The following is a 144179-nucleotide window of genomic DNA, read 5'->3' on the forward strand; positions in this document are numbered from 1 at the left end:
GAAATATTTAACACGAATCAGACTCATTTGGAATATTTTTGATTCGTCTTGATCTTGAGGTTTCCAGGTATTAGTATTATTGAACACTCATTTAGTTCTTTGATGTACTGAAAAAACGTGCCCTCTCATCATTCCTGGATAGATACATTTGCCCTGATTGGCTCCATTATGCTCTTTATTTGTACCAGATTTTTTAGTGTAACACTTGCAAAGAGGGGAGGTCTTTTAATGTTAAACTCAGAAAACCAGACCTGACCAACTATCCCAAAGAATGTTGCTGTCATAGGCTGAATTGATCTCAAGTGGATTCTGGAATGGGAGGATTAACAATGACATAAGTATGGTCTAAATACAAATTACACAATGATGACCCTTTGGAAGGGGGCTTGACCCACAGCTACATGTGTCCTCAGAGTTGGGGCTTAGATATCATTTCCTTTGGACTTTGGATGGCTCGAGGTGGTCAAAATGATTTAAAAATGTTCAGTTATGCTGGTGTTAGAAGATGGCATAATTTGAGAACAGATGCAGCAATGGAAGCAGTAAACTTGCCTTCCTCATTACTGATGTCAGAAATGAAAAGGTGAGAGTGCAGGATGGAGGTGAATCAGCTTCTTTATCTTGCTTTTTGGACTGTATTGAGAAATCCTGCTTTTGTCCATTTGCTACTCTGTCTTTTGGTAATAATAATAATAACTGAGCAGAGGAAAATATAGTTGTGGCTTTCTGACCCTTCTCTAACCAGGGCAATAAATATAATGACAATAGTGAAGACACTCAGAGTGCTTCTTTATTTATCTCTCCATGGGAAGTCATAAGATTGAATAGGGCTTTCATTTAGTGCATTCCTCTGTGGCAATATATACAAACAATGCCAAACCCACAGGATCGGTCCTGGTCAGGGGCTCCATATCTAACCCCAGGTAATGGGGTATCCTGAGCAGACTATAGGACTAGATGGGACTGTCTCTTCATTATTTGTTTTTAAGGGTTATATGAACTGTATACTTAGGATGGATTTTTCAGGACACAGCTATACAATGTATAGGCTAAGAAATGAATAAGAACCAAGACCCCAGAACGGGGGTAAGATGAATTCCAGCAAAATGCTCTCCTTTCAACAAATCTTACTGTAAAGTCCAAATGGCCATTTTGAACACCTGCATGATATACAGGAAGCATGGTGCTTTGGGACCCTTCCCCCTACACACATATATTCACCCACATGCACTTTAGCACAGACCTATCCATTCGGTGAATCAAGATTTCTTAGGGGAGATTTGTGAGTCTTAGATCAGTGTGATTCATCATGCAAACCAGGCTGCACACTAGAATTATCTGGGAATATTTTTTTTGGGGGGGGGGGGGAAAGGCCAGTTTCCCTGACCCCATCCCAGACCCAATTAAATCAACATCTCAGGGCACTGAAAAAAAAAAATTAAAGCTCCCCAGGTGATTTAATGGTGGCCAGGGTTGAGAACCATTTTCTTGGGTAGTAGCTTGCTGAGATGGTTACATTGACACTCCCTCCTCTCTTCCAGGTGTACTGGAATTTTCCATTAGATTCAAGGGTCCTTGAGGGCAGGACTGCCTTATATAGCTTTTGGTTTTCCAGGACATCTAGGTTTCAGGGAATAATTGTTTCATGAATGGATGCACACGAGAATGGGCATCCAGTTCTAGTGCTGGCTCTTCCATTCATTAGCTGGGTAACCCAGGGGAAAGGTAGCCAGATAAAATACAGGATACTCAGTTGTGTTTGAATTTTAGATGAACAATGAATAATTTTTTATTATGTATATTTTCCAATGCAGTGTTTGCATATGAATTTTTATTTGCTCAATTTGGCCTCTTCTTTGTAGGTCTTCTTGGCCTCAGATTATTTAGTCATAAAATGAGGAATTCAGTCTTCGGAGATTAAATGATTTCATTTGAAAGGAAAAATTGTAAGAAATCAGAATCAATTTTAAATACGGTAAATTTAAGTTGAGGTATAGCAAATTCTTCCTTCCCATTTAGGATTTGCAAAACAGGTTCTTAAATGGTGTGTCTGGGTATACATAATGGTGACCAGACCAGCAGACATGGTTATTATAAAAGTGCTTCTTTTTCTCCATTTAATGATGTTTGTTTGGATGTCAAGGAGCTCTTTCAGGTTAATACCAAAATGTGGTCTTTTCAGTTTCTTTAGAGATTGGAGATATTTGATTTTGAAAAGCCCTCTCTCATCAGTTTCTTAATTTCAAAGTACACAGAAGGTCTCTAGTCCACTTAGTTGAGAGCATTTTTTTTTTTTTTGCAAGCAAATGGAAATTTTTGTATTTTTCAGACTAAACTTCCTCATTGTGTATGTATGTGTATGTGTGCTACATTTGTGTGTGTGGAATTTTGTCCCATTTCATCAAATGATGCAACATATAACAACTTTTGGAGTTTTAATACTTCATTATACAGTATTTGCTATGTATTTATTAAATTGTATTTGCCCATATGCAATTGTCCAATGCTAAGATCAAGGGAATAGAGTTTGCATCCTAAGGCAGTTTCTTTGTAAATTGAGGAATCATTAAAATTGGAATTTCCAAATGAATTTTTCCATGTCTTAAACTTCATGGAATGGAATAATGAGTCAGATGTCCGGGAAGGTAATTAGCAGTGTTCTTTCAAAAACAATCACGTTTGTGAGGCAAAGACATTCCTACTTTCACCCAACATTAATTTAATAATGTGGGGTCAGGAAAGCATTCAAAGGCTGGTGGAGGTGCACTCTTTAAGGTCACCAGACAGAAATTTGAGTTTTTGGGCCAAAACTAAAATTGTGTGAATTTTATAATATGGTCAACATTGAGAACAGGAGAAATGTTAAACTGTGAATGTTTACAAAATGAATGTTGTAATATCTTAAAGAATCTGCCGTTTTAATGTGATTTTAATGGCAAGATCAAAAGGTCAAAATAGAGGTCATTGAAATCTACCAGACTGGAATGTCTTTCTTGTTTTCCAGTCTCTCTTCCTACCTTCACCTAAAAACAATCAGGGAGCACACACTTTCTGTTTACTCTTAATTCCATTTGGGAGCCTCAGTGGACAATTTGTATCCCAACTTTCTCAGAAAACCATTTTTCATTTTCCTCTTCTTGGTGTTCCTTGGGACCAGACACCACACTAGACTGTGACAAGTCCTGCCCCTCTTTGGCAGATCAACAAGCTTCTCAAAAGATTCTTGTCCTTGCTATTTGTTTTGATTTTAGTACCTGTACTTCTAATAAATTCTACTCCAAAACACAATAGTGTATGCTAAGCCTTACGTCAGACATTTTATATGCATTATCTCACTTGATCTTCAGAACAGTCTTATGATGTAGGCATAATTATTTTGAATTAACAGATGAGAATTCTGAGGTCTACAGAAGTTAAACACCTTTCCCAAGGCCACAAGGATATTAAATGGCACTGGTAGAATTTGAACCCAGGGCTCTGGAATTCTTGACCACTATGTTACAGTAAAATGCTAGTTTTATAATGAAAGTGACATCATTTATTAAATAATAATGATTATTTTTATAACAACATTTATTTAGTACTTACAGTGTGTCAGGTGTTATACTAGGTGTTTTATCAGTCCTCTCCTTTGTACCAGAGTTAAGTAAGATTATATCTATTCTACAGATAGGTGAGTGAGATTTGAAGTATAACTTTTTCAAAGTCACACAGCTGAAAAGAAGCAGACCCAGGAACCCAAACTAGAAGTATTTATCTTTAGACCCTCACGCTCTTCTCTCTTCATCCCTCCTTTTTGGGAGTCTTCTAGCTATTGCCAGTTATAGTCTAGAAGGGTTTGAATCCAAAAGGCTCTTTCTCCCCTACTGGCCTTCTGTCTGCCGTCCTCCTTCCCTTCCTACTTCGAGGCTGGAGTGGAGCCATCACAGAGGTAGAGCTTGCCTTATTGAATGTGGCACTAATGCTGCCTATCCTGAAATACACTTGGATTGGATATCCAAGATGGTACCAGCTGCCTTTGAAATGAAGCAATCTTTCCTTGGACTCCTTGAGTGAGACCATTGTTATCAGTGAAGACATGTTCAAAGGCCATGCTAAAGGAAAGATGCTCAGCCTTATAGGAGCTGATGTTAATGACTCAGTTGAAACTGTTTTATGGAAATATCAAGTCAAAGATTTGATCCTGAAGAGAAGGAATCTGGTCTTCACAAAAGGAAAATGGTTTAGCAAGTGGCAGCTAAAGATAATGTGAATCTTACAAACTTGGTTGGTAAAGATGGGACATGTAGGAGTAGATATAGGGTATGGTGACCATATGTCCTGGTTTATGCCTGTTTTATCTCAGTTAGTACCTAGCATCCACTTTTACTCTCAAAAGTGTCCTGATTTGAAAAATTATATGGGTGCTCTACATAAGAGGCAAAATGTAAATGCTGTAGGGTTTGTTCATCCATTTATTTATTCATTCAACAAATATTTATTGACTGCCTACCTACCCTGTACCAGGCAGTGTGCTAGGGAAGTAAAACAGGTAAGGTTCCTGTCCTTACCAGATAGGAAAATCTAGTAGACAAAGAACTAAATACATTTTTTACAGGTTGTGGTAGGAATTAGGAAAAAATGGCAGTGAAAAAGAACAGAGTGTCTTCTCTGGGGAAGTCTAAACATGGGGCACATGAAGGAAGAAGAGGAGCCAGCCATGGGTTATGTGAGTGGGAGTCAGATTGACGAACATGCAGGAATGCCTTGAGATGTGACTGAGCTTAGTATGTTCCAGGAGCTAAAAGGATTGAGAGTTAGGGTCCAACTATGGGAATGAGGTGAGGTTCTAGGGGGAAGGGAGGAGGCTTATTACCAGAATCTTGGAAGGTATTTAGGAGACCAGTGTTGTGCTAAGCCAGCTCCACAGTGGGTTTGTTGAGCAGCAGGAGGACTAGTTGGACTAGTCTATGAGATCCATGAAAAAACAATGTGAGAACACACTGGCAGCTGGGCTGGGGCTGGAACAAGAAGTTGCAATAGGTGGTTTCCAGTTTGATGCTTCTTAATAGATGGCCTGGATTTGAAGTCATGCCTATGCTGAGTCCTAAACCTGCTACCTATTTTTTATGCTCATGCTCTGACTGGCTAATTAACAATTAAAAGAACTAAGCTATTGCTTTTGTGATGGAAATCAATAGACTTTCCACATGGAAGAAATGTTTTTGTTTTATCTAAGATTGGAAGTCATAGTAGGAAGTTATGGGGGACATGCCAAAGTATAGACTATTTTAATGACAATAATTGTAGTTTGAGTATACTTTAACATATGAGAAAACTATTGTGTCACAGGTGCTCAATTCTTTTTTTTTTTTTTTAACAGGTGCTCAATTCTGATACTCCCTCTCCCCCCATCTCTTCCCTTCTCCCCCAGCTCTCATCCTCAAATTGCATGGGGATTTTTGAACCAAATTTCTAATAAATAGGCTCTAAGAGAGCATTACAGCTGCATTTCAGATATATGGTAAGTACATGTAGAGTTACACTAAGACTCGATTTCTGGATTGAAATGCCAACTTATTCCTTAGAGCTGGCTGATATTTAGGAAGAAATGCTAGTGATTTGCCATGTGTCTGAAGTATAGTAGAGCTAGTGACTTCTTCACCCCTTCCCTCCCTGTTTTCAAGGCCCTCCACTAACCCATGTGGTGCCTGTTGCAAACTCAGAGAGGGGTCTCTCCCTCCAGGCAGAAGCAGCCATGTACCAGGAGGCACACTGGACAAAAGAAGTGTGAGCTGCATGTCAGCCTCTAGTCATCCTCTTGGCTGGGTGCCATTGTGCAGTGAACAACCTGTACAGTGAGATAGAGCTTCCCCGACCACCCATTGCTGTGGTTCCAAACATTCAAAAGATCTTAGCTCTAGTAAAGAATAGCAATGGGCCTGATCTGGCAGAGAAAGGAAAGAAAATTTTTGAGATCACTAAAAGGACTAATTATCTGCTTATGAAGCCCTAACTTTTACCACTTTGGTTTTGGTTTCTTGGATCATCCTTTCTTTGATTTGCTCTTTGACCTCATTGGTACTTTCTTATTTGGGGGGAAAATGTGCAAATGTTCTTCCCCAAGGCAATATTTTTTTAAACCTACTAAATTGGATATAAAATAGGTAAACTTTGTTCAGCTTACAATAATTCCATTTATGTTTTATCCGTGTATATAGAGCTCCTAGGGAGTCCACTCCTGGAAACCCTTTGAAAAGTGAAAGTTTTCCATTTCTGTGTTTTGGTGGATCATTCTTGTCCAGTCCTCATTCCATGTGAAGCACAAAATAGAACTCAGCTATCTGTTCTGTGCTACCACCTCTTGACAAGATACTCAACTTGTCTGTAATTCCAATAGAAAGTCATTCAGTGTTCTGTGTCGCTCAATGCACGTCTCCCTCAGATGATGCTCAGTGCATTGCTAAGTGCTCAAGCAATGCACAACTAAAAAACTCCTCATCTGATTTCTCCCTGGGCTCACATGTGAATGGAAAAGCTTTGACTCTAAAATATGGGGAAAACTGTGGTACCAGAGTAGTATTCTGATTGGCTATTATACTTGCATTTGTAGAGACTTGTAAAACAGAAGTTAGGGTATTTTCCCTCTTAACCCATGTTTATAAATAGTAGCCTGACACCCCCAGGCAGGGGTGTTATAAGGAAGGATTATTGCACTTTTTTAGGGGCTTTCAGTCACTCTAATTTTGGACACATACCTTACAACATACAGGAGGCATGCAGGAATCAGCACTCAGAAATGCCCTGGCTGACATGTCTTCTGGCTTAATTATAGCAATGCACATCCACAGCACCACTGTCTTGAATTTTTCCCATAGCAGTGTTTACACACTGCTCTGCCTCAGGTTTCTAGGCAATTCAGCCCAGGGATGTGTACTGATATACTGTACAGTAATTACCACTTGGATTCAGTTGTCCTACCAGTAGATTTATTTAAACTCTTTGGAGTTCTTAATACAATTATTTAGAAGTCATATGCTTTAATTCTAATCCATTGTTTTTCAAATTGTAGGTTGAAATCCATTAATGGATTTGAAATCAACTTAATGGGTCATTACCAGCATTTTGGGGAGAAATGACATTAAATAGAACAGAATAGTAAGTATCAAAGTCGATTGCACATAATAAAGGTTAGGATTGTTGCTTGAAATTTCCTCTATATTCCATCCAATTTATATTCTATCTAAGACATACAATTTTTTCATTACAAATCTGAAATCATGATGAGTTTTATTATGGACAACTTTTTTTGTTCTTGCTTAGTGGTAAAATTATGGTGTATCTTGCAATTGATGACAATTTAGATTTGGTATTGTGTGTATTGGGTTTCAATGTAAAATGTTTTTCTTCTTGTGGGTCATGGTTAAAAGAGCTTGAAGCAGATGATTTAACCCATCCTTTCCTGGTTGTCTTCTCTACTGGAAGTTGGATGGTTGGTCTCTTGCTCTCTGGAGACTTTATGCAGAATTTTTGAGCCTCCAGTGTCACCTCATTCCTAATGAGGAATGGCTGTCCTCCCCTGACAAGGAAGTATGCATTCCCAAACTGGTGATCTCTAATGTAGTCTCTCTTTGGATGTTGAAGATGATTCAGGCCAGGTAGTAATAGTGTAAAAGATCTTGAGTAATGGGGATTCTCTGGTTTGACCCTCTAGTCTATTATTCATACCGGTGCTTCCTGGAAGAGATTTTTTGGTGATATAGCAGCCTTGGAGGTGGCAGAGAAGGCTGCTCCTAAATACTACTTTTGTGGATGCTACCTCCTAAGTCTTCCTGTGGTTTCTCTCATTAGCCAGAGCTTCCGTTGGCCACTGTCAACAGCGAGGGTTCACCAGAACAGTGGTCTTTTAAGGTCCTTGATATTTTTCATGTCTCAGGTGGTTAGCCTCTTTCTCAGGCTGACAACTCAGTGGGATTCTCAGCACCACTTATAGAGTACAAGTCACAGGGCCCTTGGTTCCCTTTCTGTACTGAATATCTGGAGAGTTCCTAGCCATTCATCTCTATTAAAGAAAGATAAATAATTTTTGCCAGCTTGTGTCTTTCATTTTTGTTAAGTGTTCATGCTATATTTTTATTTATTTAATCGTGAATAGGCAATATGTACAAATGGTTTAAAATGAGAAGTTGCAGGGGCACCTGGGTGGTTCAGTTGGTTAGGTGACCACCTCTTTGTTTCGGCTCAGGTCATGATCTCAGGGTCATGGGATTGAACCCTGTGTAGGGCTCCCCACTCAGCAGGGAATCTGCTTGAAGGTTCTCTCCTTCTGCCCCTCCTCCCTCCACTTACTCTTGTGCATGTGCGCACACTCTCTCTGTAATACGTAAATCTTTTTAAAAATTCAAAGTTTGAAGAAGGATATATATATCTCTCTCTATATATAGATTCTTGCTAAATGTCTCCCTTTGACAATACCAAATGTTGGCAGTGATATGAAGCAACTAACTGGAATGCTCATACACAGAAGATGGGAGTGTAAATTGGTACACACACTTGGAAAAGCTGCTTGGAAATATCTACTAATGCTGAAATACCTTTACCTTGTGACCTAGCAATTCCTCAGAAATGAGTACTTGTAAGACCACCGGGAGACTCCTAGAATACTACAGAATGCTCCCAGAAGCTTTGATTCATTATATTCCCAAACTGAAAACAACTCCGTGTCCATCAATAGTAGTAGATATACAAACTGTGATATATTCATTTACACAATGGAATATTATATGGTAATGAAAAAGAACTGCCACGTGAAAAATAACATGGGTGAATCTCATTGACATAATATCCAATGAAAGAAGTCAGACACAAAAGGTTACATACCATGTGAATCCATTTATATTGTGATCTGTGCTTATCTTTGGGGGCTGGGTGTTGACTAGGTAGGAGCAGAGGTATCTTCTGGGGTTCTGGAAATGTTCTGTATTTTGATCAGGGTATGTTTAAATGGGTGGATACATATGTAAAAATTCATTGAGCAGGGGCGCCTGGGTGGCTCAGTTGTTACGCATCTGCCTTCAGCTCAGGTCATGATCCCAGGGTCCTGGGATCGAGCCCCACGTCGGGCGCCCTCCTCAGCGGGAAGCCAGCTTCTCCCTCTCCCACTCCCCCTGCTTGTGTTCCCTCTCTCACTGTCTCTCTCTCTGTCAAATAAATAAAATAAAATCTTTAAAAAAATTCATTGAGCTATTCACTTAAGATTTGCACATATTACCTCAATGGAATAGTAAATAATAATTTTAACCACACACACATATTTTTAAAGCCTCTCTTCCCTCCCTCTTTGAGTCCTTCAAGTTCTCCTCCTCAGAGAAAACCAATGTTACCAGTGTTTTTGGTGAATCCTTTCAAGGATATTTTGTGCAGGTCCAGGCAAATACATACATGTGTACATGCATGAATACTTACATGTGTGTAATTTTTTTCCATTTTAAAAATAGGTAGTAATGTTTAACAAACACTGTTTTGTACCTTTTCCCCCCCAACAATCTTGGAGGTTATCAGGTCATTTAGGTATATCAATTTTATGTATTATAACATAAATGATAACCTGACTTATTTTCTACCCTGACCAAAGGAGACTGTGATAAAAATAAATAGAAGAAATGATGGTGGAAGTTGTCAACCCATGAAGTCTGCTTTCTGTTGATTACTGCAGTGTTAATGACAGTGTCACCCTGGAACTAGCATCAGAGAAAGTTTCGACTTAAAACTGGTGGGCAATTAAAAAACAAAAATTATTTCAGAGATTTGTAATCATCCAGTTCTAGTTGAATGGTTTATGTCTGTCATTCTTAAAATTGAAATATTCATTAAGTAACAGGAGATTTAAAACTGTTTTCAAACTTCCTGAGCCCAGAGACTGGAGGTTCAAGTTCACTTTTCAGGTTTAAGTGAATGTCATGAAGTCATCAGTCAAACAGATTTTTTGAGCACGTGCTGTGCCAGGTGCTGTCTCACTGTGCGCTCCCCTGGCCTTTCTTCTGTGCAGGGGAAGGGCTCTCTCCCTTTTCTTACAAGGACACCAGTCTGTGGGATCAGGTCCCTATGCTAATGACCTCATTTAACCTTAACTACCTCCTCTAAAGATTCCTCCAAATATAGTCACACTGGGGGTGAGGGCTTCAACTTAAGAATTTTGGGGAGGCACAAGTCAGCTCATAGCATTTACTAAACCTCCTCATCTGTAAAATAAGGACAATAATACTTGCTCATTGGGTTAGTGGGAGAATTGAAAGACTATCCTGGTATGTCAAAGGTATCTGATGTTTGTATTTCTTTCATTTTTTTAGCTGTCTTCTTTTGGAGAGAAAACAATAAAAGTGAGGAATGTCATGACTCTGTGGCTATATGTGGTTCTGTTGATAGACTCCTAGAGCTAGAAGGTCCCACAGAATTTAAATGACTTGTCCAAGGTCACCTATTAAGCAAGTTTCAGAAACTGGGCCAAACCCTAGGTCTCAGAACCATTCGGCCTGTGTTACACTAATTATGTACCTTATTTTACTTAGAGTTGACTAGAGTAGGTGGACTGCCCAGCAGGCTTAGATTTGTCTTGGATATTTAACAGCAGTGCTGCCCCCAGACACATGCAGGCATTATGGGCTGAGTGGAACGCTATGTGCCCTGTGTAAAGCTATCCTTTCATTGGATTAATGAGCTGGGTGGCCTCTTTTGCTATACACAGGTCTGGCCTCACAGTATCTAGTTTCAGAAGAGCATGATTGGCCAGCATGCATGTCAGGGAGAAAAGGTTCTGTGGGGGTCACCAATGTCCTTGGGGAGAGAGGATCGTGCTTTTCACTGGGAAGGAGGCTCTGTACCAACTGCATTGAAAAGTGCACCAGCTCAGACAGCTGAAATAATTTGCTCTCTAAGGGATTTGGGTTTTGTGGGGCAATATCTGCAATTGAATGACTCTTTCCAACTGAACTCATGGCTTCAGTTACTCCGATCATTTCAGCCTACATAAACATTCTCTGTCTAACCTTGGGTGACTGGGTACATAATCCCAGGCTGACTGGTGAGAGGGTGGAGAATGTGCTGGTTCCCAGTTGGTAGGATTTAGGGGACAATGGCTGGGGCCTAGTAGAGTGATTCTGTGCCTGAACTCCCACCATTAGCAGTAGATTCTTTTGTGTGTTGAAGGCTTTGGGGTCATTATGATCCCTCTTTGAGACTTCAGAACCACTATGTAGGATGAGGGGAAGCTGAGCTTTGTGAGTCTAGGTTATCAGGCAGATATCAGACCATGTGGAAGGGTGACACAGAGTAGACTGAGAGATGTTGTAGCTGATAGGCAACCTCCCATGAGTTCATGAAACCCCTATGATTTGCAGTCAAGGAAGCCAAAGTAAAAAGACTTTTCTGAGGTCATGCAACTGGTTAGGGCTGAGCCAAGTCAGATACCCAGACTTTTGGCTTCTGCTTCTGTCCTATTTATTTAGTATAAACAATGATGAAGAAAATAGAGTGGCCGCACAAGGGTGAGCCCCAGAACATAGGGAATGGGAAGGAGACCGAAGACAACCTCTAACTGGCTCCTAGCAGTGCCTAGGCCAGTATTGGTATCTGCACTCATGCAGGAAATCCCCTCTTGTAAACGGAGTCATAGCCCAAAATTCATTCATATGCTGATTTCTTGAATTGTGGGGCTAGTTTTTCCATGGAAATAATAGTTTAAATACTTTAAATGGTGAATTAGGTTCCCTTATATCTGTGTGTAAATACCTATTTAATTCATGGAATACCTGAAGCATAGTATTAATAGGAGTATTTCAATTAATCCTACTCAACACTTGTTACATTATTACTTCTATGGGAATATAATATATAATGAATTTTAGATCAGGTTAGAAGAAAGGCACCTCTCACACAGGGCAGAGGTGGCTCTCCTGAAACAGAATCTGGAGGATGGGGTAGGGCACAGATTAGGAAGGGTGGGTGGGAGGGCAGCCATCCTCTCTGACCCTCAGCTCAAAAATAACGGTAGGAATAATTTCACCTTGCCTGCTTCATAAGTTTGAGTGAATGACTGAGTAAAATAGTAGATGGGAAAATGCTTTGTAAAGAAAATAAAGAAAATATTTGTCTAAGTAAGATAAGCCCTTTATAGGTCAATAGCTCCCTAGCTGGTTTGTTGGGGTCATTGAGGGGAGTGGTAGGGAGACGACAGTGCTATGGTACTGTGTTCAGGCCTCAGGTATTAGTAGTGAGGATAATAGAACAACAGTAGTGACGGTAAACTCATGTTTACGGAGACCTTTCTAGGTGCCAGACATGGTCCTGGGTGCTTTATTATACTAATTTAACATACCCATTATAATGGTTAACGTTATGTATTAACTTGTTGGGCCATGGTGCCCAGATATTTGGTCACACACTAGTCTAGATATTGCTTTGAAGGTACTTTTCGGATGAGGTTAAATTTAAATCAGTAGACTTTGAAGCAGAGTACCTCCATCATGTGTGGGCCTCATCCAATCAGTTGAAGGAGGAATTTTGCCTCCAGACTGCCCTAAGATTTAAACTCAAGCCTAGATAAACTCTTGCCTGCAGATCTGCCCTAGTCAGCTTCAATAGTCATGTGAGGCAATTTCTTAAAGTCAGTCTTTCTCTCTCTCTGTCTCTGTCTCTGTATGTGTCACACACACACACACACACACACACACACACACACACACGCGTGCGTTTTGTTTCTCTGGAGGATCCTGACTAATACACACAATTAACAGAGAAAGAAGCTAAAATAGATAACACAGAAACTTCCTTAAGTAAGCAGCTATGGCAGAGACCAGGTAGGTAGTTGTTCACCAAACCATTTTCCATTTCCCTGTGGGCACACAGCTACACTGCATTTCCCAACCTCCTTGCAGGCGGGTGAAACTGTGTAACTGAGTGCTGGTCCATGGCTAGTGGGTGAGAGTGAGACACATCTACAGACCATGATCGCTCTTCCCTGACTTGCTAACTTCAGGGCCCTGGTGATGCCATGAATGCAGTGAGCCTGAGTCCCTGCATGGCGCAGAGCCTACAAAAGCACATTGTAGAGTGACCCGAGAGAGCAGTAAACCTGTGTTTTGTTTAGTCTCTGAGATTTGGGTTTATGTTGTTAAATAGAACCCTTTCCCTGACAGATTCAAATCTGGCCATCAGGCTCCAGAGTCTGAATGCTACATCTCCATGGTGCTCAAATGCCCTTTGCATCTAGTAATCAAGAGCTCAGAGTAAGAAATATCTCCTTCACTTTCCTTGCCTGTGCCTAAAAACCAAGATTGCCTGAAAGGTACAGAACACCACATCCTGGAGCTAAATGCTAAACACCACATTCTAGGGTACGTGGAACTATGCAGAGGAAAGTGAGAGCCCTGGATATGTCGGGGAGGGAGTGGAGGAAGATGGGCACAAATTGTGCACTTGATCTGTTTCCTGATTTCCCTGGCTGTGGCCTTTGTCTTCCCGGAGCAGGGGAGTTCCTGGCTCTTCACGAACTAATAAGCCTGGTCTGTTTACGTTGGAGTAGACTGTGGAAATATACAGCATGTTCTGCCCAGTGCCAGCCATTCCTCACTCCGAGGTGCTTTTTCCAAGCTCAGTTCAACAAAGGGGGAAAGAGCTACCCCAGTGCTGCTCAAGGAGGCTGGCGCTAACACATTTTTCCACATAAATGTTGCCATCTATATTCAGAATCAAGGTTCAGGGCGAGAGGGGGTGGCTTTGTCTTCCCTTTTCTATGCAGTGTGCACTGCTTAACCACTGGTACCTAGGCCAATCACCCTGTCTAGTCTGGGGCAGTTACACTTTTTGGATTTGTCTAGGGTCAGAAAAACCTAGGTTGGAAGGTAACAGATTGGGCTCTTGTGACCAGATTCAAATGAATTGACCAAGCCTTTTCACCCCACAGAACACAGAAATCCCGGGGCAGAAACTTTGAACTGGAAAGGGCTATGTTGATACATGAAAGCTTCCCTGGAAGCCGCTTTAGCAACCCTGTGCATATTAGCTCTTACACTGAAAGGTGACCATGCTCATAAGCTCTGGTGCGAAACCTGAACCTCAAGGTATGTGTTGTCTGGCTGAGTCTTTGGGAAGAATTTGTTCACTTTAGGAAAACATGAATTTAAATTTAGTACAATAACTATATGAGGTCAAAAGATTTTTTAACAGATTTTTCACTTTCCAACGAGTGTCAGATTGTTTAATTTCAGCTTCTGTGTAGCCCATTCCTTATACAAAAATTAGAACGTGTCTTTGTTCATCTGACCACTTTATTTTTTACCATATAGACCACTGACTACTTTTGTTTAAATGAAAGAATACAGGGGCGCTTGGGTGGCTCAGTCAGTTAAGAGTCGCCTGCCTTCAGCTCAGATCATGATCTCAGGGTCCGGGGATCAAGTCCCGCATCGGGCTCCCTGCTCAGTGGGGAGCCTGCTTCTCCCTCTGCTGCTCCCCCTGTTTGTGCACTCCCTCTCTCTCTCTGTGTTAAATAAATAAAATCTTAAAAAAATTAAATAAATAAAAGAATACAGGAGACTGGCATGACCCTTGTGCAAGGCTGACACACAAATTTGTGAAGCGTTCCCATATTTAAAACATTAAATAGTCGTTGCTTTTCTATGGTTTAGTAGAACTCTGGTATTTTAAACCAGCATGTCAGATTTATGGGGGTGGGGGTGTGTGTTTTGACAAAGCGGCCCATGGATTTTTCCTGCCCTATCACACTCCCCCTTCCACAAGAATCCCTGTTTTGTGGTGGATTGCTGGGCATCTTCTGGAGCTTGAGACAGTCAGGTTTCTTGATTGCAACAGAATGCAGTTTGGGCTAATATCTGGTACATGGAGATTTTATTTGTTTATATTAGGAGTTATAAGATTTGATGACAGGCTGGGAGACTAAGCTTGGGAATGATAGGAACCAAGGAAGCACCGTAAGCCCAAGAAGCAAGACGTGGGAAACACAGCAACTGTCTCTGTCTCCCAGCAGGAACTGAGTGGCTGGGGCATGCCTACCACTGTTAACCTCTGCAATGAAAATGACCTCTAGGTAGGCAGCATTCGATAGAGGACCCAAGACTCCTGTCCCCTGGTTACTTGGTAGAACACAAATCTAGGTACTCAAACGAAAGGATTTTCTGGGTATAAAGTCCAAAACAGTCCACCTTAACATAGGGAGATGATCAGGATGGGCCTAATCTAATCATATGAGTTCTTTAAAGCAGAAGAGGAAGGCAGAAAGGGAAGTCAGAGAGATTTGGAACATCAGAAAGATGATATGTGCCATTGCTGGCTTTGAAGATGGGGAGGGGTCCCTATGCCAGGACCACAGAATGGCTGCAAGGAGCTGAAAGTGACCCCTGGCCAACAGCTAAAAAGGAAACAAGGAACTCAGTCCTGCAACTGCAAGAAACTAAATTCTAATAACAGGAATGAGCTTGGAAGAGGTGTCAGATGGGGACACAGGCACCCAGCATCTTTGAGATCTTGTATTAGTCAGGGTTCTCCAGAGAAACAGAACCAATAGGATATTTATATAGGTATATATAAGAGAAGGTTTATTATAGGAATTGTCTTACATGATTATGGAGGCTGAGAAGTCCTATGAGCTGCCATCTTCAAGCTAGAGAACCGGCTTGTCTGACGTGTAATATCGTCTGAGGCCTGAGAATCAGGAGGCTGATAGTGTAGGTGCTAGTCCAAGTGTGAAGGCCCAAGAACCAGGAGCACTGATGTCCAAAGGCAGGAGAAGATGGATGTCCCAGCTTAAGCAGAGAGCAGATTTGCCCTTCCTCCACCTTTCTGTTCTATTCAGGCCCACAGATGGATGATACCTTCCCAGGTTGGTGAGGGCCAGCTCCTTTACTCACTGATTCAGATGCTAATCTTTTCCAGAAACACCCTTACAGACACACCCAGAAATAATATTTTACCATCTATATGGGCATCCCTCAGCTCAGTCAAGTTGACATATAAAATTAGCCATCACAGACCATGAGCAAAGAACACAGCCACGGCATCCCCGAATTCTGACCTACAGAACTGTGAACAAATAAACACACATCGATTTAAGATGCTAAGTTTGTGGCTATTTACTATACAGCAATCAATAACTAATATGCTATGTCCCCTGTCATTTGGGAGTTACAAAGTCAGGAAGACAGTGTCGCATCAGGTGAGCTTAGGCGTGTATAGCCCCTGACTCTATCCGTGGGCAGGTAGCATATGGATTGGTCGTTTTCTTTGTAGTTGGAAGGCAGGCTCAAGAATTACCTTTTGCCATGGCTACACACTGGAAGAGAACTGATTTCCCAGAATGAAATCAAGGTGTGGCTTAAAAAGAGGATGGGAGCTAAGTAGCCCTGGTAAAGGTCTACCTACCACAGAGTTTTCCTCGTAAATGTTCTGGTGTACCTTCTGCTCAGCCTGCCTGTGGCTGCTTAATGGCTGGGTGTTAATCACACCTAAGTTCCTAACATCCCTCTCGTGTAAAAATGTGGATAACGTGTTGTGTTTTAAGTGCCAGTGTTTCAGGAAAGGCTTAGGTATGTTTAAGAGGTGGAGTGGCCTGTAAAAGGACTAAGTTCAGAAGTCTGGATAAGTGGATTTTAATCCTGGGTTTTCTGCTGTGTCACTTCAAGCAATCAGTGATACCCCGTGGCTTTAAGTTGCCTCTCTGAAAACTGAGCTTGTGATTATCTGTCTTAAATTCACTCATTCATTTAATATTTATTGAAAGTTGGTATGTGTCAGGTTCTAAGGATGTAGCAGCGAGCAAGGCTGGCAAGACCCTGAAGTACACAGTTAACATTATAGAGATTAGGGAAAACCTCTCCCAAGAGGTAATATTTGAGTTGGACGTGGGCACCTCAGACTGGGTCTACTGTGAGATTATGAACAGTGGGTTGATTGCCAAGATGTTGAGCCATCGTCATCATGGTTGGGCATAGTCTAGATATGGTCCATAGGCCACATCTGCCTTCTTGTTTTTATATGGCCCTTGGGCTAAGACTTGTTTTTCCATTTTTAATGGTGTATTAGTTTTCTAGGGCTGACATAATAAAGGACCACAAACTGAGTGGCTTAAACACAGATGTATTGTCTCACATATGTGGAGGCTAAGTCCAAAATCAAGGTGTCAGCAGGGTTGGTTCCTCCTTGGGGCTGTGAGGGAGCACACATTCTATGCTTCACTCCTAGCTTAGGGTAGCCTCGGGCATTCCTTGGCTTATAGATAACATTTTCCTGTGTTTCTCCTTATGTCCATATTCCCCTTTTTATAAGGACACCAGCCACATTGGATTAGGGCCTGTCCTAATAATATCATCTTAACTTGATTATTTCTCAAAGATCCTTGTTCCAAACAAGGCCACATTCTGAGGTGCTAGAGATTAGGAGGTCAACATATCTTCTCTGGAGAGGGGGAGGGCGGGACACAATTTAACCTATAACAAATGGCTACATTTTAAACAGTTATATAATATGTACCAACATAATATCTTCAATTTTGTCTCTCACTCCACAAAGCCTAAAATACTTGCTATCTGGCTCTTTAGTAAAAAAGTTTGTCAACCCTGATCTAGATGGGTGGCTCTCAAATTTTAGGATGTGTCTGTCCCTGAGAGGGCCTCACTTCCAGAGTTTCGAGAATTTGCAAGCAATACTGATCCTGTTAGGCAAGACAGTGGTCTCTAGATTTGGGCTCTTAGATGTGCCACATCATCTAGGGAGCTCGTTGACAATACAGACTCCTGGTGCTGCAGACTTAGAGTCTCCAGGGATGGAGCCAGAGGTGATTTTAGTATGCAACCAGGTCTATTGGTCTAGTTTAATTACCTTGGTCAGGAAAAGCAACTGACTGCATTATTCCTTTGTGATTTGATTGGTTGCTTGGGCCTCATCTGTCTGTGGGAGATCAGAGTGATTGGGGAATCCTGTTCTTCTTGTCGGGACTTGTGCGGAAAGAAAACATCATCAAGAAGTGTATATGGCCTGAATTCTTCCAAGGCCAGAGACCTTTGTTTAGGCTGTTGCATAAATATTATTATCATTAAGTGGCTTGTCAGCAGCTCATGGTAAAAAAAAAAGACATATTGACTACAAACTCAATTGGAGCCAACAACAATGTAGGACATCTGCTGAGAGACCTCAGCCTCCTGGGCTGCTCTGAGATTGGTTTACTATCCAGACCACAGAAGGTAACAGTCCCATGTGCCCTGCGCCCCTCATGCTGTGACTTCCCGGTCAATTAAGCAAACTTCAAGAGGGATACTGACATACTGGAATATTCCCAAGGGAGGGAGATGAGGGATCTGGAAACTATGATCAAGAAAGAAGGGTTGAAAGAGGGCTTGTAAAGTGGTGGTCTGCAGGCCCAGTCCAGCCACAGACATGTTATGCTCAGCAATCCTAGTGATTAAAAATTTCTTGAATTTGAGGCCTTTGGGCAAAGCATGTACTCTGTCTAGTTCCACAACCTCACCACTTCCCATTTCTTTATACCAGTCTCCTTTACAGAGATTTGTTACCCGCCTGCTCTCTGACCTTTGCACTTTGAAAACCCTCAGAAGGAGTACAGATATATGGTCAGGTCACAGAGAGCTAAGGAGAGAATATGAGCTAATTAAAAATATCTAAAGACATGTAGTCACGTATCCAGTGTCCACTGAGTACCCATGATGTGCCTGGGTCAGTGCCAGGTGCTGGCAGGGCAGCCGTGAGTAAGATAGCTCAGTGTGGCCCCTCTGGGAGCTGACATTCTCTTATAAAAAAGACATACAAAAAAACAATAGCAGATTTTGATAAGCACTTTGCAGGAAACAGCAAGGGCATAAGTAGGTAAAGATAAGGAACATCTTGGTTTGGACAGTGTGGTCAGGGAAGTTGCTGGCCACCCCAGAAGTAGGGGAGGACCTACCATGTGAAGGGGAAATGCACCAATCCTGTTTTTCTTCCAAGGGTGGGTAAGGAATCCTGAGGGAGTATATGAAAGGGAGATTTTACTTCATCAGAAGAAAGAACTCTCCAATTTGAGCTCTCTGTCCATGAATTAAGGAGCCTTTCGAGGTAATGAAGTTCAAGACAATGGAAATGATAGAGCTAACCACAGATTCTCAGTAGGTGGAGCTGTGAAGGAGGTGGTGTGATCTTCAAAGAGATCCCTTAAAATTCTGAGATTCTCTGATGTGCTATGATGACAACAGTGTGAAACCACAGAAATCCTATTTTGGACCCAGATAATATATAATCTCTACTGGGATTATCTTCAAATTCTACAGGCAAGCTAAGGAAGCAGATATGCTTATTTCCACAGGAACAGAGCAGGTAGACTGTACAGAGAGGATCTTGATAAGGGAAAGCCCCGAGGTACTAAACTCACGTTTAGGAAAGTGATCTGAAAGTACTCTTCCTATAATTATGTTCTTTTGAAGGAATGGGATTTGAAGTCACCTGGTGGCAGTTTATTATCCTTTAAAAACTATAAATTGAACCACATCCATATTATGGAAAACCCAGGTAGCCATTCTGAGCCCTGTTGTTTGTGCGGTTGTTCGTTTTGTGGGTGCTAAGGGGCCAACCCAGAATCAGATCTCTGGGGTCCTAAAATGAAGGAGGATATGGTGGTTCCATTAGTATAAAAAGTACTCCCTGAGATTCAGACATCAGCCAAGGTGACATAGGGGTTAGTTGCTCAGCAAAACAAACACCTCCCTTCTGAAAACTTCAGCTCCCTCCTACTTCCACCACCTTTCCTCAGGCTACCTGCCCCCCATTAGTAATAATTGCAGCCACTGGTTATGAGAGTTGTCTATGTGCCAGGCACTAAGTGCTTCCCATATGTTATCTTCTTTAAAGTTCAGAACAAACCTTTCTCCATTTTACCGATGAAGAAATTGAGCCCCAGAGAGGCAGAGCTTCTAGTCCAAGTCACAGAGCAGCTGAGGCACATACAGGCTTTGAATTTAGGTTTGCCTGGCTCCAGAGCCTGGCTGTTTCCATCAGTTGCTACTCATTATCTTTGAGGCTAATCACTGGAACTAGATTTCACTATGATAAAAATGTTAAGAAACTTTCCTGGGGCTAGCTGACCATAAACATTGATTGCTAAAGGAGGAATCTCTCAGGTTGTGTAAAAATGTTCTCTCTTGAAGAATCCTGTTCTGTGTGTGTCTGTTTTTTAAAGTAAAACTTAGATAATTTGCTTAATTTTATATTACTTTTTTGTACTTGTTTCTTGCATTATAAAGTCATGTTTTTTCATTTTTTATTTTTTTAAAGATTTTATTTACTAGAGAGAGAGTCTCCGTACGCATGAGTGGGGGGGTGGCAGAGGGAGAGGGAGAAGCAGACTCCCCCACTGGGCTCAATCCCGGGACCCAGGGATCATGACCTGAGCCGAAGGCAGATGCTTAACCTGCTGAGCCACCCGGGCGCCCCATGTGAAGTCATGTTTTTATAAGAAATTCTGTAATTTGAATACAGTATGGAGCCTTCATTTTAGTGTGTCTGTGTTTTTTTCATACATTTAACTGTTTTTGCTTTCAGGATTGTTTTCTTTTTCCTCTTTCCTTTATTGAGGACATACTTTACACAACAGCAAAATGCCCAGATCTAAGTGTACAGTTCAGTGTGTTTTGATAAATGTATGTACTCCTTTGTAACCATTAATTTTCATTTTCCTGAAAGGTGTTTGGTGCCACTTTCTATTCCATTCCTTCATTCTCCCAGAGGCAAACCCTGTTCTGATTTCCATCATCATATATTAATTTGGTCTGTACTTGGTCTTAATATAAGTGGAATCAGATGGTATATACTCTTTGGCCTCTAGCTTCTTGTACTCAGTGTATTCATCTATATTGTTGCAAGTATCTTTAGTTCTTTTTTTTATTACTATTGCTGACTAGAAATCCATTGTATGAATTTACCACAGTTGGCTTATTCTTTTTGGTGGACATCTGGTTTGTTGACAGTTTTCAGCAGTTGAATAAAGCTTCTGTGAACATTTGTGTATAAATCTTTTTGTAGGCATATGCTTTCATTTCTCTTAAGTATATTCCTAGGAGTGGAATGACATCATAAGGTAGGGTATGTTGAACTTTATAAAAACCTGCCAAATTGTTTTCCAAAGTGATGATATGTTTACACTCCCATAAACAATGTGTGAGAATTCCATCTGCTTCACATCCTCACCAACACTTGATATGGTCACTCTTTTTAGCTAGTAGTGGTATCTCATTATGGCTTTAATTTATATTTCCGTGATAACTTACGTTAAACACCTTTTCATGTGCTTGTTGGCTATTCTATACCTTCTGTTGGAAGATTTCCGTTTAAGTCTTTCCCTTCCTTTTAATTGACTTAAATTTTTAAGTTATTGATTTATAGAACTTCTGTATATATTCTGGAAATGAATCCCTTTATATACCCATGTATTGTAAATGTGTTCTCATAGTCAGTAGCTTGCCTTTTTTCACTTTCTTTAGTGGTTTCTTTTATGAACATAAACTTTCCCTCAGGTCAACATAATATCTTAATTAATTCAATTTTATAATGTCTTAAAATCTGAAAAAAACCCTGAGATTTTGATTGGGATTATTTTAAACTATAGATTAATTTGGGGAGAATAGATATTTTAATAATGAATCCTTCAGTCCTTGAACATGGTATATCTGTCCATTTTTTTTTGAATTTCTCTCAGCAGTGTTTTGTGGTTTTTAAGTATAGAGGACTTGCATGTATATTAAAATGTTTATTTTTAGGTGTCTGATGCTATTATAAATGGTATTTTATAAATTTCATTTTCTAATTTTTTTGTTACTAAGATACAGAAATATAATAGATTTGTTTTTCACTTTTGAAAGGAAATCTTTGTATTTAAAATACTATTTAGGGGGGCCTGGGTGGCTCACTCATTTGAATGTCTGACTCTTGATTTAGGCTCAGGTCATGATCTCGGGGTCCTGGGATTGAGCCCCACATTCAGCTTTGTGCTGAATATGGAGCCTACTTGAGATTCTCTCTCTCTCTCCCTCTGTCCCTCCCCACCGCTTGCACTCTCTCTCAAAAATAAATAAGTAAATAAATAACAATAAAAAATGCTATTTATAATATTTACATTATTATAAAATATTTGTAAATCATATGGTTGATTTCTCCCAGTCTTTTTTTTTTTTTAAAGATTTTTTATTTATTTATTTGACAGAGAGAGACACAGTGAGAGAGGGAACACAAGCAGGGGGAGTGGGAGAGGGAGAAGCAGACTTCCTGCCGAGCAGGGAGCCCGATGCGGGACTCGATCCCAGGACCCTGGGATCATGACCTGAACTGAAGGCAGACGCTTAACCGATTGAGCCACCCAGGCACCCCTCTCCCAGTCTTTTATTTACTTTAATACTCCTTTTTATATTTAATTTATATGATCTCCACTTTTTCTTTTGAGTTCAGCTTTTTATTTTATTTTTTAAATTTTATTTATTTTTTAATTAAAATATAGTTGACAGAATGTTGCATTAGTTGCAGATGTATAACATAGTGATTCAACAACTATGTACGTTATGCTCTGTGCACCACAGGTGTAGCTCCCATCTGTCACCATACAAGGCTATTACAGTACCACTGACTGTGTTCCCTATGCTGTACCTTTCATTCCCATGACTTATTCATTTCATAACTGGAATCCTGTACCTTCCACTGCCCTTTACCCATTTTGCCTATCCTTCCATCCCCCTCCCTTCTGGCAACTATCATTTTGTTCCCTGTAATTATGAGTCTGTTTCTGTTTTTGTTTGTTTGTTCATTTGTTTTGTTTTTCAGATTCCACATATAAGTGAAATCATATGGTATTTATCTTTCTCCATCTGACTTATTTCACTTAGCATAATACCCTCTAGGTCCATCCATGCAAATGGATGGCAAATGGCAATATCTCATTCTTTTTATGGCTGAATAATATTCCTGTGTGTGTATGTGTGTGTGTGTATCTATGTATATCTATCACATCTTCTTTATCCATTCATCTATTGATGGACACTTGGGTTGCTTCCATATCTTGGCTATTGTAAATAATGCTGCAGTAAACATAAGGGTGAATATATCTTCTCAAATTAGTGTTTTCATTTTCTTTGGGTAAATACCCATAGTGGAACTACTGGATTGTGTGGTATTTCTATTTTTGATTTTTTTGAGGAACCTTCATACTGTTTCCACAGTGGCTGCACCAATTTACATTCCCACCAACAGTGCATGAGGGTTCCCTTTTCTCCACATCCTCTCCAACACTTACTTCTCTGTTTTTTGATATTAGCCATTCTGGACTGGTTGAGGTAACATCTCATTGTGGTTTTGATTTGCATTTCCCTGATGATTATGGATATTTAGCATCTTTTCATGTATCTGTTGGCCATCTGTGTGTCTTTAGAAAAATGTCTATTCAGGTCATCTGTCCATTTTTTAATAGGATTTATTTTTTGGTGTTGGATAGTATAAGTTCTTTATTCATTTTAGATATTAACTTATTGGGTATATCATTTGCAAATATCTTCTCCCATTTAGTAGGTTGCCTTTTTGTTTTGTTGATGGTTTCCTTTGCTGTGCAAAAACTTTTTATTTTTGGTGTAGCCCCAGTAATTTATTTTTGCTTTTGTTTCCCTTGCCTGAGGAGACACATGTAGAAAATGTTGCTAAGGCTGATGTCAGAGAGACTGACTGTCTGTGTTTTCTTCTAGGAGTTTTATGGTTTCAGGTCTCATATTTGGGTCTTTAATTCATTTTAGGTTTATTCTTGTGTACAGTTTAAGAAAATCATCCAGTTTCATTCTTTGGCATGTAGCTGTCCAGTTTTCCCAGCACCATTTGTTGAAGAGACTGTCTTTTCCCCATACAGTTGATTTTTATATATTGCTGTTGGATCCTATGAACTTGCAAATTCACTCAGTAGCCCTAAGTAGTTTGTTTGTTGATTCCTTTGGATTTTCTACATATGTAATTATATTGTCAGAAACAAAGATAGTTTATTTCTTCCTCATCAATCTTTATGCCTTTTATTCTTTAAATCCTTTCTTTTTTTCTGATATATGCATTTAAAGCTATCACTTTTCCTCTAAGCACTGCTTCAGCTACATCTCACAAATTTTGATGTTTGTGTTTTCATTATCATTCGGTACAAAATGTTTTATAAATTCTATTTCATTTCTTTTAAAAATGCATAGGTTAAATTTTAAATATTTGAGAGCTTTTTCTAGTTATCAATTTATTATCAACTTCTAATTGAATTCCATTTTGAAAGAGAACATACTCTGAGAATTCTAGTTACCCTTTGATACGAACCCATGTATCTCTGACACTGTTTAGTATTTTAATTCTTTTTTTTTTTTTTTTTTTTTTTGTACTTTGGCTATTTTCTGTTGACTTATCTTTGAGTTAACTGATTTTTCTGTTGTTTCAATCTGCTTTTAAGCTTATTTATTACATTCTTTGTTTCAGATATCATATTTTTCTATTCTAGAATTTCACTTTAGAGCTTTAGTTTCTCTGATGAAATTCCTTTTTGTTCATCCATCCTTGTCTATCTTTATTTAACATAATTCTTTAACATATTTAAAATAGTTATTTTAGAGACCTCATCAACTTATTGTAGTATGTGGACATCAGTGGGTCTTCCTCTATTGACTGTTTTCTTTTTTTGATTTTGGACACATTTTCTTTCTTATTTGTGTGTCTCATAATTTTTTGCTATATGTCATACATTTTGCATGAATGAACAATAGGGACTAAGCAAGATTGCATATTTTTATTTTGTTTTAACCAGAGATGCCTTTCCCTTTCCTCTGTCCAGAAGCTTGGGAAGGGAATTTTTATCCAGTTCCTATCATGAGTTTAGCTGAACTGGGACTGAGATACAAGTTTAATTAGTTTTAGTTTACCTCTTGCCAATGAGATTATGGAGATTTCTCCTAGCCTTTTAGCCTAACTCCCAACTTCTTGCTTCATGTATGGGGGACTGATCTGTTTGGGATTTTCAAGATTTGAACTAGAAGGGGATTTGGTTGCAGTTCTAGTTAGTTTGATTTTTACCTCCAGATTTAACTCCAGAAGGGGTGTAGAACCTAAGTAGCACAAGGGACTAAGAGATTTCTCTCTACCTCCCAGCTCTGCTCCAACTGCTCCTGACTCAGCAGAATTCCCATGAGGTAGAATTGCCGTTTTGGAATATATATTCTTGTGTTTCAGATTCCAGTATTTCATGCTAGCCCACACTGTTGTTAAAAGTTCCATTGGTTTCTTTTCATTCCAGAAAACTTGTTTTGTCTGTGTCAGGCCTACTTTTTCCACCTGCCTCTACTCAGGCTAGGCAATTTGTCCCTGGTATGAAAATAATCACCACTTTGTGCTCTTCTTTGAATGGCATGTCTCTCTCTGGAATTAGTTTATTTAGACCTGTATGTATGTATGTCTAGTAGTCTAAAGTCTTTGATGGTTTTAAAGAAAAATATAATTTTTAGTTTATCTGTTATTTTCTTTTGTTATGATGGAAGTGATAGTCCTTATGCCTCTCTATATCTTTTTTTTAAAAGATTTTATTGTGAGAGAGTGAGTGAGAGAGAGAGTGCACGTGCACACAAGCAGGGGGAGGGGCAGAGGGAGAGAGACAAGCAGACTCCCCGCTAAGTGGGGAGCCCCCCCTCCAACGCAGGGCTCAATCCCAGGACCCTGAGATCATGACCTGAGCCGAAGGCAGACACTTAACCAACTGAGCCACCCAGGCACCCTGTATGCATCTCTGTATCTTAACCAGAAGTAGAACTTCCCTACTTTCTTGGAGTTTTTTCTTAGATTAATTCTGGGAGACAAGTGTAAGACCTCAGAGCAACATAAAGTAGTCACAATTCTGGATTTAGACTTATTTAGATTTAGAATGCCAGTTGCCTGAGTCATGAGCAGTATTTGGCCTTATAAAGTATTGCTGTTGTTTTAACCTTCCCTCCTGCCACCAAAAGCACTTATTTTTTCTGCATAAGCTTATTCCATTGCCCCTTTCCTCCAAATCTAATTCAAGTCCTGGTGGTGTTTTCTTTGATCTATCTCCACTGGTACCATCTTGATCTAAGCTACCATCATTGACAGATAACAGCAATAGCTTATTCCTGATAGTCTAGCTGGTTTCCCCATAGCCCCTCTGGGCTCCCTCTAAGCCAGTCTCTACACATCCAGACTAATTGTTATTAAAATATAATTCTGACCACGTCACCCTCCTGCTTAGATTCTTTCAATGGATTCCCATTGCTCTTAAGTCCAGACAAAATAACTGAGCATGGACTCTCCAGCTCTATCTTGCACCCTACTCCCTGTTTCCCAATGTTCCAGTGACTTTCTTTTTAATCTCTACTCTCTTTGCTTTCTCCTGCTGTATAGCATTTGCACATGGTGATCCCTCTACCTGAGCTACCCTTCCTTCCTTTTTTAACCTAGTCGTTGCCTATCCTTTTCTCCTTTCAGAGATCACCTCAGCTATCACTTCTCAGTGAAGCCTTCCCTGATCTCCCTAGCTTTTTCAGATCCTCCTGTTTTTCTCCCATTTGCAGTTACTTGGCCTAGTGAATTCTGTATTTGCTTGTGAGGTTATCTCATTGGCAATATCCTCCATTAGACTAGAAGTTCCAGTGAGGACAGAGAAAAATATTTGTTTTCTGGATCACTGTTTCATCCTCAATGCATAGAACAGTGACTGGCATTTAATAAAATGTGTAGAATGAATGAATAACAAATTAATGAATATGGATAAAATTATATTTTACTTTTTTAACCTGGGGCATGTTCTTTAGATGGTTCCTATGTTCTATCTATCTATCTATCTATCTAATCTTCATCATAATCATCTATCTATTTTTGTTTGATTGTTCTTAAAAATATTTAGTACAAGGCCCTTGGACTTCAGGAATTTGTCTTAAATCAAATTTAAGACACAAGACTACATATTAAGTAGGAAGTACATCTACCTTTAAATATTGAGTTGACTATGATAAGTGTGTTATTTGATTCACTATAGCAGAGGAACATGTCTCACAGAGCAGTAAAGAAATTCTCTAATTTATTTTTTAATTATTATTATTATTTTTTTTTGCTGACTGCATTGACAGGTTTATTTCTCTTGACCTAGATAACTGGAGTGGATGGGAATTGAACATTTGCCAATTAATTAGTGACTTGTGAAAATCGCTGTAAAAATCAACACAAACTGATAGCTGAATTTTTAGATGCCAGGTAAACATAAGTGGTATTGTCTTGTTCTGTGGTGGTACCTAAGGAATTGTGGTCAAGACTTAAGATCATTTAAGACCTCTCCCATAGAGTTCTTCTTCAAAGACTGGGTCTAGTTACCTAAGCTATTCTTAAATTATCTCTAGGTTTCCAATTCCACTCATCAGTCGTTTGATCCAGTGTGCAATTACTGGCATTGAAAATGGTGGAATTGTAAAGGAAACATCTCTCCTTCAAAAGTCAAGAAGATTGAGTTTCACACTCACATGGGAGTGATTTTCATGTTTTGGTTCCTAATAATTCTTTGGCATAACATCTCAGATGCTACTGGCAACCCCAAGATGACTCGGAGTTAGAGACTCACAAGTATCTTTCTCCATGGCCTTGCCCAAGCACTTTAAACCTCAGGGAAAAATAATACACATGGCCACATCTCTCATATGAGTTTGTGATCCTCTGCCTCTCCATCTTTTCACGCATGGGAAAAGACCCTGCCCAAGTAAAACGAGAAGATTATGTCTGCTGAAAGGAAGGGAGCAGTCAGCTGCTTCCTGCCATATCTTTTTTTTTTTTTTAAGAACAAGTAAATAAGTTCAAGAGGGACCAGATTGTATCTTTAATACTTAATTTCTTGACATTTTAATGTGATTAACTGGAATTGAGCCAATCTGGAATGGTTTAAAATGTCAAGAAATGCCTATTTGTAGATTGTGTGTTTAAATCTGTGCACACACACATACGAATGCATGTTACATAGATTATAAGAGAGGATAATTACTCTGTGGTGTAGGACATGTTTCCAAAGAACACAGATCTCAAGAAAATGGAATGATTGCTCTGACTACTAATCCCTAAGCATTTTCCCCTTTTTTTACTATCCCTCCTTCTGCATGTGTGTAAACATGTGATGGTCATGGGGATGAAGTTGTACCAGAAGCCTTGAACAATCTTAATACTGTTTTATTATTTTACATTTCTTGAGGAACATTTTTAGTGAAATTTTTCTTTCTCAATATTCACTTCACATGAAATCCTCAGTGCTGCACAGACAGAAAGACAATATGATTTCTTTATATTTACCAGTTCAACAATTTTTTTGAGCACCTGCTAGGTACAAGGTATTATTTGGGGTGCTATTAATTATATATTAACTTGGAAAAATTATAACTTTACTTGAAAAATGCCATTGGCCGTCTTTTCTCTATATTCCTTATATCTGGATTACTCATGTCAGTACTTGCCAGGCCCTTTAATGAAGAAGACACTTATGTGTCTTATATAAAAGTAATAATAAAATAAATTAATAACTAACAATTATTTAGGGATTGTTATATTCACTGTAATATATGCTTTACATGCATCATCTCATTTAATCCTCACAGAAACCCTATGAGATTGTAACTGTTACTATTCCCACTTTACAAATGAAGCAACTGAGACAGAGAGTTCAGGTAACTTGCCCAAGTTACAGAGCTAGTAAGTGGAAGAGTTGAGACTGAATAAGCTAATTAAGCACAAAATGATATCCACAGAGCTTGTGGATGAGAGCTGACTTGTGCAGAATTGACATGACACATAGAAAGAAATGACTCCTGGTGCTTATAAGGACAAGATACCAAGCCATCTGAAGAAGTCACAAGTTCATTCTGCTGATTTCAGAAATATTGATGTGAATCCTTTTCAAATCAGCAGAGAGGGAAAAGTAAACAGACTAGGCAATAGAAGAAGACAAAAATTCTGGAAACAGACCCACATATAGATAAATATTTAGTACTTCACAAAGGTAGTGTATCTCAAAAGGAGAAATGATAGATCTTTCAGTAAAAAGTAGTAACAGCAATGTCTAATGTTTGCTGTGCTCTGGGGAGTGTTTCTAATTCTTTATGTGCTTTAACACATTTCATTGTTGAAACCACCCTACAGAGAAGGTAGCATTATTTTCATCTTTGTTTTATAGATGGGATATAGAAAAGATACCTAACTTTTGAAGGTCATGAACCCAGTGGTCTAGCTTTAAAGCCAGTGTTCTTAATCACCAGCCTACATAACATCTACACTAGGAATCCTGTTTAGCCACTTAGAAAAAGTAAGGTTATGGCCTGACCTCATATATTACAACAAAGTAAATTTTAAAGATTTAAAAGTAAAATATGAAACAATGAATATGCTAGAAGAAAATATAATTAAAAATAGAAGTAATTGGGATGAGAAAGGTTATTTCTCAAAAGGACATTTAAGATAGCAATCTTAAAAGAAATATATTGTTATTTTGATTATGTCAAAATGTAGAACTTCTATATAGAAAAGCAACAACTAAACCCTACCAAAAACAAAACCAAAAAGAAAATGACAAATGAGAAAAAAATTACAACTTATGACAGACAGAGTTTACTATTTTTAGTATGTAAAGATAATCAGCCAATTGAGAAATAAGCCAGGATATCAGCAGATAGCTAATTAAATATTAATAGACAAAAAATTAAATATCATTGGATAACTGATATCAGAATAATTCCATCTTTAGTAGTGCTCAAACAGTTTGATATTTCAACAATGAGATGGTATTTTTGTCCTTGAATTATTTGTTGGTGAGGTAGGTTATGGGAAGCTGGCATTGCTGTACCCTGCTGCCGGAAGTATCACTTTTGGGGAAGGCAATCTGGCAAGATGTGTAAAAACCCTAACTGGTGTATATCTTTTGACTCAACAAATGAATTTTTAGGAATTTATTTGAAGATCATCTTATACACATGCAAGAATTTGTGTGCTAGCTGAATTGTGCTAGCTGAGGTATTGATTCTAATAGTGAAATGGTATAGCTATAAAACCAAAAAGAAAGAATTTGTTAAATAAATGAAGTTAAAAGACATTTGCATAGAAATGTATACATCAAAATTGGGATCATGCTTTATATATAATCACTTATAATCATATTGTAACAGTGGAAAGCATCGTTCCATGTTGTTGTTAGCACCTCTTGTTTGCTGGCCAATATCAATCTCTCCTAATTATTGGTAATGACATCCCACAGCTCCTTTGGAAACTACCCCTTTGGTTTGACCTTTTCCCACCTCCAGGGATAGAAGCTGGTTGATTTAAGCAAATAATCATGTGGTATCCTCCTGACCACAGTGATGTTGCAGAGATGAACATGTCATGTAAGCATACATCTAGCAGGGTATACTTCATGACTTTTGCTGGGAACTGTTGGGACAGACTAACTGGCTTCTTATCTGTTTGCTAATGTAGAGCAAGTGGCTTCAGGGACTGTTGGAAGCCATCTTTGCATTATAAGGAAGGAAACAAGATGGAGCTAAGGGAGCTAAGAAGTAGAGATAGGAAATGGTGAGAGAAAAACCAGGTTCTCTTCACATCCTTGAGCCCTGGATAAAGCTTTGTCTGAAGCAATATTATGTACCACCTCAGACTCTTCAGATTTGTGACCCAGTAAATTTCCCTTCCCATGCTCACTTTTTTTTTTTTTTTTAAGAGAGAGAAACAGAGAGGGATGGGAGGGGAGTGGGAAGGAGGGAGGGGGAGAGGGAGAGAGAGAATCTTAAGCAGGCTCCACACCCAGCACAGAGCCCAACACAGGGCTCAGTCTGAAAACCCTGAGATCATGACCTGAGCCGAAATCAAGAGTTGGATGCCCAACCGACTGAGCCACCCACGTGCCCCCCCATGTTCACTTCTTAAAAGCTAATTTGTGTAGGGATGTCTGTTTCATGCAGCTGAAAACATCCTAACAGACACACATCTCTCTGTCTCAAACATGTAATACTTACATGTTCGGGACGCACTGATTACGATTCTAAATAGCAAATGGCCGAGGATGAAAATATTCTGATGAGGCCAAGGCTGTAGTCTCTGTATCACAGTCACTGAAAGAATTTCTGGACTGTAAGAAACCTAAAATTGGATGCAGATATTTAAATTATTATCATAGTTTTCTTTTTAATATTTAATAGTCAAAAACTCAAAATTTGTTATACTCTAGGAACATAATACTAGTTTCTCAGAGCTGGCAACTGCTAGACAGTTCTTCCAGCTGCTGTTCTGCATATTTTAATACTAAAGAGAGGGACACTTTCAGCTGGCACATTTAATAATGTCACCAGCCATTGTGCACAGCAGAGTGTCATTCAGGTAAAGGTTTCAACAGTGTGTTTTCTAGAAGAACTTTTTATCCAAGATTCATAACTTTGGCAAATCTCAAAAATCTTTGACTGCCTTAAAGGACTGGTAGCTATAGCAATAATTTCAATAGGCTTTTTATTTAAAATGATAGCTTCTCTAAGCTAAAAGACTATAAAGAGTTGCCTTCTTAGAGAATTCTTAAAAAGTTTATAATTTTGAAATTGGATTAGTGAAAACAAAATGCATCATATGGGCCCATTTTTCTCTAACAACTTGTTCTATGATTTATATTCTTATTATGTCTGGAAAAGATGGTTTGTTGGTTTATTATGGATGTGTGGTCCATGATTTAGGAACTTCTCATTGTGAAATTTTAAGGTGGTGGAGTTTGCATAATCATTTTAATTCACCTTATAAAAAGATAAAGAATTCCAAAACAGCACTTTTTCTTAAAACATTCATGGTCGAATAAAATTAAATACCTGAATACTATCTGCTTTATATTATTATTTGAATTTTTATAAACATGCTTTGGTTCAGAAAGGATATCATGATCTTCCAAAATTCTCATTCATTCTTTATTAATATTTGCATTAGTTTATTCTATATTAGTGTTATATTAATAGTTTTATATTTGCAAACTATTCCCTTATTTAACTTTTTGAAAGTTTCAATAATCATTTTATTTTATTTTTATTTTTAAGTAGGCTCCATGTCCAGGGTGGAGCACAAGCAGATCTTGAACTCATGACCCTGAGATCAAGACCTGAGCTGAGATCAAGAGTTGGATGCTTAACTGACTGAGCCACCCAGGAACCCCTCAATAATCATTTTAGTACATAAAACTAATAGCATTAATCACTTTTAAATATAACATTTTACTCCTGTGTGTGTGTATACAATATTGCAATATTTGTACTCCAGCTGTTAGAATTTCAATATTAAGCACATATAGAGATTTTCCCTCCAGGTTACATCTAAAATGCTTATGTATATTTTTATTTATTTATTTATTTTCCTAATGGATATATGACTTTTATTTTTTTTAATTTTTTTTATTATGTTATATTAATCACCATAGATTACATCATTCGTTTTTGATGTAGTGTTCCATGATTCATTGTTTGCGTATAACACCCAGTGCTCCATGCAGTACGTGACCTCTTTAATACCCATCACCAGGCTAACCCATTCCCCCACCCCCCTCCCCTCTGGAACCCTCAGTTTGTTTCTCGGGGTCTATAGTCTCTCATGGTTCGTCTCCCCCTCCGATTTCCCCCCCTACATTTTTCCCTCCCTGCTATCTTCTTCTTCTTTTTTTGTTTTTACAGATAATGTATTATTTGTTTCAGAGGTACAGGTCTGTGATTCAACACTCTTACATAATTCATAGTGCTACCATAGCACATACCCTCCCCAGTGTCTATCACCCAGCCACCCCATCCCTCCCATCCCCCACCATTCCAACAACTCTCAGTTTGTTTCCTGAGACTAAGAATTCCTCATATTAGTGAGGTCATTTGATACATGTCTTTCTCTGATTGACTTATTTCACTCAGCATAATACCCTCCAGTTCCATCCACGTCATTGCAAATGTCAAGATTTCATTCCTTTTGATGGCTGCATACTATTCCATTGTATATATATATATATATATATATATATATATATATATATATATATACCAAATCTTCTTTATCCATTCATCTGTTGATGGACATCTTGGCTCTGTCCATTGTTTGGCTATTGTGGACATTGCTGCTATAAACATCGGGGTGCACCTACCCCTTCGGATCCCTACATTTGTATCTTTGGGCTAAATACCCAGTAATGCAGTTGCTGGGTCGTAGGGTAGCTCTATTTTCAACTTTTTGAGGAACCACCATACTGTTTTCCAGAGTGGCTGCACCAGCCTGCATTCCCACCAACAGTGTAGGAGGGTTCCCCTTTCTCCACATCCCCGCCAACATCTGTCATTTCCTGACTTGTTAATTTTAGCCATTCTGACTAGTGTGAGGTGGTATCTCATTGAGGTTTTGATTTGGATTTCCCTGATGCCGAGCGATGTTGAGCACTTTTTCATGTGTCTGTTGGCCATTTGGATGTCTTCTTTGCAGAAATGTCTGTTCATGTCTTCTGCCCATTCCTTGATTGGATCATTTGTTCTTTGGGTGTTGAGTTTGATAAGTTCTTTATAGATTTTGGATCCTAGCCCTTTATCTGATATGTCATTTGCAAATATCTTCTACCATACTGTCGGTTGCCTTTGGTTTTGTTGACTGTTTCTTTTGCTGTGCAAAAGCTTTTTATCTTGATGAAGTCCCAATAGTTCATTTTTGCCCTTGCTTCCCTTGCCTTTGGCGATGTTTCTAGGAAGAAGTTGCTGCGGCTGAGGTCGAAGAGGTTGCTGCCTGTGTTCTCCTTTAGGATTTTGATGGACTCCTGTCTCACATTGAGGTCTTTCAACCATTTTGATTCTATTTTTGTGTGTGGTGTAAGGAAATGGTCCAGTTTCATTCTTCTGCATGTGGCTGTCCAATTTTCCCAACACCATTTGTTGAAGAGACTGTCTTCTTTCCATTGGACATTCTTTCTTGCTTTGTCGAAGATTAATTGACCATAGAGTTGAGGGTCCATTTCTGGGCTCTCTATTCTGTTCCATTGATCTATGTGTCTGTTTTTGTGCCAGTACCATACTGTCTTGATGATGACAGCTTTGTAATACAGCTTGAAGTCCGGAATTGTGATGCCACCAGCTTTGCTTTTCTTTTTCAATATTCCTCTGGCTATTCGGGGCTTTCCTGGTTCCATACAAATTTTAGGATTATTTATTCCATTTCTTTGAAAAAAGTTGCTCATAATATGTTCTTATAATTGTATTTCCTTGGTGTTGGTTGTGATCTCTCCTCTTTCATTCAAAATGATAGGGATTGCATTGAATGTGTAGATTGCTCTAGGTAGCATTAACATCTTCACAATATTTGTTCTTCCAATCCATGAGCATGGAACGTTTTTCCATTTCTTTGTGTCTTCCTCAATTTCTTTCATGAGTATTCTAGAGTTTTCTGAGTACAGATTCTTTGCCTCTTTGGTTAGATTTATTCCTAGGTGTCTTATGGTTTTGGGTACAATTGTAAATGGGATCAACTCCTTAATTTCTCTTTCTTCTGTCTTGTTGGTGTATAGGAATGCCACTGATTTCTGGGCATTGATTTTATATCCTGCCACTTTACTGAATTCCTGTCTGAGTTCTAGCAGTTTTGGGGGGGAGTCTTTTGGGGTTTCCACATAAAGTATCATATCATCTGCAAAGAGTGAGAGTTTGACTTCTTCTTTGCCAATTCAGATGCCTTTTATTTCTTTTTGTTGTCTGATTGCTGTGGCTAGGACTTCTAATACTATGTTGAATAGCAGTGGTGATAGTGGACATCCCTGCCATGTTCCTGACCTTAGGGGGAAAGCTCTTGGTTTTTCCCCATTGAGAATGATAGTCACTGTGGGTTTTTCATAGATGGCTTTTATGATCTTGAAGTATGTACCCTCTATCCCTATACTCTGAAGAGTTTTGATCAATAAAGGATGCTGTACTTTGTCAAATGCTTTTCCTGCATCTATTGAGAGGATAATATGGTTCTTGTTCTTTCTTTTATTAATGTATTGTACCACATTGATTGATTTGCGGATGTTGAACCAACCTTGCAGCCCAGGGATAAATCCCACTTGGTCATGGTGAATAATCCTTTTAATGTACTGTTGGATCCTATTGGCTAGTATATTGGTGAGAATTTTTGCATCCATGTTCATCAAGGATATTGGTCTGTAATTCTCCTTTTTGATGGGGTCTTTGTCTGGTTTTGGGATCAAGGTAATGCTGGCCTCATAAAACGAGTTTGGAAGTTTTCCTTCCATTTCTATTTTTTGGAACAGTTTCAGAAGAATAGGTATTAATCTTTTTTAAATGTTTGGTAGAATTCCCCTGGGAAGCCATCTGGCCCTGGGCTCTTGTTTGTTGGGAGATTTTTGATGACTGCTTCAATTTCCTTAGTGGTTATAGGTCTGTTCAGGTTTTCTATTTCTTCCTGGTTCAGTTTTGGTAGTTGATACATCTCTAGGAATGCATCCATTTCTTCCAGATTATCTAATTTGCTGGCATATAGTTCCTCATAATATGTTCTTATAATTGTTTGTATTTCCTTGGTGTTGGTTGTGATCTCTCCTCTTTCATTCATGATTTTATTTATTTGGGTCCTTTCTCTTCTCTTTTTGATAAGTCTGGCCAGGGGGTTATCACTCTCGTTAATTCTTTCAAAGAACCAGCTCCTGGTTTCACTGATCTGTTCTACTGTTCTTTGGGTTTCTATTTCATTGATTTCTGCTCTGATCTGTATTATTTCTCTTCTCCTGCTGGGTTTAGGCTTTATTTGCTGTTCTTTCTCCAGCTCCTTTAGGTGTAGGGTTAGGTTGTATATTTGAGACCTTTCTTGTTTCTTGAGAAAGGCTTGTATTGCTATATACTTTCCTCTTAGGACCACCTTTGCTGCATCCCAAAGATTTTGAACAGTTGTGTTTTCATTTTTATTTGTTTCCATGAATTTTTTAAATTCTTCTTTAATTTCCTGGTTGACCCATTCATTCTTTAGTAGGATGTTCTTTAGCCTCCATGTATTTGAGTTCTTTCCAACTTTCCTCTTGTGATTGAGTTCTAGTTTCAAAGCATTGTGGTCTGAAAATATGCAGGGAATGATCCCAGTCTTTTGGTACCGGTTGAGACCTGATTTGTGACCTAGGATGTGATCTCTTCTGGAGAATGTTCCATGGGCACTAGAGAAGAATGTGTATTCCATTGGTTTGGGATGGAATGTTCTGAATATATCTGTGAAGTCCATTTGGTCCAGTGTGTCATTTAAAGTCTTTATTTCCCTGTTGATCTTTTGCTTAGATCATCTGTCCATTTCAGGGAGGGGGGTGTTAAAGTCCCCTACTATTATTGTATTGTTGTCAGTGTGTTTCTTTGCTTTTGTTATCAATTGGCTTATATAATTGGCTGCTCCCATGTTAGGGGCATAGATATTTACAATTGTTAGATATTCTTGTTGGATAGATCCTTTAAGTATGATGTAGTGTCCTTCCTCATCTCTTATTATAGTCTTTGGTTTAAAATCTAATTTGTCTGATAGAAGGATTTGCCACCCCAGCTTTCTTTTGGTGTCCATTAGCATGGTAAATGGTTTTCCAGCCCCTCACTTTAAATCTGGGGGTGTTTTTGGGTCTAAAATGAGTTTCTGGCAGATAGCATATCGATGGGTCTTGTTTTTTTATCCAATCTGATATGCTGTGTCTTTTGATTGGGGCATTTAGCCCATTTATATTCAGAGTAACTTTTGAAAGATATGAATTTAGTGCCATTGTATTGCCTGTAAGTTTATTGTAACTGTATATTGTCTGTGTTCCTTTCTGGTCTATGTTATTTTTAGGCTCTCTCTTTGATTAGAGGACCCCTTTCAGTATTTCTTGTAGGGCTGGTTTGGTGTTTGCAAATTCCCTTAGTTTTTGTTTGTCCTGGAAGCTTTTTATCTCTCCTTCTATTTTCAATGACAGCCTAGCTAGATATAGTATTCTTGGCTGCATATTTTTCTCATTTAGTGCTCTGAATATATCATGCCAGTCCTTTCTGGCCTGCCAGGTCTCTGTGGATAGGTCTGTTGCCAATCTAATGTTTCTACCATTGTAGTTTACAGACCTCTTGTCCCGAGCTGCTTTCAGGATTTTCTCTTTGTCTCTGAGACTCGTAAGTTTTACTATTAGATGTCGGGGTGTTGACCTATTTTTATTGATTTTGAGGGGGGTTCTCTGTGCCTCCTGGATCTTGATGCCTGTTTCCTTCCCCAAACTAGGGAAGTTCTTTGCTATAATTTGCTCCAATATGCCTTCTGCCCCTCTCTTTCTTTCTTCTTCTGGGATCCCAATTATTCTAATATTGTTTCATATTATGGTATCACTTATGTCTCAAATTCTGCCCTCATGATCCAGTAGCTGTTTATCTCTCTTTTTCTTAGCTTTTTTATTTTCTATCATTTGGTCTTCTATATCACTAATTCTCTCTTCTGACTCATTTATCCTAGCAGTTAGGGCCTCCATTTTTGATTGCACCTCATTAATAGCCTTTTTGATTTCGACTTGGTTAGATGTTAATTCTTTTATTTCTCCGGAAAGGGTTTCTCTAATATCTTCCATGCTTTTTTCAAGCCCAGCTAGTATCTTTAAAATCATCATTCTGAACTATAGTTCTGACATCTTACTAATCTCCATATCGATTATGTCCCTGGCAGTCGGTACTGCTTCTTGTTCTTTTTTTTGAGGTCATTTTTTCCATCTTGTCATTTTGTCCAGAAGAGAATGGATGAATGAGAGAACAAAATGCTAAGAGGGTAACAACGACCTCAGAAAAATATACACTAAATAAATCAGAAGAGACCTTCCAGAAAGTGGTCGCTTTTCTGTTCAGAGAGTTGGTGCTATTCTTTTCTTCAATCTCCTGTTGAGTTCGTAGGTCTTCAGAATGGTTTGATCCCTATCTAGCTGAATTCCTGGGACCAGACGAAATTTAGGTCTCTTCTCCACCATCTTGCTCCTCCCCCCTAAAATGCTTATGTATATTTTTAGGTGATTATTCAGTTATCAAATTGAAATCTGGTAAATGTCTTCTTCAAGTTAATGACATTATTGTCAACTAGATGTGATGATAATCTGTTCCACCATTACATTACTGAACATGCATGAGTTCAAGGTTGCCAGATGGTGATGAAGTTGGCATTCACCTCTTTCACTTGCCAAGGCCAAGGCCAGAGATGAAACCAAAGAACATATTTTGGATAAACATGGAGGCCAAGGCCCAAGATGGGTGGGTCATGTGTGTATCATTCTTAGTATCTGCATGTTATAACTGTACCAGTATTTACTTAACCAATTTCCTGAGAAAAATGTCCAAAAAGACATGTTGTAGAATGATAACAGTGTTTATCTCTGAGTGGTGGAATTCCAGATAATTTTTTCTCATGGCTTATCAGTAGTTTCCACTTTTTTTCTATAATAAATGTGCATTACTTCAGTAATGAAGAAAAAATATAAAAGTCTAAAACTTTGAATAACAGCAAAACATCAAATTTACAGAAACAACATCACATTAAAAAAAAAGATTCAGAGGTACACTGGGTAATCCTTTTTGGTAAGACATTGCCAAGACTTATAAGAGTCAGGAAGTTTTTCCTAAGATATATCCTCAATTCCTCTTGCTGTTAGTTAAGCCCTTTTATCAAAGGAGAGAGGGCAGCTGCTAATCCTCATCTAAATCCACTTCCAGATCAGTATTATATTTCCTTCTCTCTGTCTTCTCATTTTTAGGCCAAACTTTCTTTAGTGTCCATTCACCACACCCTTATCCTCAACAATTGTAGAATTAAGAGTAAAAGAGCAAATTCCTCTTTCAAGGACATGTTCCCATTCGGTTTTATTGCTTTGAACCCATTGGCAGAATAATAACAACAACAACAAAAATTTTTTGGAGATAGACCTTGAAGCCCCAATTGGTGGAGGAATCCTAGAACCTAGCAAATCAATAGAGCTGGAATGGTTAATTCTCCTTTATCCTGAAACCTCAAAGATAGAAAAGTCACTTGACAAAAAACCCATTATATAGACATATACACACCCCATACACACACACACACACACACACACACACACATTTTCCATATATACTGTTTTCCATATTCCATGCCAGAAAATGCAGGAAAGTCTTTGCCACATTGTGTTGGGCCACTCACTGTAAGGAAGCACAGCCTTTTCTTGGAGTAGAAGCAGATAGACAACAAAGATCTGGGATCTGGCATATCTTCCCAATTAAGTCAGTTAGTATTCATGGTTTGAGCCAGGCAAAGCAGGTTCAAATTCTGGCCATGTCTGTATAATTTAAAAAACAAAGCAAAGCAAAATGGAAAAAAGTTCACAATGAAGAGTAACTGACTCCCTGTTTTCCAATGTTGTTCTCGGTTAGTGTGGACCTTAGTGCTGAGAATGCAGTTGGGCTTCAGTAAAGAATTGTTGACATGCTGATGATCCATTCTGCCAAGCAGTTTTCTGCAAAGCAGTTCTTGTGATGATCTCCTTTAGATACACACAGCTTTTGAAGAACTTAATAAATGATATTTTCTGGGCCTACTTGGAATTTTCCTCATTTTCAAGCCCCTAAACTTATGGATTCAGATCAAAGTTTGGGCTGGAGGTAGAGGGCTGACCACAGACATATTATAATGTTTCTGGCCTAACCAACAAATGGATAAAGTAATGAAGTGAACACCTAGAGGAACAGCTAGTTGGATTAGTTACTTAGCCCATGGTCACGAAAGCACACTGAATTATGACAATAAATGATATAATGCTTCTGAAGGGGTGATGGAATGGCTAAAGATTGAAATCAAAGTTATAACTTTATTTGATGCAGTAGAGTTAATAATTTTAATTGGGAGAATCCAAAGCACAAATATTATGCCAAGGAATCTAATGAATTTGCTTGGCGTACACACTCAGTGACTTTCGACCAAGATCCTTTCCTTTTTCTTTTTCTTCTTTTTTTTTTTTAAAGACTTTATTCACTTATTTGACAGAGAGAGACACAGCGAGAGAGGGAACATAAGCAGGGTGAGTGGGAGAGGGAGAAAGCAGGCTTCCCGCCGAGCAGGGAGCCCGATGCAGGGCTTGATCCCAGGACCCTGGGATCATGACCCGAGCCGAAGGCAGACGCTTAACGACTGAGCCACCCAGGCACCCTGATCCTTTCCTTTTTCAAAATTAGAATTAGAAATCTTTGGGCACAATTTAAAAGTACTCAAAAACCTTCTTTCCAGTTATTTGGTACATTGTTGTTTTCCTTGATTTATAGGGGAAGTATAGAGTGTATTAATTTAAAGCTGCAATTTGATAGATCTAAGCCAGCTGTTCAGTCTTGGAAAATATCATATCCTAAGTATTCTCCTTTCCTTTAAGTTTTAGACATGGTACAGAACCATGGAGGGGTGGGAGGGAAGACAGGGCTCATCCAAGTCATTGAAATTTCATTACTGTCTTACTCAGGACAGACCAGCCCTATGAATGCATCAGGTTGTCATTGGCCAATGGATTTGATCCCAAGATGGGCTATGCCTAAAGATGGAGTTATGCTGCCAAGGGCTTTAATCTAAAAACACGGTGGACTGTGTCCAGGAACTGAGCTCCTGCTGCCCCTCAAGCTGGCTTTGAGTTGGCTCTGTGGTGACTGCCGTTGTCTAGGACCTTTAGCTTATTAATGTGACTGACGTCACCAGGATTGAGTAGAGCAAAGTGTGCCTTTGCCAAGAGTGAGGCGGTTGCTATGGGAGGTAGTTTAAGGAGGGCTCCTGTGCCTAACTTCTGCAGAGTCTTCTGAACGAAGGCTGATTAAAGTTGACATGCCATTGTCCTCTAGAAACCTCATAGGACACATATTATTTTCCAGTAAGTGAGACAATTGCAGAATCCATATTTCATAAATACTCAAATGGGATCTCACACACACAAGAAAGTAAATTCATAACTAATAGCCCTTTGGGGGGAAAATTGTATTTTCAATTACCATGCTCAGATGGCCTTCCACTTAATCTTGAACACTGTTGTCAGAACTGGGCTAGAAGCCAATTCTCAAAATAGCATAAATGGGAAATATTTAGGCAAGCCTTGTGACATATACTAGGTATGTTTGGTTATTTTAACATGTTTCCCTTTAGTGCTTTCAGAATATGTGTGATGGATTATAGGATTTGAGATTATTGTAGTAGGTGTCACTTCCCCCATATGTCATAGCTGGGCTAGAGGTCACAGGAATCGGAACTCATTATTAGCAAAATCAGGGTACATACACCTTATATGGGGAGTGTGCTCCAAAATAACAAAACTTCCAAGTGGAGTAGAACACATAAACATATTTAGCTCATCTGTAAAATGGGGAGGGTTGATCTCTAAAGTTATTTGCCGCTCTTATACTGTATGACAGAAATAAATTTTCAACCTGTTAATTGCAGATTGTCTGTAAAAGAGGGAAAATAATAGTATTCACCTTGGGTATCAACCTTGGCATTGACATGAGGATTAAATGAGTTAATATATGAAAATAACCTATATTAGTGCCTGGCACATAGGATGTGTTCAGCAAGTATTGCAGGCTGTGACTGTTTTTATTGGTATGTGTTTTGAGACTTTTTAAAAACCAACACCACAGCCTGTGCTCTGCATTCTGTCCTAGTGCCTCACACACAGTCTGATAGAAAGTATACATTTCTTTCAGTAATGTTGCTGTTGGTCAAATATCTCCAAATTTTATCTCTAAAATGAAGACAGTTGCTGATAGAATTAAGACAATTGGGAAGGTGTACAAGAGGTATTTTGTAAACATAAGAAGGCTATTCAAAGATAACAAAAAATTGGAGGTTGGCTGTTACTAATATAGATGCCCTCATATTAAAACTTCCCCAATATCCCTCCTTTGTAAAAAAAAATGTAGGTTTTATTATTAGATATGGTGAGGCCAACAGATCAGGAGATGATGGCTGCTGGAAAGATCGTTTGTCACTCACAATTCCAAGAGGAAGGGGCATGCCATGCCTTGTGGGACCACATGGGGAAGTACCAGCCAGGGTCATTCAGAAGACAGAAGGAACGAAGGTAAAGCATGGGCAAGAGCCTTTATTGTGTGTCTTTTTGTGGAAAGGAATGGGTAAGGCTGGGTAAGCAGGCTAGGCAGGTTTATGATTGACTAGTTTGAAGAATTTCAGCAGGCTCTGGCATGTAGGGATTGTCCCTAGTTGCCAGGTAGCAGGCCCTATAGTGATTAGGGCAGGGGGATAGTGGCTTAACCTGCAAGAGCTCAGTAAAGGAGTTAGTTGGTAGGTATGGGCTCTGGATTGGTTGGTTGGTTATATTTGAATAGCCCTCTTTTGTTTACAGAATATCTCATGTACACCTTCCCAATTGATTTAATTCTGTACCAACTGTCTTCATTTTAGAGACCAGAATTTGGAGATACTAGGTGAAAGACATGTTCTCAGGGGAGTTATTTGCTATCTTTGGGAATTCTCAAGTTTTGGGAGGGGCAGTTTCTCCAGGATAGGCAAGACTCCTATGATGCCAGATGCCCAAACATCAGTAATATAGAAAATAAGAAAATAGAGTTAATACATCATTTCATTTTCATCACATCTTCAGTTTTGTTGTTTGTTACCTAGAGAGGGCCAAAAGAATCTGGATAGGGATGGAAACAGAGAATTTTAGCTGGGCTGATTTTGAGCTCCTTGTGAATAAAAGGAATGAGTAGGAGAATCTGTTGAAACTTCCCTTCTTTAGCCACAAGAGATGTGTACAGGTAAGTCAAGTAAAAACTTTGGCATGGAGTTGGAGAGGAAACCACCCTTCCCCATCTTCTCCCATGTCTCTTTATATGGCTCAGCCCTGTTCAAGTTCAAGAGGAATGGAAGATTTGGAGCATGTAGGGCACAGTTGGGTCTTGGTGTTCTCGGGATGGGTGCTGACAGTCATGGGACTTTTCCCAGTGGCTTTGCAGCAGGTGTGAAGAAGTGGGAGCCAGAGCAGAATGAGAACAAGACAGGCACATGTGAGTAATCTCATTGGTCATTCCCAAGAATAACTTGGAGATCTACCCTAGGCCCCTGAACAAGTACACATTTAGGCCAAACTATAGAGGATGGCATTATTTTATTTCATTCAATAGTTAACCAGATTCAGTGAGCCCTTTTTATTGGTTACACAAGAAAATTCATCTTATTTTATAGCCACTTCTAGCATTTGCCCTAAATATGTATTAAACAGATTGACGCCCCCCCCCTTTCATGGCATCTGGGAGTATAGTCTGGATCTGCTGAGAATCAGATACCAAGAATGTATTAGATGTGCAAGGAAAAGGAGGATGCAGGAAAGGCAGGAAGAGCCTTTAGACTGTGTTGCAGGTGTGACACCTGTGGAAGGAGAGAGGGAAGGAAGAAGGCCTGAGTGGGAAGAATATCAGACTGCAGCCAAGTTACAAGAAATGTTCAGCCAGACTGAAGGGGAAGTCTTGAGTCCCATGTCTTTCTGAAATGGGCCTGCCTTTATTTCCCACCATGCTTAGTCTGGAAGTTGCAAGGTGGAAGCATGGTAGATCTCAAGGGGCAGCAGCTGGGGCCATCAGTCAGTTATGCTCCCAGCAGCAGCAGATCTGAATGGCACATTTTCATTGCTGCCATCTCTGGGATCAAAATCTGTTTCCCAAATTAAATATAGCTTTAATAGTTGAAGACCTGGTACTGTTGGGAATAGTAAAGGAAAGTTCTCCAGAGTTTGAAGGCAGTCCTGGAAGAGGCATCCTGAACAAGGATAACTTGGAATTAGTAGAGTTCCACCAGGGCCACTGAGGATGCTGAGCAGTCTGTGCACTGTACAAGGGCTGCTGGTAGAGGAGGCTGAGACCTCACCCCCAGTTTGCTTATTAGGCTGCGTGCCTTGGGCAGGGTGGCATTTCCCAGAAAGGTCACTCTTTCTCATTTGCACAAACATCAGCCTGGGTTCTAATGTGTTTGTTCAAAGTTCAATCACATATACTATAGAGCCACACTTGCACATCTACTTCATGCAGACCTACAGGAAACGTTTTCAGTCACCCACAAGATCAAAGACCTAGGCACATCCGTCTAAGAGCTGCCAGTGTCTACCCACTTCTTTCCTCACTCCCTCTCCTGGCTGGTAGAAATTTTCCTCTCCCACCACCTCCATCCCTGCCTCAGTGTCAGGCACCTAGGGCTGCCCTGATGTGCTAACCTTTCTGTACCAAGACTTGTATTGTATCTCATCATGCACAACCCTGCCAGAGGGTTCTTCACTAGAAAAAAATTGGACCACGTAGCTTCACCAGAGGGTTAAAGATTGACACCACCACCTTCTGAGGGAATAGTAATAGATATCATTTATCTAATTTACTTTGTGTTAGCTGCTATGCCAAGTGACTTCATTTCATCTTCACAAGAGTGATGAAGGGGTAATGTCATCCCTCTTGTTTTCAGGAGGAAAACCAAAGCTACAGGGATTAAGTAACTCTGCTGGGGTCACATTGTTAATGAGTGGCCCAGCCAGATTTTGAAACCAAGCATTTCCCCTACAGATTCCTTGCTCTTAACCACTGTGTAATACTGCTTCAGCCACAGAAGCTTCTGACACTGCCCCCTTGGTAAGTCTTTAAATAGAGAAAACTTCTGGAAGAGAGAGGTTTTGCTCAGTGCTTCTTACACTATGCCACATAAATCGGTGGTTTTCGAAATAGTTGTTCAAATAATATTTCCCAACCAATTTAATTGGTCATGAGCAATATTTCAAAAATTGAAAATACAAATAAAAAAGAATACAATAGAAGGAGAAATACCAGAGGACATTACATATACAAAAAGTATTGTTTCAGAAGTGTTTTGTTTCCATTTCATATATGTATATATACTCGTGTGTTGTATGGCTAATTATATGTATATGTACATATGTATGTGAGTGTGTATTTGTATGTGAGTACGGAGTTCTGTAAACTGCAAAGGCAATGTATTCTTACCATGGGTCAAGGTCAAATGAGTTTGTTTCACACTTGGATGCTGGATTAATCTACTTCTTCATTTATCTGGCCCTAGAAGAACAGAGAGCTTAGTGGATAGCCACACTGGCCTAAGCTCAACCCAGCCCTCTGCTTAGGGCCCCTGCCTTGGGGAAGAAGCCCTGCAGGCAGAGCTGTACCCCAGTACATGTTCTCCCCACTTTTCTCCCTACCCCCTCCGTTTAGCACACCCTGAAGGCAGTGTAGCAACTTGGGCCAGACTTAACTAGGCCTGACCCCTGGGTAACTCCAAATTTACAGGGTACAAAAAATGTGAAATAATTACTTCAAAATAGAGTTTATGATTTAAATATTAGTGATATTCATATGTTGACAGTATAGGAGTCTTTTTTCAGTGAATAGTAACCACTGAGTTAGATCCTAGTTAGCAAGAAGAGTTAGTTAAATTAGAGCAGAGCACAAGTGTCACTAAGACAAATCTGTGAACAGTAGCACAAATTGCTAAGTGAATTTGAGGAAACATGAGGGTGACGTTCACATTCTTTGTCCTGAGCATCAGAATTCCTAGTGAGTTATGATTCTATCCATAAAATAGTTAAGACTAGGGCTGCTATGAACAGTTAGGTAATAATCATGAGGACTAGGATTGGTTGGTACCTGGTAACTTACCAAATGAAGACATTCTTGTAATCTCCTTGACACAGACGATACGTATATAATCCTCATAACACACTTCTCAGTTAGATTTTATTATTATCCCCATTTTGCAAATGGGGAAATCAAGGCTCAGAGGTTAAATAACTTGTCCATTGTCATATATCTACCAAGTGCCTACAAGCAAGCTTTACTGATTGCAAGTGATAGATTGACTACAGAAATGGCCCCAGTTCTTCCTCACTTTTATCTACATCCCTTATAATGTGTCTGTTGCTTTACCTGTAGAGGGGCTGTTTCTCTTCCCCTTGAATTGGGACTGGCCTTATGACTCTCTTTGGCCAATAGATATGGTAGAAGTGACTACATGTGGTACCTCCTTCTCAAGAGGACTTGCATGCTTCTGCTTTCTCTTTTGAGCCCCTGCTTCCACCTTGGGAACAAGCCTGGGCTAGTCTACTGGAGGATGAAGGGTAATGGGACTGAGCTGAGTCACCCTACTGAGGCCATTCTAGACCATCCAGCCCCTAGCCAACCTGGGAACAGCAATCTAACACATTGGAAAGAATGGAGAGCTGAACAGAGTTTAGGTTCCCAACCATATCATTCAGTTGCAGAAACTTTCCTGGAACTCCTGCACCTTCTGACTTCTGTACCATTTAAGCTATTGTGTGCCAGTTATTTTAAGTGACTCAGTGTAGGAACCAGAGTCCAATTATAGGCAGTCTAGTTTGTAACCATTATGCTGCACTCATGGAACACTGAGTGTTATTGAGATTAATAGATCTCTGAACTTGAGAGGCCCAAGTGAGTATCTAATGTGGTCATCGACAAGACATTTTGTTGGTAAATGCTGGAGTAGAGTCTGGCTCCTAACCTGGCATGGGCTGGAGTGCTCCCTGCAAGTATCCTCACTCTCCTGGATAACAGCACTACTTGGGTTAGGATATGAGCTTTCATGGGGGAGTCAGAAAGATTCCAAAGATTTTCTAAAGATTCAGAAATAGCAGGGTAGAGGGAGGTACCGTAAACTCTGTCATCTACCACAAACCCTACCCAATACCCCTGCCCTGCTCTCGTCCTTGAGTCCAATCTCCAGTGATAACAAAAACCTTTCTAAATTTGTTTTAAAATTTAAAATTCATCCTTATTGTTTTGATTAATGAAATTGCCATATTTCATTATGTTTTATTTTATCAAAGAGTTATTTTGTTACTAATACAATATCTTTGATCACGTAGATCTTAAGAAAATCAGGCTTTCTTTACACAGAAGAGCCCCTGCAGACTTCGCACTGGATCCCATGTTTATTATTGGTTTTACCATTTCTTCAGAGCTCAGCCCAGGGACATTTCTGGCCTGGCATTCTGTCTGGCTCTCTCACTACTCCATATCTCCTCAAGTGGTGATGTCCTTTGGTCCAGGCATTCTTCTTATTTCTCTGAAGTCTAATTTCTATTGACTCTCTCTTGAGAACAGTGGGTCTCTCAGTCTCCACATTTTCATGCATTATAGCTCCAGATGTGCCTCACACACTCCTGTCTAATTCCTACTCCTTGCCTGGGTCATCCCAGCCAACCTTGTCTTTGGCTACCTACAACCCAAATATTTCCATTAGTGTACTCATTTATCCCTTTTCTTGTTACATAGCTAGAGGAAAACCTCAGATAGATCAATTATAGTTTTCATCTTAAAAAATATTATCCCTCCATCTCCTTCCTTCCCATACCTGACCCAACAATACACATAAAAACTCCGGTGTGAAAGTTGGAGGTGGAGAAAAATGAGAGGACATCCAGATGGATGCACATTTTTGAAAAATGCAAACCACACTGTTTATCTTTTAGCAGGGCAAAGGACTTGGAGAAAGCTGTCATGCTTTCCTGATATTAAAGATTTCAAAGATAGCAGCACTCAAGATTAAAAACTGAACCCCTTCCTCAAGGCATTCCATCTACCTGGCAAACTTTTTTTTTTTTTTAAGTAAACAAGACCTCCCAGATCCTGGAGAGAAATTTATATCTTGTGGTTGGGAGATCTTTCAAGGAGCACAGCTCATTTGGGCTTTTTGAAGGAATGGCTCCTCTTTTCTATATTACCTGCAAAATGCTAACTGGACTCTTGTGGAGATAGAGATGCCCAATCTAGAGTCATTAGCCTGGAGTTTTACCAAAAAAGAAAAAAAGAGAGAGAGCGAGGAACACAAAACTGCTGACTATAAGCTCTTCAAAGGCCGCACACAATGCTATTGACCTAATTTTGGCAGCATAATTGCCCTGCCAACCACAGGGTATTTTTCCTTTGCAGTAAGGGACTCTACCATCCAGGGCCATCTGGAGGACCTGCAAAGAATATTCACATGGCAAGTAAGGCTAAAACACACCAGGCCCTGTCCAATCTGTTATATACCAATTTGTGTTTCAAAATGGAAAAAGCTATGTAGACATGAGTTTTCCCCAGGGGAAGATGAGCCCATTGTCACCCATGAAGACTCAAAGGCCTTACATTGGTGAATTCCATCTAGCTTCAGACTTGAAGATTTAGAAACCCATGATCAGCTTACCCAGTGATCGAGCTTTCAGAGGTGTGTTATGTTAGTTACCCTTTTCCCTGGGAGAGTACTCTCTTTTTGTTTCTCAGGCTGGTTGATAACTTTCCTTAAATATGTATTTAATCAGATCACACTAGCGGGCCTGGGATCCACTCTGATCATTAAGATGGCAGTGCATATTTCTGTTCTGATCTATTGTGTGTTGTGATTTCAAAATTTAAAATGTTAGGGACACTTCATTTTCAAGTTTTTAAGGGACATTGTCTTATCGTCAAGTACTATCAGTGGGTCGTCCAACCATCCCTCTGCATGGAGGTCATGTGGGCCCCACTATCTCCTAGGTGTCCCTCCCAGCTCTGTTATTTTTATTTTTGTGGCTCTGTTTTATTCTTGGGTCTTTTCAAAAGCCATGTAGCTTCACAAGAAGATCAGCATCCCAGGGACACCTGGGTGGCTCAGTCGTTAAGTGTCTGCCTTCGGCTCAGGTCATGATCCCAGGGTCCTGGGATCGAGCCCCGCATCGGGCTCCCTGCTCTGCGGGAAGCCTGCTTCTCCCTCTCCCACTCCCCCTGCTTGTGTTCCCTCTCTCGATGTGTCTCTCTCTGTCAAATAAATAAATAAAATTAAAAAAAAAAAAAAAAAAGAAGATCAGCGTCCCTAATATTTCAACTGCTGTTAGAGATTCTCTACACCCTCATGTGGCTACAAAACTTTAAGGAACTCTGCTAATTGCTACCACTGACATTTCATTTGTGTCTTTGCTGCTGCTCAATAATTATTTTATTCAACTCATTCCTTCTCCATAGAATCCTCCTCTGAAAAATTTCCACAAACTCTCATTTTCCTCCAGCCTTCAAACTAACTTCACTGCCCTTTCTATCTCAATATATTAAACGTATCTTAACATGAGCTTTCGTGTCTGTCCTAAAATTTCTGTCATCTGCTCCTTCTCTTTTTTTTCCTCAAAGAAATATCTATCCTTCCCTCTTTCAAACACTAGTCTCACACTATGTGTCCTTGATCCTGTATTTTCCTCATTTTTCCAAGATTTTGTTTCATTAATCTTATTTCCTTTCTTGAGTTTTCAGTTACTCCTTCATGGGCTCCTGCTCCTTCCTTGCCTTGCAGACAAATGCAGGCTTTCGCATGTAAGGAAATGTTTTTATCTTAACCCTCTCCTCTCTTGAGTTAGCATCTTATCTCCCTGCCCTATCAGTTACCTCCAGCAGTTTAAAGTGAGTCTAATTGCCTGACTCCATTTCCTCACTGCTTTCTCCTAATCCTTTTCAGTCTGGCTGTCATCCCCATTGATCTACCAAAACTGCTCTCTGGAATGGAGGAAGGAAAGAAAACAGGGAAAGAAGCTTCATGTTGTGTTTAGAAGCAAATCTATTAGAATCACAAATTTTATTTTAAAGACAAGTTTTTGAGGAGAAAAGCAAGACAAGAGGGTCTGCCATGTAGATAGTAATGAGTTAGAGAATGCAGTTAATGACTTGATAGAGTTGGTCACCATCAACACAAAATTGATGTGTATGTTATAATTTAGGAGAGTAAAACTCTGTTTACTACAACAAACATATTCTAGCAAAAATCACTTTAAACATTAAGTGTCCAAATATAATTTTTAGCACAATTATGTAAAGGAAGATTTGAGTTATCATAGCTTTGTAGTCAAGGTTTACATTCCATGGGAGATAACTATAAAACTTTTGTAGTTAAAAGCAGAAAATCACAGGAGAGCTTCTTGCCTTTTTCAATAAACAATTCAATTTTATGATGACAAGATACAGAGTATGTATGGATTTAACTTAAACAGGAACTTCCCCCCACCTGGATAATACTTCTTATTTTTGTTTCTTATAGTAACTGGTATGTAAAATTCTCTATCTTCTTTATCTGTACAACCAAAGATGATTCTAATCCAGAACCTTGATATCTTTAAAGAACTTTTGTCAACAGTCTTTTTCTTTCCAAATTGCTTTCTTTATTAATTCCTGCTTGTTATCTTACAAACAAGGTCAGATCTTCAGACTCCTTAAAAGACAAAAAAAGCTTATCTCAACCCTGCCTCTTGAGTTAGGATCTTATGCTTGCCTTTCTTTATTCTTAAAATATTGGTAAAGGCTACACTGCTTATCTCCACCCCCAAATTTCTTATTAACCACTGTGATCTATGATACATGATTCAATTATGATTTTAAATGAGACTAAACCAGTCTTTTATAAGGGCTTATAATTTTTTATTTTCATAGAATTAACTTCATTCAGTACTATGTATCAAGTGCTTTGTATATATTATCTTGATTAAAAATCATAACTGCACTAGGGTGGGTATCATTTCTTTCATTTAATGGTTGGGAAAGAGGTGTTCAAGAATCTTGCACAACCAGTTCAAAGTCACCCATTTGGTACATGTGGAGCTTAGCTTCAGCCAGGACTCCTAGTTGTGAGCAACAGAAACTCAGTCTGGCTGATTTCAGTAGAGAATGAATTGGTCGTGTTGTTAGGTTGTTCACAGAATGCCAAGCAAGTCTACAGACATAGATTTTAGGGCAGTATAGCTAAGAGTGACTCTCATCCAACCAGAAGAGGATGGTTGGGTCAGTACACTTCTGGCATCATTGTAGCTTTTACTGCTGACACTGCCAACACTGCCAAATGGACACTGCATGCCCTCATCAGCACCACTTTCATCACTGCCCCAGGAACTTAATATTCCTGCAACTCCTGCTACCACCAGGGAAGATGTTTTGTGGTCTCCTGATATGAGAGGTATTTCTGACTACCAGAACCTAGGTCATGGGCCTATGCCCCTAGCTATAAGGTTTCTTGGGAAAGTAAGTTTCTGGAATTTTCCATGTATAGTGGAAGATAGGTTTTACCTCACTTCAATATTGTATGATTGTGTGTGTGTGTGTGTGTGTGTGTGTGTGTGTGTGTGTGTGTTGGGGGATGGAGGGGACTCTCAAATAAAGGAAGTTGGATTCATATATTGGATGGTCAAAAAGACAATTAGAGATTCCATTACCAGAGCTCAGATGTGTCTGATTCTGCGTCTTTTATACAGTGAAACATCTTGAAAGTCACAAAGGATCTCCTATTTGCCAATTTTAATGACTGTATCTCTCATCTTTTTTATTGACAGCTATAAAGAGTCAACACTATTGAATACATTTCTTTCCTTCCTTTGTTTATTCCTTTCTAAAAAGAAAGGAAGGAAATAATAAAAGAGCAAAATTCGTGGAATAAAAAATAGGCAAAAATAGAGAAAATCAATAAAAGCCAAAGTTGGTTTTTTTTTTTTAACATATTAACAAAATTAATAAACCCACAGGAAGACTGATCAAGAAAAAAGAAAGAAAGACAAATTAGGTGATACCTGCACAGACCCTATAGACATTAGGAGAATGATAAGGGGGGATATTATAAACAATTTTATGGTGATACATCTGACAACTTAGAACAATAGATTTTTTTTGAGAAGATAACTTTCTGAAATTATCAAAAGTAAAAATAGAAAATATGAATGTTCCCATATTTGTTAAAGAATTAAAATCTATAATTAGAAATCTTCCCACAAAGGAAATCCCAGACTCAAGTGGCTTCATTTGTGAATACCACCATTTATTTTTTTTTAAGATTTATTTATTTATTTTGGAGAGAGAACACATGTGGGAGGGACAGAGGGAGAGGGAGAGAGAATCTCAAGCAGACTCTACCCTGAGCACGGAGCCCAAGGTGGGGCTTGATCTCACACCCTGAGATCACGACCTGAGCTGAAACCAAGAGTCGGATGCTCAACCAACAGCAACACCCAGGCACCCCACTACCAAGCATTTAAATAAGAAAAAATACAAACATTAAAACCCTTTCAGATAATAAGAGGGAATAATTCCCCATTCACTTTATGAGGCCAGAAAAACCTTGATACCAAAACTTAAGGAAAACACAAAAATGAAAACTATAGATCCTATGAGCCTCATAAACATCAATGAAAAAATTCTAAACAAATAGGAAATGGCAATATATGAAAAAGATAAAACATTATGACCAAGTAGGATCATGCAAGTTTGGCACAGCATTAAGAAATCAATCAAGATGGGAGGAGCAAGATGGCAGAGGAGTAGGAGACCTAAATTTCGTCTGGTCCCAGGAATTCGGCTAGATAGGGATCAAACCATTCTGAACACTTACAAACTCAACAGGAGATCGAAGAAAAGAATAGCAGCAATGCTCTGAACAGAAAAGCAACCACTTTCTGGAAGGTAGGAGGTGCAGAGAAGTGAATCTGAGGCGATATATGGAAAGATAGATTGCAGGGGGAGGGAGCCTCCATCAGCTGGCTACCAGCCACTGATAGAGAAGCGGGGCACAAAATTGGAACTTGTAGAAGTCTGCTCCACTGAGGGATGTCGCTCCAGTGGCTAAGCGGGGGTGGAACCCTCGCTGGGACAGTGTGGTCTCGGGACCCTCAGGGTCACAGAAAGACCGGGGGTGCCTGAGTGTGGCAGAGCTCCCAGGTATCAGAGCGGGGAAGCCAGCTGCAAAGACAGAGCGGAGGAGTGGGCTGTCAGCTCGAGGTTGCCATAAACCATGATCTGTGGCACAGTCGAGCCACTACTCTTCCAGCAGGGACCCAACAAGCAGCAGATCTAGGGAGACTCCCCTTCCTCCCCTGGGAGGAGCGGCACGGGAGCATACCACAGGAATCTGCTGGGTTTGGAGAGTCCACATGGGGTCGTGTGCCAGAGATAGAAATGCTCGGTCACAAGCTGGGTGAGCACAGAATGTGGCCAGAGACCGGGGAGACGGGAGTGATTGACTGCTTTTCTCTGGGGGCTCACTAAGGAGTGGAGCCCCAAGCTCTCAGCTCCTCCAGGGCGGAGATTGGGAGGCCGCCATTTCACTCTCGTCCTCCAAAGCTGTGCGGAAAGCTTGCAGGGAACAAAAGCTCCTGAGAGCAAACCCTAGCAGATTACTTAGCCTGGCGCCTGGCAAGGGTGGGTCAATTCCACCTCCAGCAAAGACATTTGAGAACCACTGCAACAGACGCCTCCCCCAGAAGATGAGCAGGAAAAGCCAACCAAGACCAAGTTTACCCATCAATGAGAACAGCAGAACTCCAGCACTAGGGGAATACAGCATATAGAATTTATGGCTTTCCCATGATGCTTGGCTTTTTTCCCATGATGCTTTAGTCTTTCAAAGGTAATTTTTAAAATTTTCTTTATTTTTTTCTTTTTCTATTTTTTTAGTTGAATTTTTGTTCTTTCCATTTGCAACCAACATCTTATCCTTTTTTAAAATCTTTTTAAATTTTTCATTTTTACAGTCATATTCTATCTCTTCATTGTATTTAACCTTATTTTTTGTATATGTATGTTTTCCTTTTCTTTAAAATTTTGGGATACTCTTCATTCTAACAGACCAGAACATACCCTAAATCTAGTGTATGATGTCCTAGTCTACCACTTGATCACAGTCTCTCTTTCTTTATTTTTAATTTTTTTATTCTTTCTTCAACCATCTTCTTATCAATTCCTTTTTTAAAATCTTTTTTAATTTATATCTTTACAGTCATATTCCATCCCTTCATCGTATTTACCCTTATTTTTGTGTATATAAGTTTTTCTTTAAAATTTTGGGAGGCAATTTCTCTAACAGACCAAAATACAGCCAAAATCTAGTGTGCAGCTCTGTTATATTCACCAGCCTGATCATATTCTTTTTTTTTTTTCCCCTTGTCTTTTCCCCCTGGTTTCAGGTCTCTTCTGATTTGTTTAGTGTATATTTTTCTGGGGTCGTTGTTACCATTTTAGCATTTTTTTAGCATTTTGTTCTCTCATTCATCCATTCTCTGGACAAAATGACAACATGGAAGAACTCACCTCAAAAAAAAGAACAAGAGGCAGTACCAACTGCCAGGGACCTACTCAGTACAGACATTAGTAAGATGCTGGAACTAGAGTTCAGAATGACGATTATAAAGTTACTAGCTGGGCATGAAAAAAGTGTGGAAGATACTAGAGAATCCCTTTCTGGAGAAATGAAAGAACTAAAATCTAACCAAGTTGAAAAAAAAAAAGGCTATTAATGAGGTGCAATAAAAAATGGAGGCTCTAACTGCTAGGATAAATGAGGCAGAAGAGAGAATTAGTGATATAGAAGACAAAATGATGGAGAATAAAGAAGCTGAGAAAAAGAGAGATAGAAAACTACTGGATCACGAGGAGAGACTTTGAGAGATAAGTGATACCATAAAGTGAAACAACATTAGAATTGGGATCCCAGAAGAAGGTGAAAGAGAGAGAGAGGGGCAGAAGGTATATTGGAGCAAATTATAGCAGAGAACTTCCCTAATTTGGGGAAGGAAACAGGCATCAAAATCCAGGAGACACAGAGAACCCCCCTCAAAATCAGTAAAAATAGGTCAACACCCCAACATCTAATAGTAAAACAAGTCTCAGCAACAAACAGAAAATCCTGAAAGCAGCTCGAGAGAAGAGATCTATAACCTACAATGGTAGAAATATTAGATTGGCAGCAGACCTATCCACAGAGACCTGGCAGGCCAGAAAGGACTGGCATGATATATTCAGAGCACTAAATGAGAAAAATATGCAGCCAAGAATACTATATCCAGCTAGGCTGTCATTGAAAATAGAAGGAGAGATAAAAAGCTTCCAGGACAACTAAAAACTAAAAGAATTTGCGAACACCAAACCAGCCCTACAAGAAATACTTAAAGGGGTCCTCTAAGCAAAGAGAGAGCCTTAAAGTAATATAGACCAGAAAGGAACAGAGACAATATACAGTAACAGTCACCTTACAGGCAAGACAATGGCACTAAATTCATATCTTTCAATAGCTACCCTGAATGTAAATGGGCTAAATGCCCCAACCAAAAGACACAGCGTATCAAATTGGATAAAAAAAAACAAGACCCATCAATATGCTGTCTGCAAGAGACTCATCTTAGACCCAAAGACACCCCCAGATTTAAAGTGAGAGGGTGGAAAACCATTTACCATGCTAATGGACACCAAAAGAAAGCTGGGGTGGCAATCCTTATATCAGACAAATTAGATTTTAAACCAAAGGCTATAATAAGAGATGAGGAAGGACACTACATCATACTTAAAGGGTCTATCCAACAAGAAGATCTAACAATTTTAAATATCTATGCCCCTAACATGGGAGCAGCCTTTATATAAGCCAATTAATAACAAAATCAAGGAAACACATTGACAACAATACAATAATAGTGGGGGACTTTAACACCCCCCTCACTGAAATGGACAGATCGTCTAAGCAAAAGATCAACAAGGAAATAAAGACTTTAAATGACACACTGGACCAAATGGACTTCACAGACATATTCAGAACATTCCATCCCAAACCAACGGAATACACATTCTTCTCTAGTGCCCATAGAACATTCTCCAGAATAGATCACATCCTAGGTCACAAATCAGGTCTCAACCGGTACCAAAAGACTGGGATCATTCCCTGCATATTTTCAGACCACAATGCTTTGAAACTAGAACTCAATCACAAGAGGAAAGTTGGAAAGAACTCAAATACATGGAGGCTAAAACCATCCTACTAAAGAATGAATGGGTCAACCAGGAAATTAAAGAAGAATTAAAAAAAATTCATGGAAACAAAGGAAAATGAAAACACAACTGTTCAAAATCTTTGGGATGCAGCAAAGGCGGTCCTAAGAGGAAAGTATATAGCAATACAAGCCTTTCTCAAGAAATAAGAAAGGTCTCAAATATACAACCTAACCCTACACCTAAAGGAGCTGGAGAAAGAACAGCAAATAAAGCCTAAACCCAGCAGGAGAAGACAAATAATAAAGATCAGAGCAGAAATCAATGAAATAGAAACCAGAAGAACAGTAGAACAGATCAACGAAACTAGGAGCTGGTTCTTTGAAACAATTAATAAGATTGATAACTCCCTGGCCAGACTTATCAAAAAGAGAAGAGAAAGGACCCAAATAAATAAAATCATGAATGAAAGAGGAGAGATCATAACCAACACCAAGGAAATACAAACAATTATAAGAATGGAGCCTGCTACTTCCTCTCCCTTTGCTGTTCCCCCTGCTTGTGCTCTCTCACTGTGTCTGTCAGGTGAATAAAATCTTTAAAAAAAAAAAAAAGAAAGAAAGAACATATCATGGGCAACCATACGCCAACAAATTAGATAATCTGGAAGAAATGGATGCATTCCTAGAGATGCATAAACTACCAAAACTGAACCAGGAAGAAATAGAAAACCTGAACAGACCCATAACCACTAAGGAAATTGAAGCAGTCATCAAAAATCTCCCAACAAACAAGAGCCCAGGGCCAGATGGCTTCCCAGGGGAATTCTACCAAACATTTAAAGAAGAATTAATACCTATTCTTCTGAAACTGTTCCAAAAAATAGAAATGGAAGGAAAACTTCCAAACTCGTTTTATGAGGCCAGCATTGCCTTGATCCCAAAACCAGACAAAGACCCCATCAAAAAGGAGAACTACAGACCAATATTCCTTATGAACATGGATGCAAAAATTCTCACCAATATACTAGCCAATAGGATCCAACAGTACATTAAAAGGATTATTCACCATGGCCAAGTGGGATTTATCCCTGGGCTGCAAGGTTGGTTCAACATCCGCAAATCAATCAATGTGATACAATACATTAACAAAAGAAAGAACAAGAATCATATGATCCTCTCAATAGATGCAGAAAAAGCATTTGACAAAGTACAGCATCCTTTCTTGATCAAAACTCTTCAGAGTGTAGGGATAGAGGGTACATACCTCAAGATCATAAAAGCCATCTATGAAAAACCTACAGCGAATATCATTCTCAATGGGGAAAAACTGAGAGCTTTCCCCCTAAGGTGATAGTGGTATCACCACTGCTATTCAACATAGTATTAGAAGTCCTAGCCACAGCAATCAGACAACAAAAAGAAATAAAAGGCATCCAAGTCGGCAAAGAAGAAGTCAAGCTCTCACTCTTTGCAGATGATAGGATACTTTATGTGGAAACCCCAAAAGACTCCCCACCAAAACTGCTAGAACTCATACAGGAATTCAGTAAAGTGGCAGGATATAAAATCAATGCCCAGAAATCAGTGGCATTCCTATACACCAACAACAAGACGGAAGAAAGAGAAATTAAGGAGTCGATCCCATTTACAATTGCACCCAAAACCATAAGACACCTAGGAATAAATCTAACCAAAGAGGCAAAGAATCTGTACTCAGAAAACTCTAGAATACTCATGAAAGAAATTGAGGAAGACACCAAGAAATGGAAAAAAGTTCCATGCTCATGGATTGGAAGAACAAATATTGTGAAAATGTCTATGCTACCTAGAGCAATCTACACATTTAATGTGATCCCTATCAAAATACCATCAACTTTTTTCAAAGAAATGGAACAAATAATCCTAAAATTTGTATGGAACCAGAAAAGCCCCGAATAGCCAGAGGAATGTTGAAAAAGAAAAGCAAAGCTGGTGGCATCACAATTCCGGACTTCAAGCTGTATTGCAAAGCTGTCATCATCAAGACAGTATGGTACTGGCACAAAAACAGACACATAGATCAATGGAACAGAATAGAGAGCCCAGAAATGGACCCTCAACTCTATGGTCAACTAATTTTTGACAAAGCAGGAAAGAATGTCCAATGGAAAAAAGACAGTCTCTTCAACAATTGGTTTTGGGAAAATTGGACAGCCACATGCAGAAGAATGAAACTGGACCATTTCCTTACACCACACACAAAAATAGACTCAAAAAGACCTAAATGTGAGAGAGGAATCCATCAAAATCCTTGAGGAGAACACAGGCAGCAATCTCTTTGACCTCAGCCACAGCAACTTCTTCCTAGACACATCACCGAAGGCAAAGGAAGTAAGGGCAAAAATGAACTATTGGGACTTTATCAAGACAAAATGCTTTTGTACAGCAAAGGAAACAGTCAACAAAACCAAGAGACAACTGACAGAATGGGAGAAGATATTTGCAAATGACATATCAGATAAAGGGCTAGGATCCAAAATCTATAAAGAACTTATCAAACTCAACACCCAAAGAACAAATAATCCAATCAAGAAATGGGCAGAAGACATGAACAGACATTTTTCCAAAGAAGACATCCAAATGGCCAACAGACACATGAAAAAGTGCTCAACATCACTTGGCATCAATGAAATCCAAATCAAAACCTCAATGAGATACCACCTCACACCAGTCAGAATGGCTAAAATTAACAAGTCAGGAAAGAACAGATGTTGGTGAGGATGCGGAGAAAGGGGAACCCTCCTACACTGTTGGTGGGAATGCAAGTTGGTGCAGCCACTCTGGAAAACAGCATGGAGGTTCCTCAAAAAGTTGAAAATAGAGCTACCCTATGACCCAGCAATTGCATTACTGGGTATTTACCCCAAAGATAGAAATGTAGTGATCCGAAGGGGCACCTGCACCCCAATGTTTATAGCAGTAATGTCTACCATAGCCAAACTATGGAAAGAGCCAAGATGTCCATCGACAGATGAATGGATAAAGAAGATGTGGTATATATATACAATGGAATATTATGGAGCCATAAAAAAAATGAAATCTTGCCATTTGCAATGACGTGGATGGAACTAGAGGGTATCATGCTATGCGAAATAAGTCAATCAGAGAAAGACAATTATCATACGATCTCACTGATATGAGGAATTCTTAATCTCACGAAACAAACTGAGGGTTGCTGGAGTGGTGGGGGGTGGGAGGGATGGGGTGGCTGGGTTATGGACATTGGGGAGGGTATGTACTATGATGAGCGCTGTGAATTGTGTAAGAGTGATGAATCACAGATCTGTACCCCTGAAACAAATAATACATTATATGTTGATAAAAAAATTAAATTAAAAAATTAAATTAAAAAACTCAATCAAGAACTCACCACATTGAAAAATAAAGAGAAAACTATGTGATCATATTAATAGATGCGGAAAAAGCATTTGATAAAACTAAACATCTGTTCATGAAAATAACTCTCAGAAAAGTGGGAATAGAAGAGAACTTCCCCAGTTTTATAAAATCATTTATGAAAGCCTGGAGCTAACATAAAACTTGATGGGGAAATATTGTGTTCCCTTTAAAAAGGCAAAAACATTCCCTCTCATCACTTTAATTCAACATTGTACTTGAGATCATAGCAGTACAATAAGGCAAGAAGTAAAGGTATAAACACAGGAAGAAGTAAAACTATTCAAAGATAACAGACTGGTGTACATAGAAAATCCAGTGGAATCTACAAAAAAAATTAAAAACCACTGCAACTAAAAACCAAATTTATCAGGTTCATAGAATACATAGTCAATATACCAAAATCATTTGCATCAATTTATTAGCAACAAACAATTGGAAAATTAAAGGAAAAACTATTTATAAATATTTAGTGAAATATGTGCAAGACCTAACTGTATATTAACACTGCTGATAGAAATTTTAAAAGACTGAAGAAAAGTGGAAAAATATTTGTTGCTTACAGATTTGAAAACTCAATATTGTGAAGATGTTAGTTCTTTCCACATTGACTGAATTGCATTCAGTCAAAATCCCAGCAGGTGTTTTGGAGTAATTGACAAGCTGATTCTAAAATTTATATAGAAATGCTAGGACTTATAATGGCCATTGTACCTTGAAAAAAAGAGAACAAAGTTGAAGGAGTCATGCTACCAGATGTCAAGACTTATAAAAGCTTCAGTAATTAAGACAGTGTAGTTGGTGTAAGGATAGACAGAGAAATTAATAAATTAATGAAACAGAAAAGAGAGTCTGGAATAGTACTACACATATACAGTCCATTAAATTTTTAAATGATGCCAAGTCAATTCAATGGAGAAAGAAAAGTCTTTTCAATAAATAATGCTGGAACAAATGGACATTTATATGGAAAAAAAACCTTTGATTCTTACCTTATACAATGCATGAAAACTAATTCAGTGAAAACTTAAATTATAAAGCTTCCTAAAGGATAGATAGGAGAATATTTTTATAGTCTTGAGGTAGAGAAAGATTTCTCAAGACCTATAAAGCACTAATTATAAAATAAAAAATTATAAATCAGACTTTATCAACATTAAAAGCTATCAAAAGACATTGATTAGGAAGGTAAAAAGCCAAACCACAGTCTGGGAAAAAGTATTCATAAACATATATCTGATCAAGAACTGATAGCCCAAATGTAAAACAACTCCTACAAATCAAATTTTAAAACGGCAACGATCTAAATAAATCGTGGCAGATGACTTGAACAGGCACCTCACAAAAGAAGATTTATGAATGACCAGTGGCATGTGAAAGGTGTTGAGCATCATTTGTCATGAGAGAAATGCAAATTAAGACCATGATGAGATGCCAAAATGATTAAAAATAAGAAGACTCTTATTGTGGATGTGGAACAGTTGAAATTTTCATGTATTTCTTGTGGGTGTGTAAAATAAACCGCTTTGGAAAACTGTTTCTCACTCTCAAAGTTAGACATCCATCCATCCTATGATGCAGTATTTTCATTCCTAAAAATATTACCAAAGGAAAGGAATGTATGCATCTATTCCTACGGAAAGACCTTTTCAAGAATGTTTGTATCAATTTAATTTTAAGAGTCACAAATTGGAAACAACCCAGTGTCCATTAGAACTGGAAAGCTGGAGTGTGCACTCAGAAATAAAAAAAGCACTACTGACATACACCACAACATTAATGAAATACAAAAACACTATTTGGAGCTAGAGTTAGATAAAATAGTACTTCTGTATTATTTCATTTAGATGAATTTTATTAAAACAGGCAAAATTAATCTATGGTGATAGAAATCAGAAATTACCGGGAAGAAATACCAGGAAACTTTCTGAGGTGATTGAAATATTCTAAATTTTGATCAGGGTGATGGTTACACAGGTCAAGATTCATTAAGCTGTACATTAAAATGTATGAGTTTTACTCTATATAAATTAAATCTCAATCATATACTCTTAGCACTGAAAAATCAAAATAAGAAAAAAACTCATAAAAATCCTGTTGTAATAATTCTTTCACATTTGAAAGTGTCTGTTTATTATTACCCAATATTTTGCCTAGTTCTGATATTTTTGAGACACACAGTTGTATCAGGACTTTGTAGACATTTTTACATTATCTTCTGGCATCAAATGTTGCTGTGGAGAAGATTGAGGTCAATTTGTCATTGTCCCCTCATGGTGATTAGTTTTTTTTTTGGTCTAGATATCTGAGAATTATCTAGAAATTAATTATGTTAGCAGTATAAGTGGTCTCCATTAATTTTTTTTAATGCAGGGTGATCTGCAGGCTGAATTTTTTTCATTCCAGTAAAATGTGATAGTATTATATCATCTTTGTATACATATTTAATGTTCTTTCAGGAACACTATTCTTATAATAATTTTATTCTCTATATGTTAACTTTTTTATTGCATTTGTCTATACCTTTTTATTTTATTTTTTGAATTTGTACTTACTTTCCTATATACTGGGAAGTTTATTTTTAGGTGGATTTAGTCTATTTCTTGTATTCTCAAATTTAATCATAGATGATGCTGTTTTCTCCTTCAATTTGTTTTCTTGATTCTGTAACTTAGCCCTTTATTTTATTTTATTGTTTAATCATCTTGATTAGGAGCCCTTGTTTTATTGGATTTATCTTCTTATTAAGTTTTCTGTACCTCAGAGCACTTCTGAACAATTTCCTTCTGATTTTTAGTTGTTTTGCATCCAAATTGGTTCCTTTATCTTTTGCAATTTAAGTGTGTGTGTGTGCGTTTATGTGTATGTGCCTGGTTGCCAGATTGATAATTTTCATCTTACTCAACTGTCCTTTTGGTCCAGACCTATTATTTGCCCTAATGTAGTATAGGTGTCTTCTTGTCTCCCTTTCCTTTTGACACTCATTTGTTTTCCTGACAAACCACAGTTTTAGGGCTGGGTCTTTTATGTTGTTTCCACTTTTTCTATAGGCATGGCAGGACAGGACAGAGCCTAGCTAAGATACTGTGTGGACTTTGTTAGAGTATCAGGGATCAGAAGTCATTTCTAAAGTTGTTAAATGTTTATTAAATGTGCAAGGGGTTTCTTTACTGAGTTGAGGGAGTGTTCTAGTCATACGGGAGTGTACCCTCAAACTTGGAACCTATGCTCCAGTTTCATTTTAGTCTTGGAGCCTTCAATGCCATAACTCATTGCTCATTTCCAATATGTTCCAACATTTTCTGTGACTTCCTGTTTGGAGAGTTAGCTTCTCAGTAAGCTTCTCTCCCATTTTGGGATATTAATGGGATGTTCATGGATTTAGTTGGTATGCCTATATGGCTCCACGGGATAGAAATAGGGTTAGGAGCCTTGCCATGATGAACTGCGTCACTTCACCACAGAACTTTCAGTCTCATTCATTGGCCAGTACTTTTTAAAGTTTATGGCCTAGGGTTATCCCCTTCTCTGGTTTGGTTGTTCCTGCAACATTTTGGAGGCCTATTTTTTAATGTATCATTTTGTTGATTTCAAGACATACTGGGGGAGGGAGATTCTTACCCTGTGGCTTCATTCTGCTTCTGCAACCTTGGTGGTCTTGCCTTCTCTTTCCTCTCTTGGTTTCCTTTAAGAGTTATTTTCCTCCTCCCCAGTTCCCCTCCTTACAGCCCTAGTCTTCTTTCTGGTTTCTTTACCTATACCAATTAAATTAAAACATTTTCAAAGGTCATTTTGTACTCTTCTTCTCTTTTCAGTCTCTTCATTTCTATTCTCCTCCCATGTAATCTCTTAATATGCTCTTTTGTAACCTCCTAATTCATTCTCATGCCTCATTAGTAATGTCTAGGCAGATGTCACTCAGATTTACATTTCATGCAATGACCTGTCTTCTATGACATGGCTACATTTCTCCTCTCTGCTGAATGTCTTACTGTATGCCAGTCCTACTACAACCTTAAATTCTCCAAAGCAAGCTCTTGTGTTTTGTTCCAAACCAGTGCTTCCAGCTATCTTGTTTGCTCTTACTCTTCTAGGCACAAAAGCCTGGCATCTTTGTTTTCTTTCTTGGGCTCCTCTATCCAATTAGTTAATGAATCCTTTCAATTGGGCTCTTCCTCCTCTTTATTTCCACTGCCATTCCCTTAGAGTATGTTTGCACTTTTTTCACTTGAACTTTTTTATAACCTTTAACTGGTCTCCCTCCTCTAATTTCCTCTTCCTCTAATAAATGTTTTATACAGCTCCAGAGATGTCTTTCTCTAAAACCTTCCATGAGTACCTAACACTTTCCCCAGTATTCAAGGACCTGCATAATCCCACCCCAGTGTCTAATGTGAAGCTTATTTTCCACTGTACCCCTTCACAGGTCTTAAATTCCAATCAAGGTCAATCACTAAGCATGTCCTAGTCTTTCCAGTTTCAAAAACTCTTCATGACATGTCCTTATTCCCTTCATCTCTGAACATTTTACCAGTTTTTCAAAATCCAAATCAAATTTTACTTCCTCCATGAACTCCTCCAAATTGACTGGTTTGGAAGTGATTAAGCCCTCCCTATTCTGAACTCCTATCATTCTTTATCACTCATCACATCATCCTTTGATCATTGTGAATGTATCTTAGCTTGTCCTAAAATTGTCAGTTCCTTGTGGGGTGGGGACCAAGGTTATGAGAAGTTGTAACATTTAGGGAAAGTTGTGATAAAGTAAACTTGGACTTAAGTATCATGAAACCTCAGTTCAAGCTCAGTTTTGCTACTGTGTGTGGTTGGGTGGGTCCCTTACCTTGTTTGAGCTTTACTTTTGTCATCCTTGAAAGAGATTGTTGTGACTGTTAAATGAAACAGCATGTGTGAAAGTGCTTTATACACACACACACACACACACGTGTGTACATAGGTAAATGAAATACAAATTAAAGTATTACAGGTTTCTTCAAATTCCCTGCAGCATCAAGCCTGATAGTTTATATGTAGGATAGCAATAAATGTTATTGATTGAAAAGCATGAAATATATCTAGCTGCAATTATGCCTGCCTGCAGAACACCAAGGAGATGCTAATGGATAAGGATAAGCGTAGAGGAAGTTGATAGTTTGTGTGGTTATGCCAGCAATTTGCCAAGCTGGAGAACTGCTTAAGTGCGTCATCTCAGATTTCATGCACGGTGCAGAGGACCTGCCTAAATGGAGGCAAATGGATTAAATGGTTTGTTCCAGTCCTTTCTAGCCCTTGATGTCTAGTCTTTCACAGAATAACACATAATAGATGTCATATGTAAAGTGAAATATTTGTTTATCAGTAGCTACTTTATATACATGCACATATATACATTTCAGATGTGAGTTTACGCTAAATATATTTCATGTAAATATAGACATTTATCTCCTTAAATGTTTCTTTATATAGTCTTTGTTGACATTCATTCAATCACCATTGTTTCTCTTTTCCAAATTCCCAATTTTCCAGTAGTCCTCCATTTATAATCAAAGACAGCAAAGCTGGTGTATCCACATCAAAGCTGGGTAGAGAGTGACAAAACAAGTCATGAGAATGGCCATTAAGTAATTCCCTTAATGATTGAGATCATCTGGATTGAATCCTGTGAATGTTCAGGTTTTCCATGTCAGCTTCTCCTGCTTTTCCTCCAGAACCACATGCTCAACTGGTTTTTTAAAAATATTCTAATTTTATAAGTTTTTCAAAAAATCATATTTCATAGAAAACTGTCCTTTTGGAAAGGATATTAAAAAAAGCCAAAAAATGTATTCTGAGAATCTGCTTGTGGTGTGGTAAATTTAAGACCATGTGTGCAATGCCTAACTGAATGTTCACATTCATTTTGCACCCGGACAAAATTTTGGGCAAAAATGTGTATAGCATCTCTTGTCCTAGACTGAGCCTAAGCTGGATTCCTGATTCAAATGGCTCAAACAGTGCCTCTGAGGGCACATTTGCAGAGGCCTATGTGTGCGGAGGATAGAGACCCTTTCTTAGGAAGAATTTATCCTAAGGGGAGAATGAGGCAGGACAAGTATGCCCTAGTAAGAAGCCTGGCCCTTTAAGGGGTGGCAACTCTTAGCCAGTCCCTCCATGAAATCATATCTAAGTTCTGGGGACAGAGAAGACTGGAAGTGAACATCCTGAGAGACACTTAGGGCAAAGCCACATTTTGTGGAAAGGACAGTGTTCCCCACCTCACCACAGCAGAAACTGCCACCTCCAAAACCTCCACATACTGGCCTTGGTAGAAGGGGTTGTACTCAGTGGGAATGGCGGCAGTGCCTATGGTGGGAGCCAGATCTAGAAGGTTCATAGAGCAGGCATAGGGAAGTGGCAGAGGCAGCCAAGCTCAGCAGACACGAGTGTATGTGATGGTGGTGACGCACCTTTAGGCATTGGAAACGGGCAGGCTTCCTGCACACAGCTTAGCAGGGATGGCAGCAGTGGGGTCAGAGCGGTAGAAGAGAAAAGAGAAAAAAAAACATGTGATAATAATTATTTGAAAAATGCCCACAGTGTTTAATATGTTTGGGAAAGTTTATTCAGAACAGAGGGAGGAGGGAAGACAATTACTAATCTTTGAAGTTTATCAAATATTTAACAATTTCCACTTCATGTATTCTTTTAAAAAATACTTGTTGGAAGCATTAACTCTCAAATAAGGCACAATCTGAATCTATTTATGTAATTTTTATTAAATGCATCCCAGATTATTAAGTGTTTTCAAGGAGAATATTGAGCCTGACAAATCAAATACTTGACTTTTGATTTCATAAGCAAAAACAGATTTATTCACAAAATCACCAATAAAGACATCTTAAGTGATTACAAATTTTAAAGAAAAATGTCTCACTGTTGTCATAGATGATCAGATTATGAAACTGAGAGTGTCCTACTGGGACTGAAGAAGGGTGGCATAACTTTGATGAGTATGTACGGGAAAATAAAGATGAGGTGGATTTTACAAAGATGGAAAAATGACGAAGATGAGGGTTACTGCATGGACTTTTTAAATATGTCAACCAGCTAAACTAAGTAGTCTTCTACAAGAGGTGCTGCTTATGTGAGTTACCACCACTAATGACATCTGTATTTGGATGTTCCTGTATTAATCACCAACTCTTTGTCACTGAGGACTAGTGAAGATTCTTAACCAACTGCATTCTGGTTAATTGGACAGAGGATGTGAACAGGTAATATGAATGAAACATGGTGAGGGTTAAGATAGAGGTATGCCCAGAATACTTACCAAAGCACACAGGAAAGGCTTTATTCTAACTGAGTTGAGGTAAAGTTCTCAGAGAGAATGCTTGAATTTCACAGGATAAGTAAGGCAGGCAAATAAAGGTGGGAAGGGACTTCTACCCAGAAGAAAAAGGAAGAGCAAAGGTGGCGAAGCATGGGGTTATATGGTGTGTGTGTGTGTTGGAGGTGGAGAGGAGAAGGCAGTATTATGGGGGAGGGGCATAGTGCTAAATGAGAGGAAATCAGGGTGTGAGGGATCAAGAGGGTAAACTGATGTTGCCAGTGTTGAAAACAGATGCTGGAAGACTAACAGAGGAGAAAATCTAAAAATTGGATTGTATAATGCCATTTGAAGTCATTCGACTGACATACTTTCTATTTTTGCCTAATTTTTGTCTGCCTAGTAGGATGTGTGTGTGTGTATATATATATATATATATATATATATATAATATATACTTATATGATGATATAAATTATATATCAACAAATTTACATAGAAACACTACATTGATTGTATATAATTGTATTATATGTTATATAATTATACATATGGCCACTAAATTTGATAATATATAATACGTATCATTATGTATATTACATATAACATATAAAATCACTAAATTTGTCAACTTACCTGTATTGTAAATTTGATTGGAATGCAGCAGTAGGCACCATACTCCTAGGCTAATATTGTTTTCTTAATTGTTCAAGTAGTATTGTTGCCTGCTCATCCATCATGATGATTTTCTCACAGTTTAAATATTTACATGGACTATTGCAAGTGTATAATGCCTTTGGTCTTACATGATAAATACCTCCTCAGGACCGTTTAGTTTTTATGTAATTTATTCCTTTTTGGTAAGCAGGGGGAGTCTTTTGGCTGGGGAGTCACAAGGCCTGGTTCTCACCCATTCTCTCCCCAGCTAGGTGGGGGGCCTTGGCATAGTCTGTGCCTTCTTTTTCTCATTTTAAAGAGGCAGCTTTGGAATTAATGTTTTCCGGGTGCCCTTCATGGGCAGCACAAATATGGTGGCAAGATGGCAGGACGAGGACCTAGGACTCCTGGCTAGTTGTTTTAACTCTCCCCAGTGTGACATTTGACAAAGTAGGTTGGGAATCGGTCCTGTCTTCTGTTCAGTGGGTATAACACCTTCTCTGCTTGTCTCGTCAGGCTACACTCAGATTAAATGAGACCATGTCAGAGAGTAAAGTGTTTTGTAAATATCAGTTAGTAATATAGTGCTGTCCTGCCTGGAAGTTTTGTTACCAAGGGCTGTGGGACTCAAGTGACTTTCCCAGCATCTTACTTCTTCCATTTCCTTCCTGTTCTTTCAGATGAATGTAGTGTGTTAGTATACATTTTAATATGCATATAATATATGTAATAACAGTATTTAATATATATTATCCTACAAATTCAGCATACTCGTTATGTTCATTATCATCAGCAAGAGTCAGATACATCCTTTACTCTGTTATTTGATGTGTGGTTTACAAAAAGGATAGAACAAAAACATGTTTCCTTTAGTAAGCAAAATGGCAGAGCTTTAGTATGGCCTTTTGCAGTAGGAGCTCCCTAAGTAATAAATAAATAAAAAATAAATAAAACAAATGCCACTTTGAGAATAGGGGTCACCATTTACCCTCAGGCTGTGTGAATCGGGAGAGGTGAGACTGACTCAGGAAATTAAATTAAAGAATAAATAATGGCAGACCCTGATCCTGTCATCATTTCTCACCAGACCCAATAAGACTTTGAAAGGAGGACTCTGTGGAATTCACTTTAAGTCTTGGGGAAACAAGATGCAATTTAAATATAACATAAAAATGTTGGGGGTGGGTGGGTTAGGAGATGTCAGAAGGATCACAACCTCACTCTCCAGACCTTTCCCCATTAAATACGATTATGTATAGTCAGCCCTGATGGTGACAATGCTGTGATTGGAAGTCCCTGGAACTACCTGTTTGAGGAGATTTTTCTTATGGAGGTGGCAAACCAAGCTTGTCAGTATTTTTCCAAATTTATTCAGTTAGCAGAAGAATTATATTGCATTTGAGCTTGACTATTTAGAGACCTTCAAGTTAAAAGCTCTCCTTTTTCAAGTAAGAGAACAAGATCCAGAGAGGTGAAAGGACCTACTGGACCCCTCCTGCAGCCACCCACCCCCTCAATTAAGAGCAGAGTGGAAAATTGAAATGCAAGATCCAGCTGGTTGTTTTACTCGTTTTTTTTTCCCCATTTGCACAAATATTTATTCTGTTCCTATATTATGGAAGGCTCTTTACAAACCCTATGGAAATGCAAATCCAAAAAATAAGGCTCCAAGGAAGCTTCCAGTATAGACAAGTACAGAAGTAAACTCCAAGGCAGAGTGAGATAAATTCACTCTTGGTGACCCAACAATCTACAATAAGAGCCTGAAGGAAAGAAGGGTCACTGGTCAGCGAGGCTCTATGGAAGAGAAGGTATTGAAGAGCTGAGAAAAATGACAGAAGTCTGAAAGACAAATAAGGGTGGGTGGGAATTGATCAAAAGTGTAGAGGTGTGAAAATGAAGTGTGTTTCCATTTTGGCCAAAGAATGCCAGAGTAGCAAGGGATGAGACTAGAAAAGCAGGTTGGGGCTTTGTTGTATGTAAATGGATTTGTGCCAGGCTGTGGGGTGTGTAATTCACTTAGTAGTCAACAAGGGACCAGTGAAGGCTTCTTCACAGATTGAAATGATTGGCAGGATTGAATGATTGGAAAGGGGAGGCAGGATTGGATTGGCAGGATGGAGTCTGTTGAAACTGCTGAAATGTGGGAATGAACTGGGGCCTTGGTAATACCAACTGAAACTGAAAGGAAGAGAGTTATTTAAAAATTATTGGGAGGTGAAATCAGCAGGACGTGGCACTTAGTTTGATGATAGATAGAGAAAGAGGTGGGTTTGGACACCAATGATAGTTGCAAGGGAACTGTGATATGTGGAAGGAATATGATGATGAGTTGAATGCCCTTAGAAAATGCTGCAGGAAGAGGGTCTTGAGCACGAGGGAGCGGCCATAGGAGTTCAAGAGTAGGCATTTGTCTTGAGTTGGTGTTTCCAGTGAGTGTCAGTTGTTCTTGGAGAGGAATGGAGAATGGAGAGCCTGGGGAATTCCCAGAGTCAGGAATTTGAATAAGATCGCCTAGACAGAGCACTGTTGAAATAAGTGCCTTGAAGTTCAGGCTGAATAGGGACAGAAATGAAACCAGAGGGGCTAAAGGAAAAGACTAGTAGGGAGGCCTCAGTGTGGAAGGTTAGCCTCAGAAGGAATAAAGGAATGAGAGAGAGAGAAGACAGAGATGGTGGTCTGTGAGGACAGCTCCAGAGTTGGAGCTCTTGGTGGTGAAGATGTTTGGAGTGATGTAAAGAACTAGTGTGGAATTGGGCCATGTTGGCCGGTACAAACACTGGATTGTGGGTGTCAAAAGAACTGCGAGGCTGTCAGTGGTGATGAAGAGAAAATCCCAATAAAAATATTGAAAGAAAGTTTGTGGAAGGCGTTTATGGAGTTTGTGTGTGAGTGTGTGTTTTGGGGGTGGGGGGAGTGCAGAAAAAGGGAAGGTTGTCACGGTATTCATGTTGTCTCATACTTTTATTGCTGCCTCCTTAAAACTTTATGAATTGAGCCAACTTGGATCTTACTCTTATTTTATACAATCCATGTGTTTTCTCATGACTTTGAAATATGCCGGATGTAATGTCTTTTTCTTTTATTTTTCTTTGTTAATCCTGTTCCTGGGGAAACATCTATGCAATGTCTTCTGCCAACTTATATTTTTCTTAAATTAATCTTTGGTATCTCTGCCAAGGTTAATCTAAATACCTCACACCTGGCCTAAAATTTCCAATACAAAGTTCACTCTTCTGACTGCAATAGCAAAGGACAAGGAAAGCGAGAAAGAGAGGCTGAGATGGGGAGGGAGAAGGCAAGCACACAGATTTTAAAGCATAGTGGATACCATTTTTCGTGAGTTCAACATTTGAAAATTATATTAAACCCAGGGTTGCTTGGTTTTTGTTTGTTTGGGTTTTATTTTGTTTTGTTTTGTTTTTTCCTCCTCAGATGGTCTCGGGATGCAAAGACATGAAGTAAAGGCAGAATTTTGTCCAGACAAGGATGGGAATTAAAAGAAAAAAAGAATAACCCAGACTTTATGTTTTGCTTTGGTTCTTTAGTACTGAACTTCTGCACTCACTGTAGTTGGACTGTAGCCTATTCTATAATCTCTGTGTGTGTGTGCATGCGCTAGGTCTATATACACAAAATAAGGGACCCTTTAACCCTCCAAATCCTTTCTGAGATGGTATCAGATCCTCCCTTCACCTTTTTAGTATTTCAGTGATTGGTAGGAGGGAGGCAGAAAGCTGAAGATGCTTAATCAGGCTCACAAACCCACTTATAATGGAAAGCTTGCCTCAATTTTTTTTCCAACATCTCTGCCCTTTCCCATTCTAAATCTCTCGGGAAGATTTTATTATGGAAGAGGAGTTAGAATGACAAGTCCTACTCTCGTTTCTCCACGTTTTGTCCTGGGAAAGCCAGAAAGGTACAGCTGATTTTTTGCAACTGAGACAAAAAGGAGTTCCTCCAGGGGCAGAAAAGGTATTTTTGCTAGAGGAGCTGGCTGCGTGCAGCTCTCATTCCCATGGGTGAGTCACCAACTGAAAGCCAAGGCCAGTTAATGAGAGATAGAATGGCTTCTAATGAAGAAACCTTGGCAGGAGGAAAAAGTCAAAATCTGAGCTTTGGAAGCTCCTGTTTTCAGTTTATACTCTGGCTTTCACAACTAAATTTTAGCTTTGAATGCAAATAAAGAACATTAATTTTGTTCATTCTTTGTAACCTTCTCCTGCATTTTTTTTTTTTTTTTTTTTTTTTGGTGGGGAGAAGAACCTGAAAGGAGAAATAGGTAACTTCTAAAGCATGCAGTAGCATCTTGACTTAAGCTTCATCGTTTAAATTCTTTAAGACAATTTTGCTCTTACTGAATCCAAGGTTAGGTGAGAGGATTGTTGAGGTGTTTTTTTTTTTTCCTTCATGCTAATGAAATAACTTTTTCTATTTATCTTTCATAAGTCGTGTTTCTTCACTATAAAATGAGATTTACGTTGGTCAGATGAATTTGTATAACTCAGCGAACCTTTGAAAGGTGGGGGAAAGAAACTGCTTAAAAAAAAAAGAAAACCTGTGTTGGCTGTACTTCGACACACACACACACACACACACACACACACACACTACTCTTCTTTCACCTGGAGACCACCAAGATCGTATGGATGGTGGAGAGCTGGTCTGGTTTTTGTTTGGATTGGGTATTTTTATTTTTAATATTTGTCTTCTGAGTCAGAAGTGGTTATCTCTTAAAAGAAAAATTTGATGGCTTGAAAGCTGGGTGTTTGTGCTTTCCCCTTCGAATGTTAACATTTAAGTAGCCTTCAGTGTGCTTCAAAGTTAGCACCCCACTAAGATAGATTAGTGACCTTCCCCCTACCCCACCCCTGCCCCCATGCACTAGTGGGCAGTTACCTCTCTGAGGCTGGCTGGGAGCCCCCTCTGGCCTGAAATGGGTGATTCGGTAGGAGCCTCGTCAATCTGGGTGGCTTGAATGCCTTGCCGGGACAATGGTGGCTTTTCATGAGGATTTAGTAATCTGAAGAATGCAGCAGCCTGTCCTCGAGAGGAACCTGCTTCTGTTGATATGTTTATGTGGTTTCCGGAGGTGGGAGGTGGAGGGGGTAGGGGTTTGGAGGATTGGGGGTGGGGAGTGACATGTGGATTGCCTGGAAATTTACAAGTTAGTTTGAACTTAATTTATTGGAACTTTATGAAAAGTTTAAAAAAAAAGTCACCTTTCCAGTTTCCTGACACATTAGGTTAAAGATTGATGAAAATGGGGTTTTTCTGTTTCAAACACTGACCCTGATTACTGAAAGACCCTACTCCTATCACAGCATACCTTTCATGGCAGTTTCAAACAGCATCTTTTGTAAAATTCTAAACTCTACCTTTTCTGCCTTGTCTGTCTGCTGATTGAGACACTCTACTTGGTATATATGTTGCCATCCTGGATGTTTGTGGCTTGTCCAGTCTATTCCAGCATGGTGCCGGTGGCGCCAAGATTGGTATCTATTAACATGCCTTACCCACCACCATCAGAGGTGGGACTGTGCCTCCATGCCGGCTTGCCAGGATGAGTTATGGAGGAGCATGTGAGTGGTTCCATGTATGTCCACCCCTGCTGCTTCCTGAGATGCAATTCAAGTCAGATGACCTCCCAGGAATGTATACATTGCTGTCTCTATACAGGGATGGCAGTCCTTGTCTCTGCAGGTCTGGTGCAGAACAAATCATCAATGTGCCCACCACCCCAAGCCTCCAAGGAGGAAATCTTTCTACAAGATGCTGTAGGCACTCCTGTCCCAGGGCACTGTAGTATTTGTAGCAGAGACCACACCACTGGGCTCAAATTTCAGCTCTGTCAATCACTTACCCTCTCTGAGCCTCAGTTGTCTGTAAAAATGAGGAAGTTTACACTTCCTAAAAGGACTGTTTTGAGCTTTAAGTAAGATAGGGAGTGATTTCCCTAGCATAGTGCTTGGCAAAAAGTAGGTGCCAGATAATGTTAGTGAGAGCAGTATATTGAACAATACAACTTTTGATAGATTCAAGATAACTTTATTTTTGCCTCCCTTGGTACCTTTAAACTTTCTTTGGGGAGGTGGTAGTGGTCATGTTCCCTTAACCCAGATGAAAAATCAGGCAGGCTGTGACTTTTATGCTCGTTCACAGGAAAGTGACAGCCTTGAGTTCCTTTAAGTCACATAGTCTTGAATCAGAAGACAAAGCCTCCACTGTAATAGTAAATATTTTGCACTCGACCTAGCAGCAGATCTCCCCTCCATTCTCAACACCTTGCAGTGGTCCTGAAGTTATCCTGGCCTCAGCTCTCTTCCTTCCCCACTCACCAATGACTTTCTTTCCCCTGCATAGAGTGGGGTGAGGGGATGAGATAAGGGGCAGAGCAGTTCCTAATCAGATTGTTGTGACCTGGCAGATGGCTAAGGCTTTCTCTCATGGGAGCCTCTATGGGATCCCTAGGGATCCCTGCAGAGAGGGCATCTCCCCCTGCTCCCTGGAGGGATATGGCCCAATCTCTGTCTGACTCAGCCTTGTGCTGCCTCTATCATTCCAGGCCAGCTGACCATCCACTTCCAGCCTCCTCCATCTGAGGCCACTTGCTTCCCACATGACCCCCATAGGCTCCCACAGTCCCTGGCAGTGTAGACCCTCCCAATTCTGGGATACGTTGGGCTCAATGAAGGGGATCCAGGAAAGACCCCTCATGGTGTACTCCTCAAACCCCTTGGGAAGGTGGAGGGAGAGAGAGTTCAGAGCACAGTTTTCTTCTAAGATTTCTGCAAATATTCTCTTTATTCTCTTCTCTCCATTCTCTGATTCCTGCTTTATGTTCCAGATTCTCAGAGCTGTTACACTGAGTGTGTGTGAGTGAGTGTGTGTGTGTGTGTGTGTGTGTGTGTGTGTGATGGTGGAAGAATCTGTCTCATATCCACCTTGTTATCCTGATATTTATCATGTTGACACCTCAGTCTCAATTGAAGCGGGAAGTTTCCCCCTTCCCACGTAAACACAGTGACCATAATTTACCATGAAGGAAACCTTAATTGCTGGCAAAGATGTAGCAGAATAGAACCTTAGCAATGAGTAAAAGCTGGTGTCCCAGTGGAGACAAAGTCCATGGTTAGGGCACTAGAAAGAAATTGGTATTTGATATTTCAAAATAACATCAAAGTCATCATGGTGAGAAAAAAATTAGAACTTTGTTGAGTTTCCTTTAATTTATTGTTTAGTTTTGTTGTTATTTTAAATTTCATGAGTTCTTGGGGGAGCAGGGCAGCTGCTCTACTATTCTTATCAGGTCCTGAAGGGCTGAGAAGGTACCAGATTTTTAGGTTCTACACTGACAGGGGCTTCGTCCAAGCCACATACACCCTCCTCTGCTCTTCAACCCTAGCCCCCACCTCTGTGCGCTGATGTCCATGTGGCTCATGGGGCCCTGACTTGTTTTGTGCCCCCTGTCCTCTAGTCCAGAACCCACCCCCTGATCCCTCAACCTGGGCAAGCCTCTACTTGTTGTGAGGTGGGCACTATGTTCCCTAGAGCCTGCCTCATTTACCGGTTGCCTGGGAATGTGCTTTGGTGCAGCCAACCAGTGGCACTTTCTCCCTGAGCCCTGCCCGTTCACAGCATGCCCAGAGGTGAGAGGTCAAGGTTTGGAGGCTCACTGAGTGTGATCCGACTGCCCGTGGGCTGTTGTGACCTTGGACACGTTACCGAATCTCTCTAACACCTCTGTTTCCTCAAGCCTACACAGGGAAGAGTATAAAGAGTTATCAAGCACACGGAGTTTGTATGAGGATGAAATGAGGTAAGGTGTGTAAAGCAGTTAGCTCAGTGCTTGGTACATAGTAAACACTGTGAAAGCATTAGCTATTATCCCATGACTTGGTAAAAAGGCAGTTCCTTGGCTCCCATCTCAGGACATTCGGATTCTGGACTCTGTATTTTTCACAACTTTCCCTGGATGATTCACCTGGTGAATCAGGTGGACAACACTATGGACACCTCCTCTTTGCGCCCTGTGGAGTCATCTTACCGAATGTTACTTAGGCTCGAGGCAACTGTGCCTCATGGTTAGAGCTGGGTCTCTAGAGTAAGAATGTCTGCAGTTAAATCCCTGCTTTTCTCTGAGCCGGTAGTGTGTCCCCAAGGAGGCTATTCACCCTCCTGTGCCTCTGTTTCCTCATCTGTAGAATGGGGAGAATAATGGTGCCGCCTCACAGGGTTGCTGTGAACATTTAATGAGTTAACACAAACAGAGAGCTTAAAACAATGCCAGGCGCACAGTAAGCCCTCACTGAATGTTAGCTACTATTAGGTTTACTGATTTTTGAGCACTTATCACAAACCCTGAGGAATTCTTAAAAACTATTAACAAAAATTTGAATTCTTTTAAAAATTATCTTCATTAACTTGTGAATTCTTAAGTAACATACAAACCACAACTCTAAATCCGAGCAATCCAAAATTTCAGAATTTAAACACTAAATATTAAATAACTGTTAAATAGTAGTAACTATAAAACAATTTAAAAATCTAAGACAATGTAGAAAGGCCTGCTGCATACAGCTATCTGGCCCGAGGTGTGCTTTTCCCCACATTTAAACTCTTTCACGGCTTTAGTTTAAAAGTCTTTTTTATTTTTCTCTTTAAATTTGTAACACCTGTAGGTTCATCTTTAAAAAATTTTCATATCACTTTTTAAGGTTAGTTTTCCCTAGATGATCCCATTTAAAATATAATTTTAAAATATCATTTTAAAAACATTTTTTAAAAATTTGAAGGTGAAGGTAATTTTTTCCTAATACGTTTCAGTTATTCTTTCTCACAAAAGGATCATGGAGATTATCAAGGAGACTTTTACTCTAAAGCAAAACTAAGCAGGGCCTGAAAATTTAAATATTTTTTTTTGAAGTCTTTATGCTGCACAATTCATAAAATTCTAATAGGCTCCAGAACTAAGTCCAACTCAATTTACAGTTAAGTTTGGTGTTTGTGCTTGGAATCTACAGTCTGAGTTTCAAGGGTCATTATGAGCAACCATAGTGAGCGATTGATTCAAAACATCTTTGCACATGCCCTTGACGATTTGGGGGGATAAATGATTAGAAGGAGAATTGCTGGATCAAAAGGTATGCCCCTTATTAAAGTTTTGTTGCATATCAGCAAATTGCATTCCCCCAAATCTCAGCCAGTTCATACTCTCATCAGCAATATATGAGAATGATTATTTCCCACACACTCACACTAACACTTGTTAATGTTATTTGCCAATTTAATATGTTAAAATGGTGATACATTGCTTAAAGCATACAACTTTATGCACTTTACTAGGGAGGTTGAACATATTAAATCTATTTATTGACAACTTCCATTTCTTATCTTTATGATATATGCTCATGTTCTTTGACCATTTTTTAAGGTTGTCCTCTTTTTCTTATTGATTTATAAAAGCTTTTTATGTATTAAAGGACAAAAATCCTCTTAAGATATTACAAATATTTTTCATAGTTTTTTATCTTTTAACATACTGATTTGGGGTATGTTGGAATTTTAAAACTTTGAAATTTTCCTTTATGATTTTATTCCTTTATGATAGGTCTTACTAACCTCAAGTTTCTGTAAATATTGTTTTCAAAATATCTAACTCTTTAATAAATTAGGCATTTACTTACTTTGCTTTTCCAAATGGTTGAACATTTATCTCAGTACCGTGTATAAATCACACCAAGAATAGTTCCTAGTACATAGTAGGAACTCAAAAGAATGTTTGGAATCAATGAATAGATAATGTAGTTAATGTTCTTATTTAGGAGTTAATTTATTGGAGTTTAATCAAGCATTTGCTATATTTGCAGAATGAAGAATAGACTGAAATACTCATATATATTTTACAAAAGAGCACAAACCTTGAAGAAACTGGTCTGTATAGAAGGACCTGGACCATGGATATCATGGAGTCATTTCTTTATGTGACAAGAACCACCAGTTACCCAGTGTACCACCAATAGTACCAAATTCTGAGAGGAACAGGACTATTTTGGCAGGATGGCAGAACCTGTTGGTTGCCTGCCCAATGACTACTGCCCACTTTTTCTTTTTAGTAATAAAAACTCAGAATTATTAGACATGGGTCAGCAACATGCTTAGGCAAGATGGTTCCAGTACAAAAATCATGAATCACCTAACCATACAATGGTAATCCTCATTTTTAAATTTTTGGTCAGTAATTGGCTTAAATGTGGGCATGTAACTCAGTTCTGGTTAGGGGACCTGAGGGAAAGTCTCCTGGGGGCCTCTGGGAAATATTTATGTCCTTATAGGAAAAGAAAAATGAGTAAGGGGAGTTTTCTCCCTCTGCTTTTCTCACCATGTGTGCACATGTGCCCCCCTCACACACACACACACACACTACTTCCTCTCTTTGGTTATTGTCATGTGAGGCTGTGATACTTAGGATGGTGGCAACCATCTTGCCAACATGAGAGGAAGATCTGAGTTTAACAATGTTGACTTTCTAGAATAGTCCATTCTCTTGACTTCTTCTTATGTGAGATGATGAACTCCTATTTTAAAAACCATTTTTAGGTGTTTTTTTTTCCCATAGTGTCTAATACTGTTCTCTTGGGTGAGTTACTCAGCCTTTCTGGGCTTTAGTTTCTGTGAAATAGTGTAGATGAGCTGGATGATTATCATGGCCCTATGCAGATTCAAAACTCCCGCGATTCCAGCTGACGACTAGTTGCCCTCTGGAGGATCTTTATCATCTTTATTCTAAGAGAAAGTGCTTTATATCCTGAAAGACAATGATAATTAACACCTGTAGAGTACTTTTCGCACACATTATCTCTTGTGAGCTTTATAACAACTCTGAGAAGTAGGCATACCCATTTTGAAGATAAGAAAACTGAGATTCAGAGAAGTTAGTGACATACGCAACATTTCTTTGGTAGGTTGACTGAGACTTAAACAAACCCAGCTTCTTTGGCTCCAGCTCCATTTCTCCTTCCCCTGTGCCTCACAGCCGCAGGCACCATTAGCTTCAGTTGGTTTATAGCAGCAGACAAACTTCCAATGTGATTAATTTCTCCTTGCTGTCCAGATGATCACTGATCACTCTGAAAACAACTCTATGAACAGCCAGAGAGTCCAAAAGGAATTTTACCACCCACCGATGGATTCTTTTTTTTAACGAACTTACAGGGTCAGGCTCTGATGTTTATAGGAAAGGAGATAAAGCACACCTGTTCTTCTGGGAATATACTTTAAGGAAAGGAGAATATATGACTTATTTTGGATAGGATATTTATAACCAACTAATCTATAAACTAAATGATGAATTACCAAAAGTCAGAGTTCTGCAGGCCTTGGCAGAATGCAGTTTACACCCTGATCATGCTGTCCCAGCACCAAGAGGTAGAGAGAGACGGTTATGACAAGTAGGGATGGGCTCCCCGTTCATCACAACCCATTACCGATGAGTCACTGCTGCAGAGCTTGGGGACATATACCTGCTGTCTCCATCTCCAGAGCACACAATCTTCATAGGAGGAGGGAGGTTGACATTAGCGAGGCCTCCCTTTCACTTTGCAGGTGAGGAAATTGCCTTTATGGTTTTATCCTGAGCATCTAGCACAGAACCTGGCCCGTAACCTGGCCCATAACAGGCACCCAATAAATATTTTCTGCATCCGGTTGTTGATTAATGAGGTTGAAGCCTAAAGAAGTGAAGAGTAAAACAACTAATTCAGAGTAAAATAACTAATATTCAGAGTAAAATAACTAATAAACGGCTAAGCCCTGACTTCTTGTCTCCTCAGTTTCATCTGAATAATTTAGCTCCAGTAAAACTGGAAATCTGGACTTTGTTGGAGGTCAGAAGTCATTGTTTTAATTCTGTCTCAAAATGCCTGGGATCCAGTATAAATACATCATTCACTTAAAAAAAAAGTCAAATATATCTTCCTAGATGAGTAGCAAATGTGGGTTGAATGACTGGAATAGCCCTGGGAGTCTTTAGTCACGGAAATCTGCCTGTCTCCCAAAGCTGTTCAGAGGGTCCGTAGTGGTCCCTGGTCAGTCAGAGCAGTCCCTTCACTATGGCTGGCTTGGCCTTGGTCACCCTTGGAGAGATGCCCACCAGGTCACAGTCATAACTTTCTTATAGTGCCTCAATTTCTAAACACACGTTAATGGCATAAATGTGATCCCATGAGCCACCTTAAAGACAAAACAAAGGTGTGTCCTAGAATCTTAGAATCTGAAGAGATTATATCAAGGATCAGGGAAGGATTCAGCTACTTTGACTTGGTAATAAAGGAGATGAAGAAAGGAGAAAGGACTATGTGCTCTTTGAAGGCAGAGACTGAATAATGTTCATTGTATTGGGCACATAGTTTGTTGAGCAAATGAAAATTACAGTCTTATTATATACATATGCATATATTAACTCTTCACATGCACATATATGTGTGTATGTATGTGTATATGTGTGTATGTACATATGTGTGTGTATGTATATAGTATGTATATTATATAATCAGTTAGATGGAGCAAACACTATCTTCTCTGATCTCTACTAGCTGAATCATTGGTCATCTTTCTTTTGACAGTAACCCAGGGTCTCCCAAACATAAAGCCTGATATGATGAATCCAGATGGTCCCATTCTGTGGCTCTGATTGGCAGAGAAATGGGATCCACAAATGTAACAAGATGTTTCCTGATGGCTACTGATGAAGAAGTTTCCTCTCTTTTCTATGGAAGCCATCTGGAGAGCTTCCCTCTTTCTGGTGGACAGAGCCATTGCATTACACAAATCCAGGGGCACTGTGGTATTGTGATTCATAATAAGAATTATATATTTGGTCTTCATGCCCATTTCTGGCACAGAGCTTCTAAATCCCTTGGAATTTCCTAAGAGGTGAGTGCAAGAAAGGGATCTTTTATTATACAAGTGAGTGACTTTTGGAAAGCACCTGAGGTTTGGGGCTGGTTGCCAGGAGAACCAACCATGTGATTAGAGGGTTGGAACTTTCAGTCCCACCCCCTGCCCTCTCCTCTAAACGAAGCCTCCATAAAAACCCAGAAGGACAGGGTTTGGAGAGCTTCTGGGTTGGTGGACACATGGAGATGCGGGGAGAGTGGCACTCATTCTCAAAGAGGGCATGGAAGCTTGCTGCCCTTTCCCCCTATGTTGCCCTGTGCATCTCTTTCATTTGACTAAACCCCAAAAACCCAAGAAAGGAGGTGGTCTTTAAACCTCTAATCTGTAGCTGGCTGGTCAGAAGAACAGGTGATAGCCTAGACTTGCAACTGGCATCTGAGGTGGGGGAGGAGCAGGCTGTGGGATTGGGCTCTTACCTGGTGGAATCTGATGCTGTCTCTAGATAGACAGTGTCAGAATTTAGTTGAATTGTAGGGCACCCAGATGGTGTCTGAGAATTGCTTGATGGTGTAGAAGCCTGTCCCCCACTTCCATCAGAATTGGGTGCTTAGAACCCTGTAGGTACCTTTGGCATTATGATTAATTCAGTTCCATGAATGGTGTACTTTAGAGTTATGCAACATGGTGGATCTGCCAGTGGACATGAGTGAGGAAGCATATATTCCCCAGTAGCTGCTGGTAGCCATCTTGTGACCATAAGGGAAGCCAACTTTTGGGTTCAGCACAACATGTGGAAGATTGCTTGGAGACCAAATGAAACTGGGCCTTTGGTGACACTGTTGAGCTACTGGAGCAAGTCTTGCTGAACCTTTCTATGTCATTATGAGGTGGCACCAGATTTCCTCTATTGTTTAAGTTGGTTTGAATTAGGTTTTGTATTACTTGTAACCAAAAAGGTCTGAACAGACATACACAAAGCAATGGATACCTTAGATTTGTAGCATTAGTCTCGTCAGTGTAGACACCCAGGTCAGACCATTGGACCTCAGACTATTTTGTCCTGAGTGTCCAATTTCACACCCTATTTATAGTCACCAGATAACTACTGAGTGTCTGTTTCAGCTTGGAATAGACATGGGAATATCTACACACATTTAACAATTCTCTTCAACAAAACTTTAGCAAAACTTCCTTTACACAAGGCTCTTCGCTAGGTCCAAGTTCATAAAATATAAATTTAAAATATTAAATGTGTTTAAAACATGAACAAGACAAGAACCTGACCTTTAGGAACTTACAGTTTCATGGACAATAGGGGCTTGTAGGGTAGATAGGAGAAAGAAGGAGGGCCACAAATGCCTCCTGTCATATAAGGCACAATTGTTAAATATAAAAAATGAAGGGCAAATACATTGCCTAGGAGGGAGAAACTAATTCCAAGATGGACATCAGCAAAGGGGTCAAGAATAAGTTTGCCTATGAGCTGGACTTGAAGAATTCACAGAATTTCCATAGCCAGCAGTGAGGATAAGGGCATCCCAGGCAACAAAGGGTAAGCAAAGGCCAGGAGGCAGGAAATTATGAATGAATAATCTAGTGTGGCAAATGCTGGTGTGTGGGAGTGAGGTAGTGAAGGATCAGGCTAGAAGGTAGAAGGTCCAAAGTGTGGGGGGCCCAGAATGCTTCTTAAAGGAGCTGGACTTCATTTAATAGTAGGATGGTATTCATACAAATAATAATAACAAGTATTTATTTTGTGTCAGGAATTGGTCTAAAAAGTTTATATATATTGATTAATGTAATTTTTACAACACCTTCTTGAAGTAAATACCATAATTATTATTCCCATTTTACAGATGAGGAAACTGAAACACAGAGAGGTTAGGTCACTTGTCTAAGATCACACTGAATCACACTGGACTGGTGGAGGTGGGAGTCAAATCCAGGTAGGCAGGCTCCAAGTTCTGTGCCAAGTAGTTCTGTGCCAAGTGAGTCAGGCACTACTTTGGAGGACACGTGGCAGTCAGGTTGTCCTAGTAGCTTAGGTAAGAAACAACAAGGGTCTGACTATGTCAGTAGCAGAAAGAAGGAAGGAGAGAAGATAAAGTCAGGAGAGAGATACAGAGGAGGGAGACTTCATACCAGGATTACAAACTGGGGCATTGACCTGCAGTGTTTCACAAATTGAACCTTGAATGCAATTTGATGTTGAATATACTCTCTGTTTTCCTGTATCACACACAGACTCTTGGCTATATTTCCCTCTCCAGCCTGACTTTTGAAAGCTAATACATTTATGACCCTTGATTCCATAGAATTTGATGTTAGGGATAAGTGAGTCACAGATGAATCAGAGATGTCGAACTTGGGAGTAGCATGGGGTGGGGGTGGTGTCATCATTGATGTGACATAGCATGATGAGAGGCCAGGGAGAGAGGACTAACTAGGCAATCTGGGATATGGGGAGTTGAGAGATTTATGGAACCAACTTGTGGATGGCTAGTATCTATATGGAAATATAGCCTAGGGAGCTAGAAATGATTCTAGTTATAGGGGTAGAGAAACTAGTTAAAATCATGGAGGAGGTGTAGGGTGACGCGTGAGGGTTGGGAAAATATGCCAGGAAAGGACAGATAACTTATTTTCATCAGTTTTAATAATTCATTTGATCCATCATACTTAGCAGGCTTTAACTATATGGGTTTAATCCAAAGAAACCAGTGGTTCTAGAGCCTGGCTGTACATCAAAGTCACCTGAGGAGCTTTCAAAATGCTGACTCCAGGCTTCTCTTCCCCACTGATGAATTAATTTAGAATCATCTGGGCATGGGGTATAATTTTTGAAGCTCCCCATGTCCTAACAGGCAATCTGACAGGTAAGCTACACCTGGAAAAGTTACCAGCGGACCCTAAATTTTGTGGTAGAGAAAGAGAAAAGGAAATGGAAGAGTCATGCCAAGCCCCAGTTCTAAGAAAGCTCTGGTATTGTGTCTCTTGCCTTGCCCGGAGTGAAAAAGAGTCAGATGTTTGGTTAGTCAGGGCAAAGCAAATTACTGGACCCGGATAATGTCTGTAGTTGACAGTAGCAAGGCTTAATGCTTAGACCCTAAATGTAATATGGAGCCTAGGTCAGCCCTTGCTTCTAAAGCCAGCATTGGCCCCCATGACAGCAATGGGACTGAGCCTGCAGGTGGCAGGCACATGGCCCAGCTGTGAAGGGAGATGGGATAAAGATGTCAGGAACCTGATGGAACATTAATGCTTTTTAGTGAGCACATGGTGAACTTAGCTCATCTTTGCCTTTAGAAAATAAAGTCATCATCAAAGTAAAAACAGTAAATAGATAAATAGATAAAAGTGTGCCAAGTGACTTTAATGTGAAGCTAGGTGGATGCTCCTGCCCTAGCCTCTCTGATCAAACTGGATCTCATTCACTATGGGTGAATGCAAGTAAAACAAATAATTTACCTAATTCTAATTATTTAAATAAGATATATTTTTTCTGGATATAAAAGTAATAGATGTTCATTGTTGAAAATTTGGAAATTGAAAAAGGATGAGAGAACATCAGAATCAGTCAAAATCTTACTGCTGTGGATAACTGTTTCATTGTATTTCTCTCTGTTCATTTTTTTCCCCCTTTGGGAGCTTTTTTTTTATTTTAAGTTTTTATTTTAATTCCAGTTAGTTAACATACAGTGTTATATCAGTTTCAGGTGTACAATATAGTGATTCATCACTTCCATACGTCACCTGGTGCTCATTGCAAGTGCCCTCCTTAATCCGCATCACCTATTTCACCCACCCCCCCACCCATCTCCCCTCTGGTAATCATCAGTTTGTTCTCTATAATTAAGAGTCTGTGTCTTAATTTCTCTTTTTCCCTTTGCTCATTTGTTTCTTAAATTCCACATATGAGTGAAGTTATATGGTATTTGTTTCTCTGACTGACTTATTTCCGTTACCGTTATACTCTCTAGCTCCATCCATGTAATTGCAAATGGCAAGATTTCTTTTTATGGCTGAATAATATTCCTGTATGTGTGTGTATGTGTATGTCCATTCGTCAATTGATGGACTCTTGGGCTGTTTCCATAATTTAGCTGTTATAAATAATGCTGCAGTAAACATAGGGATACATGTATCCCTTCGAATTAGTGTTTTTGTACTCTTTGGGTAAATATCCAGTAGGGTGATTGCTGGATCATAGGGTAGATCTATTTTCAACTTTTTGAGGAACCTCCATACTGCTTTTCACAGTGGCTGCACCAGTTTGCATTCCCACCAATAGTGTAGGAGGTTCCTTTTTCTCCATAGCCTCACCAACACCTGTTGTGTCTTGTGTTACTGATTTTAGCCATTCTGACAGGTGTGTGAGGTGATACCTCATTGTGGTTTTGATTTGCATTTCCCTGATGATGAGTGATGTTGAACATCTTTTCATATGTCTGTTGGCCACCTGGATGTCTTCTTTGGAGAAATGTCTGTTCATGTCTTCTGCCCATTTTTAATTGGATTATCTGGTTTTTGGGGTATTGAGTTGTATAAGTTCTTTATATATTTTGGATACTAACCCTTACCGGATATGTCATTTGCAAATATCTTCTCCCATTCAGCAGATTGTCTTTTAGTTTTGTTGATTGTTTTCTTCACTGTGCAGAAGCTTTTTTTTTTTTTTTTTTAAGATTTTATTTATTTGCGAGAGAGAGAATGAGAGACAGAGAGCATGAGAGGGAGGAGGGTCAGAGGGAGAAGCAGACTCCCTGCTGAGCAGGGAGCCTGATGTGGGTCTCGATCCTGGGACTCCAGGATCATGACCTGAGCCGAAGGCAGTCGCTTAACCAACTGAGCCACCCAGGCGCCCGTGCAGAAGCTTTTTATTTTGCAGTCCCAATAGTTTATTTTTGCTTTGTTTCCTTTGCCTCAGGAGACATATCTAGAAAACAATTGCTATGTCCCATGTCAAAGAGGTTACTGCCTGTATTCTCTTCTAGGATTTTTATGCTTTCAGGTTTTACATTTATGTTCTTAATCCATTTTGAATTTATTTTTGTGTATGGTGTAATAAAGTGGTCCAGTTTCATTCTTTTTCATGTAGCTGTCTAGCTTTCCCAACACCATTTGTGAAAGAGACTTTTTCCCACTGTGTATTCTCTCTGTTCATTTTATTTTATTTCTTTAAGACTTATTTATTTATTTGACAGAGAGAGAGAAAGAGCACAAGCAGGGGGAGTGGGAGAGGGAGAAGCAGGCTCCCCGCCGAGCAGGGAGCCTGATGCAGGGCTCGATCCCAGGATGCTAGGACCATGACCTGAGCCGAAGGCAGACACCTAACCAACTTAGTCACCCAGGCACCCCTCTGTTCATTTTAAAGTGCATGCATATATAATATGTGGCTGACATCATGCTATAATTATAATTTTATATAATTTTCTTTTTCTTTTTTTTTTTAAGATTTTATTTATTTATTTGAGAGAGAGAATGAGATAGAGAGCATGAGAGGGGGGAGGGTCAGAGGGAGAAGCAGACTCCCCGCTGAGCAGGGAGCCCAATGTGGGACTCGATCCCAGGACTCCAGGATCATGACCTGAGCCAAAGGCAGTCGCTTAACCAACCGAGCAACCCAGGCGGCCTATAATTTTATTTTTCACCTGCCATTATATCATAAGCGTTTCTTCATGTCATTAAACTGTCTTTGGAGACATAGTTTTAAATGGCTTCATAATTTTTACTTTGTATGGCTGAGCTATAATTTACTAATTATTTGCCAACCTTTGAGCACTTAGATTTTTTTGCTTTTTTAAATGATCCTAGTATTCTTTGTGTCCAAATTTCAGATTAATTTCATAGACCAGATTCCTAAAAGTAGAAACACTCGACCAAGGAGTATAAATACTTGTAAGGTCTATTCACAACTGTGGCTAGTTATGCAAAAAATGGGATTATTGGAAGGAGCCTAGGAGGAATTCTGACTGGCTGAAGTCAGGCCCAAATTAATCAGCAGATAAGGGACACACACATATACACACGCACACATGTAGCCACCAGGAGTGGCATTATGAGCACAGCACCCAACTATATCTGTGTCTACTACATGAAGATTCCTAGAAACGAATTTCTGGGCCAAAAAAGTATGGCTATGTTAAAAGTTCTTAATGGAAATGGCCAAATATCTTGCCAGAAATGTACCAATTTATCCTGTATCTGGCATTGATTAATGTATATAATATATATATTTAAATATTTATGTGTATCTAATAGGTGGTAGGTGAAATAGGTTTGATAGGTGAAAAATTGTATCTCATTTTTATCATTTTAATTTACTTTTTTTTTAACATGCAGGGTTCTGAATATATTAGTGTTCAGATATTTGTATTTGTCCTTCTTGAACTGAATCTTTGTTTCTTTCACTCACTTCTTAATTGGTATCTTGGCTATGTGAATTATTCAAAAGCACCTATCCACTCCCTCACATCAAAACTCCTTAATAGGTTCTGAAATAGCCATATAGTTAAGCAAAAGTATTTGTTTCCTCGAATAATGCAAATGGTTTCAGTTTATACTTCGTGTACCTCTTTAGTGTGCCAAAGATTGGAATCTTATTCCAAAAGAATGTTTAAAAAAACACAAAAGCTCCATATAAAAGTCTTAAAATTTCCCTTTATTAAACATGATTTAAAAGCCTTTGATTTGTAAAGTACTAAAAAAACCCTTTGCCTTGTGTGGGAGTTGGGGACACTGTTTTTCACTAGCTGCCAGTTGATTAGTACTTGGAGAAGAAAAATACTTCCCTCATGTAGACAGAGGAATAAACCTATCAAAGATTAGCTATCAGAGTGCACAACCTGGGCTGTTTATGGGTAAGTCAAGGAAGATATCAAAATTATAGGGTTTTTAATTATTGTTAAATAACTCTTGATGTGCCAAGTCAGGAGGTCCTTAGTTTTATGTTTCTAAAGAAAAATAATTTGAGGCTAAACAGTTCTTGGCTCCTCAAAATTTGAGATAATCACCTTAATGAGGAGAAGAAATCTGTAAGAAAAAGAAAAAGAACCTAATTAACCTATATTAATAACTTAATTAAGCAAAAGAAGACATTAAATATCAAACACCAAAATCTTCTTTTTGACCCTCATTCCACTTTCTCCTCCACCCTTACCATTCTGTAAGTTTACATGGCCAGATGGTTCAATTCATAGTGCTTATCACAAATGTACTTGTTGTGATAGGTTTGATAAGTCCAAAAAAAGACTCAAGTTTGTTGAGTCTGAGGTCTCAAAATATTCCCGGTGATTTCATCAGTTCTTAGAATCATGTTGAACTTGTAAATAGCTGACCTGTCGGGAACCTCATAGAGATAGGCTCTGTTTGAATTCATGTCCAATCCTGTCCCAAGGTTCTATCTTTCAGCTTACAGAGTGGAGGAGGGAAGGGGAGCAGAAGAAGAGAGCAATGCTGCACACAGGACTTGGGTGACATTAGCCTGGCCCACCTGGGCTGCTCTTAAAGGCCTAGAGGGGAGTGAGGGTAATACTACCGGCATTTACAATTAGTTTAGATATGTATTTTTCTCACATCAAAAAGTTAGAAAAGAAAAGGTTCCAAGGTAAGTTGCCAAGCTCCTGAAGGCTCTCTGCTATCTTCTATTTGTGAACTATAATTACCTCCTGGCTACAAGATGGCTGCAGGGCCTCCAAAATCTTCACATGACATCTTTCCAAACAGAGAGGGATAGAAGAAGGCAAAAAGTTTTCATTCTGTGACTGTCTTTTCATTTCATTCTGTAGCTGCTTTTTTTTTTAATAATTTCTTTTTTTTTTAAGATTTTATTTATTTATTTGACAGAGAGAGATACAGCGAGAGAGGGAACACAAGCAGGGGGAGTGGGAGAGGGAGAAGCAGGCTTCCCACTGAGCAGGGAGCCCGATGCGGGGCTCGATCCCAGGACCTGGGATCATGACCTGAGCTGAAGGCAGACGCTTAATGACTGAGCCACCCAGGCGCCCCTGTAGCTGCTTTTTCAAGAAAAAAGTCTTTCCCAGAAACCTCCACCTGACTTCTTATATCTTATTGAGTCACCTGACCTAGAACTTGGTCACCTGACTGCTACTGGCTTCACAGATAAAGCTGAATAGGCCTCTTATAATTGGTTTAGACCAGTTGCACTCATCTCCTGGGGTGAGCACATTGCTACCTAGATGAAACTGGGGCTCTGCTAACAAGGAAGGAGAAGGACTGGCTGTCAGAAAGCAACCTCCAGGCATAGTTCATAGTCTCGGCATAGTTCATAAAACCTTTCACGGCAAATCACTTTACAAAGTAACCTTCAGTATGTGACATGACTTTGGAGTATACCATTAAAAATGAGGAACGGGGAGAGAGAAAATACATATGTGCTGGTAGTGGTGCAGCGGAGGGTGAGGGGGGGTAGAGATGAAGAAAAGGGAAGACCATGTGGACCAACTCAAAGCAAAGAAACCAGTTCGCCGACTACCTCTTCTATGCCTGGCATGGTGCTAGGCTATGGTCTGTTTCAGAAGTGCTGTGAATGTATGTCATGGGCTTTATCTGTAACGGGCTCGTGGAGGCTGCTTTTAGGCAAACAGGCTTGAGCAGTGGAATGAGAAAGGACCCACAGTGACCACCTGGCTGAATATAGACAGCCCCATTAGGCAACCCACCTTCAAAAACCCATAGGCCCTAACTGACTGATGGGCTACTTACAACCAGGCAGAGTTACCAAAAAAAGGGAGAATTCTATATGTTGCCGCACCCCCTCACCTTCCCCCTTTAAAAACAGCCCCTACCCACTGCCTCATGCCTTTGCTGTCCTGCCCCCCACTTTCTTGCAGTGCATTCAGTAAACTTCTATCTCCTTTGTTTTGCCTCAGGTGAATTCCTTCATCTCCCGCACCACCGGCTTCCACCTGATCATTGCCCCACATTTGGGGGCCAACATCCGATCAAGAAATACCCCCTTTAGGAACCCTCCTACACTGTTGATGGGAATGCAAGCTGGTGCAGCCACTCTGGAAAACAGTATGGAGGTTCCTCAAAAAGTTGAAAATAGAGCTACTGTACAACCCAGCAATTGCACTACTGGGTATTTACCCCAAGGATACAAATGTAGTGATCCGAAGGGGTATGTGCACCCCAGTGTATATATAGCAGCAATGTCCACAATAGCCAAACTATGGAAAGAGCCAAGATGTCCATCAACAGATGAATGGATAAAGAAGATGTGGTATTTATATATATATATATTCCATATATATATATATATATATATATATATATATATATATATATATATTATGGAATATTATGCAGCCCTCAAAAACCCTGAAATCTTGCCATGTGCAACGATGTGGATGGAACTAGAGGGTATTATGCTAAGTGAAATAAGTCAATCAGAGAAAGACATGTATCATATGATCTCACTGATATGAGGAATTCTTAATCTCTGGAAACAAACTGAGGGTTGCTGGAGTGGTGGGGGGTGGGAGGGATGGGGTGGCTGGGTGATAGACATTGGGGAGGGTATGTGCTATGGTGAGCGCTGTGAATTGTGAAGGCTGATGAATCACAGACCTGTATCTCTGAAACAAATAATACATTATATGTTAAAAAAAAAAAAAAAGAAGAAGATAGTAGGAAGGGAAAAATGAAGGTGGGGAAATCGGAGGGGGAGACGAACCATGAGAGACTATGGACTCTGAGAAACAAACTGAGGGTTCTAGAGGGGAGGGGGTTGGGGGACGGGTTAACCTGGAGATGGGTATTAAAGAAGGCACGTATTGAATGGAGCACTCGGTGTTATAAGCAAACAATGAATCATGGAACACTACATCAAAAACTAAGGATGTAATGTATGGTGATTAACATAACATAATAAAATAAAATAAAGAGCTACCCCCTTTAGACACCACAGGAATTACAAGCTGTCCTGGTAGCAGTGAGAGAAGAGTAGGAATCCTAACATTGCTAAGGGCTAAAGTGTGATATAGACAAAATAATGACTAGAGGAGATCAGGGTGAGGAGACGTCACTGTGATTTGGAGCGTGGAGATGGCTTCAAGAGTGAGGGGTTTCGGGGCTGGGTGGGATTTAGCTGAACAGTGAGAACATTCCAGGTGGGAGAACGTCGCAGAACTGGGGAAAGGACAGTCAAAGGCCGAATCAAGAATGAATGTGTGTTTGGGGGTGGGAGGACCCATCAGGGAAGAAACCTGAGTTTGGAGCAAATTTGGAAAGCAACTGCTAGAATTCTTGGAATGTTAATGTTCCAAAGTGTACCTCTGAGAGCAAAATGGTGTCCGACAAATGAGTTTTGCTTCACGAATGTTCCTGGAGGAACATTTTTGTTGTTGGCAGCACAGTCTTGCCTCTAGTGCTTACAGATACGAAGCCCTGAGTTCATTGGTTAAAAATGGTACAGATGGGGGTGGGGCTGGGCTGCCTCCTGGGGACAAATGTCCATTTGTCTGTTGTGCACGTAGATTGCACAAAATCAAACATTCCTTGTTGCTCTGAACTTACATAGCATTGCATTCAAAGAAATGGAAATACTGCTTTGGCCCTCCTTGAAGAATAACATCCATCTTTGTTACAGGTTTTCTTAAAGGGTGCCTAATAACCTCTTTAGACATCTTGCCCTTATCCCCCAAATTTCCCCTCACAGCAGCAACTGAAACCCTCTTCCTCTCTATCCCCAAAACAACATGCTTCCATCCTGTTGATTGCCTCCACTCCTTCTTCATACACATCACAACTTTCCCAAAGCCTGCACCCCCCTCTCTGTGTACAAAGATCTGCAATTTTAAACTTGACTCAAGAAATCTACCTGGGAAAGGAGAGTGGAGAGCTGACCCTATGAGACTCCTACAGGGGTTGCAGGGATGGGCGACCATGAAATTGATATAAATCACTTTTATCTCAGTTCACATCCAGTCCACCAGCCTAATAGACCTCATTTTTAAATTGTGATAAAATATATGTAACATAAAATGTGCCATTTGACCATTTTTTAAAAAGATTTATTTATTTATTTGAGAGCGGGGGAGACACAGAGGAAAGGGAAAGAGAGAATCTTAAGCAGACTTCCCAACATGGGGCTTGATCTCATGACCCTGAGATCATGACCTGAGCCGAAATCAAGAGTCAGACGCTTAACTGACTGAGCCACCCAGGCGCTCCAATTTGACTGTTTTTAAGTGTATAATTCATTGGCCTTAATTACATTCACAATGTCGGGCAATGCTCACCATATCTATTTCTAAAATTTTTTGATCATCCTAAACAGAAACCCTGTACCTCTTAAGCAATAATTTGCCATTCTCCCTTCCCTCCAGCCTTCGGTAACCTCTAGTTTACATTCTGTTTCTCTGAATTTTTTTTTTCTAGATATTTCGTATAAGTAGAATCATACATTACTTGGCCTTTTACGCCTGGCTTCTTTCACTTAACATAATGTTTTCAAGGTTCATCCATATTGTGGCATGTATCAAAATTTTGTTTCTTTTTATCACTGAATATTATTCCATTGCATATATATATACCACATTTTGTTTATGCATTTATCTGTTGATGGAAATGGGTTGTTTTCACCTTTTGGCTGTTGTAAATAATGTTGCTATGAACACTGGCACGCAAGTATCTGTTTGAGTCTCTCTTTTCAGTTCCTTTGGTAAATACCTAGGAGAGGAATTGCTGGATCATGTGGTAATTTTATATTCAACTTTTTGAGGAAATACCAGACTGTTTTCTACAGCGACTACACCATTTTACATTCCCACTAGCAATGTACTAGTATTCTAATTTCTCCACATCTTCACCAACACTTATTTTCTGTCTTTTATTATAGCCATCTTAGCAGTTGTGAAGTGGTAGATCATCATGGTTTTGATTTACATTTTCTTAATGACTAATGATATTGAACATTTTTTCATGTACTTGTTTGCCATTTATGTATCTTCTTTGGAAAAATGTCTATTCAAGTTCTTTTTCTATTTTTAAATCGAGTTGTCTTTTTGTTGATTGTAGGAGTTCTTTATATATTCTAGGTATTAATCCTTTATCAAATATATGATTTGCAAATATTTTCTCTCATTCTTTTTTTTTAAATTAAATTTTATTATGTTATGTTAGTCACCATAGAATACATCATTAGTTTTTGATGTGGTGATCCACATGATTCATTGTTTTCATATAATACCCAGTGCTCCATGCAGTACATGCCCTCCTTTTTTTTTCTATTTTTTTTTAAATTTTATTTTATTATGCTATGTTACTCACCGTACATTACATTATTAGTTTTTGATGTAGTGCTCCATGATTCATTGTTTGAGTGTAACAGCCAGTGCTCCATTCAATACGTTCCCTCTTTAATACCCATCACCAGGTTAACCCATCCCCCAACCCCCTCCCCTCTAGAAACCTCAGTTTGTTTCTCAGAGTCCATAGTTTCTCATGGTTCATCTCCCCCTCCGATTTCACCCCCTTCATTTTTCCCTTCCTACTATCTTTTTTTTTTTTTTTTACATATAATGTATTATTTGTTTCAAAGTTACAGGTCTGTGATTCATCAGTCTTACACAATTCACAGTGCTCACCATAGCACATACCCTCCCCAATGTCTATCACCCAGCCACCCCATCCCTCCCACCTCCCACCATTCCAGCAACCCTCAGTTTGTTTCCAGAGATTAAGAATTCCTCATATCGGTGAGATCATATGATACTTGTCTTTCTCTGATTGACTTATTTCACTTAGCATAATACCCTCTAGTTCCATCCACATTGTTGCACATGGCAAGATTTCGGGTTTTTTGAGGGCTGCATAATATTCCATTATATATATATATATATATATATATATATATATATATATACACACACCACATCTTCTTTATCGATTCATCTGTTGACAGACATCTTGGCTCTTTCCATAGTTTGGCTATTGTGGAGATTGCTGCTATAAACATTGGGGTGCACATACCCCTTCTGATCACTACAAATGTAGTGGTATTTGGGGTAAATACCCAGTAGTACAATTGCTGGGTCGTAGGGTAGCTCTATTTTCAACTTTTTGAGGAACCTCCATAGTGTGTTCCAGAATAGCTATACCAGTTTGCATTCCCACCAACAGTGTAGGAGGGTTCCCCTTTCTCCGCATCCCCGCCAACATCTGTCGTTTCCTGACTTGTTAATTTTAGCCATTCTGACTAGTGTGAGGTGGTATCTCATTGAGGTTTTGATTTGGATTTCCCTGATGCCAAGCGATGTTGAGCACTTTTTCATGTGTCTGTTGGCCATTTGGATGTCTTCTTTGCAGAAATGTCTGTTCATGTCTTCTGCCTATTTCTTGATTGGATTCTTTGTTCTTTGGGTGTTGAGTTTGATAAGTTCTTTATAGATTTTGGATCCTAGCCCTTGATCTGATATGTCATTTGCAAATCTTCTCCCATTCTGTTGGTTGTCTTTTGGTTTTGTTGACTGTTTCTATTGCTGTGCAAAACTTTTTATCTTGATGAAGCCCCAGTAGTTCATTTTTGCCCTTGCTTCCCTTACCTTTGGTTATGTTTCTAGGAAGAAGTTGCTGCGGCTGATTTCAAAGAGGTTGCTGCCTGTGTTCTCCTCTAGGATTTTGATGGATTCTTGTCTCACATTTAGGTCTTTCATCCATTTTGAGTCTATTTTTGTGTGTGGTGTAAGGAAATGGTCCAGTTTCATTCTTCTGCATGTGGCTGTCCAATTTTCCCAACACCATTTGTTGAAGAGACTGTCTTTTTTCCACTGGACATTCTTCCTTGCTTTGTCGAAAATTAGTTGACCATAGAGTTGAGGGTCCATTTCTGGGCTCTCTATTCTGTTTCACTGATCTATGTGTCTGTTTTTGTGCGAGTACTATACTGCCTTGATGATGACAGCTTTGTAATAGAGCTTGAAGTCCGGAATTGTGATGCCACCAGCTTTGCTTTTCTTTTTCAACATTCCTCTGGCTATTCGGGGTCTTTTCTGGTTCCATATAAATTTTAGGAATATTTGTTCCATTTCTTTGAAAAAAGTGGATGGTATTTTGATAGGGATTGCATTAAATGTGTAGATTTCTCTAGGTAGCATTGACATCTTCACAATATTTGTTCTTCCAATCCATGAGCATGGAACGTTTTTCCATTTCTTTGTGTCTTTCTCGATTTCTTTCATGAGTATTCTAGAGTTTTCTGAGTACAGATTCTTTGCCTCTTTGGTTAGATTTACTCCTAGGTATCTTACAGTTTTGGGTGCAATTGCAAATGGGATTGACTCCTTAGTTTCTCTTTCTTCTGTCTTGTTGTTGGTGTATATAAATGCAATTGATTTCTGTGCATTGATTTTATATCCTGCTACTTAACTGAATTCCTGTATGAGTTCTAGCAGTTTTGGGGTGGAGTCTTTTGGGTTTCCACATAAAGTATCATATCATCTGCAAAGAATGAGAGTTTGACTTCTTCTTTGCCAACTTGGATGCCTTTTATTTCTTTTTGTTGTCTGATTGCTTTTGCTAGGACTTCTAGTACTATGTTGAATAACAGTGGTGATAGTGGACATCCCTGCCATGTTCCTGACCTTAGGGGGAAAGCTCTCAGTTTTTCCCCATTGAGAATGATATTCGCTGTAGGTTTTTCATAGATGGCTTTTATGATCTTGAGGTATGTACCCTCTATCCCTACACTCTGAAGAGTTTTAATCAAGAAAGGATGCTGTACTTTGTCAAATGCTTTTTCTGCATCTATTGAGAGGATAATATGGTTCTTGCTCTTTCTTTTATTAATGTATTGTATCACATTGATTGATATGCGGATGTTGAACCAACCTTACAGCCCAGGAATAAATCCCACTTGGTCGTGGTGAATAATCCTTTTAACGTACTGTTGGATCCTATTGGCTAGTATTTTGGTGAGAATTTTGCATCCATGTTCATCACGGATATTTGTCTGTAATTCTCCTTTTTGATGGGGTCTTTGTCTGATTTTGGGATCAAGGCAATGCTGGCCTCATAAAACGAGTTTGGAAGTTTTCCTTCCATTTCTATTTTTTGGAACAGTTTCAGAAGAATAGGTATTAATTCTTCTTTAAATGTTTGGTAGAATTCCCCTGGGAAGCCATCTGGCCCTGGGCTCTTGTTTGTTGGGAGATTTTTGATGACTGCTTCAATTTCCTTAGTGGTTTTGGACTGTTCAGGTTTTTTTATTTCTTCCTGGTTCAGTTTTGGTAGTTGATACATCTCTAGGAATGCATCCATTTCTTCCAGATTATCTAATTTGCTGGCGTATAGTTGCTCATGATATTTCTTTTAATTGTTTGTATTTCTTTGGTGTTGGTTGTGATCTCTCCTCTTTCATTCATGATTTTATTTATTTGGGTCCTTTCTCTTCTCTTTTTGATAAGTCTGGCCAGGGAGTTATCAATCTTATTAATTGTTTCAAAGAACCAGCTCCTAGTTTCATTGATCTGTTCTACTGTTCTTCTGGTTTCTATTTCATTGATTTCTGCTCTGATCTTTATTAGTTGTGTTCTCCTGCTGGGTTTAGGCTTTATTTGCTGTTCTTTCTCCAGCTCCTTTAGGTGTAGGGTTAGGTTGTGTATTTGAGACCTTTCTTGTTTCTTGAGAAAGGCTTGTATTGCTATATACTTTCCTCTTAGGACCGCCTTTGCTGCATCCCAAAGATTTTGGACAGTTGTGTTTTCATTTTCCTTTGTTTCCATGAATTTTTTTTAATTCTTCTTTAATTTCCTGGTTGACCCATTCATTCTTTAGTAGGATGGTTTTAGCCTCCATGTATTTGAGTTCTTTCCAACTTTCGCCTGTGATTGAGTTCTAGTTTCAAAGCATTGTGGTCCAAAAATATGCAGGAATGATCCCAGTCTTTTGGTACCGGTTGAGACCTGATTTGTGACCTAGGATGTGATCTCTTCTGGAGAATGTTCCATGGGCACTAGAGAAGAATGTGTATTCTGTTGCTTTGGGATGGAATGTTCTGAATATGTCTGTGAAGTCCATTTGGTCCAGTGTGTCATTTAAAGTCTTTATTTCCTTGTTGATCTTTTGCTTAGATGATCTGTCCATTTCAGTGAGGGGGGTGTTAAAGTCCCCTACTATTATTGTATTGTTGTCAATGTGTTTCTTTGCTTTTGTTATTAATTGGCTTATATAATTGGCTGCTCCCGTGTTAGGGGCATAGATATTTACAATCGTTAGATCTTCTTGTTGGATAGACCCTTTAAGTATGATGTAGTGTCCTTCCTCATCTCTTATTATAGTCTTTGGTTAAAATCTAATTGGTCTGATAGAAGGATTGCCACCCCAGCTTTCTTTTGGTGTCCATTAGCATGGTAAATGGTTTTCCACCCCCTCACTTTAAATCTGGAGGTGTCTAAAATGAGTCTCTTGCAGACAGCATATTGATGGGTCTTGTTTTTTTATCCAATCTGGTACCCTGTGTCTTTTGATTGGGGCAGTTAGCCCATTTACATTCAGGGTAACTACTGAAAGATATGAATTTAGTGCCATTGTATTGCCTGTAAGGTGACTGTTACTGTATATTGTCTGTGTTCCTTTCTTGTCTATGTTACTTTTAGGCTTTTTCTTTGCTTAGAGGACCCGTTTCAATATTTCTTGTAGGGCTGGTTTCGTGTTTGCAAATTCTTTCAGTTTTCGTTTGTCCTGGAAGCTTTTTATCTCTCCTTCTATTTTCAATGACAGCCTAGCTAGATATAGTATTCTTGGCTGCATATTTTTCTCATTTAGTGCTCTGAATATATCCTGCCAGTCCTTTCTGGCCTGCCAGGTCTCTGTGGTTAGGTCTGTTGCCAATCTAATGTTTCTACCATTGTAGTTTACAGACCTCTTGTCCCGAGCTGCTTTCAGGATTTTCTCTTTGTCTCTGAGACTCGTAAGTTTTACTATTAGATGTCGGGGTGTTGACCTATTTTTATTGATTTTGAGGGGGTTCTCTGTGCCTCCTGGGTTTTGATGCCTGTTTCCTTCCCCAAATTAGGGATGTTCTCTACTATAATTTGCTCCAATATACCTTCTGTCCCTCTCTTTCTTTCTTCTTCTTCTGGGATCCCAATTATTCTAATATTGTTTCATGTTATGGTATCGCTTATCTCTCGAATTCTGCCCTCGTGATTGAGTAGTTGTTTATCTCTCTTTTTCTCAGCTTCTTTATTTTCCATCATTTGATCTTCTATATCACTGATTCTCTCTTCTGCCTCATTTATCCTAGGTGTTAGATTCTCCATTTTTGATTGCACATCATTAATAGCCTTTTTGATTTTGACCTGGTTAGATTTTAGTTCTTTTATTTCTCCAGAAAGGGTTTCTCTAGTATCTTCCACACTTTTTTCAAGCCCAGCTGTATCTTTCTATACGTCATTCTGAACTCTAGTTCCGACATCTTACTAATATCCATATTGATTAGGTCCCTGGCAGTCAGTATTGCCTCTTGTTCTTTTTTTGAGGTGAGTTTTTCCATCTTGTCATTTTGTCCAGAGCAGAATAGATGAATGAGAAAACAAAATGGTAACTGGGTAACGACCCCAGAAAAATATACACTAAACAAATCAGAAGAGATCTGAAATTGGGGGAAAAGAAAGGGAAAGAAAGAAAAAAGAAAAAAAGAGAAAAGAAAAAGAGAAAAAAGAAGAAAAACAAACAAAAAAAGAATATGATCAAATATGATCAGGCTGGTGAATAGATCAGTGCCACACACTAGGGCACATTTGGGCATATTTTGGTCTGTTAGAAGAAACTGCCTCCCAAAATTTTAAAGAAAGAAAAACTTATATATGTACATAAATAAGGGTAAATATGATGAAGGGATGGAATATGACTGTAAAGATGAACATTATAAAAGATTTTATAAAAGGAATTTATAAGATGATAAGTTGGTTGAAAAAAGAAAGAAGAGAAATTTAAAAAAAAAAAGGGAGAGAATGTGATCAGGCAGGAGACTAGAACAAAGCCATACACTAGAGATTTAGGGTATATTTTGGTCTGTTAGAAGAAACTGTATCCCAAAATTTTATAGAGAGAACAACTTATATATATACCAGAAATAAGGTTAACTACAACGAAGGGATAGAATATGACTCTAAAAATGAAAAATAAAAAAGATTTTCTAGGGGCGCCTGGGTGGCTCAGTCGTTAAGCGTCTGCCTTCGGCTCAGGTCATGATCTCCAGGTCCTGGGATCGAGCCCCGCATCAGGCTCCCTGCTCAGTGGGTAGTCTGCTTCTCCCTCTCCCTCCACCTTTCCCCACTGCTCCTACTCTCTCTCTCTCTCTCTGTATCTCTCTGTCTCAAATGAATAAATAAAAAATTCTTTAAAAAAAAAAAAAAGATTTTCTAAAAAGGTATTGATAAGATGTTGATTGAAAAAGGGAAAAAGAAAAATTAAAAAATAGAAAAAGAAAAAAAAATTTTAAAAATTAACTTTGAAAGACTAAAGAATCATCGGGAAAAAAGCCATGAATTCTATGTGCATTATTCCCCTAGTGCTGGAGTTCTGCCTTTCTCATTGATCGGTAAACTTGGTCTTGGCTGGCTGTTCTTGCTGATCTTCTGGGGGAGGGGCCTGTTGCAGTGGTTCTCAAATGTCTTTGCCGGAGGCAGAATTGCCCTGCCCTTGCTGGGGGCCGGGCTAAGTAATCTGCTTGGGTTTGCTCTAGGGAGCTTTTGTTCCCTGCAAGCTTTCCGTACAGCTTTGGAGGACAGGAGTGAAAATGGTGGCCTCCCAGTCTCTGCCCCGGAGGAGCCGAGGACTCAGGGCCCCACTCCTCAGTGAGCCCCCAGAGAAAAGCAGTCAATCACTTCTGTCTCCCTGGTCTCTGGCCATACTCTGTGCTCACCTGGCTTGTGACCGAGCATTTCTATCTCTGGCACACGACCCTGTGTGGAGGCTCCAAACCCAGCAGATCCCTGCGGTGCGCTCCCACGCCACTCCTCCCAGGGGAGGAAGGGGAGTCTCCCTGGATCTGCTGCTTGTTGGGTCCCTGCTGGAAGAGCAGTGGCCTGACTGTGCCGTGGATCATGGTTTATGGCAACCCCAAGCTGAGAGCCCACTCCTCGGCTCCGTCTCTACAGCCGGCTTCCCCGCTCTGATACCTGGGAGCTCTGCTGCACTCAGGCACCCCTGGTCTTTCTGTGGTCCTGAGACCACACTGTCCCAGTGAGGGTTCTACCCTCGGCTTAGCCACTGGAGCAACGTCCCTCAGCAGAGCAGACTTCTACAAGTTCCAATTTTGTGCTCCTCTGCTCTGTCACTTGCCGGTAGCCAGCTGATGGAGGCTGCCTCCCCCCACGGTCTGTCTTCCCAAATATTGCCTCGGATTCACTTCTCCACACGTCCTACCTTCCAGAAAGTGGTTGCTTTTCTGTTCAGAGAGTTGCTGCTATTCTTTTCTTTGTTCTCCTGTTGAGTTCATAGGTGTTCAGAATGGTTTGATAGCTATCTAGATGAATTCCTGGGACCAGAAGAAATTTAGGTCTCCTACTCCTCTGCCATCTTGCTCCTCCCTCTTACAGGCCCTCCTTAATACCCATCACTAGGCTATCCCATCCCCTCACCCCCCTTCCCCTCTAAAACCCTCAGTTTGTTTCTCAGAGTCCATAGTCTCTCATGGTTCATCTCCCCCCTGATTTCCCCCCCTTCATTTTTCCCTTCCTTCTCCTAATGTCCTCCATGCTATTCCTTATGTTCCATAAATAAGTGAAACCATATGATAATTGACTTTCTCTCCTTGACTTATTTCACTTAGCATAATCTCCTCCAGTCCCATCCATGTTGATGTAAACGTTGGGTATTCATCCTTTCTGAAGGCTGAGTAGTATTCCATTGTATATATGGACCACATCTTCTTTATCCATTCATCTGTTGAAGGGCATCTCAGCTCTTTCCACAGTTTGGCTATTGTGGACATTGCTGCTATGAACATTGGGGTGCATATGGCCCTTCTTTTCACTACATCTGTGTCTTTTGGGTAAATACCCAGCAGTGCAATTGCTGGGTCATGGGGTAGCTCTATTTTTAAATTTTTGAGGCACCTCCACACTGTTTTCCAAAGTGGCTGTACCAACTTGCATTCCCACCAACAGTGTAAGAGGGTTCCCCTTTCTCCACAACTTCTCCAACATTTGTTATTTCTTCCCTGTCCATTTTTGCCATTCTAACTGGTGTAAGATGGTATCTCAGTGTGGTTTTGATTTGAATTTCCCTGATGGCTAATGATGATGAACATTTTTTCATGTGTCTATTAGCCATTTGTATGTCTTTGGAGAAGTGTCTGTTCATGTCTTCTGCCCGTTTTTTGACTTGATTATTTGTTTTTCAGTGTTGAGTTTGAGAAGTTCTTTATAGATCTTGGAAATTAAAGCTTTGTCTGTAGTGTCATTTGCAAATATTTTCTCCCATTTCGTGGGTTGCCTCTTTGTTTTGTTGACTGTTTCCTTTGCTGTGCAGAAGCCTTTTATCTTGATGAAGTCCAAAAGTTCCTTTTTGCTTTTGCTTCACTAGCCTTTGGAGATGTATCCTGAAAGAAGTTGCTGTGGCCGATGTCAAAGAGGTTACTGTCTATATTCTCCTCTAGGATTTTGATGGATTCCTGTCGCACATTGAGGTCTTTCATCCATTTTGAGTTTATCTTTGTGTATGGTGTTAGAGAATGGTCAAGTTTCATTCTTCTGTATATAGCTGTTCAATCCTGAATTCACCAACTAACTTTACACCTTAAAGAACTAGAGAAAAAGCAACAAATGATTCCTAAGCCACCTATTAGAAGAGAAATAATTAAGATTAGAGCAGAGATGAATGAATTGGAAACCAGAAACGTAGTAGATCAGATCAACGAAACTAGAAGCTGGTTCTTTGAAAGAATTATTAAGATCGATAAACCACTGGCCAGACTTATCCAAAAGAAAAGAGAAAGGACCCAAATTAATAAAATTATGAATGAAAGGGGAGAGATCATGACTAACACCAAGGAAATAGAAACAATTATTAGAAATTATTATCAACAACTATATGCCAATAAAGTAAGCAACCTGGAAGAAATGGATGCCTTCCTGGAAACCTATAAACTGCCAAGACTGAAACAGGAAGAAATTGACAACTTGAATAGGCCAATAACCAGTAACGAGATTGAAGCAGTGATCAAAAACCTCCCAAAAAACAAGAGTCCGGGGCCTGATGGATTCCCTGGGGAATTCTGCCAAACATTCAAAGAAGAAATAATACCTATTCTCCTGAAGCTGTTTCAAAAAAATAGAAACAGAAGGAAAGCTTCCAGACTCATTCTGTGAGGTCGCATTACCTTGATCCCCAAAACCAGGCAAAGACCCCATCAAAAAGGAGAATTTCAGACCGATATCCCTGATGAATATGGATTCCAAAAATCTCAACAAAATCCTAGCTAATAGGATCCAACAATACATTAAAAGGATTATCCACCATGACCAAGTGGGATTTATCCCTGGGATGCAAGGTTCAACATTCGCAAATCAATCAATGTAATAGAACACATTAATAAGAAGAGAGAGAAGAACCATATGATCCTCTCAACTGATGCAGAAAAAGCATTTGACAAAATACAGCATCCTTTCCTGATTAAAACTCTTCAGAGTATAGGGATAGAGGGAACATTCCTCAAGTTCATAAAATCCATCTATGAAAATCCCACAGTGAATATCATCCTCAATGGGGAAAAGCTGAGAGCCTTTCCCTTAAGATCAGGAACACGTCAAGGATGCCCACTCTTGCCACTATTGTTCAACATAGTACTAGAAGTCCTAGCAACAGCAATCAGACAACAAAAAGAAATAAAAGGTATTCAAATTGGCAAAGAAGAAGTTAAACTCGCTCTTCGCAGGTGACATGATACTTTATGTGGAAAACCCAAAAGACTCCACCCCCAAATTATTAGAACTCTTACAGCAATTCAGTAATGTGGCAGGATACAAAATCAATGCCCAGAAATCAGTTGCTTTCTTATACACTAACAATGCAACTGTAGAAAGAGAAATTAGAGAAACAGTTCCATTTACAATAACACCAAAAACCATAAGATACCTCGGAATAAACCTAACCAAAGAGGTGAAGGATCTATACTCTAGGAACTACAGAACACTCATGAAAGAAATTGAAGAAGACACAAAAAGATGGAAAAACATTCCACGCTCATGGATCGGAAGGATAAACATTGTTAAAATGTCTATGCTGCCCAGAGCAATCTATACCTTCAACGCCATCCCGATCAAAATTCCAATGACATTTTTCAAAGTGCTGAAACAAACAATCCTAAAATTTGTATGGAATCAGAAAAGACCCCGGATCGCCAAGGAAATGTTGAAAAAGAAAAAGCTGGGGGCATCACGTTGCCCGATTTCAAGCTATATTACAAAGCAGTGATCACCAAGACAGCATGGTACTGGCACAAAAACAGACATATAGACCAATGGAACAGAATAGAGAGCCCAGATATGGACCCTCAACTCTATGGTCAAATAATCTTCGAGAAAGCAGGAAAAAATATGCAATGGAAAAAAGACAGTCTCTTCAATAAATGGTGCTGTGAAAATATTTTCTTCCATTCTGTGGGGTATATTTTCACTCTTTAAAATAACAGTGTCGTTTGATGTACAAAAGTTTTTAATTTTAATGAAGTCCAATTTATTTTGTCCTTGTTGCCTGTGCCTTGGTGTCACATTTAAGAAAACATTGTCCGATCCAAAAGTCACAGAGGTTTTCCTATGTTTCCTCTGAGAGTTTTGTAGTTTTAGCTCTTAAATTCAGGTCTTAGACTCATTTTGAGTTAACTTTTGCATATGGTCTGAGGGTTCTTTTGCATGTGAGTATTCAGTTTTCCTAGTACCTATTGTTTGAAAAGACAGTCTTTTCCCCAGTGGATGTACTTGGCACAGTTGAAAACTAACTGACCCAAAATGTGAAGGTTTATTTCTAGGCTGTTAGCTGTTGATCCCATTCTGTTGATCTACATATCTATCCTTATGTCATTACCACTGTTTTGATTATTATAGCTCTGTGGTAAGTTGAAATCAGGAACCTAGAGTTTTAAATGCAAAGAAGGCCTTTTCCATTTTGAGAAGTCATACTTTCTCTACCTAGAAACTGTTCCAGTATTAAGTATAGATATTCCTGCTAGTCTCTCTACTTGTTCCAAGATTGGCCCTCGTTTAGGTCACAGCTGGGGGCAGGGGAAAGCCCATTATTTTTAGCTGGGGCAGAACTAAGGGAAAGCTTAAAATAAATGCATTGAGGTCTTTCCACAGGAGCTAGGTTGGTTTTGTTGTTGTTTGTTTCTCCAAGTACAGTTAAGAAGGAATGGAAAATTCAGAGCCATCCCAAATAAGGGAGCAAATGTTAATGAAAGGACATGAGTATCTGTCAGATTCTAGCCAGGAATATGGAAACTACTTCAGATATCATCACAGAGAGAAATAGAAATGAATTTAGGGAACAGTTACAAAGGGGTGGAGAATTGGGGAAACTAAACATAGAAGTAACCCAAAGATGAGGAAGAGCTGAAAACCCATGGCCACTCCCTAAATGATAGGAGCAAAGGAAAGAAACAATGTTACAAAAGCCTAGGGTTCAGTATCACTCCATGGATGCTGGGGATTATCAGGCAGGAGGTGGAGCCACAGAGGAGATGCAGCATCTGCAAGAAATGCCACCCGAGGCTGAGCAGGAAGAGGGGAGACACCCTGACTTTCCCCGGGTGCCACCCCACCACTAACAGAACACAGCCAGAAGTCACCTGTCTGAGAGCCTGGGGAAAGGCATTCTGCAGGAGTTCTCCTGGTTCCCTTTGCCCTTCCCCACCCCACCCCCTACCCATGATGGAGAGCAGAGCAGAGAAGAATGCTGCAGAATGGATCTGAGGCTATAAATAGGCCCAGGAATTGTGTACAAGGAAAGCAGGACTCTCCCCTCCTCAGAGTGTAGGGACCTGACTTGGGGTGTGCTATTAAAGATAATAATTAATGACAGCAGTGTTACAGTTACTGAGTATGAGAAGTGTGTGAAGCAAACTACTTAGGTCTTTGCAAGTTATCTACTTTCAATTCTGAAAGCTTCAGTGAGGTCAATATGATTGACTCCTTTTAAAAACAGGGAGGAAGAGGCTCAGTTAACTGGTTTGTCCAAGCTTGTAACCTGCAAAGCCAGAATTGGCATCTGGGCACATCTCTCTCCCCCAAGTCTGTGCTCTTAACCATGAGGTTTGCTACTTCTCAGCAAAGGAAAGCAAGGCTAACAGTTCTGTGAGAACTGGAATCGGCCCTGCTGTTGCTGTTCCCCACCTAGCTGTGACCCCCAGAGAGCCATGGAAATGTGAGTTACCCCCAACCAAACTATGGACAACATGAGAGGAAAGGGGTGGTGCCTGGAAAAGGGGAATTTAAAGAACATTCTGCCCTCTGGGTCAGCTTGCTACTACTTCTAGAAGTAACTTTGCCTTCTCTCCAAGGTGTTGTGAGATTCATTTTGCTAATATTTTGTTGAGGATTTTTGTGTTTATGTTCATCAGAGATATTGGCCTATAGTTCTCTTTTTTTGGTACTTTTTCTGGTTTTGGTATCAGGGTGATGCTGGCCTCAGAATGAATTTGGAAGCTTTCCTTCCTTTTCTATTTTTTGGAATAGTTTGAGAAGAATAGGTATTAACTCTTCTTTTTTTTTAAAGATTTATTTACTTTAGAGAGAGAGTGCATGCAAGGGGGAGAGGGCCAGAGAGAGGGAGAGAGAATCTCAAGCAGCTGAGTGGGGAGCCTGATGCGGAGCTTAGTCCCAGGCCCCTGAAATCATAACCTGAGCCGAAACCAAGAGTGGGACACTTAACCAACTGAGCCGAGTCACCTAGGTGCCCCAGGTATTAACTCTTCTTTAAACGTTTGGTAGAATTCACCTGTGAAGTTGTCTGGTCCTAGACTTTTGTTTTTTGGGAGTTTCTTGATTACTGATTCAATTTCATTGCTGTCTGTTCAAATTTGTTGGGAGTATTTTGATTACTGATTCAATTTCAGTCTGTTCAAATTTCCTGTTTCTTCCTGATTCAGTTTTGGGAAGTTATATGTTTCTAGGAAATTATCCTTTTCTTCTAGGTTGGAAATTTGTTGGCATATAATTTTTCATAGTATTCTCTTATAATCCTTTGTATTTCTGTGGTGTCAGTTGTTATTTCTTTTCTTTCACTTGTGATTTTGTTTGTGTCCTCTCTTTCTCTCTCTCTCTTTTTATGAGTATGGCTAAAGGTTTATCAGTTTTGTTGATATTTTCAAAGAACCAGCTCCTGGTTCCATTGATCTGTTATATTGTTGTTGTTTTTTTTTTTTAGTTTCTATTTCATTTATTTCTGCTCTGATCTTTATTATTTTCTTTCTTCCGCTGGTTTTGAGTTTTGTTTGTTCTTCTTTTTCTTGCTCCTTTAAGTGTAAGGTTAAGTTGTTTATTTGAGATTTTTCTTGCTTCTGGAGGTATGCCTGTACTGCTATAAACTTCCCTCTTAGAACAGCTTTGGCTGCATCTGAGAGATTTTTGGACCATTGTGTTTTCATTTTCATTTGTCTCCATGTATTTTTTTTTTTTTTTTTAAAGATTTTATTTATTTTTTTGACAGAGAGAGACATAGCGAGAGCAGGAACACAAGCAGGGGGAGTGGGAGAGGGAGAAGCAGGCTTCCGCAGAGCAGGGAGCCCGATGCGGGACTCGATCCCAGGACCCTGGGACCATGACCTGAGCCGAAGGCAGACGCTTAACGACTGAGCCACCCAGGCGCCCTCCATGTATTTTTTTTATTTCCCGTTTGATTTCTTGGTTGACCCATTCATTGTTTAGTACCATGTTATTTAACCTGCATGTATTTGTGGTCTGAAAGATTTTTTCTTGCGGTTGATTTCTATTTTCATTGCATAGTGGTCAGAAAAGATGAATGGCATGACTTCTGTCTTTTTGAATTTGTTTCAGCTTGTTTTGTGGCCTAATATTTGATCTGTTCTGAAGAATGTTTCAGGGGTGCCTGGGTGGCTCAGTTGGTTAAGCATCTGACTCTTGATTTCGTCTCAGGTCATGGTCTCAGGGTCCTGGGATTGAGCCCCACCTCAGACTCCATGCTCAGTGGGGAGTCTGCTTGAGATTCTCTCTTTCTCCCTCTGCCCCTCCTCCCACTCACTTTCTTTCTCTAATAAATAAATCTTTACCAAAAAAAAAAAAAAAAGAATTTTCCATGTGCACTTGGAAAGAATGTGTATTTTGCTGTTATAGGATGGAATGATTTGAATATATCTGTTAGATCCATCTAGTCCAATGTGTCATTCAAAGCCACTGTTTCCTTACTGATTTTCTGTTTGAATGATCTATGCATTGATGTAAGTGGGGTGTTAAAGTCCCCTACTATTACTGTATTACTATCCATTACTTTCCTTATGTTTGTTATTTGCTGCTTTGTATATTTGGATGCTTCCATGTTGGGCGCATAAATATTTACAATTATCATATCTTCTTGTTAGATTGTTCCCTCTATGATTATATAGTGTCCTTTTTTGTCTCTTGTTTTAGTCTTTGTTTTAAAGCCTATTTTGTCCAATATAAGTATTACTACCTTGGCTTTGTTTTCACTTTCATTTGCATGATAAATGCTTTTGCATCACTGCATTCTCAATCTGCATGTGTCTTTAGTTCTGAAATGAGTCTCTTGTAGGCAGCATATAGATGGATCTTGCTTTTTTTATCCATTCTGTCACCCTATGTCTTTTGATTGGAGCATTTAGTCCATTTACATTCAAAGTAATTATTGATAGGTATGTACTTATTGCTATTTTGTTACTTGTTTTATGGTTGTTTTTATAGTTCTCTGTTTCTTCTTTTGTTCTCTCACGATTTGCTGGCTTTCTTTAGTGATATACCTGGATTCCTTGCTTTTTATTTTTTGCATATCTATTACTGGTTTTTGATTTGTGGTTACCATTAGGTTTGTATATAACATCTTATGTATATAGCTGTCTATATTAAGTTGGTGGTCTCTTAAGTTTGAACACATTCTTTATTCCTCTCTCCCCCACATTTTAGGTATACAGTGTCATACTTTACATCCTTTTATTTTGTGAATCCCTTGACTGATTTTTATAGATATACCTAATTTTACTGCTTTTGTGATTCCTACTTTTCTTACTCCTACTTATTAAGGTCTTTCCTTTCAGCTCAAAGAGTCCCCTTTAACATTTCTTGTAGGGCTGGATTAGTGGTGAGGAATTCCTTTAACTTTTGTTTGTCTGGGTAACTCTTTATCTCTCTTTCTATTCTTGGCTGCAGGCTTTTTTCCTTTCAGCACTTTGAATATATCATGCCACTCTCTTCTGGCCTGCAAAATTTCTATCAAAAAAATAAGCCAATAGTCTTCCGGGGTTTCCCTTATATGTAACTGTTTTCTTTTCTCTTGCTGCTGTTAAAATTCTCTCATTATCATCACTTTTTGCCATTTTAATTACTATGTATCTTGGTGTGGACCTCCTTGGGTTGATTTTGTTTGGGGCTCTCTGTGCCTCCTGGATCTGGATTTCTATTTCCTTCCCCAGATTCAGGAGGTTTCCAGCTATTATTTCTTCAAATAAATTTTCTGCCCCCTTTTCTCTCTCATCTCCTTCTGGGATCCCTATAATGTGAACGTTATTACACTTGATGGTGTCATTGAGTTCCTTAAGTGTATTTTCATTTTTTAATCACAATTTTTTCTCCTATTCGGCTTGATTGCTTTCCATGACTCTGTCTTCCTGGTTGCTGATCCTTTCTTCTGTTTCCTCTAGTCTACTGTTTATTCCATCTAGTGTATTTTTAATTTCATTTATTGAGTTATTCATCTCTGATTGGTTCTTTTTTATGTTTCCTATCTCATTGTTAAGGGTCTCACTGACTTCCTCCAGTTTTTTTCAAGTACACTGAGTATCTTTATGACCATTACTTTAAATTCTCTATCAGGCATATTACTTATCTTTGTCTCATTTAGGTCTCTTGCTATGATTTTGTCCTGTTCTTTCATTTGGGACATATTCCTGTGTCTCATTTTGTCTAATTCTCTATCTGTTACGAAAGTCATTTATATCTCCTGCTTTTGAAAGTAGGGCTCTTATGAGGAAGAAGTCCCATAGTGTCTTGCAGTGCAATGTGCCTTGTTCACCAGAACCTGGAACTTCAGGAGTGTCTCCTATGTGTGTTGCTTGGCCCTACTATTGTGGCTGAACTGCTTTTTCCTTCAGTCATCAGCAGTGGCTCTCTCTGCCTGCTGTGGACAGGGTTTGGTCCCTGTGTTGTTATTGGGCCAGTTTGGGGACACCTTGGGCTTGAGTTGTGACAGACGAGGCATTTGCCAGAGATGCAGTAGCACTGAACTACAGCACCCTTTCCCTGTGTTGTGCCCTGAGAAGCTTTTGTTGCTGGGCAGGGCCTGCAGTCAGACAGGATGTCTACCCCCAGCCCACTGCTGGGGCTGCAGTCTGACTAGTGTGTGTGGTTCTCTTCCCCTCTTCCCAGGGTAGGAGTCATTTTGGAGTGGTTCTGGCCCCTCTCAGGTCTGCTTATACAGTGCAGGCTTGTGACACCACTTTGGATGGGCTCCAGCTAAGGGTGTATTGGAGGGGGCAGGTTCATAGGAGAATGTGGGGGTAGGGGTCGCAGTGCCAGCAAGGCTCACACAGGTCTGCTGCAGGAGGGGACCTGCAGCTGATGGGACCTGGGATGGCTGGGTTGGAGGGGATCTATGGTGGTGGAAGGGGGAATGGTGTCCCCCAGCTCCTTTGTTGCTGGACAAGTCTCCCAAGGATCCCTGTCCCTCCAGCATGCACCGTGAGATTAGTAAACAAATCTCCCATTCATTTATTCCAGGGGTTTTTCAAATTGCTTCTTCTATGCTGTATCTCCACAGGCTGTTTGTTGTGCTGTCTCTTTAAGGGTGGAGATTCAGTTTCCCATTGCCCTCCAGCTCTCCCAGAGCCCAGCCTGCTGATTTTTTAAGTTCCATTTGTTAATCCCTGCTGATTGTAAAAACTCACAAAATTATGCCCCTCTGGTTTTCAAAGCCAGATGTTATGGGACTTCAGCTTCCCCACTAGGGTTCCCCGTGTGGGTGCCTGGTGTGAGGGTCTATTTCTCTCCTCTCGCACTGCTGCTGGTATTCCTCCCTCCCACCAGTGGTCCTGCAGGTCCCTTTAGCACCCAACCGCATCTTCACCCTTCCTACCCTCTTCAATGTGGCCTTTTCTCTACATTTAGCTGTGGAGACTATATTCTGCCAGTCTTCAGGTTCTTTGTGGGTTATTTACACTGATGTGGGTGTTATTTAGTTGTGTCTGTAGATGTGGGTGAACTTAGGATCCTCCTGCTCTGCTGTCTTTACCAGAAGTCAGTAGTATCTTTTTTTAGTTTCCAGACACATGGAATTTTTTAAAAACTGTCATTTTATGGATTTTGACTTTTACTGCGTTGGGTCAAAGAAGTTAGTCTGCATGATGCTGATGCCTTGAAATGTCTTGAATATGGTTTGTTTGGTTTTTTTTGCAGCCAAGAATATGTCCAATTTTTGTGAAGTTTCATATAAAAGGATATGAATTTTGTTTATAGGGAATGAAGGTATAAATGTATGTATGTTAATGCTTATATTATAGACTATGTGTAGTGTTGAACTTTTATTAATATGTATTAGCACTTCTTATTCATGTTACTGAAATCTTCTGTTCATATGCTTGTTTGTTGTCTGCTTGATCTCCTATTTCCTTCCCTGTTTCCTCTCATTGAAATTCCTGTTAGAAAGATGTGATGCTTCCATGTTTGCCTTCCACATTTACCATGTTTACTTAGCTTTTAATTGTTCTCTTAATCTTGCCATCTCTTCAGTCTTTCTTGATGCCTACGGGGATAATTTTCCAACATGAACCTTCAGCTTGCAAATTCAGACTTTGTATCTGCTGTTTCCTGTCCTGCAGTGAGGACGGGGGTAGAAATCATGCCAGGGAATGCGAGGGAGAGAAAATGACACATACAACAGCTCTCTTCTAGATGCTGGATGGTGCTTCAGCTGTGCCCCATGTTCCCTCTAGCATAAGGTCATTGTCACCATTCCCCCCTCATACCCCACCACCCCCAGCCAGCTGGGTCCCAGTCAAGACTCTCCCGGAGGGTTTCCCACAATGTTTGTGTTATTTGGCTGAGCACATTTGAGCTCCATCAACTTACCCATCTCTCCTGGAGCATCTACAACCCTGGGATCCGTATGGGAGCCAGCAGCATATTTAGAGTCACTTCATGTCCATCCCAGCTTGTCTGTGGGCCCCAGCTCCCTGTTTTTATAGCCACTGCTTGTCTTAATTTTAGCTTTTTCAAAATACTGCAAGAAAAAAAATACCAAGAAGTTTGGGATCGTTTTATTAGCAACAAATGTCTGTCAATATTAATTTATCCCATGTGTGATATATGAGTGAGGTAAGTGCCAAACTATTAAATTCAACTTAAATAACAGGAACAGTGAAGAATGAACTGAAATTCTTGGCTAGTGGAGTAGCCACATTTTTTTTTCAGCAGACTTGACCTGCTGAAGTTCAGAGGTCTGAAGTAAAAAGCTTCAACAGAGGTTGAGACAAGTACTGAATCTGGGATGACAAATTTCTCAGGATACAATCCCCAGGATTTTAGCAGAGTACTTCCTCCATAGAGTTGCCAGACCTTGCAAATAAAAATATAGGACACCCAATTAAGTTTGAAAAATTACTTTGACTGCCAAATTTTTGTAATATAGTAAAAAAAAATAGCTGAATACAGGACATTTAAGGGTTCTTGAGAAAACCAATATATGACACAGGACAAAACCATTAAATACAGGCTATACCCTGTATATATAGGTCACCTGGCAACTCGCTTTCTCCATTCACTAGCATTACTGGACGTTAACAGGCCTAATGGTGGCTCAGTGTCATGATGAGAAAGGCCTCTTTTCCAAAAGTGTGATCCATGACCACCATGGGAGAGAATATTTGACATCAGGACCATTCAGAAAATTCCAGGACAAGCATTTGCATAGAACTAGGCTTTCTTTATGGCAGAGGTTCCCAACCCCAAATGTACGTTAGCATCACCTGGGGATTGGGTTACCAGATGAAATACAGGATGTCAATAAGATTTAAGTTTCAGGTAAATACGAAAAATTTCTTAATGTAAGTATGTCCCAAATACTGCATAGGATGTATTTGCAGTAAAAAACAAACAAAAAACCCCTCTTCTTGTTTATCTAAAAATCAAAATTTAACTGAGAATTCTGTATTTTTATTTGCTAAATCTGGCAACCTTACCCAGACAAAGTAAATCAAAATCTAATGGTGGGGCCCATCTTTTGGTCCAGTTAAAAATCTCTCCAGGTGATTTTAATGTGCAACCAGCATTGATGACTCCTCCTCTGGAGTCCAGAACAGAGCTTCTCAAGCTTAGATATTATGTGAATCACCTGGGATTTGTTCAAGTGCTGATTCTATAGTCTATAGTCTGGGGCTTGGGATTCTGCATTTTTCACAAGTTCCAGGTGATGTCCCACAGGTCATGGAACTTCTTTGTTGACCAAATATTTAGGAGCACCTGTGGGTTACATAGAGCTAGATGGGCCTGGGGTAAAAACCTACCATAATTGAGAGAGTATCAGCTCCCCCTCACCGCCCACAACTGTAACCACAACTGTTTGGTGCATTTTCCAGGTCTTCTCTTCACTTAGCACTGCGGTGGCACCAGGTAAGATGGACAGTTCTTCGGTCCAACTTGTCTTTAATAAGCTTCTAATGGTTTTCTTGCTGAGTATAGGATGTACCTGGGTGCAAGAAGGAAAATCTGGTGTGTATGTATTTGGAGGTGTGTACTGGGATAGGGAAGGCAATGGCTGATGCAGTCCCTGTCCCCTGAGGATCTACGCTCTGGCCCCACCTGACTTGGCAGCCTCCGCTGGCCCAGCTGAAGCTGGCGTTTGATCGCCAGAAATGATCTGACACACAAAAGATTTTAGACCCCTTAGAACAGCCATGATAGCCCTGCAGAGGCTGGGATTTTTGCAGAGTTGTGTATATATGAAACAGACGGTGTGGGATGGATATAGATACAAGTGTGGCAGAGGAATCTGTAGAAATAGGTCAGATGAAGTCTATGGTACTAGTGATGGTGTGTGTGCACAAACTTCAGGTTTTACCCTGTTTCTGAGTGGAGTTCTTGAGGCCTTGGTCCTTCTATCATCTAGCTCCTCCCTGTCCTCTTTGCTTCATGTCATGTCCGTTGTATACACATGTGCACACATACACACACATACATACACTTTCTCTTTTTTCAACTCTTAGGGAAACTGTGAAAGTTTAGGTTATTGTTAAGATCACCAGGAAAATGTTGGCTTGTTCCTCTGGGTTTGTCTAGCCCGGGTTACAGTCTTTAAAGCAATGCATGTGACAAGGAACTGGTCACTGTGAAGTCTGGCAAGTGTGGAAACTGGAAGAATCATTCTGAAAGTTACCACAGGACAGGACCATTCACTAGACCCGCCATTGGGATGCTACAGAGAGATGGGACCACGTGGGTCCCCGTTCTCATCCTGCCCTGGAGGTGGGTGCAGATTACCTGGAAAAGCAGTGTTGCTCAGAGAATAAAACTGGATTCCCATCTCAAAGTTTTGCCAGCTTAGAAGTGGCATGACCTTAGGCAAGACACTTGACTGGTCTAAATCCGTTTTCTACTCTAAAAATTGGGCTGGTGCTACTGAAGAGGGCCACTGGAGGGTTAACAAGAGAAGATACTGGCAAAACCCAGCACAGTGCCTGGCACAAGGCAGCTGCTGATCAGTATTAGCCAGCTCTGCCTACGAGGAGAGGTTCTGTTTCCACGACAACTTCGTGACCTTTGCATCTCCAGTTCTTGTTCCCAGACACGTGCTCTGAGGGAAGAAGGCCGTAGAAAGCAACAAAAGTGCAGTTCAAAGAGAACTGCAAAGCCATGTATCAGCAGCCCAGCTCATGTTTATGAAGAATGGCATTTATAGCTGAGCATTTTCCAGGGTAGCATATTTCAATAACACAAAACAAATCACACAAAAATACCAGCACACACACACCCCTCAAAAAAGTATTTACTATTAATTTTATGAGAAGTTGACTGAACTGTTGAAAGAATGTTGAAATAAAAAGCCACTTCTGAAACATCTCTTCATGCTCAGAAACATTTTGGTGTATTATTAGCATTATTCTTTTTAATCTGGAGGCTCTTTGCCGCCCCCGCCTGCGTGACTGAATGAGGAAATGCTCCAGTTTGGTGAGCAGGAGTATCGCTGCTTATCTCCTTGGGGAACATTTATCGATTCCAAATGAATCATTGCTTGGGAATATCAAGAAATGCCATTTACCTATTAGACCCAGCAGAACTGTACTCAGTGAATTAATTATTTGATTTTTGTGTTAATTATGCAGACAGAAAATTTTTTCAGAGGCTGGGGATGCCCTGATTTTCTTTTTAATTTATGGTTGCAAAAATGAATTCAGCCCCTCATTTTTAAACACTGTGAAGTGAGCAAACGGAGGAGGGAGTTTTGTTTTCAGTCTGACCACTGTGGCCAGGCATAGATTGTACTGTTTTTTTGAATAATGACCAAACTCATATAATCCAGCTTAAATGTATTTTGGTATGTGTATACATGTATATATTTAGGCTAGACTATAAATACAAATTACATATATATAAAAATATGTTAAATACATTGTGCTATAAATGTATAATATTCTCTCTTCTCTCTATATATGTATATATGACTAATGTACAATCCCTAAAAATGAGGTAATTAAGAAATATTCAATGAATGACAAAGGGAGATAGTAAGATAAGTTGAAATAGGTTATAAACAATATTAGAGTATGATCCTAGCTTCGGAGAATTACACACACACACACATACACACACACGGAAACATACACAGCAAAAATTAGGATACATTACACTGTGTGGCCAGTGGTTATATCTGGGTGGTTGGAGTACTGATGATTTTGTTTTCTTCAGGTATTCTGTATTTTTTGCATTTTCTTCAATAAACATGTATTACTTTTTAAATTCAGGGAGACAAATCCCACAACAAATGTTGGTTTTAGGAAATGAAATAGAAACTCCAATGTTTTCTCTGGCTGCAGGTCAGTAAGCTGCCTTGACTTCTTGGTTTTGCCGCTGAGACCTCACAGGCCCTCCACGGCATGGCCAGGGCAAGTGCAGCAAGATGGCGGCACTTGTAGGGTTGCTTCCAGCAGCACAGCCTTGTCCAATGGAGAAACAGAGGTCCAACTGCCATTAGTCTTTGTACCTAGAAACACAGAGGATAAGTGACCCGTGAAGCCACAGAGTTGAGCTCTGAAGGGCCTGGCACTTGGCTGATGTTCTGTTATCACCATGTTGAAAGTCTTACTCATTTTTGAGCAGAGCCCTGAAGTTTCATTTTTCACTGGGCCCTGCAGATTCTGTAGCTGGTCTTTCCTGAAACTCTGACCTCTCAGAAGCAGAGTCAAAGATTGTAAAAGAAAAACAATAAGAGTAAAAGAACAGCCTAACATCCTGCCTCATGTGTCTGTTCTGCAAGAACACCATCCAGGTTGTGTTTACGGGGAGCACCCTCTTTCCTCCATAGTATTCACACTATTTCCATTTATTAAAAACACAAAGCAAACAACCTCAACAATGTTGGAGGCTGGTGGTGGCTTTCACTCAGCTCACAGATTAATTTTTTTATCCTCTTTCAGTTTTGTGGTTGCTCTGGAGTGTGGCTGGGCAGGAGGATGTTCCTGGCTAAGCAGCACCACCCTAATGGGGACTGTGCTGACACGTGTGTGGCCCTTCTCTCAAAGATTTTGGAGCAATCCTGTGTCGTCAGCCACTGAGAAAGGTAGCTCTCCACTTTTCAGGCCTTGCCCTTCAGATTTTTGCCCTCAGCCAATGCTCCCACTCTCCTGTTCTCTTTGCTTAAAGAATGATTTTATTCCAAAAAAATGCTATCAATAAATTTCACCTGCTTTGTTGGGTTGATGCACTCTTTAAAAGAAAAAAAAATAAAGTTTGCATTTCATTTTGAACTACTTTTAAGGAAACTGAACATTTAAAATGGATGACAAACAACAGGCTCATCATTGACTCTGTGTTTTGCAAGGAAGAGGCAGAAAACTAATAGTGAAGTCACCTCCATGCTTGCTGCTATTTTTGGTTTGCAAAATATTTAAAACTGCATTTAAAATATTTATATTGAATAAAACACAAGCCTGCAGTGTGCACCATATTGCACTTGCTGCATTCTGCTCCTGGGCAGAGGCTCTCTTTTAGCCGGCGAGGCTGGTGGGGTCTGTGGTCACCTCCCACCCGGCTGCCCTGCATTCTCGGCTGAGCCCCCAGCTTGGGCTTGTCATCTCCGCGTGGGCTCACCAGCTCCGGAGTGCTGGCCCCCGTCACCGCATGCCCTGATTAGTCTTGGTCTCATTCGACCCTGTCCCAGGAACGGGGCTTCTCTTATTACAAAGTATCATCCCACCTCAGCTGTTGAAACTTGGTCATTTCCCACCTGCTTCGATTAATTCTCAGTGACTTGTGTATTTGATGAACTGCTCACTTCATAAATTCACCCCTCCCCACTTATCAGCACTGGGTCACCACTCAAGTGTGACCTGTTCAGGCTTCACGGCAGCACCAGAAGGAGGCCACTTTGAAAGCCTCTGTTCACATTAAGATTCCTAAATAATGATTTTAAGTCTGTCTGAAACCTTCAAAAGGCATAACTAAGAGAGGATAAAAATTGGATCCACAGCCTGAGCTGAAGGACAAGTACCCACGCGTTGTGCTCCCCCGTGCCGGAGAGCCAGCCAGGGCAGAGAAAATGCAGTATTATGTTTTCCCTAAAATTAAAGTAGAAGTCTGGTTCACCTTCTCACCCTCTCTTGGGGATTTGTTTGTTTGTTTTCCCTTTGTGAAATCACTGCCTGGGTTCTTTTTCCCCTGAAGGATTTTCAACACCACTAATTGCTGGAAATACCAAAATGCCAGGGGTTCCAGGGCATTTCTGGCATTTTAGGGCCGGCTCAAGACTAGGAAGTACTTCAACTTTGGAAAGGGAACCTGATCTCTCGAGGTTTCCAGCCCAGATAGTTTGAGTATCCCAGCCCTCAGCAGCCTTGCTGAGAACAAAGCTGCCATCCTCCCTTTGTGTCCTGGCTGAGAAAGAATCTTCTCTCAGGGCAGGTTCAGACCAGTTGGCATCGACTCTTGTCTAGATTCTATAGAGCAGCACTCGTAGTCTGTGTGGTCTGTGGTACTCGATTGTGTGTGTGTGTGTGTGTGTGTATGCTTATAGGTGGGTGTCTGAGCATATGTGTGTGTGCGCGCTGAGTGTAGACCATAGGTGGGTGTCTGAGCGTATGTGTGTGTGCGTGCTGAGTGTAGACCATAGGTGGGTGTCTGAGCGTATGTGTGTGTGCATGCTGAGTGTAGACCTAGGTGGGTGTCTGAGCGTATGTGTGTGTGTGCGCTGAGTGTAGACCATTTGGGAATCTTCCAAGTAAGAAACTCACTGGGTTTACACTTCGACCGTAGTGGGGAATTCAAAAGGTGAACAGTCAGTAGCACAACCCCGGGCTTCTACTGACTGACAGCCCCAGATATCAGTGGTTTGAGAACTCCTTTCCTGACTCTCCAGTGTCTTTTTCCAGCTCCTTCTAGAGAGAACCAGAAAGGCTCAGGCTCACTCTTTGGGTGAAATGTGCCAGGCCCAGGAAAAAGTCCTGACATCTCTCCTCAGAGCAAGCCCTTACCAGGGACCAGCCCCAGGAAGCCCAGAGCACATAAGCTCCCAACCTGCCTGTAGGTTTCCCCTGGCTCTGTGCCCTCACCTGCCAGGGGATAAAGGTACCCACTCCTTAATAAGATGTACAGTTACCAGCTGGGATCAGTTTTTTGTTTCAATCCAGATGTCATCTGCCTTCTGAGTCTGTCCATTTAAGGATTCCACACCAGCCCTTTGAGGACTTGACCTCCAGGCCTCATCAGGGTCCGCTATGAGATTATTTATTTATTTGAGAGAGTGTGTGAGTGTGGAGGGGGATGGTAGGGGCAGAGGGAGAGAGAGAATCTTAAGCAGGCTCCATGCCCAGCACAGAGCCCGACATGGGGCTTGATCTTAGAACACTGAGATCATGACCTGAGCTGAAACCAAGAGTGTGACGCTTAACTGACTGAGCCACCCAGGTGCTCCCACTATGGAATTTTAGCTCAGAGTCACCTCACTGGCTCCTCCTGCCGTGGACAAGCCGTTTGGACTCTGAACCCCACCGTAGTCCTGCCCAGAGTGCACTGTCTTAGGACTAGCTACCTCATCGTCACCTGCCATCAGCAGGGAAGTATACTTTGGAGTAGTAGCCGCTCCCACTGGGTGTGATTCTTCTGGCTACTTCTGCTGCTGCTGCTGCTCTTGAAAGCCCCTCTCTGTTGGGGCCTGGGAGATAAACCCCTGGGACACTCCCAGATACCACTCCTCAGGGCCCACCACGCCGGAGGTCATCTGCGCTGCTCTGCTGAAGAGCTGAGTTGGCAAACCCGCCCTAATAGTTCTCTGCACTCTTGGCCTCTCCCATGTCTCACTTGGCGGATCTTTCATTTCCACACACCGAGAGAGCTAACACTCAAGTCCTGCTGTAAGGGCTCAGCTCAGTGTGATGGACACAATAGTCCCAAACCTTAAATTTGGTATAGTGTGTATAACCCAGTCCACGTTGAATAATATAAGGGCCCTTGCCCCTAAGATTATCCTTAATAAGAGAGCTGCTACAGAATTATTGCTTCTTCCTTGCTAGGCTGCATTTCTCCATTCAGCCTCCCTGCTACCCTAGCTGGGGTCTATACGCAAGCAACCTTGGGGGCCTGTGGGCCTGAGCTCTCCCACTCTTCTCCAGAGGATGGCCAGGCTCAGACACATACTCCAGGGTTGATAGCGGAGATTATCAAATGTTCAGACAGACTCACCTCTTGTTATAATTACATATTACTTTAGTTCATTTCCAGAGATATCAATATGATAGCTTTGGACTGGGGCAGGGCATCTGATAATTAGCAAGCCACTTCTCTTCCCTGGTGGTTCTGAGGCAGCTCACAGACATCCTTTTGAGAAATGATGCTTCACGGTCTTTGGATGACATCCTTATTTTTTAAAAGTAAATACCAGTTAGTAGAATTAAATATCAAAATAATAAGTAGTGATTGTATTGTGAGTTTCTGAGTTAACTGAGATTTTTGAGAAATCTGAAACTTTTCTTTTGGCTGGATGATCTGCTCTCTTCTCTGTGCTCAGATCTCTTGAGTCATGGGAGCCTAGAGAGCAGGAGACCAAAAAGGTATTAAATAGTTAAAACCTAACTATACAATGAATTTAATTGCTGTTCTCTTATCATACAAAAATAATACAGAATCCTTTTTTTCTGGTATGTTTGGGGTGATCTATCTGGGGTATACAAAACAGGCACTTTGGGAGTTCCCAAAGAGATGCTATCAAAGCGATGGACAGTTCTATCTTCCAGAGTCACCAAAACTACAGTGAAGAACCAATGGGCAGAGACATGCCATTGGGATTAAGACACTGTGGCAACACCGTGATGAGTATTGGCAAGGATGTGGAGAAGTCAGAACCCTCCTATGTCCCTGGTGGGAATATAAAATTGTGAAGGTACTATGGCAAAACGGTTTGACAGGTCCTTGAAATGTTAATCACAGAGTTACCATATAATGTGGCGATTCCACTTCTAGTTTTCTATCCAAGATAAATGAAGAGATATGCTTGCACAAAGCCTTGTATGTGAATGTTCATAGCAGCATTATTATAATGGCCCCAAAGTGGAAACAACCAAATTTACCTTAGGTGATGAAGGGAGAGACAAATGTGATACACCGTGGCATATTATTCAGCAACAAAAAGGAATGACTGATACGTGCCCCAATATGGATGAGCCATAGAACATTGTGCTACTTACAGAAGCCAGTTACAGAAGACCATGTATTGAATGGCAGCTCTGCTGAGACAGAGATCCATAGAGTAGATTAGTGATTGCTTGGGGCTGGAGAGTGCTAGTTAATGGGTATGAGGTTTCTTTTGGGAATGATGAAAATCTTCTAGCATTAGATTATGGTGATGGTTGCACAACTCTGAATATACTAAACACCATTGCACTTTAAATTGGTGCGTTTTATGATGTACAAATTAGATCTCAAAAAGCTGGTTTTTTGTGTTTTTTTTTTAAAGAAGACACTCTGGACAGAAAATATAGTCATTTCAATGATAAGCCCATAATAAAGAATCACAAGGGCAGACTATCCAAATTGGAACTGTTGATGTAGGTAGAGCTGTGTCACTTGGTCCAGGGTTTTTATTTGATTAAAGATTCTGCCAAGCAATGCTATGTTCACAGCTGGTCTAGGAGAGTAAGTCATCAGGTGACAGGCTTCCTGAAGCAACAGGCTCAATGTCCCCAAGTGGTTGGACCTTTGCGCCCCAGAGGGTAAGCATCCACTGCAGCTCAAGCACACCCTTGAGAGCAGAATTTTAGCAGTCCCATGCTGAGCTCAGAGTGTTTTGCCTCTGACCTGTTAGCTAAATCTGGCCCAGGCAACAAGCCATGATCCAAAGACGATCTTTGTGAAAACTATGTTACTTGTATAAAAACCTTTCCATTTTGAAAAATTGCTCCAGGTGCACCTGCTTTTGTAACTTTATTTGGTCCATTTGGCTGGAAAATGGATGGAATTTTTCAACATGACCATTTTATAGCCTGAAAGATAAACTTTCTTTTTGGTTGTTCTGCTTCAAATATTCCACTTGTTGCTAAGATTCTGCCAATGAAAATTGAGCTTTACCCTTAGAATTACTTACACTGTCTTCTGTAATTCACTCTGAGTATTGTCCTAACCTTAGAAATGGAAACTCGAATTTGGCAACTTCCAACTCGGGAGTTGTAACGTCCTCTTTTTTGTTGTTGTTGTTGTTTGATCTTAAGAAATTTCCCTACTCCTCAGCAAAGAACTTGAATATGAGTCTGAATTCTACACCTCAGCCCTATCACTAAACTGTGCATTCTGTTGAGAAAATACTGATTAAAAGTTAATAGTGCTGGACAGGACTTTAGGTAACCCTCGGTTTACCCTTTCATTCTACAGATCAGGGCAGAGCTTCTTTGGAAGGTTGTGACCATGTCAGAAAGCTAGTTATTTCAGGCCTCGGTTGGTTCATCTTTAAAATGGGATGTATATAGATCAATGGAGCAGAATAGACAGCCCAGAAATGGACCCTCAACTCTATAGTCAACTAATCTTCAACAAAGCAGGAAAGAATGTCCAGTGGAAAAAAGACAGTCTCTTCAACAAATGGTGTTGGGAAAATTGGACAGCCACATGCAGAAGAATGAAACTGGACCATTTCCTTACACCACACACAAAAATAGACTCAAAATGGATGAAAGACCTAAATGTGAGACAAGAATCCATCAAAATCCTGGAGGAGAACACAGGCAGCAACCTCTTCGAAATCAGCTGCAGCAACTTCTTCCTAGAAACATAGCCAAAGGTAAGGGAAGCAAGGGCAAAAATGAACTATTGGGAATTCATCAAGATAAAAAGCTTTTGCATAGCAAAGGAAACAGTCATAAAACCAAAAGACAACCGACAGAATGGAAGAAGATATTTGCAAATGACATATCAGATAAAGGGCTAGTATCCAAAATCTATAAAGAACTTATCAAATTCAACACCCAAAGAACAAATAATCCAATCAAGGAATGGGCAGAAGACATGAACAGACATTTCTGCAAAGAAGACATCCAAATGGCCAACAGACACATGAAAAAGTGCTCAACATCGCTCGGCATCAGGGAAATCCAAATCAAAACCTCAGTGAGATACCCCCTTCACACCAGTCAGAATGGCTAAAATTAACAAGTCAGGAACAGCGGATGTTGGCGAGGATGCGGAGAAAGGGGAACCCTCCTACACTGTTGGTGGGAATGCAGGCTGGTGCAGCCACTCTGGAAAACAGTATGGAGGTTTCTCAAAAAGTTGAAAATAGAGCTACCCTGTGACCCAACAATTGTACTACTGGGTATTTACCCCAAAGATACAAATGTGGTGATCCAAAGGACTACGTGCACCCCAATGTTTATAGCAGCAATGTCCACAATAGCCAAACTGTGGAAAGAACCAAGATGTCCATCAACAGATGAATGGATAAAGAAGATGTGGTATATATATATATATATATATATATATATATATGTACACACACACACATACATACATACATACACACAATGGAATATTATGCAGCCATCATAAAAAACAAAATCTTGCCATTTACAATGACGTGGATAGAACTAGAGAGTATTATGCTAAGCGAAATAAATCAATCAGAGAAAGACAAGTATCATATGATCTCACTGATATGAAGAATTCTTAATCTCAGGAAACAAACTGAGGGTTGTTGGAGGGGTGGGGGGGGGGTGGGATGGGGTAGCTGGGTGATAGACATTGGGGAGGGTATGTGCTATGGTGAGCACTGTGAATTGTGTAAGACTGATGAATCACAGACCTGTAACTTTGAAACAAATAATACATTATATGTTAAAAAAAAAAAAAAAGAAGATAGTAGGAAGGGAAAAATGAAGGGGGGAAAATCGGAGGGGGAGACAAACCATGAGAGACTATAGACTCTGAGCCACAAACTGAGGGTTCCAGAGGGGAGGGGGGTGGGGGGATGGGTTAGCCCAGTGATGGGTATTAAGGAGGGCATGTATTGAATGGAGCACTGGGTGTTATACGCACACAATGTATCATGGAACACTACATCAGAAACTAATGATGTATGGTGACTAACATAATAAAATAAAATTTAAAAAAATGGGATGTATAAGATTTTCCCTTCATTATTACTGTTGCTTCATTCATAGAATTACAAGGATAGAGTAAGGTCTTCTATATGGGTGTGTTTTGAAAAAAAACTTTAGAAGAGCTAAGTAAATAGTATTTTTAATAAACACGTGCAAACTCAGTTTTAGTCTGAGAAGATTTTTATCTCTACTGAGAAAGTTCGAGACCCTCGGTGGGGTCACAAGGCTAGAATGGGAACTTATTGTTCTCGTCTGATGAGCATCCTCTGATGAGAACAGAAAAGTTAAATCAGTGTCTCATATCTGGGAGGGAAACTGTATTTAATAAACTGTGTTTCCACATGTCTTTTAATATTCATCAGCTTTATAATTTTTCACTGAGATTAGTTTGTAGAAATTGGAGCAATGAGAAAAGCTTTGACGTGATTGCCTATATAAGAAGAAGGCTTGAGGCGAAACTGTTCCCACCATGTCACTAGGGTAAGAGTTGTCTTGGAGCAACCACAGGAAAGGGTTTGAGACAAGGCAAAGAGTTGGTTCCAGAAAATGATATTGGAAAATTTAAAATAGGAGGCGCCTGAGTGGCTCAGTCGTTTAAGTGTCTGCCTTCGGCTCAGGTCATGACCCTAGGGTCCTGGGATCAAGCCCTGCATCGGGCTCCCTGCTTGGCATGGAGTCTGCTTCTCTCTCTCCTTTTACTGCTGCCCCTGCTTGTGCTCTCTCTCTCTCTGTCAAATAAATAAATAAAATCTTAAAAAAAGAAAAAATTTAAAATAGATGTAAACTGTTGATCTGGATATTGGAAGATGGGGCAATTTAGATGTTCGTGGTTTTAATTTGAATTGAGGGTATGTTTCTGAGGACTGTGTTATGTTATGAAAGCAATGACAGATTTCCAAGCCAGTACAATCATGTAAATTGTGTTAAGCGTATCCATAACTAAGTGGGGTGATATGTTTTAGGAGAGAAATCAAGCTGAGGAACTATAGAAATACAGTAAGAAACTCCTCTGGAAAATACATGGAAAAAATTCAAATGAAGCTAAGACTTCACAGGAATATGCATACCTCTTAATACATTCTTAAAAAAAAAATAGATGCTTTGTCATGCTCAATGAAGCTAGTTCTTCTTAGAGAACCAAAGAAGAACGAATTGCAACTTCTCTTCCAGCTAAGAGAGAGAAATTTGTCTTGGTAGGTTTTCTGCAAAGTTGAGTGAGGTTCAGACTTAGATGGTTATCTCTACACTGAAGCCCACACTGAAGATGTTTTCTGTGCAGTTCAAGTGGAGAAAAAATTTGGAGGTGACAGCCCAACCCATGCTTCCTATCTCTGAGAACCTCTCCTGCCACCATCATAGGGACGGGACCTTATGGCATATCTTTATTGTGTACACTCTCCCTCATTGTCTGAGCTGATTGGATGAGTGGGGGACACCCGACCCAGGCTGAACCAAGCAAATCATCTTTTCCCAGAACACAGGATTAGAATTCTAAGATGCTGGCCAGATTCAGCTAAACTTTTGAGCCAGACTCTGATGTGAAATTGGGTGTCAGGCAGAAGCGTGAAAGGCTAGTCTGCAGAAAGGGAAAAACAGAATGCTGCACATATGCCGACCAAGGCGGAAACAAGAGACCATGTGGTCCCAGAGAGGCAGAGGAACTGACTTTGGGTCTGATAGCTCTACAGTTTCTGGTATAATTTCTTCTAAGGCTATACATTTCTCCGTTATTATAAAATATCCTTCTGGATCCTGAAAATAATTTATCTTGGGTATTTTGTTTTAGAAAGCCTTAAACTATAACACATTTTTAAAATGTCATATGAATATCATTCACATTATTACATACAAATGCCCCTTTAGCCAGAGAAGAGAGAATTCTTAAATTCCAGCATAGTAGGGGCTCACTAAGTATTTGTTGTTGAATGAATGAATCTTTCTTTGACAGGTATTTACTGAGCCCTATTCTAGTATCGAGACAAGTCACGTATTAATCCTGTGTTTCCAAAATTAATGATTAATGCTCTTGGAAGATTGTACCTTTCATCAAAAATATAAATGAAACATTTTTATGGATTTGCTAGAACACATGGCCTACATATGCCATGCAGTTATATTTGTATTATTTCCATATAAGAAATTTATTGTCCCATAATAGCAATTAGGAGAGGAAAAATGATGTTGGGCCTTTGAAGATGTGGTTTATAGAAAGAACCAGCAGTTGAATTGTCTACATGGGAAACATTTCGTTTAGAATGTATTCACTCCCAATACTGAGATGCTCTGTAGATACCTGAATGTAAGGTTAAAATTATTTTCCTTCATTTTAGAGTTAGACCTGGAATCAAATCCTGTTCAGTGACTGGAGAGATAAATTTAGTGCTTGTCTAAATTGCATGACATTGTTTCCAGAATTACCTTAAAATTGTTTGTGATCATCATGTCAGCTGCCAGGAGGAGAAAAAGTTGATCTCTACTTGATCCCTTTACCTTACTGAGTGACCCCACCTGAGGTTGATGTACAGGGGTTCTTAGGGACAGAGGTGGGGTTCATTAACCTCAGCTGGCCTTCAGACTGATAGAAACCAGTCATTTGATGGGATAAACGGTGGCTCTGGTTATTACCTCATTAGCTACACAACCTTTTGGCCTAGAAACTTTATGAAAATTAATATGGCAAGGTATTTCCTGAAATATTCAATTTCCCCGCAGGGAGCAGGGAGCTTGCTTCTCCCTCTCCCACTCCCCCTGCTTGTGTTCCCTCTCTCGCTGTGTCTCTCTCTGTCAAATAAATAAATAAAATCTTAAAAAAAAAAAGAAATGAAATTCCATCCCCCCACTATGAACCAGACTCTGTCCTTCTCAGAGGTTCAGGATATACAACAATTTGTGATTGAACTGAAGCAGGAATTTAAATCCTGTACGTATGCTGGACTGGATTCATTTTCAGTGTTTCTCAAAGTTTGGCTCAGTGACCACCTGCATTAGAAAGGCAAGTTCCCGTGCTGCAGCGCCCCAAATTGACAATAAAATAATTATTCTTCTGTGATTTTGAAAGGATAGGTGCCATATATTTTCTAAGGCTGTATGCCATTTCAGGGTTTTCTTATGCCTAAATTTATGTAAGAAATTGCAATTTTTATTAGGAATATTATTTCTGTTAAATAAATTTAAATAATCAAAATAATGAGAGAGTAATTTAAAGATGTGAAGGAAAACCACAAAGACAGTTTATTTTTTTTTTTTTTCCTAACATGCAGAGTCAAATTCTCATTTAGTTCAGGGAAATAGTTGGGTCTATATTTACCACCAGTCATGGCAGCAAAGATGTTTATGGGAAAGCAAAGGGGATTTATTTTCCTCATCTTTCAAAAAGTCCAGAAGTAAGTGGTTTAGTGGCATTGGCTCAGTGTCTTACGGATACCAAGGCCAAGGTATCTGGGAAGATCTGGGAGGAAAAAGGGGTAAATGGTGCCAGCCTGCGAGGTCTGTCCTTTAAACCCCACCCACAAGGCTCCTGCTCACACCTCATGGCCTAGAACTCTGTCTGGGAAGAGCTCACACCTCCCAACAAAATGAAGATTTGTGAAGAACAGGGGCAGTGACTAACAAGTCTGCCCCACTATCTCCTCAAAGTAAAGGTGAGGGGTAGTAGCCTAAACATCCCTAGAAATTAATACCTCGCTACTGATGTATATCGGATGTATTGCCCTAAAAGTATCTAGAACTTGTTTGAATCTATTTCTGTTTTCAGGCACTCTCCTTACTGCCACAGCCAAACTCAGAGGTGGTTGTTTCCAAGTTAGTATTTTTCAGGGGGAAAATAGGAACACAGTGGTCAGACAGTTATGAAACTTAACCATTTTGTGGTCCTTGCTCACTTCTTAAAGAACAACATGGGATCATTAATACCTGGAGAGACTTCCCTGTCTTCTCTGCTCCTCATCCCTCCACACACATACCTGTGTTCCAACCTTTCATAGAAATGAAATTCCAGGGGCACCATGGGTGGCTCAGTCGTTAAATGTCTGCCTTTGGCTCAGGTCATGATCTCAGGGTCCTGGGATCGAGTCCTGCAGGGAGCAGGGAGCTTGCTTCTCCCTCTCCCACTCCCCCTGCTTGTGTTCCCTCTCTCGCTGTGTCTCTCTCTGTCAAATAAATAAATAAAATCTTAAAAAAAAAAAAAGAAATGAGATTCCATCCCCCCACTATGAACCAGACTCTATCCTTCTCAGAGGTTCAGGATATACAACAATTTGTGATTGAACTGAAGCAGGAATTTAAATCCTGTACGTATGCTGGACTGGATTCATTTTCAGTGTTTCTCAAAGTTTGGCTCAGTGACCACCTGCATTAGAAAGGCAAGTTCCTAGACTCCTAGGACACATTTGAAACTGAATCTCTGAGGGAGAGCTGAGGAAAGGTGCTGGGCTGCTGCCGGCTCCAGGACGGCGGGGGAGATCCGTTTTCCCTCCCGTGCTGCAGCGCCACGGCCTGGCACGGTGCCTGTTGTGGGTCGGCACTCACAATTACGATGAAGTCATCCTTTGAACAAAATTCACTGTCTTTTTTCTTTAATGTATGCATTTGTCAGTGCATTCTACTGAGTCAGTTTCTGAGTGTTTCATATTTCAGACAATTCTGAGCACTTCTTCAAAGCTGAATATTTCATATAAGGATGGGATGACTTTCCCTTAAATGTAGTTTGTTTGTCATCGATGAAGTGGAAACTTTCTTTTGTCAAAGGGACAGAAAGTCCGTATGAATCTGAATGTGCAGTTTGCATGTGGGCCAGGGGTGTCTGTGTGTGCACGAGTGTGTTTTCTTCAGCACACACAGAGCTGCTGGGTGTTTGTGCACGGAGGACACATATGTAAAGGTATTCCTAGTCACAGTTTCCCAATTCCCACATAGGACTCTAAACTTTTATTTCTCTGTGAAAGGTTGTAGATATAATATTGAACAATTTGGGCAGAAAAAGAGACCTTTATTTTTTATAAAATCCTTGAAATTCATTATATGTTCAATGCCAGCAGAAACAAGAAATTACCCCCCAATACAGTGAACTTTAAAAGGCTTCAGAAAAATACAAATTGGCATAAACTTCATAAGTAATTATTAGAAACAAGTTTTAAGCAAACAGATAATTTAGGAAATTACTAAATTGATGAATGGCTTTTACAGAAATTAATTACAGAAATTGATTTCTGGAGAATTGACCTAGAATTCTTTCTACATGTATCAGTTAGAATCAAGTTGGATAGCCTACAACAGAAAACACAAGTGACAGTGGCTTAAGATACAGGTTTATTTTTCTCTTTTGTAAAAGAAGTAGGTCTGCAATCCAGACTGTTATGGATGCTTATAAGATCATCAGTGTTGCAGGTTCCTTTTATTCTTCTTCTTAATCATCCTTAGGGCTTGCCTTCCATCCTCAGGATTGCTTCATGGTCTAAGATGGCTGCTAAGTCTCCAGCCATCACTTCTAGGGTTTAGACAGGAAGAAGGAAAAAGGGAGAGGGGAGCAAAGGACAAAAGGACATATGCCAGCTGCCTAGTCTTCTTTTAAGGAGTTTCCCTTAAAGTCCCACCTGACAAGTGCCACTTACATCTCAGAAGTCACTCCTAATTACAAGGGTGGCTGAGAAATATAGTCTTTCAGCTGGTCTCATTGTTTCCTGGAATAAAATTAGGGTTAGTTTGGCAAGAAAGAAAGGGATAATGGTGGACAGTCTTAGCCACACTACACCAAAATCCTGAATTGTTTCTGTACATCAGGGTCCAAATTTTAAGGAAGGAAGGAAAGCTCATGCCATCCTTTGGGAACTTACAAAAAAGATGAGTTCTTAGGTCATTGGCCTAAAAAAGGGACACTGACAACCCAGTAGGCAGCTATTAATCTAAAGTCACAGGAACCTTCCAACTTGAGGTGAATAGTGAAAAGCTGGCTCAAAGATCTCTCTGGCCTTTATGCTCATGCCTGCCTGAGAATCACCAGACTTAATGCAATCCCAAGTGATATGATAAAAGGTGACAGAAGAGAGGGCAGAAGAAACGAGATTACTGTTATCCCCCAAACTTTCAGGGATGACCTTGAAAAGATGTGTTTTTTCCCATCAGATTTGCTGAGGTGTAGATCAGATGTGGAATTACTTGCTATGCAGTGTAAATGGTTATATTAAGCTACAGCATAAACTGTTGGATCCTTTGAGCTCTTGGTTGAGTTGGCCGTGCTTTGGGACAAGGACGTGGGTTTTTTTCACATAAAGCCTCTACTGCTTCAGCACGGGAAGTGCCATGAGTGGAAAGTGCTCAGTGCAAAGGATAAGCTTCCTGCTTGATGAGTCTTTCATCCAGAACAACACGATGCCACTGGCCCATCCTGGGTGAGGCATGGGATTTGTGCAACATCTCCTGTAGTGGTGTAGAGTTTCCACTGCAGTATTTGTATTCATATTCACTTTTGACATCGACTTGGGCTCTGCCATAGCTCTGAGCATTCTGAAAACAGGTAAACTGAATGTGTGATAGACACTCCACCGGAGACAGTCCCCTGCTGTCTGTGGCATGCAGGGACTTTACAGAAGTAAGACACACCAAATAAATTGAAACCATTGACAATTGCCTACCTTCTTCCAAAAGTCTTTGGATTATACACGCTCTACCAATTCTACTTCCTTCCTCTTGCTCCCTCCTTTTTCTTTCTGCCTAGAGCCGTCTGTTATTCTGATCTTGGCTCCAAAGTCACCAAAAGTTTCTGGAGCACCCTAAACATGCTCGAGTCCAGGCCCAACTTTCCTTTGACGTACTGTGTTCTATGAGTCATAAAAGATTTTTATCCTTTTTTGGTTTACCCAAAATTATGCTGAAAGTACCTATGTTTGGGCAGGGGAGGTAAATCCTTGGAAAGGTAGCTGGGGGAGAAAATACTGTGACAAGGGGGCCATGAGGAGGACAAACTAGGGGCCCCTGGGGCTGGAGTGGGGACAGTCAGGAGCCCGTAGGGCTGCAGTCAGCAATTCCACAGGGCAGGTCTGAGGACAGCCTTGTGTGACGGCCCCTGCGCGTCGGCCATGGACTTGCCTCCCAAGGACCAGAAGCTGCTAGATACATCATCTGCCTCCCAAAAGAAACTTCAGGTATTGACATTGCTGTTGAAGGGCTTATAATTGTGTCAGGACTCGAATTTTGGGTGGAGAGTTTGGGGGTTGTTGTGGTGGAGACGGTGGAAAGAGTGGAAAAGCCATTCAACTGCTTCTCCTGAGGATGGAGGACAGCACTTGTGAAATAGAAGCATAACTTGAGCCACATATCCACATATATAATTTTACTTTTTCTAGTGGCCACATGAAAAAATTAAAAAGACACAGGTGAAATTCATTTTAATAATATATTTTATTGAATGCCATACAGTTGACCCTTGAACAACATGGAGGTTAGGAACACTAACCTACACACACCCCCCCCCCGCTCCATACAGTCAAAAATCCATGTATAACTTTTGACTTCCCACAAAACTTAACTGCTAATAGCCTACTGCTGCCTGGAAGCCTTACCAGTAACATAAACAGTTGATTCACACATGTCTTGTATGTTACATGTATCATATACTGTGTTCTTCCAATTAGGGAAGCTAGAGAAAAGAAAATGGTATTAAGAATATCATTAGGAAGAGAAAAAAGAATCATGAGGAAGGGAAAATATGTTTACAGTCCTGTACTGTATTTAGCAAAACAAATCTGCATGTAAGTGCCTCACAGAGTTCAAACCTGTGTTGTTCAAACCTGTGTCACCTGTACATCCCAAATATTATAATTTTAAAATGTAATCAAATATAAAAATGTTAATACTTGGCGATCTTTTTTTTTTTCCTCTTTGTACAAAAGTCTTCAAAATCTGGTGTGTATTTTGTACTTACAGCACATTGCAATTCAGACCAGCTACATTTCAGGTGCTCCGTAGCGACACGTGCTAATGGCTGTGATATTGATCAGCACACTTCTAGGAAGATCCATTGCTTCAGTATATCAGAGCTACTTTCATCTGTCTTCCCCATGTCCCCCCCCTCTCTCAGATCATTCTGAAATCTCTCATTTCTTTCTACTTGCCCCCCTTTTCCCCAATTTCTCTTCCAATATTCTCCTCTCTTTCTCTCTCTCTTCTTTCGTATAGCAATGACCTTATAAGTCACTTCTGGAATCATGAGAAATGACAAGAGAGGCAGGACCAGAAAGAAAGGGACAAAGAGAACTTAATTTTATGGTATGGTAGAAGGAATCTGGGACAAATGTTATGCAGTTCTAGCTCAAACCATGCCACATCAAGCTCCAGGAAGAAATAATATTTGTAGGTGAATTGTGTATGCATAGGAGTTTATTAAATTAATTTCAGTCATAGTGAAAAAGAAATACTAATTCTCCTCTATGACTTAATTACTTGATGCCCATGTATTGTTACATTTTCCAATAGTAACCATATGGGATCTTTCAGTTGCATAGAGTCTATTTAATTGCTCAGTCTCTATGAATTAGCATCCATGCCCATGCAGAACATGTAGGAAACATTTTAGATGCTACATTTCTCTTTGTTACTTGAAGGCTCCCAGCTCATCTCCATATTTCTTAGCAAACAGGAAGAAGACATACCCTTTTCCTTCTTCCTCTTTGATATTCAAAGACAGTTGAGCAGAACATAGAGGGTCGTGTAATGTGGTGGTTGGCTCTGAACTGTGAGATGTAGGTTTTGCTGGGGCTGAAAGCTCTTTTTCAAAGTCTTGAATGTATAGGAAGTCTAGCTTGGGCTCTCAAAGACATTAGATTTTCCCCCAATTTCCTAATTTTGCTGTGGTCCTATAGTACTCACTAGTACCTATTGTTAAATCCATCAAAGATCATTTTTGGTTGATTCTGGGCATTTTTCTTAATTATCCCAACTCTTCCCTCTTGTTGGAATGCATGATGGCTATAAACATCCTTTCCAGAGTTTGGATTTGGGACCCTATTGACATGCTGCCTCAAAGTCCTGATCCATAGAATTAAAATAAGTCAAACCATTGTTCTGCTTCTTAAATAGAAATCAATTGGTTGGGTGAGTATTTTGATTGCTCATTCCTACATTTAGATATAATTTTGGCTAGATTGCCTTTTCCTACCATGTGTTAGCTTGACATTAAATGTTACTCTCTTTTTGCTTTAGCCTCACTGGCTATGCTGAGCCAAAGCTTGTGTTGTTTTTTGTCTAGCTTATCCACCACCCACTTCATTTGACCTTATAAACATGTTTAAATAGATTTTTCGGATAATGACCATTTTAGCTGGCAACTTCCCGTTTAGATATTACAGCAGGCACAGTGTAAATTAGAGGGCAGAGCAAAAGCACTAAGAATCATGAGACCCTGGATAAATATAGTAGAACCGCTCAGCCTTGGTAGGACAAGGCTGGGTTCTGATCCCAGTTTACCCACTGACTCAGTGAGTGACTCTGGGTAGGCAGAGTAAAACAATCATTGGTTTCATCCACCGGTGACTAAGTCATGTTGATCTCAATAATGGGGGCCAAAGAAAGAGTTTACTGTCACAAAGACACCTCATTTCCATCCTGGGTGTTTCACTGTTCCCTGGACTTGCCTCTCAGTTCATGCTGAGGAAAACAAAGACACCCTTTATGCACTATAGAGGGGAGACAGGGTGATCACCAGCTGGTCTTATCAGCAATAAGAAAAATCTTTCTAAAGGTTAGCAGATGGGCGAATAGGAAGACCCAGTCAACCTGGTATTAAAAGGGGGCCTTTAAAAGGTGGCTTTGTTCAATTTTGTGTTCTCTTGATATAATGTGCTTTTACTGCTCTATGATTTCCGTAATAACCCAGGTCCACAAGTGATTCAGACTTTCAGTAAAAAGCCTAATGTTCTGCTCAGCCCCAGCCCCAGCCCCAAATTTTGCATACACTAGCTGCCCAATGGATGTTGAGAGAGTGAGTTAATGAAGAGGTGAAGAATTAGGCGTGACTAAATTGCAAATAGCCTTGTTTACATTCTTTGACAGCAGATTCACTTGTGATTTCCCAAGTGTCAGAGTTCTCAGATCTGAGCTTCAAGTCTTCCTTTTTCTAATTTCCAGAGTAAGGGCTGACTTAGGAAGCACTTTCAGTTACTTTCTGCATTCGTTATTTGCAAGAGATCATACTTTTTTGACCTAGAAGGGAAATGTTTGGGATAAATTTTCACCAGTCCTTATTAAATAAACTGAGCATATGCCCCTCCTCATCCCACAGAAATATATTTCCATATTTTCTGAGTTGGAACAAAGGAATGAGAAAGTATAATATATAAAACCGTATAGCAATTTAATGAACAACTGGATTTTTTTTTCCAAAATGCATACAAACAAATCTGTGTATTAGAAGAAAAAACTTGTGGGGCGCCTGGGTGGCTCAGTTGGTTAAGCGACTGCCTTCGGCTCAGGTCATGATCCTGGAGTCCCTGGATCGAGTCCCGCATCGGGCTCCCTGCTCGGCAGGGAGTCTGCTTCGTCCTCTGACCCTATCCCCTCTCATGTGTTCTCTCTCTCTCATTCTCTCTCTCTCAAATAAATAAATAAAATCTTAAAAAAAAAAAAAAAAAAAAAAAAAAAAGAAGAAAAAACTTGTAAAACAAATGATAAAAAAAATTAACCAATCCATATTTTTCCTTTGGAGAGAGAAGAAGCAACTTCAAATGGATGAATGATATTACTATTGACTAGTTAATAAACATGTCACCTTATACCATTTAGTTCCTTTACACTTTTTTTTCTTTTACCCCAAATACCTTTATGTCCTCATAAAAATTGCCTGAGGCAAGTGGGACAAAGTAAGGCTCTGCTTGAGCAGAGGTGGTTACTGAGCTTTGCCGGGGATCTTGCAGTTCATTTGTGAAATTAATATGTGTGTGTGTGGGGGGGGGGTATATCTGTGTGTGTGTGTGTGTGTGTGTGTGTGTGTGTATAAAATGAATAACCTGGGGCAGATTCTGAATGTTCATTAAATGGTAGGAGTTCAAGCAGTGATGTTACCACTTCACTGTATTGGGGAAGGCTTTTTGAAGGAGGGTGTGTTTATGAATTTAAGGTATTAGTGAAGCTAAAGCAAGTGGAGAGAATTGATGTTGGTGGATCAGGGACGCAGAGAAAGGAGCAAAACGAAATACCAGTAAGTCTAATGGTTTTCAAGGTTCCTTTGGCCAGATTGGTTTCCAAGTACAGACTGTAACTTAGACTTTGTATGTACTGATTATATTGAGTTTGGGTCCTGTTATGACTGTCACAAAAACCAGATTCTGATAGCTTCCTGAGACAGGCATTGACAGCTTTGGAACAAACTTCAGCTAAAGGATACAGCATCTCTGACCAGGAGAGTAGGGGACCCTGCCCCGCTCTGCTCAGATCCCCTCTGATCCATTTTGCCATTTTGGTGTTCTTGTGTCAGGCTTCTGTGTGTTTTGTTTCTGGGTTCACACTTGTGACTCTCTCAGAAGACTGCTCCTTTGTTTGCCTGCGTCCTGAAAGCCAGAGCACCCGAGGATTTATATCTCCCTGTGCAGCCCTTGGCCAGTGACTGACTGGCAGAAAAGAATGAAAGCCCAGACCCATTGCCTCAATTTGGGATAAACTTGGAAGTTTAATCCACACTCCAGAGTTCTCCTGAAAGATCAGGCTCAAATACCCTTTGTGAAATTTTCCCTAAAATCACAGCTGTACTTGGGTTTTCCCCTTCCTGTCCACCATCCATCTTCCTCTACCCCCTTATAAAACAAATCTTCAGAATTGGCATCTGGGAGAATTGCCTTAAAATAAGGAAATATACCAATCTTCCAATGTGGGTAAAAAGTCTGTAAAAGAAAGCCAAGAGGGAGGAGGTAATGATGCAGCTGAACCAGAAGTGAATCTCTTATTATTTTCCAGCACAGGAAGACTCTACTATGTATCCTTTCTTCTTCCGATTCTAAAGCAATAGAAGTTTGGAGATAGTGAACTCTGATAACTATTCCCTGAATAGAAATGCACAAGCCTTTCCCTCCATCCTCAACATCCCAAATACAATGTGTTCATAATATGCAATTTGGAAATGATGATGACCAAAAGCATAATCATAGTCAAAGCCCTGTATCACTGCTCCATACCCACACATCCTCTTGCTCATCTCATCGATGTTTACCAGGAGGCAACTTGCCAGAAAGGAAATCAGCTGTGGGGGCTGCACAATTCCAGGAGCCAATCCATCAAGAAGGCATTTGTGCCTTTCAGACACGGGGGTGAAGCAGAACAAAAGTGGTGTCTGTTTGCTTGCGTCATGGGAACAGCATGGAGAGAAATTGCTGCTGACCAACCAATGACAGTTGGTGGAGCCCAGACTTTTAACACCAACTAGTTGCCCATCAGGAAGGCTATTCAAGAGATGAACCCACCACCATGACTCTCTTTCCTTCTGTCTGATTTTTTTAGGAGTGCCAATCTGTAATAGGCTGTCCTCATGTGATGATTACTCCATTGCACATCCACTGACACTAGTGATGTACAGACTTTCCAAAGTTCAACTGTTCACAAATAATCCCGAGAGCATTTCTGGGTATAAGAAGGGAACTGCTGTGACATATGGACCAAATCTAATGATTTGTCTGAAACTGATCAGCTGAATTTTTATCTCCTTTGTCCCCCTTCTAATCCCTTAAGAAATGTGAATCAGTGTTCCATTGTCCAATTATTCCAAAGCAAGGAATAATCAATAGCACTTTATACTTAAAAGAGGGGCTTTCAAAGTTTGTCACACAGAATAGGACGTTGTGAAGTCAATGGAAAGTAAGTTTGTATCTCATGAATTTTGACTTATCGAGATGCCAATCTTAATAATCATTATTGTTAATGACTGAATTCTAGAATATTTATACAAAAACTTATATTGAAAGAAATGTCACTTAGAAAATGTTTTGAATGCCTTGATAAAATTAAGATATGTTATTATTAGTGCCTTTATCCATCATTCCAGGAGAAAGCATATTTTGTTTAAAAAAAGACTATTTTGACACAGTTAGGTCATATGATTCTCTGATTCTTCAAAGATGGAGCTTTGTAATCACCACTGAAGGGGGTTTATCAATTCTAGGTTAGATGAATGAATGAACAAAATATAATATGGATGCATCCTTTATTCATCGTTTTATTTAGTACCTCTTTATGCTTTCTAAAATGTTATTTACACTGAATTGGTTTTCTAAAATTCTTTTAATGCAAAGGTAAAATTCAGTTAAGTCACTGTCTTATTGAAAATATGAAATTAGTAAAGCGTAAATCTATGAGATTCAAAATTTTATAGTAGTCAATATCTATAAAATAGATAATCCAGACGTTTCTCAGTTCTATATGATATCTGTAGGACTTCAGCAGAAGAGAGGCCGTCTTTCCCACATACCTGTTTTTATCTGAAAGGAAATCTTCCCAGAATCCCCCAAGCAAGTCCTTATGTAACATTGGCCAAGATTGGATCCATGCTTCTTTCTAAACCAACCCATGCTTTTTTCTAAACCAATCACTAAAATTATAGTAATTAGTTAAGATTAATCAAGATTTGCTCCCTGAGTCAAGAAAAGGGGGAAGACCTGAACTAAAGGAAAGGAGGGGAGGTGTGGATGGTGGCCAAGAAACCAGACTTTCTGTTCCAGGGATCCAGCTTCTCCTGCCACTATTTTGGGGAGAGATGTGTTTGAGGGGTGTGATGTGACTTTTTGTAAGGGTGGTTGATAAGTGAAGATATGGGGCTATTAAAGTATGATTGATGGATGAACCTGTTTACCTTCGCTTCTCACTAATGAGTCTTCTGAAAAGTCTTACTTTATTCCTTTGGGTGAAATTATTTTATCCAGATGACATGTGCAATTCTACCAAAAAATACTTAGGTCTTTATTTTGTACTTCAAAGGTTCTTGGTGGCAGGTCCAGAGTTCTGGAATTCACTTCCCCAGCTATTTTAACTCTGAGTAGAAGTTCTCACTGGGATTTGTGCAAGACCATGCTATATATGATGGATTCTAATTGAGGATTGGGAAGTGGGAGGTGTTACAAAATAGCAAAGACAGATTCTTTAGACCTTATCCGACCTTACCCATATACATATGTAAAAGGAGGTATCTGTAATTTTTAGGACATTCAATATCGGGACTTACTTTCATCTGGTGTGCACTGGGAAAGCATATTGGCCAGCATCCATTCTGTTATTGGTGGTGGTCCACGTTGTACTAGTGAATGAATCGTTTGACTATCACCATTGCACAAAATGCTGAATTACAAATTTAAAGAACAAAACAAGTGGAGAAAAAGAAGTTGTGAAGCCTCTAACTTGAACAATTTTATGTACAGATGGTATATCAATTTCCTATTGCTTCTGTAACAGCTTACCAAAAACTTAAGTGGCTTAAAACAACACAGATTTATTACCTTATGTTTCTGGAGGTCAGAAGTCTGAAATGGGTTTCAGTGGGTTTAAGCAAAGATGTTAGCAGGCTGTATTCCTTCTAGAGGCTCCAGGGAAGAATCTGTTTCCTTGCCTTTCCCAGCTTCTAGAGGATGCCTGTATTTCTTGGCTCATGGCTCCTTCCATCTTTAAAGTCAGCAATGGCTGGTTGAGTTGCTCTCACACTGCATCACTCTGATACTAACTATTCTGTCTCCCTCTTCCATGATTAAGGGACCCTTGTGATTACAATGGACCTACCCCAAAAATCCAGGATAATCTCCCCATCTCAACATCCTTAACTGAATTACCTCTGCAAATGTGAGGTACTGTCTTCATTCATAGGTTCTGGGAATTAGGACGTGAATGTCTTTGGGGGGACAGTTTTTCAGCCTGCCACAATGGGTTTCCAAATGTCAGTATTCAGATTTTAGTGTTTGATCTTAGAGAATCCAGTCTGGTCACCATCTCAAGCATTTTCTTTCTGAAGTTTGTGGCTGAAAGACAGGATTGTTTTGTCTCTGGGAGTCATGGTGGTGTTGAATTGGAAGGAATTGGAAGATGGAATAACTATGAAACATAGAAAAAGCTAAGTGGGCTGGAATCAAGAAATATTTATCAAAAACTTACTGTGTGGTAGGCTTATGCTAAGTGCGACGGGTAACAAAAAAATAGAAAAAAGCAGAAACCTTACTTTTAAAGAGCTTCAAACCTCAGAGGCAAAACACATACACAAATAACTCAAGTTTGTACATTTACCCATCGGCTGCTGGGAGGAGTAGACTTCCTTGTGTCCTCCAGATAAACTGCTTTACTTATACCCTAGAGGCTTGTCTTGGAGCATGTGCCTCTTGATCTCAGGGTCAGGAGTTCAAGTCCCACATTGGGCATGGAGCCTACTTTAAAAAAAAAAAAAGCAGTCATTAATCTGATTTCTCATTTTTTTTAAAGATATTATGTATTTATTTGACAGAGACAAAGCGAGAGAAGGAACACAAGAAGGGGGAATGGGAGAGAGAGAGGCAGGCTTCCTGCTGAGCAGGGAGCCCAACGCAGAACTCGATCCCAGGACCCTGGGATCATGACCTGAGCCGAAGGTAGACGCTTAACAATTGATCCACCCAGGCGCCCCTTATTTCTCATTTTGAAAAGGTGTTCTCTCCGGAGTCCTGCATCCCCTGGTTTGTTAGGATGGAATGGAGGAAAGAGAGCAGAGAGAGGGAATTTACTTGTATCAGTCGCCTACTACGTGCTGGCAGTTTCACCCAGCATCCTTTATCCCCCCTGGGCGATCTGTCATATTACTCATGCTTTTATAGATATAGAAACTGAGGATCAGGGAGGCTTTAAAAAAAATACAGACTCCCCCCCCCCCCCCCCCGACCTCCGTCTATGAGGTCATGTGGTTGATAAGTGGGAGATGTGAGATTTGAAGCCAGAACCCTCTGATTTCCAGATCATGTGGTTTTCTATTTCTCCCAACTGCCAACGGGACTTGTGGAAATACTTAATTGAAAAATTTATCTCTTTGTATTCTATTCTAGAAACTTGAAGAAGCATTTCTTTTCTTTTTCCCCCCCAGTTCTACTGTAGAATCTACCCCTCATGTAGTATCTGCCCCTTGCAAGAGGTCTGTCTTTTGCTGTTAGAAATATCATTGGAGTAATAAGCAGCTGATTTCTTTAGAAGAAGTGGGACTTGCTCTTCTGTAATAACCCAGAGGCTATTTCTCCTTTCTGTACCTTTCAGCCCTTTGTCCCTCACCTTGTCTCTGGCTCTCACTGCAGTCCACTTAGAGCCATCAACATCTTTATCTTTATTCAACAACAACAGCAACAATGAACTTGTAGGCTGACTGTTTTTGTGCCAAGCGCAGTGATAAGTTTGAGGACACTGTGCTGTATTCCCTGGACTCCCGGAGCTTATATTCTTCAGAGTGACATAGTTTAATGCAGGGGTTCTCAACCTTGGCTACCCATTTGGCAACTTAGAAACATTTGGCAAGTATTTTTTTAATGCCTGGGCCACTCCCAGAGGTTCTAATTTGGGGGGATATGGGGTGGGGCCCTGGCATGAGCATTTACTATTATACCCAGCTAATCCCAGTGGGTAGCTGGCCTTGGTAGTTTTAATTAATTGGTAGATTTAATGTGTTGCCCATCAACAGAATTAGGAAAAGGATGTTTGGGGCAGTTGCCAAAGGGACAGATCCTGAATGTGGAATTTCAGACATTGTGGCTTTGGATAAAGAAGATAGAATGGTGTTTGGAGCTGACAGCCCTTCCCACAGCCCCTCAGTTCACACTGGGTAGTGACTTAAAGTGACCTCGAAGCTCAAGTCAGCCTGGCCCATGGCTCTCCGGTCACAATTCCCCATGTAAGCTGACTGCAGATTACGTGTAGCGTTAGTTACCACGTACTGTCCCCTGCCCATCACTCTCACAATGACCCTGTGAGGCGGGCCTTCTGATTTTCATTTTACAGATGAAGAAACAGGAGGGCAGGTAACAGGCTGGAGGCCACACAGCTTGGAGGTGAGAGAGCCAGGTCCAGCGCTCCTCTCTAACCCACAGTGCCACATCCCGGGGGCCAAGAGTGTGGTGCTGAGCAGGCTGGTTGGAGGAGAGGGACCAGGAGGAATCACTCCCGGAGCCCATGAGTCCGGAGGCCCTGCAGCCCCAGGGCTGTGCTGCGGCCTGGGTGGTGTGGGCGGCTTGTGTACCCGGAGTTGTGCTATGTGCAATTACCAGTAAGCCCGTCTCCCTTCCTGATGTCACTGCTCTCGGAACCTTAGCAGCGTTTCCATTCTGCACTGTCTTTCCAGAAATGAGAGCCTGCAGAAGACCTTATATGTCACATCTTCCCTTCCCCCTTTCACCTGCTTATTAAGACTGCCAGGGAATTGAGGGCTGGGCAAAATTGGGAAGTGACTGATCTGCGTCTTTGTCATCACCATCCTCTCCTCCGTACTTTCTTCCCCTTTGTGGAGTCCAGGACCTTTAGACTTTTTAAGCCAAACTTTCTCTCAGGAAAGGGTAGGATCAATTCATTAGACTACAGTGTACATGACTGACTGCATCCCATGTGCCACCTTTCCCAGAGATAGTCCTATTTTACCAGGGGACAAAGTTCAGTTTGGGAGTCCGGCACCCGTGGACTTGAATCTTGGGCTGCCTACTGGTTATGTAACATTTGGCAAGTAACCCAACCTGTCTTAGTTTCAATTTCTTTGTCTCTAAAAAGAGAATAATATCTCAGAGGAGATATTAATGAGGATTAAGAAGATTGGAGAATGAGCCTGCACGGTGCGTGGCGCAGGGTAGGCGCCTGTTCAGTGTTGTTCCTTTTTCCTTTCATCCAGTTACAGAATTCATGCATCCGTGAGGCAGGAGTAAAGTTAGGCAGGGACACATTTCTGCGATCTCTCAGCAGCAGATGATCTCCTGTTTCCTTTACTCCATAGATGACACACTGTGGTCCCCAGTGAGTGCCCCCCCCCCTCACACACATACACACACACACTCTCTCTCTCTCTCCATTGCTGTGTGACCTGGATGGGTCATGCAGGAAAGTTGTGACTATAGTGAGTCAAAAAAGCCCAGCTGGGCCACTTACTGGATGGTAGACCTTGGCAGTCATGGAATCTCTCCATGTCTCAGTGGCCTCATCAATAAAATCAGCAGAATGATAGTACCTTCAAGGGTCTTTGGGAGGGTAAACAGGATTTATGTCATGCCCTGTCACACTGCCCAGAGAAAAGTCAGCAAATGCTCCTGCCCTTTCTCCTCTCTATGGCAACCAAATATAGTTGGTCCAGAGCAATTACATTTGATGAAATCACATAAAGTGGGCCTCAAGGGCAGCGTGGAGGGAAAGAGAAGTCACAGAGGGAATATACCCTCTGTGTGTGTGTGTGTGTGTGTGTGTGTGTGTGTGTGTGTAAGCCCCAGTTTTTGAAACTCAGAGTATAAACTGTGAGAACTCCAGTACATTAGGAGAACTACCTTATGGCCAAAAGTGCAAGCAGGAGCCCCAAGCCCAGTGCTACAAAGAGGAGCCATTTAGCTGGCCTGGTTGTATTCACTCCCTTCAAAAAATGTCATGTTCATAGCACAGGATTGGATGAGTTAATTCAAACCAAGTGAAGGCATTAAATATCTTGTGGAATAAATAACAATGGGTCATGCTTTTCTGAGACATGTTTTTGGGGCTTTTTATTTTTCTTTTAAACCGAAGTAGTCCTTCCTGGCTCCTGAACACAAGCCATCCTCATCTATTTCCTAAGATAATCCATTATAAATTATGACAGGCTCCCAGGAGCCTGGCGGGCAGCGCGGTCCAATCTGTGCCCTGGTCTCACTTTTCTGTCCTGGTCATCTCCGACAAGTTCCATGCGTGACCGGTCAGGAGATGGCTAATTCCAGTCCAGGCATTTTTCAGATGAGCCTCATTTTATTTTTAATTTCCCCACAAATGCATGCCAGGCGCAGATTTCGTCAGTTACAGACATAGCTCTCTAATCTGTGCCGCCCTTCCGTAGCTCAAACTACCAAATGAATTAAGGTCCAGTTACATATAAAAGTGATTATGATCAGCGAAATGTCTGCCCAGAGTGGCCTTCCCCCAAAATGGCAAAGATTTGAGGCTCTGACACTCCCGTTGGGCCATCTTGGGGCCATGCACTCACTGTACAATAAAAATGAACCCATCGACAAACCTCTCAAACCTACATGGCCTTCAGATTCTATGGCTCAGTGGCCTCTGGCCACCATGTAGCAGAGAAATAAATTATTTTCTCATGTTGGGTGAAATTATTTGTTTTCTATCTTCATCCAATAAGTTTTCTTTTCAGGAGAACTGACCTCATCCTTTTGAAAGCTTCCTCTTTCACCTCTACAGGCATCTGGCTTTTGCTTGGAGGCAGATGAGTACTCCAAATCCTGACAGTTGAGGGGCAGGACTCTATGTCGTCTTTGGGGTTCTTGTTAGGCTCATCCGCACATTTCTCAGGGCAATTCAGGGCTGTGCAGACTCTGTTTTCCTCTCAAATTGTCAGGGGCCAAGAGCACCTGGACTAGGCATTGCACAGAAGCTATAAGTTAAATTAGGACCAGAGAGTGAAGGAATAACGGCCATCCCTGCTCGCAAAGAGTTCACAGTCTACCTCAGGGAAGAGGAAATATTCCCAAGGATGCATACTTACCGTACTTTATTGTCTCAATATGTTAATGGGATATGTACAAGATAGAGCAAGGAATACTGTAGCAGAAAGATTATTAGGGACCGAGGGAAAGTATGTGATCTTGTACAATCTTGATCTGTACGATCTTGATCTGCCTCTCTCTGGGCGTTGGTCCCCATGAATGTAAAATCTATAATATTCTAGGCTTCTGCAAAGAGTGGCAAAAGAGGTGGGGAAATCAGGAAAGCCTTCCTCCTTGGAGTTTCTAGAACAGTGACCACAAAAGCATAACCAGGCTGATCCTGAGGGGGAGATCTCAGTAGCCCCTGGATCAGGCCTCCTACTGTGGCTTTTTCCCACCCTCTGTGCAGACCACAAAGCAGACGTCGCAAAGTTTGTTCAAGCCCTGTGATAGAGTTCTGTTGGAGTGGAACCAAGTTTATAAAAGGTCCCACAAACTTAGATCTAAACCCCCCGAGCAAAGCCTGAGGCCCGGTGGTAAAGGTGGAGGAAAGGCTGCCCCCAGCGGCAGAAACGCGTGTTACGCCTGCTCCCTCCCGCCCGCAGGGCCAGGGCCAAACTGCCCTGGGCACAAGCCAACCTTGGTAGTCGCCCAACCTGAGAATCTTTTGAGCTCTTCCTGTCGCCATGCCCCACCCCATCCCATTCCACCCTCGCCTCTTTTTTCTCCTCCCTGGCAGCCACTCTGTTTTCAGATGTTTACCCTGAGTTAGGACCTCAGTGGTGGGCATGAGGCCTGGTGGGGGGGGCAGGGAGGGAGGGAAGATGGCCCCAAAAGAGGAATTCCTCAGGGAGGCATCTAGGGCACGTCACACGGATGCCTCCTCTGCGTCTCTGAGAGATGGCTGCGGATGTGCTTCCCCTGGTTGACAGTGGTCTGTTTCTCTGGTTTGCAATGTTTTAATCCTAGATTAGCCCAAGTCAGATGCTTTTGGGGAACACAGGTGTAGTCTGTGCTCCCAGCGCCCCATCTCAGTGGTCTCAATCTGATCAGGACATCCGGATTTTGTAACCTCATTTTGTAACTGTTCTCCCGACCCTGGTGCCATCCTTCAGAGCTCTGAGGACATGTAACTGGAAGCCACTCCGGCTCCTCGCCCCCTCTGCAGTGGACCCGTGTCACCTGCCGCCCTGGCATCATCACCCAAGCATGCACTGTCACACTCCCAACCGGAATGTCAGTTTGCTGTTTGAGATTCACACTGACACGCGGTCCCCAGAGGGCTCCTCCCGGAGCCAGGGCGGCCTGCGCTTGGGAACACATAAAAGCACAGGAGTCCCCTGGCTTTTTGGCAGCACTTCAAGCGCTAGCCCAGTGAAGAGATCTTGACAGCATACTTGTAAACTCCACGGGCCCCACGGGCTCAAACACCACCATATTTATGCTCGCGGGCTGGATAGCCAAAATAGTTGGGTTGTTATGCAGACATGGGTCTCTTAGTCCAGGCCAGCATTGCTGACACCTGTTAATTGGCATTTGAAAGGACTGAGTTGAGGGGGGCGGGGAGCCTTTGGAGCTGCTGCCAACCTGTACCTGAACAGCAGGGAGTCCAGCAAGAGATTGACCCACCCCGCGGGTAAGAGATTCCCTGGTGGGATGAGCAAATGAGTCCAAGGGTTGCCAGAAAGGATAATCAGAGAAGGAAGAAAATAGGAAGGAGGGTGGGAAGAAAAGGCACCAAGAGGGAAAGAAAAAAAAAAAAAGAGGGAAGGTATTTTTAGATTTGCTAGCACAGAGCTTTGTGTTTGTAGCACCCTGGGCCCTGTTTCTGCAGCGCCAGTTCTCCTGGCCCAGGTGGGAACAAGCCTGCCTTGCCCCTTCTCTCCTGAGGCTGTGGACCCACCTGCCTTTCAAGGTCAGCAGCAGGACCACCTCCTCCAATGAGCCTTCTCTGAAAACCCCAGAGGCCCCGCCATCTTCCTCCTTGGTGCTCTTGTTATAACATACACTCCCCATTCTCCTGTGTGCCCCTTGGGCTCCTCCCCTTCAAATGTCCCCTCCCCGCTTTGTTGATTCCTTGGGATCATAATTGAGACTGTCTGGCCCACACTGCCCAGCACAGTCCAAGACTCAAAGTAGGCTCTCGGTTTCCAGCCTCTTGGGTTGGTGGTCTCCTTCTGGGTGTCTTTCTCTCTTTTCCCATTCCAGGCCTCCCACCACAGCTCCCACTCAGCAGAGCACCCACTCTGTCCCCACACAGCTTCAAGCTGACCCAGGGGGGCTCTATGAGGCTTCTTCCTTATACCTATCTCAAGGTTTGGATGGTGCACAACTTGACCTGAGGGGAGACTGGGCTTTATTAAAAATGATTTCTGTATTTCATTATTAGTACACAAAAAATTTCCAGAAGATCCGTAT

The sequence above is a fragment of the Phoca vitulina genome, unplaced genomic scaffold (genome assembly GCF_004348235.1).
Source record: "Phoca vitulina isolate PV1807 unplaced genomic scaffold, GSC_HSeal_1.0 scaffold17, whole genome shotgun sequence".
NCBI classification, from domain to species: Eukaryota; Metazoa; Chordata; class Mammalia; order Carnivora; family Phocidae; genus Phoca; species Phoca vitulina.